Source organism: Lepidochelys kempii, chromosome 7 (genome assembly GCF_965140285.1).
Source record: "Lepidochelys kempii isolate rLepKem1 chromosome 7, rLepKem1.hap1, whole genome shotgun sequence".
Classification (NCBI taxonomy): domain Eukaryota; kingdom Metazoa; phylum Chordata; order Testudines; family Cheloniidae; genus Lepidochelys; species Lepidochelys kempii.
The window spans coordinates 98,518,431-98,662,609 of NC_136386.1; the positions used below are offsets into that span (position 1 = coordinate 98,518,431).

A 144,179-nucleotide genomic window follows, 5' to 3' on the forward strand; every position below is an offset into this window, starting at 1 on the left:
GTGTCCGGATCAGAATACGTCATGTTGGATGTTGTGCTATATAAAATGGTCATTGGTACATTTAGGCTGCTCAAGTAAAGAAAACATAATGTAATGGCATCCAACAGAGAGAGGGATTATTTCTAGAACAGGTTTCAGAGTAGCAGCCGTGTTAGTCTGTATTCGCAAAAAGAAAAGGAGGACTTGTGGCACCTAAGAGACTAACCAATTTATTTGAGCATAAGCTTTCGTGAGCTACAGCTCACTTCATCAGATGCATTCAGTGGAAAATACAGTGGGGAGATTTATATATAGAGAGAACATGAAACAATGGGTGTTACCATACACACTGTAACAAGAGTGATCACTTAAGGTGAGCTATTACCAGCAGGAGAGCGGGGGGGAACCTTTTTTAGTGATAATCAAGGTGGGCCATTTCCAGCAGTTGACAAGAACGTTTGAGGAACAGTGGGGGGTGGGGGGAGGGATAAACATGGGGAAATAGTTTTACTTTGTGTAATGACCCATCCACTCCCAGACTTTATTCAAGCCTAAGTTAATTGTATCCAGTTTGCAAATTAATTTCAATTCAGCAGTCTCTCATTGGAGTCTGTTTTTGAAGCTTTTTGTTGAAGTATTGCCACTTTTAGGTCCGTAATTGAGTGACCAAAGAGATTGAAGTGTTCTCCAACTGGTTTTTGAATGTTATAATTCTTGACGTCTGATTTGTATCCATTTATTCTTTTACGTAGAGACTGTCCAGTTTGACCAATGTACATGGCAGAGGGGCATTGCTGGCACGTTGGCATATATCACATTGGTAGATGTGCAGGTGAACGAGCCTCTGATATTGTGGCTGATGGGCATTACACAAAGTAAAACTATTGCCCCATGTTTATTCCCTCCCCACCCCCCACTGTCAATTCCCCCCCCCACCCCCCACTGTCAGTTCTTGTCAATTCCTGGAAATGGCCCACCTTGATTATCACTACAAAAAGGTTCTCCCCCACCCCCCCTGCTCTCCTGCTGATAATAACTCACCTTACCTGATCACACTGGTTACAGTGTGTATGGTTTCAGAGTAACAGCCGTGTTAGTCTGTATTCGCAAAAAGAAAAGGAGTACTTGTGGCACCTTAGAGACTAACCAATTTATTTGAGCATGAGCTTTCGTGAGCTACAGCTCACTTCATCGGATGCGTATGGTAACACCCATTGTTTCATGTTCTCTATGTATATAAATCTCCCCACTGTATTTTCCACTGAATGCATCCGATGAAGTGAGCTGTAGCTCAAGAAAGCTTATGCTCAAATAAATTGGTTAGTCTCTAAGGTGCCACAAGTACTCCTTTTCTAATTTCTAGAACAGAAAACTGAAGTTCTCATTCCCAGGGTATCACTTCACCTATTTATTGGTAATGGTGAACAATCAGGTGTGAGGAAATGTTCCCTTTATGGAAAATAATTTGAACATCACCACAGTGGAGGGGAACATTCTCGTATGAAGCTGCACTTTAAAGCTCCACCCATTCCAGATATGCTTCCTGGGGAAGTAGGAATCAAAAGCCATTTTGACTGCAACTTTCTATTTTAGATACTTATATATCCCCCATTAGTATAGTACCTGAGTGCCTCCTTGTCTTTAATATAGTTATTCTAACAACACCTCTGAAATAGGGAAGTGCTATTATTCCAGTTTTACAGATGGGAAACTGAGGCCCAGAGAGGCTATATGACTTATCCAAGGTCACCCAGGAAGTCAGTGGTGGAGCAGGGAATAGAACCTCATTCTCGCTCTTAATGGCTAATCCTAACTTTCTCACTCTTTTGACCCTGATGATTGTATTATTAGGGGAAGATGGGTTGTTTATGCCCAGACTATCACCTCTCCAAAAATGCAGCTGTTTGTTTCCTTCATGCTCCCCCATTCCTCCTCCCCTGCCACTCTTCTGTCTTGGGACAGATGCTCCTTCCCTCCTTGCTAAGTATTTTTGGGAGGGGGGGAAGGGTTCATGGCTTCTTTCCTGCTCACCCCCTTTCAACTCAGGATTTTAGTGTTACTTCTAATCCATTCAGCACTCACCAGCTGCAGGGAGTTCTGGGGAAGGAAGCAGCATCAAGACTTCATTTTGGAATACTCTACTGGCTGTTCCACTGGCCTTCACGTTAGTATTCTGTACTTCCCTGAGACACGAGCTAAGATACCATCTTTGGTTTTCCGGTGGGTGGCTCTCACTAGACTTAGAATGCTGTGCGTAGGGCTGGTTTGGAAATTCTCCCTCCTCCCCTCTCCCCCACAAAAAAAATAGAGAACAGAACATTTTTGTTTTTTTCATTGAAAATTTCATATTTGAATCAAATCAAAACCAAAGAAAACCTAAATATTTACCAAGAAAATAAACCTTTTTTGCAAAAAGGTCCATTTTTCTGAAAAGCATTTTTCATTTAAAAAAATCAGTGAAACATTTTTGACCAGCTTTAGCTGTGGGACACAATCTTGTGGGATAGCAGAATTTGCCCTGAGACTCTCCCTTCCTCTGGGACAGACACATTTCATTTTCATACTAAACAGTTTTTGTATTTTAATAGTACAATTTACAAAAGCACATCAGGTTGAAAAAAAAAATAGGCCCGTGACAGATTGACTAAACTGATGCAAAAACTATATTTTGTTTCTCCTCTCCCTTACCTGTGAAGTTTTCATACACTTCCTTCTCCAGTTGGGAACACTGCACTTGTTAGAACAAACAGCATGAAGAATAAACAATGCTTCCAAGAGTATTTGGTTTTTTAATTCACCACAGAATGAGAGTTTCAAAATGATACAATAAATAGATTATTCATTCGTAAAGGAGATACATTTTATATCAAGGTCCTAGTTAACTACAATGAAGAGAATGTCAGGAAGGTGTATGCACATTAAAGCAGCACCTTTCCATAGTACACTGAAGGATTTGTCAGCATGTCCACTATCAATCCCTGGTTTCTAATTTGGGAGGGGTTGGGGAATTGTCAAGTCATATTTGAAATTGATTGCAACTGAACACCCTTGCCCCGCCTCTTCTCTGAAGCCCCACCCCATTCACTCCATCCCCCCTCCCTCCGTTGTTCACTCTCCCCCACCCTCACTCGCTCATTTTCACCAGGCTGGGGAGGATCCCTTTTCAACCAGCTGTTCTGGTTGAAAACCAGACACCTGGCAACCCTATACTAAGGCATGGGATGGGAGGTAGGTAAGCAGGAGCTGCCAACCTGGTCCTTCTCTCCTCGCCCTTCCCCGCACTTGCAGGGAGAGGCTGTGGTAGGGGGGGGGGGCGGGAAAGCGAATAGTCAGTCTTAGTCTCCCTCCCCAGTACATTTTCTAACACAACTAACCAGCATGTGTGGGAAATAGTAATCTGTATGGGCCAGTAGTAGTTTACTACCCTCTGACAGTAAAGGAAGAACAAGGAAAGAGTCATGCCTCTCTAGAATATTTCTGGGGTGCTGTACCTGTGAGCTGCTCCCAACACAGGTTGCTTGTATACGCACTGGTTAGTAGCTAGTTTCCTAAAGTAACTCATCTTTGAGTTCAAAATAATTTAATTTCCCTCTCTGGAAATAGAAAACTCATATTGCCATGAAGCCCTAGGAACTATTCCATTTTTTCCTACTTCACACTGTCCATTTCAAAACCTGTGCCCACTTGCAGAAAGGATTGGCTGGAACAGTCTTCAGAGCCCACTAATGCTGCCCTTCAATGCGTTAATGACACCAGTAGCCACAAACTTGTGTGTTGTAGAAAATGGAACGAGCATTTAAGGGTCTGATAACAGCTCTTGTTTGATATTGATGGTTTGGCTAAGTTTGTCTCATTATTGACAGGTTTCAGAGTAACAGCCGTGTTAGTCTGTATTCGCAAAAAGAAAAGGAGTACTTGTGGCACCTTAGAGACTAACCAATTTATTTGAGCATGAGCTTTTGTGTAGCTCACGAAAGCTCATGCTCAAATAAATTGGTTAGTCTCTAAGGTGCCACAAGTACTCCTTTTGTTTTTGTCTCATTATTGTTTTGTTTAAAGCAATAATTAAAAAAAGATACTTCAAAGAGCAGCAGATACCTAACTCCTTAGAGTTAGTTCTATGACTCATGCAACATGACCAGCATGGGGCATATCACCTATATTGTAAACAACTCAAGGCAAGGAGGGGGACTGTCTTATTTCTTTTCTAAAGAGCCATAGAGCCTACTTTTTGGCACAATATAAATTATAACATCTGAGCAGGGGTAGGCTTTAGTACTGTGTGATCTACAAAGAGGATGAAAGGGAAGTAATGTTTTAGTTGTTAACATGTGGAATACGTTCTTACCCTGGTGAGATGAGCAATAAAACACAGGCTGCTAAAGATGATGGAATTTTTGCTAAATCCATTTGGAGACCATTTCCAATGCACACCTGTCCGTAATATAGCTATAAAGGAATATGTAGTGAGATGTTAAACTGCTTGTGAGAGGCACAGTACTCTTTCCTAAACATTCCTCCATCTTCCTTACCACAAAAAAACAACAAATCAAAATTAACTGTGAAAAAATGATTGTCTTTGGTAGACCTATAGGCCAGACCTTGCGCTGTGAGACAGCTGCTTTATCTTCTGCCACTGATGTTAAGCATCCCTAGAGCTGGCTTAACTGGCTACTGGTGCATGTGAATGTGTGTTGTTGTTTTTTCCTTGCACAGGGAGACCATTGACAGTAAGAGCAAATTATAGCAGCCCCATGGCTGTGCAAGTTTATATTGGGGACCAGATGTCATCACGCTTGGCAGGTTGCATTGTGTATCTTTCCTCAGCTGCAGTTGAGGGTCTCGGCCTTAATGCTATCTATATGTTTGGAGTTGACCGAGAACATGCATCCATATTTTTCATTCCTTCATGCAAACTTGGGTGAACTCTGTAGGAGGCACAATATCCTCTGATACAAATAAAAATTATGTTGTGATGTATCACTTAAAAGAGCTGACGGAACTGGGAAGAATGATACACAGATCCCTGTGATCTCACAAAACTATAAGTGTTTTGCTTGATTCACATTTTGTTAGCTTCCTGGCACATAAAAAGAAACTGTGTCAGTTTATACTCAAGACAGACATATTAACAAATCAGACATGAAAAGCAATTGGTGAAGAGCAACTGAAGGATTTTCCTTTTGGTGGATGTTATGTCATACTAATATTTCCCCGTAATACAGCAGCAGTGATATTTAGTTATAATCTTTTCAAGACAGCTTGTCAGTGGTGTGCATGGAGAGTTAAGCTGAGCATGCCCATTGCATAGTACTGCATCTGCAGCACAATAGACATTTCTCTTCTGTTAGCATGAATAAAATCTACTTGTATTAACAGCCTGTGCAATGGAAGGAGAATTATTCACTCCATTGACTGTACTTACAAGTAAGGAGCTTTTTAGTGTTCTGCCTTTTCTGTCCTCTTCTGCAGCTTCTCCCTGTGAGATTGGAGAAGGAAGGACACTGGCTATGAACAACTATGAACAAAGATTTTATTATCAAACACTTGTCACCCAGGTTATGAGGCCATAGAGTTAAAATACTTCTCATACAATGACTTTGTCAAATTTAACTGAGGGCTAATCCAATTCAAATAGGTAATACTGTATGAATAGTTATGCTAGCAGGCATATTTAAAGGCGTGATCTTGGTCTCAATGAATTCAGTGACTTCAATGGGAGCAGGATGGGTCTCAAAAAGTGTAAGTCCCCATTCATCTCAGTGCATGCCTTCTTAGACCCATGAATGTTAAACTCTTGCCAGCCTTTTAGTGAGGAACAGAAAACAAAACAAAAACCTTAGGATGTAGTTAACAAACTGGCCAGTTTGTGTACAAAATTCAACCTATTGCCCTTTTTGCATTGTACCAGACATTTCCCAGTGCAGCCTGAGGCTTTCCCCTGCAGTATAGATCCCAACCTGCCTGAAGGCAAAAAGAGTGGTGATCCAGGGAGGAGAAGGCCAGTCAACCTGGAGTGATGATGCCACTTCATCCCTCAACAAGCCCAGCAGACAGCTTTGATGTGGGTAGCCCCTAGTAATGCCACCCAGGGCAGTGGCATGAACATGGCCTGGCATTGGGATCTGTATTACCTGCATCCAGCCTTGCCATACACTATGATTGATAACAGTGGGTGAAGTAAGATCTAGATTACTAACAGATGATGATAAGATGATAAGATATCATCCGTAAGATGATAAAAGGTCTGATGAAAGAAAACCTTCACAATGCTGAGAAAAATGTCATTTTCAGGAAATTGAGCATTGTATGTGTGATGCTTTGGGATTCAGCCCAGACCAGTGTCACCCCCTGCCCTCCAACTCTGCATGCCTTAAATGCTATGCTGTTGTGGCTCACAGCTCTCCCGTCAACAGCTAGCATATGAGCATGCAGCTCATACTCTGGCTTCCACCACCCAGTTACTTTTTGCAGGGTGATCCTCACCCCAGTCCTGAATTTCCCCCAAACCATCTGCCCTGTAGTGTCCATTCTTCTCTTGGAACACTTACAGAAATTAAGTTTGCTGCTTCTTTACAGAGACAGTAAACAGCAGCTCATTAATTTAACTGGGGTTTGACAAACACTCTTCTTTCACTCACAGCATTGTGTTGGTTATTATTAACAGTAAAATAAGTTTATTAATAAAAAAGGCATAGATTTAAGTGACACCAAAAGTAAGGAATAAAGATAGAAAGGGTTACAAGCAAACAAAAGTATGCTTCCAAGACTAAAGCTTAATTTAACAAACAAGTAGTATCTCTTGTTCAAAGAAGTGTTTCTGGACAAGTGTCTTTTCCAGCATGGCTGACCAGACTCTCTGAGTAGGACCCTTCACCAAGTTCAAAGTGCTCAGTACTTTTGTCTCTTTGGGTGAAGGATGCCACAATGGCTTTTGTGTCTCCTTATCTTCACAAAGTTCATTGACTGCTTCAAGAGGCAGCAAGTCTTCCAGGTGGGTGCAGTCTCATTCTCTGTTGAGACTAAGTGGTCATCTTTTCCCCACTTGCCCCTTATGTCTTTGTTTACCTTGTGTGTAAATGTGATTTTCTTTCATTGGTCACACCTTGTTTAATTTACATTGGAGACAGGTGGATAGCTGCCTTCCCTCTTGTTTGGCTGCAAACCTGTTTCTCCCTTTGTTTGGTCACAGACACTCTTCACTGATATTAAAACATATCTGTGAGTATTCATCATTCCTCATAGTGTTAATATATACATTTCACAATTATATTAATTACCAGTGTGTCATTAGTTCTCAAATGATATATTACACATCTTTTACATACCCACTAACCCAACATGCTGTTGTCATAATCTGTGTGCCATGCCTGACAAGAGTTGCTGACACAGAGTAGTAAACCATCAATGGACCTCTGTGTCCATTTTCCATGGCATATTTCTGCTGATATTCAGGAAAGGGTGGGAGAGGCGGGATTTAAAACCTGTGACAAAGGATTAGGAGTGGGTAATGAAGTGCATTTTTCCAAACTTGTACTACTAGGTAAGGCTAGCAATACAGCATCCAGCACACATCTGCTGGCTGTGTAATGATGCACTTTTTTTTATTCCTGCACACTAATCTCTACAAGAAGGTGTTCTGGTTGCCAATTGGCTTTCTACTCAACCCCCTGACCTATCCAATGTCCAGTTCCCAAAGGACCAATTCATGTCTAACAGCAGGTCCAAAATTCAGTGGGCAATTGATTTCTCTCAGGTATGTGTGTTAGTTAGCAGAGGATTTGGAGAAATATTTGATAGCAGCCTGGACTAGAAATTCTTAAGCAGCTTCTGAAAGTTTCCAGCTTTTCCTAGTGCAAGGGTTCTCAGATTTCATTGCATTACAGTCCCCTTCTGACAATAAAAATTACTTCACGACCCCAGGATGGGGGGACCAAAGCCTGAGCCCACCCAAGTCCCACTGCCCTGGGGGAGGAGGGGGCAAAGCTCGAGGGCTTCAGCCCCGGGCAGGGTGCCTGCAACCCGAGTCCTGCTGCCCAGGGCTACAGCCCTCAGGCTTTGGCGTCGTCCCTGGGTAGTGTGGCTCAGGCTTCAGCCCCAGGCCCTAGCAAGTCTAAGCCAGCCCTGGTGACCCCATTCAAAGGGGGTCCTGACCCACAGTTTGAGAACCACTGTCCTAGTTTAATGGTTAATAGGCGCTGTAACAGGCGCCCTGCTCTACTCCATCCTCTTCCCTGCAGAAACTGTACAGAGTCCCTCAGGTGTGCTCTTAGTGAAGCTTTATTTCAAGTCCTCTTCATCCATATCATAGAATCTTAGAATATCAGCGTTGGAAGGGACCTCAGGAGGTCATCTAGTCCAACCCCCTGCTCAAAGCAGGACCAATCCCCAATTAAATCATCCCAGCCAGGGCTTTGTCAAGCCTGACCTTAAAAACTTCTAAGGAAGGAGATTCCACCACCTCCCTAGGTAACACATTCCAGTGTTTCACCACCCTCCTAGTGAAAAAGTTTTTCCTAATATCCAACCTAAATCTCCCCCACTGCAACTTGTACTGTCATCCGCTACCACTGAGAATAGTCTAGATCCATCCTCTTTGGAACCACCTTTCAGGTAGTTGAAAGCAGCTATCAAATCCCCCCTCATTCTTCTCTTCTGTAGACTAAACAATCCCAGTTCCCTCAGCCTCTCCTCATAAGTCATGTGTTCCAGTCCCCTAATAATTTTTGTTGCCCTCCGCTGGACTCTCTCCAATTTTTCCACATCCTTCTTGTAGTGTGGGGCCCAAAACTGGACACAGTACTCCAGATGAGGCCTCACTAATGTCGAATAGAGGGGAACGATCACATCCCTCGATCTGCTGGCAATGCCCCTACTTATACATCCCAAAATGCCATTGGCCTTCTTGGCAACAAGGGCACACTGTTGACTCATATCTAGCTTCTCGTCCACTGTAACCCCTAGGTCCTTTTCGGCAGAACTGCTGTCTAGCCATTCGGTCCCTAGTCTGTAGCAGTGCATTGGATTCCTCCGTCCTAAGTGCAGGACACTGCATTTGTCCTTGTTGAACCTCAGATTTCTTTTGGCCCAATCCTCCAATTTGTCTAGGTCCCTCTGTATCCTATCCCTACCCTCCAGCGTATCTACCACTCCTCCCAGTTTAGTGTCATCTGCAAACTTGCTGAGGGTGCAATCCGCACCATCCTCCAGATCATTTATGAAGATATTGAACAAAACCGGCCCCAGGACCGACCCTTGGGGCATTCCACTTGATATCGGCTGCCGACTAGACATGGAGCCATTGATCACTACCCGTTGAGCCTGACAATCTAGTCAACTTTCTTATAGTGGATTCATCCAGCCCATACGTCCTTAACTTCCTGGCAAGAATACTGTGGGAGACAGTGTCAAAAGCTTTGCTAAAGTCAAGGAACAACACGTCCACTGTTTTCCCTTCATCCACAGAACCAGTTATATCATCATAGAAGGCAATTAGATTAGTCAGGCATGACTTGCCCTTGGTGAATCCACGCTGACTGTTCCTGATCACTTTCCTCTCATCTAAGTGCTTCAGAATGGATTCCTTGAGGACCTGCTCCATGATTTTTCCGGGGACTGAGGTGAGGCTGACTGGCCTGTAGTTCCCAGGATCCTCCTTCTTCCCTTTTTTAAAGATGAGCACTACATTAGTCTTTTTCCAGTCGTCTGGGACTTCCCCAGATCGCCATGAGTTTTCAAAGATAATGGCCAATGGCTCCGCAATCACATCTGCAAACTCCTTTAGCACTCTCGGATGCAACGCATCCGGCCCCATGGACTTGTGCACGTCCAGCTTTTCTAAATAGTCCCGAACCACTTCTTTCTCCACAGAGGGCTGGTCACCTCCTCCCCATGCTGTGCTTCCCAGTGCAGTAGTCTGGGAGCTGACCTTGTTCGTGAAGACAGAGGCAAAAAAAGTATTGAGTACATTAGCTTTTTCCACATCCTCTGTCACTAGGTTGCCTCCCTCATTCAGTAAGGGGCCCACACTTTCCTTAACTTTCTTCTTGTTGCCAACATACCTGAAGAAACCCTTCTTGTTACTCTTAACATCTCTTGCTAGCTGCAACTACAGATGTGATTTGGCCTTCCTGATTTCACTCCTGCGTGACCGAGCAATATTTTTATACTCATCTCTGGTCATTTGTCCAGTCTTCTATGTCTTGTAAGCTTCTTTTTTGTGTTTAAGATCAGCAAGGATTTCACTGTTAAGCCAAGCTGGTCGCCTGCCATATTTACTATTCTTTCTACACTCCAGATCATTTATGGGATGGTTTGTCCCTGTAACCTCAATAAGGATTCTTTAAAATAAAGCCAGCTCTCCTGGACTCCTTTCCCCCTCATGTTATTCTCCCAGGGGATCTTGCCCATCAGTTCCCTGAGGGAGTCAAAGTCTGCTTTTCTGAAGTCCAGGGTCCGTATTCTGCTGCTTTCCTTTCCTCCTTGTGTCAGGATCCTGAACTCGACCATCTCATGGTCACTGCCTCCCAGGTTCCCATACACTTTAGCTTCCCCTACTAATTCTTCCTGGTTTGTGAGCAGCAGGTCAAGAAGAGCTCTGCCCCTAGTTGGTTCCTCCAGCACTTGTACCAGGAAATTGTACCCTACATTTTCCAAAAACTTCCTGGATTGTCTGTGCACCGCTGTATTGCTCTCCCAGCAGATATCAGGGTGATTGAAGTCTCCCATGAGAACCAGGGCGTACGATCTAGTAGCTTCTGCGAGTTGCCGGAAGAAAGCCTCGTCCACCTCATCCCCCTGGTCCGGTGGTCTATAGCAGACTCCCACCACGACATCACCCTTGGTGCTCACACTTCTAAACTTAATCCAGCGACTCTCAGGTTTTTCTGCAGTTTCATACCGGAGCTCTGAGCAGTCATACTGCTCTCTTACATACAGTGCAACTCCCCCACCTTTTCTGCCCTGCCTGTCCTTCCTGAACAGCTTATATCCATCCATGACAGTACTCCAGTCATGTGAGTTATCCCACCAAGTCTCTGTTATTCCAGTCACATCATAATTCCTTGACTTTGCCAGGACTTCCAGTTCTCCCTGCTTGTTTCCCAGGCTTTGTGCATTTGTGTATAGGCACTTGAGATAACCTGCTGATCGCCCCTCTTTCTCAGTATGAGGCAGGAGCCCTCCCATTTCACACGCTCCTGCTCGTGCTTCCTCCCGGTATCCCACTTCCCCACTTACCTCAGGGCTTTGGTCTCCTTCCCCCGGTGAACCTAGTTTAAAGCCCTCCTCACTAGGTTAGCCAGCCTGCTCGCGAAGATGCTCTTCCCTCTCTTTGTTAGATGGAGCCCGTCTCTGCCTAGCACTCCTCCTTCTTGGAACACCATCCCATGGTCAAAGAATCCAAAGCCTTCTCTCCGACACCACCTGCTTAGCCATTTGTTGACTTCCACGATTCGACGGTCTCTACCCTGGCATTTTCCTTCCACGGGGAGGATGGACGAGAACACCACTTGCGCCTCAAACTCCTTTATCCTTCTTCCCAGAGCCACGTAGTCTGCAGTGATCCGCTCAAGGTCATTCTTGGCAGTATCATTGGCGCCCAGTTCCCTGTGGTTGCACCTATTTACGGTGTTTGCCAGGATTTAGGTCTGCTCAGCAGGACCTGAAGGGAAGAACAGTCTTCCTACTCTGAGCCCTCTCTGTGACTAGCCCTGTTCCTCCTTCTGTCTCTCCTCTCTCCCCTTGCACTTCCTTGCTGTGCCTCTTTTTATCAGCCCTGGGCTGATGGGGCCAACTGAGTTCTTACCCAACTCAGCCCACCAGACTGATTAGATCATTACCCCCAATCTGTTTCTCTTGGGGTAGTAACTGTCCTCTAATGGATCAGAGTGTAGGCCTAACTACTCACTCCCTGCAGCCACCCCAGCCAGGACCCCTCTTGCTGTCTGGGAGCCTTCTGGCCTTCCTCCCAGAAAGGCAGTGTGACCCACCACCACCACCAGGGCCTCTTCTGGCCAGTTACCAGGTGCTGGGGCTGCCGCTGTCGGAGAAGTTACTGCTACTGCTGTTGCTGGAGGAGGCTGGCAGAGAGGTGCTGTTACTGCTGGGATTGCTGCTGTTACCTGGACTGAGTCTTTGTTTCCATCATTGTCTCTGCTGATAGCAAGGTGGTCGTTGTGGCTGCTGTCAGTGGGGGGCGGGGGGCATGGAGCCCTCCCCCCACTCCATCTGCTCTCCCATGACCACCGTTACCCACTCCGCAACTTCCACAGACCACCTGGGACTGCCTCCACTCGCCAACTCAGCTACTCGCCTCCACCCCGTTTGCCATCTGGGACTCCAACAGCAGCCGGGACTTTGCTCACAAGCGCATGCTGGTGCACGTGTCCTCTCCCTCCCCTTGGACTTGCCCCTCCCCCAGCTGCACTAGGCTGGTGAGCTCTCACACCCTCTGTTTGCCCATCAGCCTCCCTGCAGAAGTTTTCCCCCTTTCCCTTTGCTGTCATGGTTATTAGCTGGAATGATGCTTCATGTGCTCACTTCCCCAAGCCAGGATAGGACCAAATTCTGCTCTCTTACAGCAGGATAAATTATCATCCGTACAGTTACACTGGATTTACATTGCTGTAACCAAGAGCAGAATTTGGCCTTATATTGGCTTGGAGAAGTTAGTACATGAAACATCAAATGCTTGTGGAATAAACACCTCTGGATCAAAGGGACAGTGTTACTATGGCTCTGCTTTAGGCAAATTTTTAGCAGCTTCTTTACAATTAAAAGGTCAAAATACAAGTGTAACCCTTCTGCCCGTCAGAGTTGGCAGCAACAAGGGCCGGGTTCAATATCTAGGGGTTCCATTCCAATAACACAATGCAAACTGGCTCGAGCCCCCACCCAGTGACCTGGGACAAATATATACCACCCCCGCTGGGCGCCTCCAAGAGGCAATACTTCCCCTCTCGCAAGCACATAGTCTGAGTGTAGCAAAAGTCTTTTAATAACAGAGAGAAACAATGTGGCATTATGTTGGGGAAACACCACCAACCGGATTCATAACACAACCCATGAGCAAAAACAACCCACCCCAGGCAAATTGGGGCATGCCCTTTTCCCTTTGGTTCTTGAGTCCAGCAACCCCAAAAGTCCAATGCCCCAAAAGTCTCTGTCCCTGGTCAGGGCAGCCCCAGAGTTCGAAAGTTTATCGGCGGAGCTTTACCTCCCAACCTGGGTGGAAATGGGACGGGGGTAAGAGGCACCTTACGTGATCTGAAGCTGACCGCCCCATAGCTCCATAGCGGCGCTCCGCTCCGCTCCGCCAGCCGCCCCACAAAACTCCTTCGCGCAGCTGCACTCCGCTCCACCAGCCGCCCCACGAACTCCTTCACTCAGCTGCGCTCCGCTCCGCCAGCCGCCCCACGAACTCCTTCGCTCAGCTCCACGGCCCACAAGCAGCTCCTGCCATCCACACACTGCTCCGTGTCGAACTGCTTCGCCAGCCGGCCCGCAAACTGCTCCACAATATATCTTCAGGCTCCCCCACTACTTAACACAACACTCAGTGATTTCAGCGCTTAGGTGAATTCAGCTTATAATAGGGGAGCCCCAGTGCTGGTGCACTGTCAGCCCAAAGTGAGCTCAGCAGCCTGTAACTAGACTTCTAATGAAATCAAAATTAGCTCTGATATTCCACAGTGGAGAGAGGAGGAAGTGCAATTAGCATGTAAGGCCCTCACCAAGGGGCCCATGCCACCAAGTATTAATACTTGTCCCCAGCCTCTCTCCATTCACACAGTTTTGGAACCCATGACCCTTGCCTAGCGAGTGCTACTTAGATGATGGTGAATCCCTCCATCGTAACAAAAGGCCACGTACAGTTCCAAGCACAGTTCCCATAATCAGGGTAATAACAATTTATTCTTCCTGCCCCAATAACAGAGACACTGGGGATCCCACAGCAGCCAAAGTGACCATTTGGGCAGCTATGGTCTCATTCTAGGCGTGGTGGGTGTGCCTATGCAAATGAGATCGGCCCCTGAAATTCTTTTCCACAACTTGCCACACCTCACCACCAGATGTCAGGGTGGAGCTCATCCTGACACTGCTTACATCCTCCCCCCAGCCGAGACTTTGTCGTCCCGACAAATCACACTCCCTTTATACCAACTCATTGGTTTCCTCCAAAGGGCCTCAGGAAGCCCACTTTAGCTTCCACAAGCCTGTGTGCTAAATGTATTGGCTCCTCACTAGTCACCCCAGGTGCATCATAAGTTAACCGTTTCACTGGTCTTATCACCCTGTCTCGTCTATTGAGAATCTCTGTTGCCGAAGTAAGGGGAACATCCTCTTGAGTGACGGATGGAGAGGCTTCCCTGGAGGGTCCCTCGGCTACTGGCGTAGGCCCCTGCACTCCTAGTTCTAACGCTGGAGGGTCCAAGGTGCCCAGGACATCCTCTACCTGTCTGTCCCCATTGTCCAATAAGCTGTGTGTGTCATCACAGGGGGGTCTCATCAGCAGCACCGGGGTATCAGAAAGGGGCCTAAATAGTTCCGCCATTGGGTTTAGGGCGGAAGAGGGAAAACTCTCGTTTGGTTCAGCTGATCGAGACTGAAATCTTGTCTCCATCCCAGGATACACCAGGGTTGTGTCTTCCTCCTCAGACTCACTCTCAGATGTGCAGAATAGGGGTAAGTTAGCTGCAGGGGGCCCACTGTCTGTGTTGGATGGCGGCTTTGGTCTAGCACCTCTGTTCTGCCCGGCGGCCCTGCCGTGGCCCATCTCACAAGGGGTGCTTACCAATTCCCCCACAGGGAGCAAAAGGTTTCTATGCACCGTCTTTATTTGCCCTGGACCGTCTTCAGGTTTGATCTTGTAGACCGGCAGATCTCCCAGCTTTTCCATCACCAGGTAAGGTATTGCCTTCCATCTGTCAGCTATCTTGTGTTTGCCAGCAATACCCAAATTTCGCAGCAGGACTCTGTCCCCCGGCTGGAGCTCCTGCGAACGCACTCTAGCATCATATCGATGTTTGTTGCGGTCTGCGTTCTTCCGAGCCGCAGCGGTAGCTAAGCGATAAGCATCCCGCAGCTTTTCTTTTAGTCGGGATACATATTGCTGATGAGTTTCATAGCTATCTCCATCCTCTGATACACCAAAGCACAAGTCTATGGGTAATCTTGGTTCTCGCCCAAACATCAAGAGATATGGGGTGACTCCCGTAGCATCGTTCTTTGTGGCATTGTAGGCATGCACCAGAAATGCGACATGCTGGCTCCAGGTTGCCTTCTGCTCTGGTCGCAAAGTTCCCAACATATCTAATAGGGTTCGATTGAACCTCTCTGGCTGAGGATCACCTTGGGGGTGATAAGGCGTTGTCCTAGACTTTTTAATTCCTGCTATCTTCAGCACCTCCTTCAGAAGGTGACTCTCAAAATCCCGCCCCTGATCAGAGTGTATCCGAGCCGGGAATCCATAGACTGAGAAATATTTGTCCCACAATACTCGAGCAACGGTGGTGGCCCTCTGATCACGTGTGGGATATGCTTGTGCATACCGTGTAAAATGGTCAGTCACTACTAGAATGTTTCCAACATTCCTCTTGTCTACCTCTACAGACAAGAAATCAATGCATACCAACTCCAAAGGTTTGTTGCTGGTGATGTTCTTGAGATATGCAGCCCTCGTGGGCAGAGTTTTCCTTTGAACACATCGAGCGCAAGTCTCACATTTCCTGCGAACATCTTCAGCCATTCGGGGCCAATAGAACCTACTACGAATAAGTTCCAGGGTCCTCTCCATCCCTAAATGCCCAAAGTCATCATGCAGGGCCCTCATGGCCAGGGCTCTGTACTTTTTTGGCAGTACTAGTTGTGCTCGTTGTTTTTGTAAAGGGTCAGTGGTCATTCGGTGTAGCACTCCCTGAATCAGTTTTAGTTTGGTCCATTCTCTCAATAGTAGTTTACCCTCCGGGTTAGGTGGGACAACCGCAGTTGGGCTTCGCCCCTCCCTTTTGGCAAGTAGTGTATCACGAATGTCAATATCTTGCCGCTGGGCTTCTTGCCAGTCAGCCGCATTGAGCATGGGCAAAGGAGATTGGTCTAATGCAATATAGTTCACCGAAGCAGAAGGCATGCATTCAGGGGGCAGGCCCAAAGCTTCTGCAACACATCCCTGAAAGTCTTCACGGGCCTCTGGCTCTCGGCGACTCACACTGCAAATAGCTCTCACTCCATCTGTGGGTATCACAGCAACTTCTGGAGCCTGCGGACGCCTGGACAATGCATCTGCATCTACATTGCTTCTCCCTGATCGGTACTGAATGCTGAACTCATAGCTAGCCAAGGCGGCCACCCATCTCTGCCCTGTAGCATCCAGCTTAGTACTTGTTAACACATAAGTCAGTGGATTGTTGTCTGTCCACACCTGGAACTGAGCACCATACAAGTAGTCTCGAAATTTCTCAGTGATGGCCCATTTCAAGGCCAAAAACTCCAGCTTGTGGGTGGGATAGCGAGTTTCACTATCAGACAATCCTCGGCTGGCAAAGGCTACAGGTTTACATTTGCCTTCCACTTCCTGGTACAGGACTGCTCCCAGACCCTCCAAACTGGCATCAGTATGCAGGATAAATGGTTTGCTTGGGTCAGCAAAAACTAGGACTGGAGCATGAGTTAGGCAAGTAATGATTTCTTGAAAAGCCCTTTCACATCTCTCATCCCACCGTGGCCCAAATGGTGCAAAGGGGCCATTGTGTCTCTGCACAGGAGGCTTTGGGGACCTCCCCTTATTCTTGGACTTAGATTTGTTCTTGCTGGACTGATGTCCCCTGGTAAGATCATTCAGAGGCTTTACAATCGTAGCATAGTTTTTCACAAATCTGCGGTAGTAGCCACTAAATCCAAGGAAGGTCTTGAGTTCTCTGTAGTTACTTGGACGTGGCCATGTAGTGAGTGCTTCTATTTTATCAGGATCAGTACTCACACCTTCTTGGGACACAATGTGACCCACGTACTTCACTGAGGTTCTGCAGAACTGGCATTTGTCAATTGAAAGCTTCAGACCATAATCCTCCAACCTATCAAGCACTTTAAGAAGTCTTTCTTCATGCTCCTCTAAGGTTCTTCCAAACACAATCAGGTCATCCAAATAAACTAACACTTGCAGTAAATTCATGTCTCCCACAACTTTCTCCATGAGACGTTGAAAGGTGGCAGGTGCTCCAGAAATCCCTTGGGGCATGCGTTCGAACTGATAAAACCCTAATGGGCAGATGAAGGCTGTCTTCTCCTTATCTTCTTCTCCCAGAGGGATCTGGTAGTATCCACTTCGAAGATCCAACACAGAGAACCACTGGCTTCCCAGCAAACAGTCTAAGGCGTCTTGCACTCGAGGCATAGTGTACTGGTCGACCACCGTACGGCTGTTTAGGGTGCGGTAGTCAATACACATCCGGATTTTCCCATTCTTTTTGCGGACTACCACGATGGGTGAGGCGTATGGGCTGCGGGACTCTGTAATGATGCCATTCGCAGCCAGCTCCTGAAGATGATGTCGCACATCTTCCATCTCAGAGAGAGCAATCTTCCTAGATCTCTCCCTGAAAGGTCGAGAGTCATGTAGTCTGATATTGTGCTCTACTCCTTTTGCACATCCCACATCCCACTCATGCAGTGAGAACACCTTGGATCTTTCACAAAGTTTCTTCCTCAGGCGATCTTTCCAGTCCTCGGACACTGGTGAATCTCCAAAGTCAAACTTTGCTGGGTCTATTGCCGGAACTGGAGTTTCATACTGGGGTTTTACAATCGACTCAGGCTCAAAGAGGTCTGCTATCTTTTGTCCTTGCTTCACAAAAATATCACGACTCGTTTCATTAGCAATCAGTATAGTCACCCTTTCCTGGGCTTCAGCAGGTAGGGTTATGACTCCACTGGGGACCAGCACTCCTTCAGGGAGCTCTCCTCCCATCGGCTGCTCTATCATTGCTAACGTCCCTTTACTGCCTTTCAGACAGGTACTCATGACAAGCACTTCTTGCTCCGTCCTTGCAGGCACTACTAAGGGGGTTGTGCCCGCGTACTTCAGTGCCCCAAGCGGTAGCTCAGATGTGTCCCTTTTAGCGCTCTCAATTTTCCTATAGGCTTCAGCACAAAGCGTATGGATCATCAGGGTATTCAGGTACTGGTCCCCAGCCCGCCTTCTGCAGTAATCTGCGAGTACCTTGAAGAGACTGGAGTTGGTCCCTATCAGCACAGACACATCAGAAGTCCCTTTAGGGTCAGGGCATATTAAGGCAGCTGTGTCTACCTCTTCTCTCACCCCAGCAACCTCCTCTGGGAATTCCAGGTGCACTATGACATACCCTTGATAGGGGTATTCATCCATGCTGAGGCCACATAGGCCAAGGCCAGTCAGTGGCTGTATAGGCAGGTGCCTAAGCATCTGTTGGTAGAATGACTGAAATATAATAGTCACTTGAGATCCAGTGTCAAGCACTGCTTTACACTCCACCCCTTCGATCCTCACCATGACCTCTGCTCGAGGCCCTATCAGTCCTGCAGGGATCCCAGCTGGACAGTCTTTTCTGGGGGAATCTTCAAATCCTGCAGACCTGGGGGGTCCCCGTCCCCAGACCCTCTGGCAGCTACCGGATCTCTCCCAACTGATCCTCAGCTTTCCATACACTAAGGAGGGGTTTTCTTCATTACGGCACTTGGCAGCACTGTGTCCATCCTGACCACATCGGTAGCAGAAGAATTGACCTTTCCCCCTTCGCCTGGGGGGGATGGTGGCTCTAAGTGCGGGCTTCTCAATCGCCACAGTTTGAGGCTTCTTATTCCTAGAAGTCTTAACTCGGTCAACGGTACTTTGCAGCTCAGCTATCCATTCCGTCAGGACCTGTATTTGTTGGGCAAGTTCCTCTCTGGTGCTCACCATCAGTACACTGGCCATTTGCAGTGGTGTTGTGCTGGCTGGCTCCGATGTTTGGGCTTCCCAAAACTCACTGGCAGCCTGCCTTTCTTCCTCCTCTCGGACCTCTTTTATCAGCTGGGAGTAACTTGGGGGATGTTCCCGTCGTTCTCTTAGCCGGAGATGAAGTAGAATCGGGTTCTGATACTGAGTTCCTCTTACAATTTGAGCCAGTCTGGTCTGATCCATCTGCTCAGCAGTCACTGCTCCCCTCATGACAGCTCTCTGAAGCAGTCTCTCCAGTCTCTGTATGTAGGCTGAAGCCTTCTCGCCCTTTTGTTGTCGGGAATTAAGGAACTTACAGTAGCTGTCTTCAGGGCCCTCTACGCTCCCAAAGTTGTGTTCAAGGGCCTCTAGGCAGTCCTTCACACTGACCCCAGGGTCAATGAGCTTCAGGGTGCGAATCACATCTAATGCTGGGCCGCCAAGGCTCTCTATAAGGCATCTTCGCTTTTCTGCATCTGGTACGGCCCACTCTTGCAGCATTTCAGTGGTATGCTCTAACCAGGGTTCAAACTCCTCCTCCCCAGCAAATAATCTTAACTTACGACAAGAGTCTGACTCAGCATGGGGCAGCACAACCTTTTCCAATATTTGCCCCAGAGCTTTTGTCCAATCATCAGCCGAGGCTGCAGCCTCCGAGCTAGAAGCTGCTGAGCCAGGGCCCAACAAACCTGACATATTAGCCATTATACAAACAGTAATTTCCTCAAAATATAAGCACAAACAAAAAAAATATATAAATTGTTTCCCAATGTAGTGGATCACTCAACAGGTGCTTGCGAGGGGTACTGACCCAGGCGATCCCGGACGAGCCCCCAAAAATGTAACCCTTCTGCCCGTCAGAGTTGGCAGCAACAAGGGCCGGGTTCAATATCTAGGGGTTCCATTCCAATAACACAATGCAAACTGGCTCGAGCCCCCACCCAGTGACCTGGGACAAATATATACCACCCCCGCTGGGCGCCTCCAAGAGGCAATACTTCCCCTCTCGCAAGCACATAGTCTGAGTGTAGCAAAAGTCTTTTAATAACAGAGAGAAACAATGTGGCATTATGTTGGGGAAACACCACCAACCGGATTCATAACACAACCCATGAGCAAAAACAACCCACCCCAGGCAAATTGGGGCATGCCCTTTTCCCTTTGGTTCTTGAGTCCAGCAACCCCAAAAGTCCAATGCCCCAAAAGTCTCTGTCCCTGGTCAGGGCAGCCCCAGAGTTCGAAAGTTTATCGGCGGAGCTTTACCTCCCAACCTGGGTGGAAATGGGACGGGGGTAAGAGGCACCTTACGTGATCTGAAGCTGACCGCCCCATAGCTCCATAGCGGCGCTCCGCTCCGCTCCACCAGCCGCCCCACAAAACTCCTTCGCGCAGCTGCACTCCGCTCCACCAGCCGCCCCACGAACTCCTTCACTCAGCTGCGCTCCGCTCCGCCAGCCGCCCCACGAACTCCTTCGCTCAGCTCCACGGCCCACAAGCAGTTCCTGCCATCCACACACTGCTCCGTGTCGAACTGCTTCGCCAGCCGGCCCGCAAACTGCTCCACAATATATCTTCAGGCTCCCCCACTACTTAACACAACACTCAGTGATTTCAGCGCTTAGGTGAATTCAGCTTATAATAGGGGAGCCCCAGTGCTGGTGCACTGTCAGCCCAAAGTGAGCTCAGCAGCCTGTAACTAGACTTCTAATGAAATCAAAATTAGCTCTGATATTCCACAGTGGAGAGAGGAGGAAGTGCAATTAGCATGTAAGGCCCTCACCAAGGGGCCCATGCCACCAAGTATTAATACTTGTCCCCAGCCTCTCTCCATTCACACAGTTTTGGAACCCATGACCCTTGCCTAGCGAGTGCTACTTAGATGATGGTGAATCCCTCCATCGTAACAAAAGGCCACGTACAGTTCCAAGCACAGTTCCCATAATCAGGGTAATAACAATTTATTCTTCCTGCCCCAATAACAGAGACACTGGGGATCCCACAGCAGCCAAAGTGACCATTTGGGCAGCTATGGTCTCATTCTAGGCGTGGTGGGTGTGCCTATGCAAATGAGATCGGCCCCTGAAATTCTTTTCCACAACTTGCCACACCTCACCACCAGATGTCAGGGTGGAGCTCATCCTGACACTGCTTACACAAGAATGGGAGAAAAAGAAAACAAACATTTTTGTATTTTTTGCTACTATTTTCCTAAGTACAAAAGTGCATTGTTATGATAATTACTTAGCTAAGATATCTTTATGTATTGACCAACACTGCTGCTAACAAGCTTAACTCTATGAAGCAGTTATTAAAATTAAAAACATTAAATGAGAGACGTTGATTTGCTTTTACTGAAAGGAAGTTCAAATCCCAGCCTAATTATATATAAAAAGTGGAGATCTCAGTAAACTGCTAACTTTTAGTACATTAGTACACAAAGAAGTACTTTGCAAACAAACTTACTAGTGATTTTTTATGAGCATATAATTATTTGATACTAGAGCTGCTTGGGGGGAAAAAAAGTACATACTGTATAGTTTGGCCTGGGGAAACTAAGATCAGATGATAATATATATAGTAAACACGTCTAAAAAATAATTATCCCAAATTGCTTTTGTGAAGTTAAGAAACAAGGGAACTAATCAAAGCCAGGAAAAAACATGATTTAATTAGGAGAAAAAGGGAAGTGCGCTAATGTAAAAGGTCAGCAAAAATATTGTGGGATTGTATGGAAACTTTAATGAATGCTGGTGTTATGATGTAGACCACCTTTTAGCAGCTGCTCAATTAATTATTCCACTAAATAGGCAAAATATTAATGATCAGTCTGCTTCAATACATTCTGAGCCTAATCCTGTTCTGATTGGAGTAATGCCAAAACTCCAACTGGTTTCATTGAGAGCAGTATTGGACCCACAAATGCCACATTTGAAGGATCAAATATCTGCAGTGCTATTGCAAAAAAAAAAAAAAAAAGTTAGAAAGAGTCTTCTTGATGAAGCTACTCTAAGGCCAGATCCAATTCACACTGAAATCAGTGTGAATCTTTTCATTGACATTAATTGGAACTGGATGAGGACTAGAGTAGAGAAATAAAGCATCATATGGCAGTACCAGCATTTGGATATATATAAAATGAAAGAAACAATGCTGAGATGTGTGAATGAATGCACTCCTGTATTAACACCCTGCACACTTTTGTAATAATCTTTGTACAAAATATGCCTTGTGAGGTATCATTTGAAAACCAATAAACTAACTGGTCAATAATGACAACATTATATCTACAAAAAGAAAAGGAGTACTTGTGGCACCTTAGAGACTAACCAATTTATTTGAGCATAAGCTTTCGTGAGCTACAGCTCACTTCATCGGATGCATACCGTGGAAACTGCAGCAGACATTATATATACACACAAAGAATATGAAACAATACCTCCTCCCACCCCACTGTCCTGCTGGTAATAGCTTATCTAAAGTGATCATCAGGTGGGCCAATAAGCTATTACCAGCAGGACAGTGGGGTGGGAGGAGGTATTGTTTCATATTCTCTGTGTGTATATATAAAGTCTGCTGCAGTTTCCACGGTATGCATTCGATGAAGTGAGCTGTAGCTCACGAAAGCTTATGCTCAAATAAATTGGTTAGTCTCTAAGGTGCCACAAGTACTCCTTTTCTTTTTGCGAATACAGACTAACACGGCTGTTACTCTGAAACCTAACATTATATCTAGTTATAAATATAACCTGAGATTATCTGAGATGTGTTTACCAGACAAGTCTGGGTAAATCAGCTTTTCAAACACAAAGGACAAGCTGATGCCTCTAGCCAGGTGTCATCAAAGTTGATGGGCCATCACAGATGAAGTGGCCATTCTTTGGCAAGGCAGGAACAAACAGACCAACATTTTAAGCAAGCAGCATCAAACCTCTTTCACCACTAGACTCCTTGTCCCTGTCTTCAGAGTGAGAATAAACCTTATCTAGAGGTAACCCTCAGGCAAATGCATTTCAAAGAGGGACTGGCCTATAAAAGTGAGGAGCAAAACATGTCAAGGTATCTCTCCCTATCCAGCTCTCTCTCTTTCACCCAAGAAGACAAAAGGAATAGCCTTTGGACTTTGGGAGCAGATCCTGGCCTGAGAATTTGGTCAGCAATGTTACTGGGATCATGTGGTAAGGTATTTCACCTTGAACCACGTCTAGTTTGTTAAGTTTTAGTAGAAGTATTTTATCTTTATTTCCCTTGTAACTATTTCTGACTTTAATGCCTTATACTTGTACTCACTTTGTAGTTAAATAAACTTTGTTTTCTTCTTTAATCAACACTAATCCAGCATTGTGTTTAAACTGAATTGTGTGGGTAACTCCATTTAAGGTAGCAAACTGTTGGATATTGATCCCCGGAGAGGGGTAACCAATCTAAAATATCTGAACTATCCAGCACTCTTTTTGGGGGGAAATTCAGGCCTGGATGAATTTTGTTGGGGTCACCCTGCAAGTGGTAACCAAGGCTGATGGAAGCCCGAGTGTGACTGGAGTGTTGCTGACAGGCTGCAGCTATACACAGACACTCAGGGTGGGACCTGCATGCTGTTTGGCTCTTTGTGAAGGGCCTAGGTTGGGAGATATAGCAGCAAAGCATTGTGAGACACCCCAGTGCAGGTGGTGACACTGGCTGGATTGTACCCTGGAATGTCATGAAATGATACTGACAACAAAGTGATCTAATAATGGCTGAGCATATTTCTCAAGGCTTAGAACTGGAGCTGAGAGGGCTCTAATGGGTAGACCTGGTTGGAAATTTTCTGATGGAATGCATTTCCTCCTCCTCAGCAGCCCCCTGAAGAGCTGCGATAAAGCTCTGGTTTCCAAGCTCCCACGCTCCCCACCTCTTTGGAGTTCAGCTGGTGGGCTGACAAGGGTTGGGGGCCAGGAAGCCCTGGGAGTAGAGCTGAGTAAATAACAGTCTTTTTCTTTTTGTCCATTGAAAACTGGTGTAAAAATATTTTGTTTTGGGGTTTGTTTGATGCAAAATGAAATATATTTCAGTTTTGAGCTTAAACTTAAAAAAAAAAGAAAGAAAGTAAAATTCTAGAACAAAAAGTAATTTTTGAATCCAAAAATCAAAACATTTCATTTTGAAAATGTCAAAATGAAACATTTTGAACTTTTGGATTTTTTCCCCCCAACTGAAACAAGGAAAATTCACAAAATGTTTTGGTTGATCTGAACCTACATTTTTTGATGAAGAAAATTTTTGTCTGAAAAATTTCTCCCATCCCTACCTGAGAGCCCTGGCTTCCACAGTCCAAGGGCTTCCAGGCTCCCTAGCTCTGCAGTGGCTATTGTGGTGGGATGCTGTTGAACCAGGACTTCTAGGCTCCTAAGTGGCTCCAGGGAGCATATTTCACTTTGGAAACATCCAAGTGCTCCTGCTGCTTCTGGACTTTCTAGTTCCATGGAAAAAATCTGAAGCTTTTGGAGGTTTGTTCTTATTTGAGACAAAATATTTTCCAAAAACGTAACTTTTTCCACAGACCATTTCCTGGCCAGCTCTAATAATGGGATGTGGCAGTCCATGAAATCAAGGGGTTGAGCAGTGAAAAATCAGTAGACAATCAAAAAGGATCAGTTTAGTTTTCTTTAAAACAGGTTTTAATTCTGTCCTACCTTGTATTAAGCTGTGACACTCTGGTTACCTTTTCCAGACCTGAAGAAGAGCTCTGTGCAGATCAAAAGCTTGTCTCTTTCACCAATAGAAGTTGGTCCAATAAAAGATAGTGCCTCACCCGCCTCTCAGATCCTGGGACCAACATGGCTACAACAACACTGCACTTTACTAAACACAGCTAAAAGCCAGTGATGTGCTGAATATTGTCTGCACATACTGTCAAGGTTCCTCCCTCACTCTGAACGCTAGGGTACAGATGTGGGGACCTGCATGAAAACCTCCTAAGCTTATCTTTACCAGCTTAGGTCAAAAAGTTCCCCAAGGTACAAAATATTCCACCCTTTGTCCTTGGATTGGCCGCTACCACCACCAAACAAATACTGGTTACTGGGGAAGAGCTGTTTGGAAACGTCTTTCCCCCCAAATACTTCCCAAAACCTTGCACCCCACTTCCTGGGCAAGGTTTGGTAAAAAGCCTCACCAATTTGCCTAGGTGACTACAGACCCAGACCTTTGGATCTTAAGAAAAATGAACAATCCTCCCAACACTTGCACCCCCCACCCCTTTCCTGGGAAATGTTGGATAAAAAGCCTCACCAATTTGCATAGGTGACCACAGACCCAAACCCTTGGATCTGAGAACAATGAAAAAGCATTCAGTTTCCTTACAAGAAGACTTTTAATAGAAATAGGAGTAAATAGAAGTAAAGAAATCCCTTCTGTAAAATCAGGATAGTAGATACCTTACAGGGTAATTAGATTCAAAATAGAGAATCCTTCTAGGCAAAATCTTAAGTTACAAAAAAGATACACAGACAGAAATAGTTATTCTATTCAGCACAATTCTTTTCTCAGCCATTTAAAGAAATCATAATCTAACACGTACCTAGCTAGATTACTTACTAAAAGTTCTAAGACTCCATTCCTGGTCTATCCCCGGCAAAGGCAGTATAAAGACAGACCCACAGACCCTTTGTTTTTCTCCCTCCTCCCAGCTTTTGAAAGTATCTTGTCTCCTCATTGGTCATTTTGGTCAGGTGCCAGCGAGGTTACCTTTAGCTTCTTAACCCTTTACAGGTGAGAGGAGTTTTCCTCTGGCCAGGAGGGATTTTAAAGGGGTTTACCCTTCCCTTTATATTTATGACACATACTGACATAACTGCTTGCAGGTTTGAACTAGAAATAAAGTAGTGGTGTTCTCCCAAGCTATGCCAACACACCAGGCTCCATCCATTTGAGGTGCAGGAATAACATTTGAGACCCTACTCACAGCAGATGGGCAAATGTTCAACATGTGATCATCCATTCTCTGGGTTCCTTCTAGGGTGACCAGATGTCCCAATTTTATAGGGACAGTCCTGATATTTGGGGCTTTTTTGTATATAGGCTCCTATTACCCCCCACCTCATGTCCCGATTTTTCACACTTGCTATCTGTTCACCCTAGTTCCTTCCCATATGGTGGGGTTAATTGCTTCCCATAACTCTTCTAGACTTATTGGGCATGGTTTTTTTTTTTGGTAGAGCTCAGGACACCCTCTTTGCTCTGCTGCTCACAATCAAGCTCCTCTCACTTTGTTCCCACTCAGTGGAGCTCACTTGCCTCTTTGCTTCCAATGCGGCTTGTTGGTTCCAGGGGTCAGACTGTGAAAACAGTTGGTGATATTCTACCAAACTGCTCCAAACCCAAGCTTCAATCACTCATGTCAACATCAAAATAAGATGTTCCTCAAAGTAGATTGTGCAGATCTCCATAATACAGTTATGAGCTCGGTGAAATCTTGTTGTGGGCTGAGTTAAAGCCCCATTGAGATTAGTAGGTCTGAACACACCCCTCAATAGACATAACTGTAAGCATAAACCCCACTTAAAACAAAAGGTGTGTGTGAACCCACTCACAAGCTTTTGGCTGAGTATTGTTTTGGGTATGTGTGAGAAGAGGGATCTCACAGAAACTGAGGTCAGACAGGAAGAGACGGAGTGAGAGAGGCAGCCTGAAGGGACAGCTGAAAGCATGAGTCTGACCCTGGAAGAAACCTGGGAAGAAGTTTTGGGGCAGGGGTGCAGGCTAAAAAGAGTGCTCTTAGTTCTGTGAGCAAAAGAATATTTCCTGTTTTATTTCTTCTGTGTTCAGAGATATGGAACTTTGTACATTCTTTGTAAATAAACAAATTACATCAGAGAAATATCTGATACCATCAATTTCTACTTCCAGCTGGAACACGCACTGGGCCCCAAACTTTGGCTGAGGTCAAAAAGAGGCAATAGTATGATCATCCCTCAACTGTAAATGTTACCAACCCCTGAGATGAAAGAGCCAGGTCAAGCTTTTCAGAGTTATTGTTTTAAGCTGCCTGCAGATACATTGTATTTGGTTTACACATGGTTCACATTTTCAAGGTTGTCTTCATTGCCATAAATGCTAGTGACATTTTATGAATGAAAGCTTAGATTCTGGAGTACAAGATGGCAAGTGCTGCTTCTCCCCAAAAACAAAACAAAACAACCCAACAGCCCACCACTTACAAGCCACCACAAGATGGCACAATTTAAGCACTAAATGCCAACTGCAAGACAATTATTATTAAAAAATATTAAAAATTATGCCATTGAAGGTTCATTAAGACAGATGGAAATAGACAAAACCAGCTGTGTCCTGCTTTCCTCTTCCTTCCTTTAGAGTCAGACTTTTAGAATCTTGCTGATTAAGGTCCTGAGATAGACACTTCTTTTCCGGACATGCATCCAATGTAAATAGGCAGTGAAGTGGGCAGAAGGTAAAGTGGAACTCATATTAGCTTCAGAGGGAACTAGAGCAAGCCAACTATATTTATTACGTACAATGACAAATTTCAGCATGGAAGGTGATGAATGCAAAATTCTGAATGAAGTGACACACTGAGTGGGGAAGAATAACAAGGCTTGACCTGTTGTGATAATTCAAGCTGAAATTTGTGATAATTTTGATAATTCAAGCAAACAATTGTTACAGCAAGAAATTTAGTTATTTATTATTCATTATTCTTGAAGCATACATCAGATATCAGCAAGAGCAGATGTCAAGTTCAGTGGAGTCTGGTTTGCTGTTCAATACTTGCAGTGATCATTTGGTGGTATATGGATCACATCTTACTTGTTAAAAGCTATTTCCCATTATGCTAATTTATTTTCTGCATACTTTACAGATAATTGGGTTTTTGGTTATAAGGATCAGACTGTAAGCGATTTATTTTGATTTCTATGTCCTTTTCATAGGAAAAAATTCTGCATGTTTGAGTATACCGGGGTGGGGGTGCAGATAAAGAATTGAACAGCTTGTGGAAACTGTTCAATTCTAGTTAGAGCCATTTTAAAAGACATTGACCTTTCATGAGAAAGCAATATCTGTCATAACTTGCTGTGTCTTCACTAAGGACACACACACACTTGTGCTATTTAGACATTAGGGGTGTCTCAGAGCCACACCACCCCTGAGGAAAGTCAAAAAAGAATTTTGCCTCAGGGTGGCAGAATTCTTCCTACTGGCATCTATGGGAGCAGAGCCCGATGCTATATTTCTTTAAAAGTGGACCTTACTTCCCCCACAGTTTTGGTCCTACTCTATGAACCAGTGCAGACGGCAATGGGTCAGGGCTGCACTTCTTCCCCACCTTTCCCCAACCCCTTTGAAGCACAGGGACTGCTATTTATACAGCTCATTCATTCATCATCTGCTTGGAGTAGGTTCACCAAGGGATGATCCTTCTTCTGTCCCCTCCACCATCTCCACTGTGCAACACTTAAGTGCCAGCCACAATCTGGCCCTAGATGAAGGTTTTGACTCTATGCACATATCTAATTTGGAAAATTTACTGTTTTTATTAATCGATACAAGCAGGCTCATGTGAGTTGATCAGCTTGAAGCATCCTCCCTCTCCCAGATTGATCCTTGAAACAGAATCCCACAGTAGTTTGGTTTGTAGGGCTTTTCTATCTATTGTAGTTAATGCAATGTAAGAATACAACAGGTTGAGTATTGCCAGCAGTGTTTGTTCCCAATTTGAAGTGAGACAATTTGGACACACATAATAGCTTCAATCAATGCGTTGAGGGAGCAACATGAAAGAAAAGAGTTGCTGTGCAGGCTAATATAAAAGGCTTAGATTACAGATCATGTTCTGTGCTGTGTGACTTTAACAACCTAGATCTGGTTGTCTGTGATGGAATAAATTCCTCCCTATTGGTATCACTTTCTGACTATTTGTGGAAGATACGAGTTGTACTCTGTTATAATTGACTCTAGCATTAAGAATGAGTAATGAATCCCAGTCTACACCCAAACGAGCAAAAATCCACCGGACGTTCTGTTTAAAAACTCATAGTGCAGTATGTCCCCACTTTTGTTTACTGTCCTTTTTGGTATTTACCTCTCCCATTGCCGCTCCCATAGCAAGCACTCTCCACCAGCGCTCAAAAAAACAAAGTTGCTTATTTCCCTCTCCCAGAGATAATAGGCTAAATTCTGCCTAGACCAATGTCACTTACGCCAATATAACTCCAGTAGACTCAATGCAGTTGTACATATTGAGGGGACAAGAGAGTATGTTCCAATGTGTTGGTGTAAGGATACCATAAATTGGTCGAACTTGATCTTCAGAAAAACTAGTAATGGACTGTGATGAATGAATATGCTGCTGAATGCTTATAATGTTTGTGATGTTGCACCCCGTAATGCTTTATGGGAATATGCTTATGAATATATATATGACATAACTGGAATATGTTTTATGCTACATATGCCATGTAACATATCTCTGCAAAGGTTATGATCTACTGAATATATTTATCTTATTTGAATGTGTCATTTTTGTACTCGAAGTAATGAATATTGGCTGTATACTTGTTTAATTTTAAATAGCTTCAGTGAAGCACTTGGTCAGCTTCCTGAGAAAAGACTATTCTCAGTAAGTGCCCAATCAAGAAGCCCTTAAGCCAACAATTAACTTGGAGATGCCAATCCACATCTGAGCTTTCCCAGGAATGTGGCTTGGCTGGTAAGGAACTCAGTCATGCATGGATATGTGACTTGCCCATGTTACTCCAAAACTATTTTGTAGCTGGATTCTACACAGGGGGAGGGAAGGGTGTCCACCCACAAAAGAAAGTCTATTTAAACCCCTGGGAGACCCCTCCATTTTGTCTTCAGCTGGCTCAAGCGATAGCCTCTCCACCCCAAAGGATATCTGAAAGAAACTGGGACAAAGGACAGTTACTACAGGGGGTGTGAGTGATTGCTGGATCCAGACTAGAAGAAGACTAGTCTGTAAAAGGAAGCTTAGTGAAACACCTCTGAGGGTGAGGTTTTATCTGTATTCAGTTTTCTTACTGTATTAGGCATAGACTTGCATGTTCTATTTTATTTTGCTTGGTAATTTACTTTGTTCTGTCTGTTACTACTTGGAACCACTTAAATCCTACTTTCTGTATTTAATAAAATCACCTTTTACTTATTATTTAACCCAGAGTATGTATTAATACCTGGGGCGGGGGTGGGAGTTGAAACAGCTGTCCATATTTCTCTATCAGTGTTATAGAGGATGAACAATTTATGAGTTTACCCTGTATAAGCTTTATACAGGATAAAACAGATTTATTTGGAGATTGGACCCCACTGGGAGTTGGGCATCTGAGTGTCAGAGGCAGGAACGCTTCCTAAATTGCTTTCAGTTAACCCTGCAATTTGTGGGATGTGGTTCGGACCTGGGTCTGTGTTTGTAGCCAGCAATCGTGGCTGGCACAGCCAGTCAGGGTTCTGGAGTCCCAAGCTGGCAGGGAAAACAGGGGCATAAGTAGTCTTGGTACATCAGTTGGCAGCCCCAAGGGGGTTTCTGTGATCCAACCCATCACAGCGTTTAGCCTGTGGTGCGTGGGAAGGATTTACCTCAGCCTAGATGGTGACTGATCAGCATCATATAGAGCTGGGCATAGTCCCTTGGTGCAAGTGGCTGCCTTGAATGGTCCAATTTCTTCAGCCATGGGAGTTATGATCTTCCAAATACGCTGCAGGTTAAAGCACATTGGTTGAGAGATTGTTCAGTCTGTTTCCTATTGTACAGTAAATTCTATATTTTACAAACCTGTGTTTTGTCCTTGCAGTTTACAATTGAATTTTACAACCAATGTGTCTTGTGGCAATATGTATGTATGTATGCCTGACAATATAAGTTGTTCATTCTCCCTGGGCTACTTCTATCAGTAAGGAATCAGATATCTTTGCCTGGGTGTGATCAAGACCCAGAGATATTTATTTTTACTGCTTCTAGCAAACTGGGTCTTTATGGCTGTGCAGATATTGTTCTTTCAACAATTAGCTACTAAAGCATTGTTAGATAGATCTTGCATTGCGTAGCAATTGCTGGAACTTGCAGCTGGCTGTGCTGCAAGTGGACAAATCCATAAACCCTAACTCTGATGATCATTACCCTTCACCATAGGTTTGTCTGTGTCAGGACATGGGAAGCAGCTACATTAATTTAAATATAAAGAAAAGCAACATGAAACAGCAATACTTAGCACTTGTATCTTCAAAGTACTTTACAAGCATTAACTAATGCCTTTGTGAGCTAGGTGAGTATTACTGCCCCCAGTTAACATTTGAGGGAATAGAGGCACAAAGAGGTTAAATGAAGTGCCTAAGGACAAACAGTAAGTTGGTGGCAGAGCAGGGATTAGTTACTGATTCCCTTTCTTTGGGCTCCTTACTAATGAGTGTTCGATCTCTCTACTACTCTCTAGTTCACATTTTTAGTTAATTAAATAGACAGGCAATCACATTCTACTTTTATTTACACTAGCGTTAATCCAGCATAATTCCCCCAAACTGAGTGTACTGAATCAGACACCTATGCCTAAATATTAGCTATTAGAAGAAAAGGGCCTGATTTTCAGATCACCTACAGCTCCCACTGAAGTCAAAGCCATGGATTTAGGTGTCTGATTTTGTACTTATTTTCTTAAAAGAAAATGTTCACCATGTGCACTGATGATTGACTGTACAAAACCAATCTAGTTCTGAACATCTCACTCAGATTATTTGTCTACTAAGGATTTGTTTCTTGTATTTGGCTTACTTGTACTATATACACATTACTACACATAAAAGACTATGTTAAAAGAACATTATGCTTGCAATCTCAAGCGTTCATGCTACCAGCTCTGCCTATACTTATCTAGTGCACTATATGTCAGTCTTCCAAAGAGAACTGACCCTGGAGAAAACTGATAAACTTAGATCTAATCTTTTTACTAATCACAAAAACTGGTTAGCTGTTGTTCTCCAGTATTCTGTCTTTTTCTCCCAGTTTGCCAAACTCCCTGTTAAAATGATTTACTCAATTCTATATTCATCTTCCTGTCACTTTCCACCGTCCCCTGCCCCCGTAAAGAAATTCTAATAAATAACATACACAACATCCCACCCCCATTTCCTTTCCAGCCCTGGCCTCTTGTTTTCACACAGTAACCATCTGGAAGAGCTTATTTTCATTAATCTATTTTACTTGTTATTCACCTTCCTATTTTTTTTCCTAGTTACATTGATGTTTGCTTAAAAGTATGGCACATGCCCACCACCTGCATCCAATATATTTTGCTCCACAGGAGCCAATGCAGAACTCATTAAAATACAGAAGGTACTTGTTGAGTTCAGTGAACACTCACTGAATATTAATGAACATCTGGGTTCTCGCTATGGATGGGAAAACTTGTTTGCCTGAATTTGAACCCACTCTAGCATTGTGGATTTGAAAGTTGTGCAGGTTCTGAACTTCCGATCCATCTCAAATGTGAACATTTGTTAAGCCTCACTAACTTCAGTTTTATAACAGTTTTATGGGTGAATTCAGTGCTTGTGACAGTCCTAGAGCCTTAAATTCCTGTTTTATCTAAGGAATGGGTACAGATCTCCTTGCCCCAGGGAGGGTTTCTCCATGAATGGGTTGAGGCTCACTGGTGGGGCAGCCTGGCAAAACTTGCACTGCTGCCTGCCTGTGCTATGTTTCTGCTCTGTGCATGCATAAGTTAATGAGTTTTATGTCCAAGGCTGGCACTTTGCTAAATTTCACGAGCATTAAATTCATTCTAGGTGAAATTTGCCCTTCCTGAGTAAAGCAATGGCAGTCAGATTGTCTATGGAACTAAACATCAGTGTTCTAATTTATGTCACCCTCAACTCATAGGCAACATGACAGGGTTGCAGTTTGGCCCTGTCATGGAGCCTATGGTTGAGAATAGCAGTTGTTCTTCCTCTGTCTGCTATGTGGGAGTTTTAGACCACTGAATCTATATTTCCATTGCCCTCTTATAACCCCAGTCCACACCCTGAGCCCACATACTTCGAGCTAGCATGAAACCCCCTCTGGACCATGTAGTGATTCACAGCCACTCCCCGTGAAACTTTCTTGCATAGTATTGCAACAGGATTTAAGTGGCATATCGTGGACCTGTCTGAATTCTAAGATGCTGGGCAAATCATGGATTTTTCAGTTTGTTGGCAATTTTAGAAAGTTGAAGAAAAATAATTTTCAATGAGATAAAAAGCAAATTTTGAATTTTTTTTTCAAATTGAACCTCCCTCGCCCCCCTCAAATTCGCAAAACAAAATCTCAAACTCTTTGTGTTTAACAAAATGTTATGGTTCAATGACAAGGTTTTTTTTTAGATTGTATTTTCAAATGTAAAATTAAAGGAAATTTGTAAGCAAAAAAAAAATCTTTTTGACCAGAAAAATTAAAATATTGTTTTGAAAGTGTCAAAAGGAAACTGTTGATTTTTCTTTCAGAATACTTTTTGCTTTTCAAGTTTAACAATTCGGGAAAACTGACACAAATTTGCAAAATGCTTTGGTGTCACCAAATCTGTATCTTTCACTGAAAAATGTTTGGATTGAAAAATTTTGCCCAGCTTTGTGGAAGACCTGTGTAGGTTCAAACACCATTATTCTGGACAAGACTATTCTTCGTGCATCTCTGAAATATAACAGAGTTAATAGTAGGATCTCAGAGCTCTTACAGTACAACATGTTGATGACTTTGAAATCCATGTGTTGTACATAGTAATGTATTATATTGACATGTAGTTTGGGAATAACATGCTCCAAAGAAATGGAATATAGTTATTTATATAATTAACAATTACATATGTTTCAAAGCTTTCACTTTTCCCGAAGTGAGAACTTCTGGCCTGTAGCTTTTTCCAATTTCAGTACTATGTCCTGAATCATTTAGTGCAAAGGTAGTCCATGGATGTCGCTGGTGTTCAACACATTTGTATTTCAGATGGCAGTATTCAGACATGGATAGAAATTAGTATTTAACTTTTCCTTCTCTTTAAACTGATTATCAAAGAATGCATTTGTCTGATTTTTAATAAAAGAATAAGCAGTGTTTTCAATTTGTTAAATATTCAATGATCAAGGCTAGATTTCTATTTAAAAAGCCCTACTCCAGTTATAGTAACTGCCTGCCAGGAAGCATGTTTTAATATTTGTTCATCACACTGTAAAAGGCAATCAGAAGAACAAGCCAATCGAGAAAAATGTGTTTCCCTAAATTATTCTTCTAATTACTAATTTACAAAGATTTTGCTTATTAAAGAATGAAATTTAAAAAAAAATGTTTTCAGCTATTTAGAACAAAACAAACAAGGAATGTATCTCCATGTATTGGGGATGAACTGTTAATTTGATAAAAGCTCTAATGGAGATATTTTCAAAACAGCCCACCCTCCACTCCAATTTACCATGCAAGTGCTTGATCCTTTTACTTTTGGATCCAATGAGATCAGCTTAGGCCCTTACTGTCTTCTATTGTGCCTGTTTTCCATAAGGACCTATGTTTTTATTGACAGAAGGAATTAAGAGCTAATTAGAGATGACATCAAGAGAGTGTAGAGGGGTTGGGCAAACCAAAAGAGCAAGATGGAGGAAAAGATATTAAATAAAGTAGTGGAGAAAGTAAAACAAACATGGGCAGACTATGTGAAGCTGGGAAAGCAATACTCTTAGTTATGCTCCATAGAAGGCACTTCAGGCTTTTTTTTACTTATTTATGTTTTTGGTAACGCCTGAGGGGCAGCCAAGAGTGAGGCCATTATGCTAGCATGGTACAAACACAGAGTAGTTGTCATAAATATAAAGGGAAGGGTAAACCCCTTTAAAATCCCTCCTGGCCAGAGGAAAAATCCTCTCACCTGTAAAGGGTTAAGAAGCTAAAGGTAACCTCGCTGGCACCTGACCAAAATGACCAATGAGGAGACAAGATACTTTCAAAAGCTGGGAGGAGGGAGAAAAACAAAGGGTCTGTGTCTGTCTGTATGCTTTTTTTTTTTTTGCTGGGGACAGAACAGGAACGGAGTCTTAGAACTTTTAGTAAGTAATCTAGCTAGGTATGTGTTAGATTATGATTTCTTTAAATGGCTGAGAAAAGAGCTGTGCTGAATAGAATGACTATTCCTATTCCTGTGTGTTTTTTTTGTAATTTAAGGTTTTGCCTAGAGGGATTCTCTATGTTTTGAATCTAATTACCCTGTAAGGTATCTACCATCCTGATTTTACAGGGGTGATTCCTTTACTTCTATTAAAAGTCTTCTTGTAGAAAACTGAATGCTTTTTCATTGTTCTAAGATCCAAGGGTTTGGGTCTGTGGTCACCTATGCAAATTGGTGAGGATTTTTACTAAACCTTCCCCAGGAAGTGGGGTGCAAGGGTTGGGAGGATTTTGGGGGGGGAAGACGTGTCCAAACTACATTTCCCAGTAAACCCAGATAAAGTTTGGTGGTGGCAATGGAAATCCAAGGGCAAAGGGTAAAATTAATTTGTACCTTGGGGAAGTTTTAACATAAGCTGGTAAAAGTAAGCCTAGGAGGTTTTCATGCAGGTCCCCACATCTGTACCCTAGAATTCAGAGTGGGGAAGGAACCTTGACAGTAGTAGATTGTCCCTGCCCTGAAGAGCTTACAATCGAAATAGGCAAAACATAAACAGTAAGTAATGGTGTAGAACACTCAGGCAGAGTGAACAATGATGGCGGTGAAAAGCATGTTCGTTCCACGATTATTTTTGGGGGCAGTAGGGGTGAGTATAGTTAGGAGGGAATAAGCTAAATGGGGGAAAAAAAGGAAGAAAACATGAGGCGATCAATACCTCCTGATATTTGAAAGTAAGGATAAATTGGTGTCCATGGATTTAAGTAGTCCTCATATTCATCTTGGGTTAAACATAAAAATATTTCTTTGATTCCTTGACCTTTACATTCCAGATGTTAAGCCATTTGTACTAGGAGAGGGAACTGAGTTCTTAGTTACCATAATTAAATAGCTGGTGCATAGTCTATAATAAACTAATCTATAAATAATAGCAAATCAATAGCATCTTTGGCCACCTTCCCATTAGATATATCTCTGGTGAAAGGGATGGCAATAAGCTCATTATTTTTGTGATTGTGGGCACAGTCCTGTAAAATATTGATGCCTTCAGCTCTGATTCATCCAAACTCTCAAGTCCTTTCTCCTGGCAGGACTCCCATTGCCTGCAATGGGAAATGAGGGCACTCTGTACCTTGCAGGACTGGAACAATAATTTCCAGCCTTATTCCCAAAACTCTTACTGAAAAGATTCCCCACCCCCCAACGTGAAAGGGGCTATGTTTCCATCATATGGTGTATTACTAGGGTCACTTTCATAAGGGCTATCATTTTGCATTTCTTTCATATTCTGAAAGCTGTTAATTTATTTTTAATTAGATGTGTTTCCATAAAAATCTTTTCTATGTAAATATGGTTGTAGCACACACTGTGCCCTATGAGTCTAACAGGAATAAATATTGTACTGGGAGAACATTCTGCATACTTTTAGTATCTGAACACATAAAACATCAATCTCCTCCCATTTATGTAAATGTACAGTTTTTACATTGGCTTTATCACTTATGGTTCTCATGAAGCATTATCAACAATCTGGCAAATCCTTTGGTGGCACTTTCATTAGAAATGGAAGGAATATGTTTGAGTAGGTTTTTCAGACATGCAACACAGTAAGTTCTTATGCCCAATATATGTCATACATGGGTTGCCACTTCAGGGGAAATCATTTCAGAACTGGTGTCTGTTTTTGCCATCACTGAGACATGAGAGGAAAAAGTGATCTCATGGTTAAGGTCCTTGATTGGTTCTCAGGAAAGTTGGGTTAAGTCTCTAGCTCTGCCACAGACTTTCTGTGTAAACTTAGGCCTAGTTACTTAATATCTCTGAGCCTCAGTTCTCCATCTGTAAAACTGAGCTGATATAATTAGACAAGACAAATAAAGAGAGGGAAAAAGGAAGTAAGACATTCAGGGTAGGGACTGTCTTTTGCCAAGGGCTTGTCTACATGAGGAAATTTACCAACATAACTATACTGGTATAATTCTACTGCTACAGCAACATAGGCTAAACTGGAAAAAGGCTCTCGTATTCTGGAATAAGTACGTCCATGTGGGACGTTATATCAGTATAACTGTAATGGTAGAATTATACTGGTAATTTCCCCCATGTAGACAAGAGGTTTGTACAGTGCCCAGCACAATGGGGCTTTGATATCAGTTGGAGCCTTTAAGTGCTACTTGTAACAATAATAGCTTACATTTTTAGCGCACTTCAGAGATTAAAATGAAGATATCAGCCGTTACAGAATATTCCCAGGAGTGGAGAAGTACGACATATGTTTGTTTAAAAAGTGGGAAGCTCCAACTCTGAGTGTTTTTACCTATGATTGGTTTTTCCCCAGCAGTCCTGTGACCTTACCCCCCCCTCCTGCCCACTTCCTTATGCTATGAACTTTTGGTTCCATGTAAATATGTAGTTTCTTTTCTATAGATTTTTGGTTTTGCTTAATTGTCTTTAAAACACAGAACAAAATACACAAGTGCAGATAGAACTGGATAGACAACTATCATTCAGCTAATCAGAATTTCACCTGCTCACGTGGCGTACAACTTAGACTTGTCATCAAAGCATTTGGTTGAGGAGTGCATATTATAATGCTGGCTGTGACAAGAAGAGTTTCCTGCATAGCAACCAAAAGCATTGCCAACGAGCCACGGGTGTCCAGCACCTGAGGAAGAGACAATGTGATAATTGTAGACACCACTCTCAGATTCCACTCTTTTGAAGTTCTACTTTTGCATCTATTATTCTATCTGTAACCCCCTTTGGAGTTTGTCAGCTCCTGAAACACTGGACTGAGTCTTGACAGGACCTTGCCTATGGAGTGCAATAGTGGCTCCATAGTTTTGTAGACCATTTACCAGCCTGCTTAGAGTCTGTAGCAGGAACAGAATAGATGGTAAACCCCTGTAAAAGCCAGTAGTGGGGGTGGGAGGAGGTATTGTTTCATATTCTCTGTGTATATATAAAGCCTGCTGCAGTTTCCACGATATGCATCTGAGGAAGTGAGCTGTAGCTCACGAAAGCTCATGCTCAAATAAATTGGTTAGTCTCTAAGGTGCCACGAGTCCTCCTTTTCTTTTTGCGAATACAGACTAACACGGCTGTTACTCTGAAAGTAGTGGGGCTTGTGATGGGGTGATTTGTACAGACAGTTTGCTGGGCCAATGAGGAGCCAGGACTGCTCAATCCTTTGGTGTGAGGGGATAGCCTGACTCACAGACAAAGGGACTCAGTTTAGTTTAAGTTTTTGGAACTTTTATTTTGAAGTCAGGAGTTGTGAGAAATGCCGTCAGGGATCAACCCCCTGTTGGCTATAGACCCAGCTGAGACCTCCCCAGAACTCTGGACCAGGGAGCCAGGCAACCTGCCCCACTCAGGTGAAAATACTGTGAGAGGGCCTCTTTTGTTGTCTTCAAGCTGGCTAATGTTTGCAGTGCTCTACACTCCTCTTCAGACTCATTCTACACATTTCCTCTGCTTGGGAAGGTGCCAGGGAGAGAGCTGGCATTTATGATACAGTTGTGAATGGTGGAAAGTGGGGAATTTATTGTATTATGAATATATTAGTTGACCATAACCCTTTACTTACCTGGATCCACTGTTCCCTGCCTCCCATAAAGTCCCCATTTGTTATACTGTTGTTTTGAGGTGTGGCACATTATTTGTTGGGCTTTGTATTATTGTATTTTTTGTGTACAGGGTCCTATTCCTTGTTAAGGGTAGCATTATTAGCCATTTCTCAAGTGACAGAAACCTTTGTGTCCCAGGCACAGAGAGGAATCCCCTTGAGTGGAGGCACAAGGCATCTCAATAAAGAACCCAGGACCCAGCTCATGGAAGGAAAGGGGAGAAGCCACTCTGATTAGCAAGCACCAGAGAGGGACAACATAACTATCTACTATAGTAAGTATATTGCTTAGATACTTATTACAGTGGCAGATATTGATAAATATATTAATCTATTCTCTATAGCTATATATTCTTTATTTTACATAGCATCTTTCATCCAAGCTTCTCAAGGTGTGTCAAGGTTCCTTCCCCACTCTGAACTCTAGGGTACAGATGTGGGGACCTGCATGAAAGACCCCTAAGCTTATTCTTACCAGCTTAGGTTAAAAGCTGCCACCACCAAAGTGTTACACAAAGAACAGGGAAAATGCCCACTTGGAAACGTCTGCCCCCCTCCCCCCAAATATCCCCCCAAGCACTACTCCCCCTTTCCTGGGGAAGGCTTGATAAAACTCCTCACCAGTTTGCATCGGTGAACACAGACCCAAACCCTTGGATCTTAAGAACAATGAAAAAGCAATCAGGTTCTTAAAAGAAGAATTTTAATTAAAGAAAAAGTAAAAGAATCACCTCTGTAAAATCAGGATGGAAAATACCTTACAGGGTAATCAGATTTAAAACCTAAAGAATCCCTCTAGGCTAAACCTTAAGTTACAAAAAGATACAAAAACAGGAATACACATTCCATTCAGCACAACTTATTTTATCAGCCATTTAAACAAAACAGAATCTAACGCATATCTAACTAGATTGCTTACTAACTCTTTACAGGAGTTCTGACCTGCATTCCTGCTCTGGTCCTGGCAAAAGCATCATACACACAGACAGAACCCTTTGTTTCCCACCCCTCTTCCAGCTTTGAAAGTATCTTGTCTCCTCATTGGTCATTTTGGTCAGGTGTCAGCAAGTTTATTTTAGCTTCTTAATCCTTTACAGGTGAAAGGGTTTTTCCTCTGGCCAGGAGGGATTTAAAGGTGGTGAGCCTTCTCTTTATATTTATGACAAGGTGTCTTAAGCCTGAGACTACTTCTTATTTAGGTATTAATATACCTATTTAGCAAATTGGTAAATGGAGGCAGAGAGATGCTAAAGGACCAGCTATCAGACAGCATTCCTTCTCTTAATGGGCAACTACAATATATCAATAGGAGTTAGGCACGTAACCTGCTTAGGTGCTTTGAATATCTTGTGAGGCCCTATCTGCATCTTAGGCACCTACATACCTAAATCTGTTAGTCTTTAAGGTGCCTCCGTACTCCTCGTTGTTTTTATGAGATCTCTGGAGTTCACAAAATTCCTCGTATTGGGAAACTAAAAAATAGTAAGGCATTCACAGAAATAAAGCAAGATCTGAGCTCTCTTTTGGCCTAAGGAGCTCAAGACAGATATGGAAGACGACTCCCTTTATGGAGAAGATAGCAAAGACATGTCCTTTAAATGAGATATATGGGTGTTGTGAGTCAGTAGCCACTAAATGAGAAAACAATCAATTATTCTATCCTTTGTAAGAAAGTTTTAAATAGTTGACTAAGGTTGGTCTAGTTTGGGGTGAAATCCTGGGCTTATTGAAGTCATGGGTAAAATTCCCTTTGACTTCAATGAGGCCAGAATTTTACCTCATGTCTAATATATGCCAATGATGCTTGAAAGCAGTAAGCAATTTCAGTACTACCCTGAAGGAGACTGTTTTGAATGAGATCTAGTGCAAAAAGATGAAGTGTGACTGGTAGATATAGAATGATTTGAAGCTATGTGGATGGCATGTGAAGCTAAAGAGATGGAGGGTAATGAGATGAAGGTGAAGTTTTCTTTATAAGTTCTGACTGATTTCTCTGACCCCTCAGTTAAGGTGGCCATTTAAAGTGTCAGGTTTATATTCCTAGAATATAAAATGTCACTATATCATTACTCATTTGAGCAACAGACTGGCAATCTGTGCAACTTGACAGCATGTACATTTGCCTGGAGCAGCCTTAACTTAGGCAAAGCCATTTTTGTCCATTTTCCTACATTTGTTACTAAATATAGGTTCCCACATCTAGTGCACTGAAGCAGTCACATCCCTTTTTCTGCTGATGCTGCTTTTTTTCACAGCACATATCCCTTGGGTACCTAATGGAGAAGTACCTACTTCTGTGTAGGGGGATGAAAAGTTTTAATGAATTTCAATGGCATATGTTTTATTTGTAAAAGTGCCTTGCACAGTTTCCTGATTACTGTACCCATACATCATATGCAAATAATATATTCAGTTCTAATGAATTTGACACTTAATTTCTAATGTCATTCTGGAAAGCTAAATGAAGCTCTCATCTGGTTTATTATCTTTTACTTTTACATCAGTGCAGATCTAGCCTGGAATAGAATCGGTTTTGTTTTTCTTTTATTCTTTATTCTTACAGCAATGTTTTCATCAGATGCCAAGTAATCAAATATAGACAATTCCATTACCAGAGTTTATCACCACAACTTTTAATTCAAGGTCAAAAAGCATCATGGAATCTTTGCTAAGGCTTTCTATTGATTTTCAGGAATGTTAATTTTGAGAAGAAATGGTTCATATCCTTTGTATGTTCATATTGCATACTTTGGATTTTAAAACAATGATTTCAGGGAGCTTTATCTCAAAGTATTTTATAAAGCAATGTTTAGTATTCATGTTGGAAGGACTGGATACAGGCAAACACTTATGCTCAGTATGCACTAAGCAGAATCCACTTCACACATTTCAGTGTGAAATGTAGCATCAGCAGGCCATGCTACTTTAGGTGTATTGTAAAGAACACAAAGGGGAGTATTAACCAGATTTCTGGGCTCCCTGCAGCTCCAGTTTAGGAAAGCAGTTAAGTCTGTGCTTAAGAGTGCTAAATTTGACAGTCTCAGGGCAGCTCTACACTACAGCCTAAATCAATATAACTTACATCGCTCAGAGCAATGCAAGTTTTGTGCTGTCCACACTGGCATTATATTGGCAGGAGAGTGCTCTCATGTTGGCACAGAGTGTCTTCACCATTATTTCTGACTGTGATTACAAAACGTTGGTTCTGTTCCCTTACTGGATGAGTGTAACTGACATAATGAGGTGAAGGATGCGGTAGAAGTAGAGAATTATATCCTGCTATGGAATGGTTCAGATAATCAGTACCAAAGTCAATTGTGTGGCTGTTTAGAAAGACTCCTATAGAATCCTCTTGAATGAATTCCGGTTAAATAATACTTTTCCAAAAGCAGTCTAGTAGTGGTGTGTCAGGCAAATTCTGATTCAAGTGGCCTAGAAAGGAAAAGGTTTAAAGTATCCTAAATATTTACTAATTCTGCCATCCTAACTTGTCCTAACTCTGCATCATGCTCCTGCTGTGTTACTGAAACTCAAAAGCCCTAATTTTTGTAAACCCATTTTAAAAACTATTTGAGAAGTTCTGATGATTACCGTCCTCAAAGAATACTACTTACCGCAAATGTAGCAGTCTCTATAGATGTCAGTTTTGGCCTCAACACTTGGTGGAAGGTCAAATCTCATCACAGGATGATAAGCTTCTGATCTAAAGAGTGAATGCACCAGCTACTGAGCTGGCAATGGGTTATTTTTATCATCCAGTACCTAAATCTATATTTACTTTCAACACTGAGCTGTGTGTCCTGATGCCTGCATTTGCATGCTATAACATTCCTGTTCACTTCTGAGAGTTGTTCTGCTTCATTTTAGAAGAATTTCTCAATAGATCAGGGCAATTATTTTTATAGAATATTTTACTGTGTACATAACCCACAACATGGGCTAAAGATTATTGCACACAGTAGCACTGGAACATTTTTCTTAATGAATGAAACATTTAGCTGGGCTTCCTTTACCCAACAAACTGCTATGCATACAACAATTAGTTTATGCAAATTAATAGAATGTAAAATTAACCTAGGTAAAATATGGGAATTAAACAGTAATTATACTTCTCGTTTCTAGTCAAATAATAGAGCAAAGTCTTTTTTTAATCCAAAATATAGAAATATTTCTTTTGTTTTCTTATCATATATAATCGTTAAAACCACTGGCCTTCAGGAATGTCCAGCTTTCCTGGTAATCAATTACCTGGATCAAATATCTAAAATATTTGGAGTACTTTTCCTTAAAGTTAGACTCAGCTTCAGTGTGTTTCTTCCGACATTGTAGCTAAAGATTGAGCTCAATGGAAGAGGCTGTAGCTAATACTCTTTTTCTGATGGCTAAGCACACATCTTGCTTTAGCTCATGTATAATTAACCATAAGGTTTTGAGAAAATAGCCTGTATGATGCAATACATTTTGGACTGATAAAGGGCAGGGTCCACCCCTGTGATACATGGTCAAGGAAAGCTTTGTGTATCTTGTAAAATACCAACTCCTATTTTGTTCTGAGCACGCATTGGTCAGAGGGCAGGGAGAAAAATTCCTCAACCTCCAAACCCTAGAATTTTGAATGACAGATGCTGGTGCTTCCCCAGTCAATTCTTTCCTTGGAAAGGTATTATCAAGGGTGAATAATAGAGGAATTTGCACATATCTCGAAAGAGGTCAGATACTATCTTCATATAAAATATAAATGAATCTTTAATGTACTTGATGCAGACATGGGCTTAGACTAGTTATGAAATGTGCTGTCAGTTATATCTCCTGATATTACTCATCTACTAAATACCACTGGAAAGAAAAGTAAATGAGTAAATTTCAGGGAAAAAAACAATGTACGAAAAGTGAATCAGTGATGCAGTAATGAGGCCCATGGGTTTTAGGCTAAAAATTAATGAGGGAAGTACATCAAATTCCAAAGATAAATGTAATGTCAAAGCATATTTTCTTTTGCACATTGTTTAATGCAGAAACTTAATTAGATGCGTGAGCTGTCTTGTTAAAAACAACTCAAATAACTAAATAAAAGGTTTAGATTAACTCGGTTTTCAGAAGAAGTAATGTTTCACCAGTGGGTTGGTTTATCTGTTCCTCTTACTTAAGCTGAAATTTCATATGGTTCAGAATCACAATATTCACTACCACCAAGGAATCCACTCCCACCCCCACCTACCAGTACACAGTATTTGTGGATATAGAGAGCTTTAGTTGAAACTCTCGCAAAGTAAAACAGTGAGTACAAAGCCATAAAAGGGATTAAAGGCAGAGCTGGGCATAAGATAAGACACTTACTCCACAGTCCACCAGCTTTTTTGCTCTTAGATGAGTGACCTCGCATTTGGCTGTGTAAAGTGCATGCTGTTCAAATGAGTCCAGCTTAAGAAGCAATCCGGATCGCTTTGTATAACTGTCTTGCCATCTTTATTGACAAGATTGTAAGCTCACTGGAGCAATAGGGATATGTTTTCCCCAAGCACTGTGTACACATGATCCAAAGATGGTCACTGGTCTAAAATTTGCCATATAAAGTTTGCGTTCAAAAAATTAGTCAGTGCTAAGTATTCTGTGCTGATCTCCTCTTCTGGATAAAACCAATCAACTTCACTTAGCTTTATTAACATATGTGGAACTTAGGGCTTGTCTTCACGTAGAGCACTACAGGGGTGCAGCTGCGCTGGTGTAGCACTTTAGTGAAGACGCCCCAACGCTGATGGCAGAGCTTTTCCCATCGGCGTAGTTAATCCACCTCCCCAAAAGGCGATAGCTGTGTTGATGGGAGAAGCTCTCCTGTCGACATAGCACTGTCTACACATGGGGTTAGGTTGGTATAACTACGTTGCTCAGGTGTGTGGACTTTTCACAGCCCATACTTATGCTGATATAGTACAGACCTGACCTCAGACAAATGCCAGTATGAGCATGGACACTCCAAAGAACATGCCTACAATACCTCTTTAATGTCCTAGTACAAGGGTGTTCTTTTAACAGGTGAGTGATTTGCTTGTTCTTGATGCCAGTCACTGGGAGCCATTCACACTAAATATATTATCTCTACTTCTATCTAGGTCATATTTAAAATAATGGTCCAGTTTCATACCAAAGTGAATTTAACCTAATGTTTATATTCAATGTATTTTTTTTGTAAACTATTTTATCTTTAAGAATCGTGTATGGATTTCATTTTCATTAAATATGTTGCTAATATAATCAATACATGGAAAAGGAGAACTTTTTTTTTTATATGTAGATATTGTCTGAAGCTACTGATATGTTAATACACAGTCTCCTTACGTTCAAAATTAGGTACTTAGGAACTAAGAATCAGATATGATGTAACAACATTTTGAAAAAAATCAAAGAAAGCTTCCGGTATATTATAAGTAGAGCCCTGCAAATCCGCAGATATTCACTTTATATCCGCGGATCACTTTTACGGATTGCAGATCAGATGCAGATACAATCCGTCCAGGGGTCTAATTATAAGAAGAGAGTGGCTGTCATAAATATAAAGGGAAGGGTAAACCCCTTTGAAATCCCTCCTGGCCAGGGGAAAGCTCCTCTCACCTGTAAAGGGTTAAGAAGCTAAAGGTAACCTCGCTGGCACCTGACCAAAATGACCAATGAGGAGACGAGATACTTTCAAAAGCTGGGAGGAGGGGGAGAAACAAAGGGTCTGTGTCTGTCTGTAGTCGTCTTGGCTGGGGACAGAACAGGAATGGAGTCTTAGAACTTTTAGTAAGTAATCTAGCTAGGTATGTGTTAGATTATGATTTCTTTAAATGGCTGAGAAAAGAATTGTGCTGAATAGAATAACTATTTCTGTCTGTGTATCTTTTTTGTAACTTAAGGTTTTGCCTAGAGGGGTTCTCTATGTTTTTGAATCTAATTACCCTGTAAGATATCTACCATCCTGATTTTACAGGGGGGATTTCTTTATTTCTATTTACTTCTGTTTTTTTATTAAAAGTCTCTTGTAAAACACTGAATGCTTTTTCATTGTTCTCAGATCCAAGGGTTTGGGTCTGTGGTCACCTATGCAAATTGGTGAGGCTTTTTATCCAACATTTCCCAGGAAAGGGGGGGTGCAAGTGTTGGGAGGATTGTTCATTGTTCTTAAGATCCAAGGGTCTGGGTCTGTAGTCACCTAGGCAAATTGGTGAGGCTTTTTACCAAACCTTGTCCAGGAAGTGGGGTGCAAGGTTTTGGGAAGTATTTTGGGGGGAAGGACGCGTCCAAACAGCTCTTCCCCAGTAACCAGTATTAGTTTGGTGGTGGTAGCGGACAGTCCAAGGATAACGGGGGTAATATTTTGTACCTTGGGGAAGTTTTGACCTAAGCTGGTAAAGATAAGCTTAGGAGGTTTTTCATGCAGGTCCCCACATCTGTACCCTAGAGTTCAGAGTGGGGGAGGAACCGTGACATGGTGGCACAGTGGTGGGATTAACCTGAAATCATTTTGAGATCCAGTTGAGATTTTTTGAACTAGAAATACAGATTTTAAAAAGGAATTTTTAGGAAGTCCAGAAAGCAGCTTTGAAACTGAAAGCAGCTTGGTTTCTCTCTGCTTTGTGGCCAAGCAGAGACAAAAGGGGATTATCTTGTGAATTGCAGGTTTTCTTTGCCTGGAGGCAGGGTACTTAACTCCTGCAGGGAAATTCACAGTCTTCCAACCCAGAGGTTTTTTTTTTTTTCTTTTCTTCCTAAAAGTAAATAGGGGGTGTGTGCTCTACCCATTTGCCTGGAGACAAAAGTGGCAGGTTTTTTTTTAGGATTTTGATTTTTTTTTGTTTTACAAGGAGCACAGGTTTGAAAAGAAATTTTTTTTTTCTTTGGGCTGGGTAAGCAGGTTTCCAAGTAGTTGGAGGTTTTTTGCTTTAATTTGGGCCCAGAGCAGAGACAAGGGAATTGTCTTTTTCTGTAGGCTGACAATCACTATCAGAGAATAGGTATTCTATTCCAGCACAGCAAAATTTTACAGCCAAGTTTTGTTTGTTTATTTCTAAACCTCGGGTGTAAAGTTAGTTAAAAACAGAGAGGTTAGAATGGCCAAATCCTCGGCTCGACTACAGCTGGAATTAGCCAAATTTCAGGCTGAGGAAAAACAAAGGGAACATGAAAGACAGATAGAACTCATGCGGCTGGAGAAGGAGGTACAGGAGGCTGCCCACAAGAGGGAAATGGAGGCAAGGAAGCATGTGGAGAGGATAAAGGCCCAGCAGAATATACCAACAAACCCTAGCAATCCTTCTCCAGGTACCACTTCCCATCCCAGAAAGTTCCCCACCTACAAGGCAGGTGATGATACTGAGGCCTTCTTAGAAAACTTCGAAAGGGCCTGCCTTGGGTACAACATCTCTACTGACCAATACATGGTAGAGCTGAGGCCGCAGCTCAGTGGACCCTTAGCTGAGGTGGCAGCTGAAATGCCTAAAGAACATATGAACAAGTATGAACTGTTCAAATCCAAGGCGAGAGTCAGAATGGGGATAACACCCGAGCAGTCTCGTCGGAGGTTCCGAGCCCTAAGGTGGAAACCAGACATGTCATTTACCCGACATGCCTACCACACTGTGAAACATTGGGATGCCTGGATATCAGGAGCAAGTGTTGAATCTCCAGTAAATTTGCCCTTCCTAATGCAAATGGAACAATTCTTAGAGGGTGTTCCTGAGGAAATAGAAAGATACATCCTAGATGGGAAACCCAAAACTGTAATCGAGGCAGGAGAGATTGGAGCCAGATGGGTGGAGGTGGCAGAGAAGAAGAAAACTGGTCGCAGTTGGAGCGGAGACCAGAAGGGACCACCCCAGACCACACCCTATTACCGGGGGCCGCCCAAAGCCCCACCTACCTCCCAAAGAACCCTCCAGACCCCTTATCGTCCCACCACCCCGTTCTCCAGCAACCCACCTCGCCCCGGTGACCCGTCAGCTGGACGATGTTTTAAATGTAACAAGCTGGGGCATGTAAAGGCCAACTGCCCCAAGAACCCCAACAGATTACAGTTCATTGCACCGGAATCACACCAGAGGTCCACAGGCCCAGATACCTCCCAGATACCCTTGGAGCGGAGGGAAACTGTGAGTGTGGGCGGGAAGAAGGTCACCGCGTGGAGGGACACCGGAGCACAAGTGTCAGCTATCCATGCTTCCTTAGTGGACCCCAATTTAATCAACCCAGAGATCCAAGTGACGATTCAACCCTTCAAGTCCAACTCTTTCAATTTGCCTACAGCCAAGTTGCCTGTCCAGTACAAGGGCTGGTCAGGAATGTGGACTTTTGCAGTCTATGATGATTATCCCATCCCCATGCTGTTGGGGGAAGACTTGGCCAATCACGTGAAGCAGGCCAAGAGGGTGGGAACGGTCACCCGCAGCCAGGCTAAACAAGCCGTGAGGCCTAGCTCTGTTCCGGAAACTTCTATCAGGGCCCGGTCAGAGGTGATGGACCCGGACCCCAGGCCAATGTCTGCAACAGCAGTAGTGGATCCAGTCCCAGAGACCCAGACGGAACCAGTCCCAGAACCGGAACCAGCCAAACAACCAACACCAGACCCCGTGCCAGCACTGAATCCAGTACTTGCAACCTCAACGCCAGAGGGCCCCACCGAACCTGAACTGGCAGCAGCCGATAACCCTACACAAGAGGCTCAGCCGGAGCCTGAATCCCAACATAGTGCACCAGCGGAGAGCGGTTCACAGTCAACAGAAACAGCTCCATCCCCTATATCGCTTCCAGAGGGACCAAGCCTATGTCCCCAATCCAATGAGGAACTGATGTCTCCAGCATCAAGGGAACAGTTCCAGACCGAACAGGAAGCAGATGAAAGCCTCCAGAGAGCGTGGACGGCGGCACGGAGCAACCCACCGCCTCTCAGCTCTTCTAATCGATCCAGGTTTGTTGTAGAAAGAGGACTTTTATACAAGGAAACTCTTTCTGGGGGACACCAGGAAGACTGGCATCCTCAGAGACAGTTGGTAGTTCCAACTAAATACCGGGCCAAGCTCTTGAGCTTAGCCCATGATCACCCTAGTGGCCATGCTGGGGTGAACAGGACCAAAGACCGTTTGGGGGGGTCATTCCACTGGGAGGGAATGGGCAAGGATGTTTCTACCTATGTCCAGTCTTGTGAGGTGTGCCAAAGAGTGGGAAAACCCCAAGACCAGGTCAAAGCTCCTCTCCAGCCACTCCCCATCATTGAAGTTCCATTTCAGCGAGTAGCTGTGGATATTCTGGGTCCTTTTCCGAAAAAGACACCCAGAGGAAAGCAGTACATACTGACTTTCATGGATTTTGCCACCCGATGGCCGGAAGCAGTAGCTCTAAGCAACACCAGGGCTAAAAGTGTGTGCCAGGCACTAGCAGACATTTTTGCCAGGGTAGGTTGGCCCTCCGACATCCTCACAGATGCAGGGACTAATTTCCTGGCAGGAACTATGAAAAACCTTTGGGAAGCTCATGGGGTAAATCACTTGGTTGCCACTCCTTACCATCATCAAACAAATGGCATGGTGGAGAAGTTTAATGGAACTTTGGGGGCCATGATACGTAAATTCGTAAATGAGCACTCCAATGATTGGGACCTAGTATTGCAGCAGTTGCTCTTTGCCTACAGAGCTGTACCACATCCCAGTTTAGGGTTTTCCCCATTTGAACTTGTATATGGCCGTGAGGTTAAGGGGCCATTGCAGTTGGTGAAGCAGCAATGGGAGGGATTTACACCTTCTCCAGGAACTAACATTCTGGACTTTGTAACCAACCTACAAAACACCCTCCGAACCTCTTTAGCCCTTGCTAGAGAAAACTTACAGGATGCTCAAAAAGAGCAAAAAGCCTGGTATGATAAACATGCCAGAGAGTGTTCCTTCAAAGTAGGAGACCAGGTCATGGTCTTAAAGGCGCTCCAGGCCCATAAAATGGAAGCATCGTGGGAAGGGCCATTCGTGGTCCAGGAGCGCCTGGGAGCTGTTAATTATCTCATAGCATTCCCCACCTCCAACCGAAAGCCTAAGGTGTATCATATTAATTCTCTAAAGCCCTTTTATTCCAGAGAATTAAAGGTTTGTCAGTTTACAGCCCAGGGAGGAGACGACGCTGAGTGGCCTGAAGGTGTCTATTACGAAGGGAAATGTGCTGGTGGTGTGGAAGAGGTGAACCTCTCCATGACCCTTGGGCGTATGCAGCGACAGCAGATCCAGGAGCTGTGCACTAGCTACGCGCCAACGTTCTCAGCCACCCCAGGACTGACTGAATGGGCATACCACTCCATTGACACAGGTAATGCTCACCCAATTAGGGTTCAACCTTACCAGGTGTCTCCTCAAGCTAAAACTGCTATTGAACGGGAGATCCAGGATATGTTACAGATGGGTGTAATCCGCCCCTCTGAAAGTGCATGGGCATCTCCAGTGGTTCTAGTTCCCAAACCAGATGGGGAAATACGTTTTTGCGTGGACTACCGTAAGCTAAATGCTGTAACTCGCCCAGACAACTATCCAATGCCACGCACTGATGAACTATTAGAGAAACTGGGACGGGCCCAGTTCATCTCTACCTTGGACTTAACCAAGGGGTACTGGCAGGTACCGCTAGATGAATCTGCCAAGGAAAGGTCAGCCTTCATCACACATCTCGGGCTGTATGAATTTAATGTACTCCCTTTCGGGCTGCGAAATGCACCCGCCACTTTCCAAAGACTTGTAGATGGTCTCCTAGCGGGATTAGGAGAATATGCAGTCGCCTACCTTGACGATGTGGCCATATTTTCGGATTCCTGGGCAGACCACCTGGAACATCTACAAAAAGTCCTTGAGCGCATAAGGGAGGCAGGACTAACTGTTAAGGCTAAGAAGTGTCAAATAGGCCTAAACAGAGTGACTTACGTTGGACACCAGGTGGGTCAAGGAACTATCAGCCCCCTACAGGCCAAAGTGGATGCTATCCAAAAGTGGCCTGTCCCAAAGTCAAAGAAACAGGTTCAATCCTTCTCAGGCTTGGCCGGTTATTACAGACGATTTGTACCGCACTACAGCCAAATCGCTGCCCCACTGACAGACCTAACCAAAAAGAAACAGCCAAATGCTGTTCAGTGGACCGGAAAGTGTCAGAAGGCCTTTAACAAGCTTAAAGCGACACTCATGTCTGACCCTGTACTAAGGGCCCCAGACTTTGACAAACCGTTCCTAGTAACCACAGATGCATCCGAGCGTGGTGTGGGAGCAGTTTTAATGCAGAAAGGACCTGATCAAGAATTCCACCCTGTAGTGTTTCTCAGCAAAAAACTGTCTGAGAGGGAAAGCAACTGGTCAGTCACTGAAAAAGAATGTTATGCCATTGTCTACGCTCTGGAAAAGCTACGCCCATATGTTTGGGGACGACGTTTCCACCTGCAAACCGACCATGCTGCACTAAAGTGGCTTCACACCATCAAAGAAACTAACAAAAAACTTCTTCGGTGGAGTTTAGCTCTCCAAGATTTTGATTTCGACATCCAACACGTCTCAGGAGCTTCTAACAAAGTGGCTGATGCACTCTCCCGTGAAAGTTTCCCAGAATCAACTGGTTAAAATCGTCCTTGAGATGTGGAAAATATTGTTAGTCTTTATGTACTTGGTAGAATATTTAGAGATGCATGTGTCGTATTAACTCTGTTTTCCTAGAGCTCCAGGAAGAAATCCCAGCCAGTGTTTCACCCTAGCTGAGATTTGGGGGGCGTGTCATAAATATAAAGGGAAGGGTAAACCCCTTTGAAATCCCTCCTGGCCAGGGGAAAGCTCCTCTCACCTGTAAAGGGTTAAGAAGCTAAAGGTAACCTCGCTGGCACCTGACCAAAATGACCAATGAGGAGACAAGATACTTTCAAAAGCTGGGAGGAGGGAGAGAAACAAAGGGTCTGTGTCTGTCTGTAGTCGTCTTGGCCAGGGACAGAACAGGAATGGAGTCTTAGAACTTTTAGTAAGTAATCTAGCTAGGTATGTGTTAGATTATGATTTCTTTAAATGGCTGAGAAAAGAATTGTGCTGAATAGAATAACTATTTCTGTCTGTGTATCTTTTTTGTAACTTAAGGTTTTGCCTAGAGGGGTTCTCTATGTTTTTGAATCTAATTACCCTGTAAGATATCTACCATCCTGATTTTACAGGGGGGATTTCTTTATTTCTATTTACTTCTATTTTTTATTAAAAGTCTTCTTGTAAAACACTGAATGCTTTTTCATTGTTCTCAGATCCAAGGGTTTGGGTCTGTGGTCACCTATGCAAATTGGTGAGGCTTTTTATCCAACATTTCCCAGGAAAGGGGGGGTGCAAGTGTTGGGAGGATTGTTCATTGTTCTTAAGATCCAAGGGTCTGGGTCTGTAGTCACCTAGGCAAATTGGTGAGGCTTTTTACCAAACCTTGTCCAGGAAGTGGGGTGCAAGGTTTTGGGAAGTATTTTGGGGGGAAGGACGCGTCCAAACAGCTCTTCTCCAGTAACCAGTATTAGTTTGGTGGTGGTAGCGGCCAGTCCAAGGATAACGGGTGTAATATTTTGTACCTTGGGGAAGTTTTGACCTAAGCTGGTAAAGATAAGCTTAGGAGGTTTTTCATGCAGGTCCCCACATCTGTACCCTAGAGTTCAGAGTCGGGGAGGAACCTTGACATGTGGAGAACCACTATCCATTCTTTTACAAGTGTTCCCCTACTGACTAGTAATGCTTCCACTTTGTATGGCTTGAGTTTGAGTCCATTTACTTTTATCCAGTTCCCAGTCTCAGCAAGATATTCTGAAGGCATAGGAAACATAGAATCTACATTTGACAAACTGGAGACACAGATGAGTATCAGTGGTATATTGGTGAGGTGGTATCACCACACAACATCTTTCACATCCTCCAAATTGCTTTATTTGCACAGTAAGCAGGAAAGAACAGCTGACGTATCCCCATGCTGCCCCACGTAGTACAGGCCTCAGGGAGGAGTTTTCCATCACTAACGTCACTTAAAGACTTGCCAAATAACTGTGACCATACAGTTTTCTATTTGTTACCCATCATTATGCAGGCAATGTGTTCTATCTTTGGCTTAAGAGCCATTGTTTCAAATAGCTGAACAATAAGGTTGGCTAAGATCACCTGCTTTAGGTCACTTTACACCTAAATCCTTTGGTGAGCCACCACAAGAAGGATGGATTTTTAATGGGAGAGGAAAATTTGGGTAGATATGCAGTTCACTACAGAACCTGATGGCAGCCTGTCTAACACTAATATTATTCCAAAATTTGGAGACCTATGGGGCTGGGCTCAGTTGCAGAATCAAACTTTAATAGTTTTGTATTCTGATTCTTTGATACCTTACTATCAGCAGTAAACCATAACAAAATAATATAACAGAAAGCTAAATAGAGGCAAACACTTAGGTCCCGATCCTTGCGTCGTGCACAGTAGCTTGCACAGACATATTATACTCCAAGGCAAGTGCAAGGGCTATGCCAGGCTGCAAGTAACTTCAAGCACTAGGGCTCAGTCCTGCAAGGTGCTGAGACCTCAGTCTAAGAAGGCACTTAAGCACATGCTTAGCTTTGTGTGCGTAAGTTTTCCCGTTGCAACCACATGCTTGCAGTTAGTTATATACTTACATGTTTTGTTGTCTCAGGACTGGAGTGCTCACCAGAAAGTCCTAGGTTTAGCTCTTCCCCACTGAGAGATTCTGTAGTAATCCTCAAGCCCCCTAAGCACCCACTCCCCTACTTGCAGGACTCCATTTCCCTTTCCCTAGGTCTCGCTCATCACTTTTTACCTGTTCTAATATATGCAACACTCACCTGCTCCACGCAGGACTGAGCCCTGTAATTCATTTTTTGTGTTTAAAATTTAATCTTAAAGTAGCAGAACATCAAACAAGGCTTCACCCCTTTTAGAGTGATTAAGTGTTTAAACACTTACATTATGCATATATTTTGTTTATAAAATTGCATGCAACTCTAATGCTGTGAAAATCAGCCCATCTATATGTTATGGCAAATCTCAAGTTGACAATGAAACCTCTTTCAAAGGGATAATGAAGGGGGAAAAAAACAAAACAAATTTAACTCCAGGAAGAAAAATAATATGGAATAAGACATTTCTCAGGACTTATTAAAAAAGTAAATAGTACATATTCTTCTAGGATAAATACATAAAATCCTCTGACATAAAAATCGTTTAGCAAGATTGCCTCCAGAGATTTTCTGTTAAATAACCTTGAGAAAACATATGTGTATTTATTGCTACTAAAATTTCCGAAACCGAGTAACAGCTAGTAGTCTACATTAAATGATGCTTGGGTTCTCTTCCCTTCATATGAATTAAGGTGTAATTATTAGCAACAGGTTGGTCGTGTCAAAATGGAACAGCCCCGGGCAGCTACAATAGTAAGAGAAAAAAGAGCCTCCCTCAAATAAAGCCTACAGGAAAGTCTTTGTCATCACAAAAATTAGCTTTTACATTATAAGAATTCATAATAATCCATAAAAAGGCATTGTAAACCAGACCCATCCAGCTGTCAATTAGTGGGAGTGAGGGAAAGCAGAGAGTAAAATAGTTGCACTTAGTGAATATTATTAACTTAACTCATCAGGAGTAGGACAAAGCAAACTACAACAAATTTCTAATTTCTGAAAGCATATTAATATTTGAAAAAGCAATGTAATTTTCAGTACCTGTGTAGAGATTTTTTTCACCAAATAGGTGATTCTCCATGAAATATAATCACTTTCCCTTTTTTGCATTTATATTTACACATTTAAAAGAGATGTTATACAACAGCACTGCATATGTAAGTGAAATACTTAAACTGGAAGACACCGCAGACATCAGAAAGATGGGGGGAGGGCAAATCAATGAAACTAACATGTATGATCAAATATATAAGACTATTTTTCTGCCTCTCTCTCTCTGGCACAAAACACCCAAGTGCATGACCAGAAGGCTAGTGGTGAATACTACATGAGAAATGAAGCTGTGAATCTGATGGTTATAAACCCTGCAGGGCCAGAACACACTCACTCTTATTTTTATCAAGTTTATTATTTCTTTATTTTTATCAAGTTGGTTTTGGTATTTTTACTAGTGTCTTTGTAGTTTATAGCAGGCATGTGATGCAGCATCTGCCCCACACTGGCCCATAAGGGTAACATAGCCCTGGGGAGGCTTCTCAGGAGGCAGCCAATTAGAGAGAACCCTAGGGAGGCTGGGCAGGAGGCAGCCAATTAGAGAGGGGCTGTGAGGAGCAGCCAATCAGGGCCGGACTGGCCCATATAAGGAGGGCTGCAGGGCAGAGCAGCTTCAGTTGCTCCCTGGAGCTCAAGGAGGGAAAACTGGCTGCCTTACAGGTGGAAGAAAGCAAGCACCCTGGACACAGCAGTGCTGCTAGCGGGGAGCTGGGGAAGAGCTGGTGGCTTGGAGTTGTGGGGTAAGGCCCTAAGGCAAGGGCAAAGAAGGTACTGGGGCTACAGGGAAGTGGCCTAGACAAATGGACTGAGAGGTTAGAGGGGATACAGCACATGGCTGCCATCTACAGAGGGGCTGGTCTGGGACCTGGAGTAATGGGTGGGCCCAGGTGCCCCCCCTCTTGCCACTGAGGAAGTGGCCAGACAATTGGCTGCAGTTGCCACTGAGGGAAGTCCCCCTGGAATGGGGGAGAACAGAGTGTGACACAGCTGGAGGAATGTGTCATGAAGAGGACACCATGGTCCTGGGAGTGATGTGGGTCCTGGAGCAGAAGTGACAGTGGTGAGACACAACCAGAAGAGGGTGCACTGGCTAGCAAAGGTAATTCCCGGGACAGCCAGCAGAAGGCACTGTGATGGTGAGTGAATCCCATCACAAGGCATTATACTGCACCCATCACTGGTAGACTGGTTTCACAATAAAATAATGATGTGCCAGAGCAGGAACTAAAAGGCATCACTGAAATCCTTTCATATCTGGCAAACACTCACCTTGTTAATAAAATAAACCTAACTTTTATATATCATTTTTCATCCATAGGTCCCGAAGAAATTTACAAAGGAGGTCAGTATTATTATCCCCATTTTACAGGTGCAGAAGCTGAGGGACAGGCAAGGAAGTCACTTGCTCATGCTCACCCATGAAAGCAATGACAGAGCCAGAAATTGAACCCAGGTGTGAGCTGGTGCACTAATTTCGCAGACCAAAAACAAAACAAACAGCTGTCAGTCAGTGAGGGTCCCTTTTCTTCAGGTACCCCTTTATGGGAACATTTATAAAGAGCCCAGACAGAACAAAAACAGCAAAAGCAAACAAAAGCAGCAACTATAATCTGCAGCCCCTATTAACTATTATTAGGGCCCTACCAAATTCATGGCCCATTTTGGTAAATTTCACAGTCATAGCATTTTTAAAAATCTTGAATGTCATAGTTTCAGATATTTAAATCTTAAATTTCACGGTGTTGTAATTGTGGGGGTCCTGACACCAAACAGTGTCATAGGGGGCCGGGGGGGAGGCTATTGTAGGAAGGTCAAGGTATTGCCACCCTGACTTCAGCACAGCCTTCAGAGATGAGTGGCCTGAGAGTGATGGCTGCTGGCCAAGAGCCCAGCTCTGAAGGCAGTGTTAATGCCAGCAGCAGTGGAGAAGTAAGGCTGGCAATATCATACCCTGCCACCCTTACTTTGGCACTGCTGGTGGCGGCGCTGCCTTCTGGGCTAGGTGCCTGACCAGCAGCCACCACGCTCTGGCCGCTCAGCTCTACAGGCAGCCTAGAAGTAAGGATGGCAACACTGTGACCCTCCTACAGTAGCCGGATTTCATGGGGGAGACCAGATTTCACGGTCCATGATGCGTTTTTCTGTGAATTTGATAGGGCCCTAACTATTATTATTTTTTGCCTCAATGCCTCAAACAAGGTTAGGGCCTGTTGTGTTTGGTGCTGTAAATAGAGATAGTGAAAGCAGTCCCTGCCCTGAAGCATTTATAGTCTAAACTGATGAGGGAGCCAAAGGGTGGGGGGAAACATAGGCACAGAGAGGTAAAGTGACTCAACCAAGGTCATACAGGCAGTCAGTAGCAGAGCCCCAAATTGAATACAGTCAAGAGACTCCCAGTCAAGTGCCCCCTCCTCTAGACCATAGTGCCTTAGGATATTACAGGAACAAAGCCAATTTTAGAAGAACATGTCAATGTGCTGGTCACAGCTCACTGATTCTCGGTCACTGGCCAGAAGAGACACTTAAATTGGCAATGCCAGGTGTCTCTGGATCCTTACATTAGTAGACGACTGGGTGTGGAGGAGCTTCCTGTCCGTCCCCTGTCTTGTCACATCCCCTTTGCCTCTTCTTTTCATCCCCAGTATTCTATCCCTCACCGCTGGCATATGAGGTGTCAGAGATGCCTCTGCAAGCTTTATACCATTAGAGATTCCCGCATAAACAGGGGGAGTTTGCTAGTACAAATCTCTGGCTGCTTTAAGTTCATTTTACATTGTCTAAAGTGGCACAAAGGAAACTTGGAGGATTGAGGAATCTGGTCCCTAAAAATTTAAAAATTAAAATATTTAACTTAATTTGAGGGTTTTATTGGAGTTTTGCAAAAAGACAACTCATTTAAAGAAAGAAAATGTAGCAAACAATTTCTTATTGATATAAACTGAAAATCAGCAGAGAAACGCATGTCCTCTGTCTTAGATGCAGACTACTGCTGAGATCAGTTAGTCTCCCTTTCATGCAGGAGGAGATGGATGTCTTCAAGCAAAGCCAGCTTTTAGGGTGGTAAGGAGAAAGCTCTGAGAGAAGACCTTTTCAATATTGCAGCTTGAATTTGGGGGAAATAAAATGTGAGTGCAGGGTGCTCCTGGGCTGTTGCTTTGTAACAAGATGGCAAATTCAGTTTGCTTTCTACAGAAAGTTCTGTCACTGAATCATTAAATTGTGAATACCTTTCATTTGGGCCAGGGTGCATGAGTTCTAAGTTACTACTATGGAGTGTTCTTCCCCTGCTAGCATATTTCTAGTTGTGTGCATTATTTCCTGTGTGTTAGTGCTGTTTGTGTAACCATCTCTCCCAACATGCCAAGGCCAAAACATGGAATGCAATATGTGCCAACATCCCAGAATGAGGGACACACAATATTATTCACACAGGGAAACTTAAATGACTTTGGGATTCACCCCTGAAATAACTTTCTATAGTCTCAATTGCATGTGGTATGTTTTTTTATTCCAATTAAAGTAATTGTCAACAATAAAAGTGAGGGAACATCAAATTTATGTGGAATGCAGATAGCTTTGGGAATAAAATAAATGATGGTCCTTGAAATGAGACCATTGTATCATAAGAGACCATCCCAATCTTTTCATCTTTATATTTAATCATTCTCCTTCTCTGGCTTTGTCTCCTTTTGTACCACTATTGCATCATATTAATAGTGCTGAACTGTATCTCAAACCCTCTCTTTTTTTAAACTTGTGACTGATTCTCTCCTCAGGGGCAATGGTGTAACCAGTTTACTGTTATAGAGGAAGGTAATCTTTTTCCATTGCTTAGCACTCTCTCTCTAGTCCCACTGGCAAATTGTCACTTTGTTCAGGGATTCTGGAGGAAAATATTTCAGTGTACTAAGACATTTTAAAAATTAAATTAGTGTTGGCTATGTCTCCAGCTTTTTAAATGGAAAATATTTAACATGCATATTTAACATTTTTCTCATTACTTATCTTTCCAGTAAGACAGCTGCAGCAAAATACCCGTTTGTAGAGACTGGTAATGTTCCTCCCCGATGTGTTCTTCAACCTCTGAACTAGCTCAAGTTCTTTCTGGGAAAGGGTGCATATAAAAACCTGATAGCCCTGTATCTTTTTCTCTTTGTTCCTTCCAATGACCTGCTCCAACACAGCTTTGCAACATCAGAATGTGATGATTTTTTGAAGGCACTGTATAGTAGGAAGAAATCCTTTGTCTCTAGAAACATTACATCTGTTGGATTGCTTCTGAATTTTCTAATACTGATGATTTTCCATCAAAGTTTTTATTCAATAATTTGAATGCTGGCTTGTCAAGGTTCCTCCCCCACTCTGAACTCTAGGGTACAGATTTGGGGACCTGCATGAAAAACCTCCTAAGCTTATCTTTATCAGCTTAGATCAAAACTTCCCCAAGGTACAAAATATTCCACCCGTCGTCCTTGGATTGGCCGCTACCACCACCAAACTAATACTGGTTACTGGGGAAGAGCTGTTTGGACGCGTCTTTCCCCCCAAAATACTTCCCAAAACCTTGCACCCCACTTCCTGGACAAGGTTTGGTAAAAAGCCTCACCAATTTGCCTAGGTGACTACAGACCCAGACCCTTGGATCTTAAGAACAATGAACAATCCTCCCAACACTTGCACCCCCCCCTTTCCTGGGAAATGTTGGATAAAAAGCCTCACCAATTTGTATAGGTGACCACAGACCCAAACCCTTGGATCTGAGAACAATGAAAAAGCATTCCGTTTTCTTACAAGAAGACTTTTAATAAAAATAGAAGTAAATAGAAATAAAGAAATCCCCCCTGTAAAATCAGGATGGTAGGTATCTTACAGGGTAATTAGATTCAAAAACATAGAGAACCCCTCTAGGCAAAACCTTAAGTTACAAAAAAAGATACACAGACAGAAATAGTTATTCTATTCAGCACAGTTCTTTTCTCAGCCATTTAAAGAAATCAAATCTAACACATACCTAGCTAGATTACTTACTAAAGTTCTAAGACTCCATTCCTGGTCTATCCCCTGCAGAAACCAGCATACAGACAGACCCACAGACCCTTTGTTTCTCTCCCTCCTCCCAGCTTTTGAAAGTATCTTGTCTCCTCATTGGTCATTTTGGTCAGGTGCCAGCGAGGTTACCTTTAGCTTCTTAACCCTTTACAGGTGAGAGGAGCTTTCCCCTGGCCAGGAGGGATTTCAAAGGGGTTTACCCTTCAAAGTTTTTATTCAATAATTTGAACGCTGGCTATTGTTGCTTTTTTTTGTATTGTAGAAAGGAGTTACTGATATTTTTATTCACTACTTTAATCTTAAATTAGTGATGTTGATGTTCTTCTGTTGTGCCATTTCAATGAATGCTGATTACTGTTTGTATAAAGTAGTGCCTAAAACCTGACAAGGTACATCTTCCATGCTGTACATTGCCATTTATCATTGTACTTTATTTTGTATTTTTTTCCAGTTTTCAGTGTACATGACAGTGTTCCTATCCAAGCCAATTTGAATGGTTTTCAATCAAGGTTTAGCGAGACACAGTATAAATAACTTATTTTGATTTTACTAAAGTATTTCTTCATCTTCTTGTGCTCATTCTGTAATGCTATCATGTTTGTCTGAAAAGATTTAGTCTTTAAAACCTATCAGTAGACTCAATGAGCAGCATATCTTTAAATGTTTATGAATTTGTTCCTCCTAATAACCTTTCCATTAGGGGCATTTCTTGTTCAAATAAACATTTCCATGTGTTGCCCAAAAGGTTATTTTAACATCAGTGGGTCTTTATTTATTATTTAAAACACTGACCTCTTTTAAATGACAATTGCAAAAGAAAGTTAGAGAGAGAAAATGCAGGCTCATTAGAGGAAATTTTGGGTTCCATTACAAACTCAGCCTGTTTGGAGATGTGGAGAGAGGTTTGTATGTTAGCGCCTTCCCCACACAGCTACCAGATTAGTAGTGGAAGTCAATAAGTAAGCTCTGATACTTTTGATTTAGAAGGTAAGGGATCCTCATGGAGTGCTGATCAACAAACAACTACTCCTTTAGATACAAATCTTGATACAAGAAATGTTGTTGCACCTTTTCCTTGTCCTTTATGATGTATCAAGATGGCCTCAACATTTGCTGGAGATATATTTTTTAAATTTGGGGTTACTTTAGCAATATCAGGAATATCTGTTCTTGCCTTTCCTGAATTTTAATGGAGCCTTAATGGAGAACTGGATTAGATACTCTGAGTGCACATTCCCCACTGAAGTCAATGGAATTTTTGTCATAGAATTTGATCCTACGCCTATTGAATTCAAAGTGCTTTGTTAACTCAGGGCCAGTGTATGCATCACCTTCATGAATCAGGACCAAAGAAAACCCTTCTCCGAGGTAGGCGTTTGAGTTGAACAGGTATTAACAAACAAGTACAATGTAGTTTAAAGAGTTGGATTAAACATCTTCTTCCTCCTTAATTATTCAGGGTTCAGTCTCCAGTGATGTCACAATCCTCATTAGTTTTCTGGTTCTCTAGACTAGAGGATCTCTAGGGATTGATAAATCTAATATATTTTCTGCTGTACTGACAAGAGATCAGACTAGTTTGAGCTGGAAAACAAAGATTTTCAAACATGCTGTTAAATTTATTACTTTGAGAACTATGGGGTTAATAGAAAGCTGAAAGGAAGGCCCCACTGGAGAAATGAATTGACAGCTGTGAGAATGTCATGGGAACTAAAGTTATTTGGTAACTCATTGTATATCCTTCCTATGGATGCTATAAATTGAAAGGCTCTGACTTCAGTGGATATGACAGTTTTATCAATGGACCTTAGTTGTGTCCTTTTCCTTTGGGAATAAGGTTAACTAGGTTTATGGCAGTGGCTTGAGAGAAAAAAGGCCTATCGTATGTCAATCATTTGCTGATTTAATTAGAGTTACACAGGCTTGAATACTGATTTCATTGACAAATGGGTATAAGGATTAGGGATATTGCATCCTCATTCCCTGTCACTATTTTTTTTTTTTATTGCAGTTGTTTTGTGTTGTCAGGGCACTGGGAGCCAGGTTGTCTTTTAGTGCTTGTTAAAGCATAAGAATTCAAGAACATAAAAATGACCATACTGGGTCAGACCAAAGGTCCATCTAGCCCAGTGTCCTGTCTTCCATCAATGGCCAGTGTCAGATGATTTTAGAAGGAGTGAAGAGAACAAGGTGATTTCATCAAATGATCCCTGTCATCCAGTCCCAGCTTCAAGCATTCAGAGGTTTAGGGATACCCAGAGCATGGGGTTGCCTCTCTGACTATCTTGGCTAATAACTACTGATGGAGCTATCCTCCATGAACTTATCTAATTCTTTTTTGAACCCAGTTATACTTTTGGCTTTCACAATGTCCCATGGCAACAAGACTATGCATTCTGTGAAGAAGTACTTCCTTGTGTTAGTTTTAAACCTGCCATCTATTAATTTTATTACATAAGAACGACCATACTGGGTCAGACCAAAGGTCCATCTCGCTCAGTATTCTGTCTTCCAACAGTGACCAATGAGGGAATGAACAGAACAGGTAATCATCAAGTGATCCATCCCATCACCCATTCCCAGCTTCTGGCAGAGGGTAGGGACACCATCCCTGCCCATCCTGGCTAATAGCCATTGATGAACCTATCCTTCATGAATTTATCTAGTTCTTCTTTGAATCCTGTTAGTCTTGCCCTTCACAACATCCTCTGCCAAAGAGTTCCACAGGTTGACTGTGTGCGTGAAGAAATACATCCTTTTGTTTGTTTTAAGCCTGCTGTCTATTAATTTCATTTGGTGACTCCTAGTTCTTGTGTTATGAGAAGGAGTAAATAACCCTTCCTTATTTACTTTCTCCACACCATTCATGATTTTATAGACCTCTAGTATGGCCTTCCTTCCTTGTGTCTTTTCCAAGCTGAACAGTCCCAGTCTTTTAAATCTCTCCTCATATGGAAGCTGTTTCATACCCATAATCATCTTTGTTGCCCTTCTCTGTAGCTTTTTCCAATTTTAATATCTTTTTTTGAGATGGGTTGACCAGAACTGCATGAAGTATTTAAGGTGTGGGAATACCATGAATTGACATACTGCCATTATGATATCTTCTCTTATTATCTATCCCTTTTCTAATGGTTCCCAACATTCTGTTAGCTTTTTTGATTGCCACTATATATTGAGCAGATGTTTTCAGAGAACTATCCATGATGACTCCAAGATCTTTCTTGAGTAGTAACAGCTAATTTAGACCCCATCATTTTGTATGTATAGTTGAGATAATGTTTTCCAAGGGGCATTACTTTGCTTTGAACGACAAAGAATTTTATCTGCTTTTTTGTTGCACAGTCACCCTTTATAATTCTTTGCAGTCTGCTTTGGACTTAACTATTTTGGGTAATTTTGTATCCTCTGCAAACTTTGCCACCTCACTGTTTACCCCTTTTTCCAGATCATTTATGAAGATGTTGAACAGCCCTAGTCCCAGTATAGATCCTTGGGTGATGCTACTGTTTACCACTCTCCACTGTGAATAAATCCAAATAAATACATCATCAAACAGAACTTCTGTTGAAAAAGTAACTGCTCTTATTTAGAGACACCGGAACCATTTAAAGTCATATTAAAGGGAAGAAAAGAATTTCTAAACTCTTTCAAATCTCTTTATTTATAATGTTCTTACTAAGTAAATATTTATTTGCATATCAAAGTATCACTAATTTCAGCAACTTTCCTTTCAGATCCTGCCTTCAAACAAAGACCCACAGGCTTCTGAGTGGAATTTTCTAGCACCCATGTTCACACAAGCCCTCAGCTCTGACACTTTTACAGAGCAATCTTTACCTCACTAAATGCGGCATTTACTACACATCTTAAAAAGGCTGATATGCTTGTTGTGGCAATACTTCCCAAAGAGGCTATCACTTGGAATGTAAACATCCTGCTTAATTTCCAATGCACATGAAACTCTCACTCATTCAAGAGCTAAAGTGGCTTTACTTTTAGCACTAACTCTTTCATCCAGATGTTCAGATTCTCATATATGCACTTTGGCTGATTTGTACCTCCCAAAGGCTTTCATAGGGAAAGATAAAAAACTAAAAACCAGTTGAGCTAAACATCTTATTTGACAAGGATGACCTAGATTTATGTCTTGCTTTATAGTTAGACTTGGATCTGGGTAAGATAGCTCCCTGAAATTGAATGTTACATGCTGGTTTATCATCATCACTCTTTCCTACTCACCCACCCACACGCTCTTATTGGTCAGGTCATAGCATTGTGGTGGCAGGCATGTCTAAATATCTGTGTGTTTAAAACTTTATTGGTAAGTGTAGATGTCAACAGCTAATGAATGAGATGCCCAGGAGCATTTTAATTTTTTTTCCCCCAGTACAGCCATCACTTCAGCCCAAAGGCACAGATAGAGTAGTTCTTTTTGAGTCCCACATTTCACTTATGAACAGAAATTTTCTTTGGAGCTGCATACTCAGGTCTCAGTAAACACTGTACTTATTTTCAGCCACTGGAAGAATGAAAAATGAAACTATTTTTGTGAGAAAATTTGAAGTTGTGTTTGAAATTTTTCAATCCCTCCATTGCTCTGAAATAAAAAAATCAAAAACGTTATCAGAAATGTTACTTAAATCGTTAATAAAATTTTTGATTTAGCAAATTAAAAATTTCTGTAGCCATTTCTATGTAATTGATAATTTTTAAAAAAACAAACCATTTTTGTGGAAAATAATAATAAAAAATTAATAGTCAACAACTTGTCCTGAATTTTTTTAAAGACCATTGTTTTGGACCCACTTTTTGTTCAAAATATGTCAACCCTGTTGTAAATAAAACTTCTCTTAACTAGTTATGGAGCATCTGAACAATTGCTCCACTCCCCCAAATACAGCCCACACAAGCTGTAACAGAAGCTAGAGCCTCTCTGTGTAGCTATACTTGTGGACTGACATAATGGTGGAACCACTGGTCACTTCTCTGCCCCAACATAAACCACTCACTCCTCCAAACCCACTTTCTGTTTTAACATCTAGACAGGCGTGTTGTTGCACAGCTTCTCCATGGCCTGTCTTACTGTACAATAGAACCATTAAGCATCTTCTGCTCCTCAGGTTTTCCATGTCCTGTGGAGTGGCTGCAACACTGTGATCCTGTTTGTGTGGTGAACATTGGCTATAATTACTACTGCAGACGTGCATATGCTATAAGATAAGCAGATGCCTTCATAATATGAACATAACTTTTCTGTCTCATTCTCTTCCATTCGAAAAGACAAAAAGAATATCAATGGTTCCTCTTGGGCACAAAGGAGCTGACACAATGGAGGATTGTGTTTAGTTTGTAGAATGTCCTTTTTTGACTTTTGTCTTTCATTTACATTGCCTTCTGGGGTCAATATATTCTTTCTGTGAGGCTGTTTATACGGATGCCAATCAGCTGCAACAATCTGGTCATTGAACCTTGTAGCTGAAACGGCAGAGTTTCTCTGCTGCTGAGGCAAAATTACCAATAAAATCTTGCAAAAGGGCTATTCCAGTTTCCTGAATGTTGGTGGCAAATGTAAAATTTGTGTCTGGAAAGTTTGAGCACTGTCCAAAATAGCTGAAGTTGTCCTCCTTGTAAAGCAGTTGAAAATCCTCAACATTGATATCTGTACTTTTATCTGAGGTGTGTTGGCCAGGAAGTAGTGAAAAGGAAGTTGGCAATAAGGCAGCTTGAGAAGGATTGCTCTGGCTGGGTTGGCCATTTTACTTTTACGCTGTGCCCGACAGGTATTGCAGGGTTGGCAGGTGATTAATGAGTGACTATCAGAATCTGATTCCTTACTGGGTTTAGGCATATTCCCATCATTACAATGTATGGTTTCACCAACCCCAAGGCCAACAATGCAGCTGCATATAATTTTTACCAGCAACTGCAACCAATCCTTAATGAAACTCTGAGAAGAGATGTTATCATAATCCTGGGTAAGTTTAGTACACAGGTAGGAAAGGATAATGCAACCTGGGCAAGTACTCTTGGGAAGTTTGGTATTGGGCAGAAGAACAGGAATGGGCAGGACCTTGAGAAATTTGCTGCTGCCAATGAATGGTGATCTGTGATTTGCTCTTCCATCACCCAAAGATACACAAGCAGACCTGTACAGCTCAGATGGTTTCACTAGGACTGTAATTGGTCATGCCCTTGTTAATGATAATTGGTGGTTAACAGTCACTGAAGTATGAGTTCACAGAGATGCCGAACTTGACACAGACCATTGGCTTCTGCTGACATAAGTGTGCCTCTGACTTCAAAGACAGTTGATGGTACAAAATTAGTCAGATTCAACCACAAGCTCTTACTACAGTCAAGTTATCAGATAACTTTCTGTTCTGACTGCCATCAAAGCCTTAGAGACAGAAGTCTTACTTCCTTTGTCATCTGATGAGAAATGACATTTTCAAGTAATCAGTGATTGCTGCAATCTCAGTTGTGGGGTTATCAGCCCTTCAGATGTCAGCCCTGAATCAGTGAAGACACTTACAACAGGTGGAGCTAAGAAAAAAATGAAGCTAAAATTGGAGTTTTGAATGACATGTTTGTTATTGGCTCAGTGGGTTTGACTTTGGAACGTCATTGTGTCAGAAAGATAAGGAATCCTGGTGGTTAACTGAAGCAGCCAGTTTAGAAAAGGCAGCCACCAGACATAATTTTGGACCCTTTATTCATCTTTGCAGTGTCAGTTGGAGAATGTGGCACCAGCTTGTCCAGTAAAGAATCAGGATGGCAGCATCAGGAAGACTCTGCAGGATCAGTTGCATCAATGGGAAGATCATATTAAGACATTTTTCAATTGTCTATCACCCAGCAATCCCTCTTCCATTTGAAAAGGGGCAGGAAATTCTGATAGAGCCCTCTTTCCTCAACCAAGAAGAGATCCAGATTGCAGTCCATAAGTGAACCAGAGGCTTGTAACATTATCCCTAAAATGTGAAGATTGTGAGAGTATTATTGTACCATCGCTGCATAGGCTCTTCCAGACCATCTGGCATACTTATATCATCCCCGAAGCCTGGAAAATGGGGGTTATTTTGGCTCTATTCAAAAAGAGCAATAAGGCTGAATTTAGCTACTGTAGAGGAATTACTCTGTTGTTGGACTGAGGGAAAATCTTTGCTTTTGTGTTAATATCTTGAATCAATGATGCCCTTGTGGCAAAGATTAGGATACTCAGCATGACTTTAGACCTCGACATTCTGCTGTTGACCAGATCTTTACCTTGAGACAGCTTTTTGAGACGATGGCTGAATTTAATTAGCCATGTGCTTTTTATAGACTTCTATCAGGTCTTTGATTCATTGCATTGAGGAAATTTGTGGGATCTGATGTGGCAATTCAGCATCCTGGAAAGATAGTGTCATTAACAGAAGAGCTTTGTAACAAAATGGAAAGCTACATTTGAGTCAATGGCAGATACATGGTGTGGATTACTATCTCAATGGGAGTTCGGCAAGGCTGTGCTGTCACCATCATTATTCAATATCCACACTGACTAGTTGATGGATAAGCTTGAGGAGACAGCTGTCGGTGGCATGAGTGCTACTATATGCATATATTTTGCTAGGCCCTGAACCTAAAACTGATCTCTTACCCGATTGGTTTCAACACACCTCCACATAGAAGTAAGAGTCTGTGCTTGTGAACCACCTGGCAGCCCTGTTTTAATTAGTCTGATTGCTAATAGGGTTGAAACCTGTCATTATTATTACACTCCCCATCCTGCACCTCAGCTGAAGTTGTTGCTGAATCATCAGCCAGAATTCTGTCTCTTCAGCACTTTTTGGAAAGCTTTACAGAGTCAACCCCCATGGCTATTGTATTCAAAACCTTAATGTAGATGTGAATAAAATGTGAATAAAAACTTCCAGTCAGCTTCCAAGAGAAATAATACCCCCCTAACAAACATTTACTTTAGTAAACACAGAAATGGTAAACTGTATTTAGTAAATCTACCAGTGTTTTGTCCTGTACAGACTTGCATAACTCTACTGCAATTACTATACACATTCCTAGAATGAAAAATGAAAATGAGGTTTGTAACATCTGCTTTACAATAGAAAGCTTCAGCATGGCACTTACACTTCTATACTTTAGCAGACACATATTAACACATTCTTGCCCCTCTGATCTTCCTTCAGGATGATTTCTCAGTCTATAATTTGCCTAAGTTAAAGCATGTCACCTGGATTTCTTCAGAGGTTCATAGGTGATTTGCTTTCCTCAGCTTGTGATTAGGTAGGCCTGGTATATAGGAGGACAGACTAGATGATCTACTGGGTCCTTCTGGCTTTAAACTTCATGAATCTATTAAATCTGTAGCCTGTATCCAAAAATTAAAATTTGAGACCTAGCTTGACAGCAAATAACTCTCCCCGTCTTGCATCTTATTCTTCTGTCAAGTCCATTTGAGTATTTGCTTCTGTGTATATGACCTCTCCTTCCCCTCCAGCCCTTGAGCTGTTATTGACTAATCTCTCAGGCTGTGAATATGACACACACAAAACTGCCCACCCATAATAGTGGTTTTCTCCAAAGGTTTTTTTAAAAGCTATCAGTCATGCCTAGTAACTACAACCAAATCCCCTTCTTGGGGATGTTTGTGGGCACTTCTAGCTAAGCTCCTATTTGTTTTTGTTTCCTGAATCTGTCCAGAAGCACAGATAATTCAAACAAATTTATTCCTCCTCCCTATTGTTTCTCTTCCTTTTTTTGGAAAAAATAAAATGCTGCAATATTAACCATGTAAGTTACCTATCTGTAGTGCCTCAAGAAGTCTGTGGGTATCTTTAGGCATGATTGACCATTGTCCTGCACTGAGTGTAGCAAGTTACATCAGTGCAAAATGGGCATAAACCACAGCCACTCTCATCTGGCAGTGTTTTTACATTCACTTTGCAATGATATAAATTACTACCCAAGACACAGAGCAACAGTGAGTCTAGGTCCTATGTTTAAGGCCTTTTTTGTAGGGACGGTTGAAAAATTTCAAAATGTTTTCACATTGGAAAATGGGGTTTCACTGAAATTCCTATAGGTAAAGATCAGTTTCTGTAGAATATTGCATTGGTAAAATCATATTGAACATTTTGTTTGGGGTTGAAATTAATTTCTGCATCTGAGTGAACTGCTATGATGCCTCATGGGAATTGTAGTTCCAGGTCAGTCAAGCCTCATTCTTCCTCTGGGCCCAGCTTTCCAGCTGGACTACGCCTCCTGTGATGCAATATACATCATCACCATTGCTAAACTGCTGTGGTGCATCATGGGACAGGGGAGAGCCCACCATGAATCATGTGAGATGTGGTTTGGCAGAGGAGATGGGCCCATAGTGGAGACTGAGAGATCTGGAACTACAACTCCCATGAGGCACTGACTGCTGAGCCAGACATAAAAATTAATGTTGACTTATAAAAAAAATATATCGAAACAAACTGTTGCAGTATTTCCAGTTTGAGTTTTTTTAAAACTTTTTGTTCTGCAAAGAGCTTAGATATCTGTCCCAGTTGTGGGACAAAATATTGGCATTTCCAATATTTTCTTTTTTCCTTCTTTCTGGACCAACTCTAGTTGTCTCTATTCAAAATTTCAGTCGTTTAACTAAAGGTGTGATTTTAAAACAGTACAAAACTTTGATTTCACACTCTTAAGTTGATATAGCCCAGGTCTAAAATTGATTTACAATAAATCAATATAAGCAGAATTCTAAGGTTCAGATGGGATTTGTGACAGATATAGCAATTTCCTGCAGTATCCTTGAAAAACCTTATTGAATATAAGAATGGCCATATTTGGTCAGATCAAGAGTCCTGTTTTCCAACAGTGGCCAGTGCCAGGTGCTTCAATGGGAATGAACAGATCATGCAATCATCAACTGATCCTACCCCTGTTGTCCCTACCAGCTGCTGGCAAACAGAGGCTACGGAAACTCAGAGCATGGTGTTGCATCCTTGACCATCCTGGCTAATAGCTATTGATGGACCTCCTCCATGAATTGATCTAGTTCTTTTTTGAACCTTGTTATAGTTTTGACCTTCACAACATCCCCAGGCAAAGAGTTCCACAGGTTGACTGTGCATTGTGTGAAGAAGTACTTCCTGTAGCTCACGAAAGCTTATGCTCAAATAAATTGGTTAGTCTCTAAGGTGCCACAAGTACTCCTTTTCTTATTGCGAATACAGACTAACACGGCTGTTACTCTGAAACCAATCTTGTGTTATGTGACAGAGTAAATAACATTTCCTTATTCTTTTTCTCCACACCAGTCAAGATTTTACAGACCTCAAATATAACTCATCCTTCCTTGTCTCTTTTCCAAGCTGACCAGTTTGAGACTTTTAAATCTCTCCTCATATGGAAGCTGTTCCATACCCCAATCAATTTTGTTGTCCTTCTCTCCTTTTTTCCAATTATAATATATCTTTTTTGAGATGACCAGATCTGTATGCAGTTTTCAAGATGTGGGCATGCCATGGGTTTATATAGAGGCATTATGATATTTTCTGCCTTATCTATCCCTTTTCTAATGGTTCCTAACATTGTTAGCCTTTTTGACTGTTGCTGCATATTGAGCAGATGTTTTCAGAGAACTATCCACAATGACTCCAAGATCTCTTTCTTGAACGGTAACAGCTAATTTTAGACCTCATCATTTTGTGTGTATATATACTTGGGACTATGTTTTCCTATGTGCATTTATCAACTCTGAATTTCATCTGCCATTTTGTTGCCCAATTACCCACTTTAGTGAGATCCCTTTGTAACTGTTCACAGTCTGATTTGGACTTAACTATCTTAATTTTGTATTGTCTGCAAATTTTGCCACCTCACTGTTTATTCCTTTTTTGAGATCATTCATGAATATGTTGAACAGCACGTTTCCCAATACAGGAATACCACTATTTACCTCTCTTCATTTGGAAAACTGACCATTTATTCCTACCCTTTGTTTCCTATCTTTTAACCAGTTACTGATCCAAGAGGACCTTCCCTCTTATCCCATGACTGCTTACTTTGCTTAAGAGCCTTTGGTGATGGACTTTCTGAAATCTAAGTACACTATATGCACTGGATCATCCCTGTCTGCATGTTTGTTGACCCCCTCAAAGAATTCTAATAGATTGAGGCATGATTTCCCTTTATAAAAGCCATTTTGACTCTTCCCCCCCCCCAAATTATTTTCATTATGTGTCTGAGAGTTCTGTTCTTATGGTTTATACCAAATTGAGTGGTACTGAAATTGGCTTACCGGCTTGTACTTGCCTGGATCACCTCTGGAGCCTTTTTAAAAAATTGGTGTCACATTAGCTGTACTCCAGTCATCTGATAAAGAAGCTGATTTAAATGACAGGTTATGTACCACAGTTAGTAGTTCTTCAATTTCATATCTGAGTTCCTTCAGAACTCTTGGGTTAATACCATCTAGTCCTGGTGACTTATTACTAGTTAATTTATCAATTTGTTCCAAAACCTCCGACTGACACCTCAAATTGCAACAGAAAGAAAGCTGAGATGTATGGAATCTCCCTCACATCCTCTGCAGTGAAGACTGTTCCAAAGAATTAATTTAATTTCTCTGCAATGGCCTTATCTTCCTTGAGTGATCCTTTAGCACCTTGATTGTCCAGTGTCCCCACTGATTGTTTAGCAGGCTTTCTGCTTCTGATGTACTTAAAAAAAAATTGTGGTTAGTTTTTGAGTCTTTGGCTAGTTGCTCTACAAATTCTTTTTTGGCCTGCATAATTATACTTTGACACTTGACTTGCCAGAGTTTATGTTCCTTTCTATTTTCCTCAGTAGGATTCAACTTCCAATTTTTAAAGAATGACTTTTTGCCTCCAACTGCCTTTTTTTACTTTGGTTTTTAGCTATGGTGGCTCTTTTTTTGTCTTCTTACTATGTTTTTTAATTTGGGGAATGCAGTTAATTTGAGCCTCTATTATGATGTTTTTAAATTTTCCATGCAGCTTGCAGGCATTTCACTTTTGAGACTTTACCTTTTAATTTCTGTTTAACTAGCTTAAATATTAAGCTTTTATATTTAGTAAAATATAAAATATATTTATATATATATATAAAATATATATAAAATATTTTTATATTTAGTATATTTATATTTAGTATGCTTTGTATTAAGCATATGTATTATTGTGGGCTGGGATTGTATGTTATTTCTCATGAGGGAAGAGGGGGGTGAGGCCTTGATGTTCAAAGAGCTATATTGAAAATATGCCAGACAAGAATGGACTGTGGGGACAATAAGTGTGAGGTGGATTTCCCAAGGAATACCTACGGAGAGGTTAATGCAAATTCCCCCATCTCCAGTTATGAAAAACTCCAGTCTTTTGTAGCTATGCCCTGAGGAGAGGGTTATTGTCTGCTGATTACCTGTTCCTGGTGATTGGAGCTCAAAGGCCTGAGCTATATAAGGAAACAGCTGAACTACCCAGCATGGGTTCTGGTTCTGAATCTGAGATAGTTATGAACTTGTAACCACCAGGGAAACTGGGTTGTGGGTGTTGAAGGGCTGATACCTACCAGAGTCCAAGGCTGGGACCTGTGAGGGAGAATACAGATACAGTTACCCTGAAATTGTGACAGGATTTGCACCAATTTTATTCAGTTGTTTTAAAGATGATTTAAAGTTAAACCAGTACAGCTTTGAATAGAGTCAAGGCCTAAGATACCCAAACCTCCGATATTCTATAGCACACCCTATATTGGAAGATGGGAAGTTTTGTTTAAAAGGCACTTTTATAAAGTGAACCCAGTCCCAACCTTTTGTATTTGCATTTTCTATAGGCCCTTTACTCTTCTGGTTACACATTTTTGGTTCTTTTGCAGTCTATTTTGCTGGTATTTCACCGTTGGGTGACATGTTTGGAAACAAGGCTTTAGTTAAAAAATTTAAATAATTCCTCATATTACCCTTGTGAAACACGATGTATTACCCTGTGCTATAGTCTGATCTGTTACATCTCAGAGAACAGTATGTAGCTGTTACCAAATACTGGCATTAAGGCCTTTGTTTCAGTAATTTGTTTTTTTCCCACCATTTGCGAGAAAGAGAATGATACCCACTCAGATATCTGCTATTATTTTTTAGACATTAAAAGCTTGTTTGAGTTCCATCTCTTACACCCACATTGAGACACTGAGTGTTTGTAGCATTTGAGGTGATTTTCATACCAGATTTAATGAACTGTGCATGCTATGGACTGTAGTTTCCTGCATCGAAATATTATTGAATCTAAAAGAGTTTTTAATAGCTCACAAAGGGGATATTGCATATGCTCTACAGAAAGAATGAATGCTGAGAGCTGCATCTTCCTTCACACTAGGTATTATTCAACCAGTAAATTGGAATTTACTTAATCCTAAACCTTTCTGAAAATAAAAAAAATGGTTCCTTTTTTTTAAATGACTGGTACTTGCTAAACATTAATTTTATTATTACTATAATATACATCCATCCATTGAGAGGCAGTAGGATAAGTTCAGTCTCCTAGTTGGTTTTCCAGAGGAAGGCATCAAAAGTGGAGGAACTGATATTTTGTTTCAGACTTTACTGATGAATACTTGCAAAAACAGAAATCCTTTGAGGCTCCTACAAACAACCTAGCCAGATGGGACCAGCTATCTCAATTAACTGAAATGATAGTTTGTGGCAAATCTGATTTCAGCAACTCTCCTATCCCCTGAATTCTAAAGCCCCAGTACTGAATTCTAAAGCCCCAATTGTAAGCTCTTTGGGGCAGGGGCTGTCTTTTTGTTCTGTGTTTGTACAGCACTTAAGATAAATGGATCCTGGTCCATGATTGGAGCTCCTAAGTGCTACAATAGAAATAAATAATAATATTTTTTCTGCTATGTGAGAGACCAAGTAATGAAGAGCTTTCACTTGAGGGCTTTGTATTCCAGTACATGAAAGGTCAGATAAAATAATTATACCCTTAGTCTGGGCCAGTTATGCATAGTGAGATATAGAAACAAATATGGAGCCTGTGTTACCTGCTCAATTTAGGGCACTCCACCTATACTCTACCGAGGGCTCAAGGTGTGACCTGGCAATTTAGGGGATCCTGGGCTATTTACTACCAAGGGCTCAAAGTGTGACCCAATCAATTTAGGTAATTGCACCCTTTCCCTTCCGAGGGTTCAGGGTGTAAGGTACTTATCCTTACCATGGGGTTCAGGAAGAAACCTGGTCAATTTAAGTACCCGCCCTTTCCCTTGGTGATCAGGGCTCTACGGGTCCGCGGAATCTTTTCTCAATAAAAGAGCCTTACACAGTTGTGCTCTAAACATCTATTTACTAGCAACACACACAGAATACGTATATCAAGCAAATCTCTCATGCTCACCACTCCCAATATACAGACAAATTTCACCCAATGGCCAGTTAGGATTCATTCATCTGGGGGTTCCCAGCAATGCCTCTGCATGTCACAGTCGTGCAGAGAGGTCAGAGTTCCAGCAGCTTGAACTGCAGTCCAGAAATGGTTCCCAAAGAGCATTGTTTTTCATTTACATTATATAGATAAAACTAGTTCCCACCTTCAAATTTACGAAACCTGTCACATTATCCCTCTTCTAAATAACAAAAATTTAATCAATTACTCACTGGCATCTATGTGTCCTCCTTCCTGCCCAAGTTTTTTACATTTTATCTTTAATGCCCAAATTTTAACTTAGTTGTGACCTTCTCTGCTTATGCAGATGGTCAGCATTAAAACGCTGGTCAGAGCTTATTTTAGCATTTATTGAGTATCTTTCTGTATCCTCCCTAATTTCCCAGGGCCTGGGTATCTCTCTCATTAGGTGGGGGTGCTTTATCAGCAGCAGAACATTCTTTTTTCAATTTTAGTGGTGAACCCCCTGAGTTTCACCCAAGGCTGGTTTAATATGGGAGCATAGGGGCGAAGGGGGGTGGGGGGAGGGGTTTGATCAGGTCTCAGGCCTACACCTGTAATTCCCAGATAATTTTAAAATGTATGAGAGCTGTGAAAGCTACTAGGCAAAATTCAGCTAGATTTTTTCAGTCAGAGACCACTGTAGAGGTTAGAAGCTTTATGTCAATATCGCTCCCTCCCATTCTGATCCTATTGACCCTCCTTTTTCATGCCTTTGAAGAAGGTTAGTGGAGCACAAGAAGGTTAAAGTCTTTTTAAATGAATGTATATACCTGGGATTAGATGGGCTAATGGTGGAGGAGAGATCAAGGCAAGGAACCATTTTTGCTATGGTCATAAGGTACTGTGGAGTTCTGAAGGCAGCAGCCAATCAGAGTAGAGATATCTGAACAGTTTTTGAGGACATTAATGTTACTATTATATACATACATCATCAACAGAGACTGTGGGACAAAGTTCAATCTCCCAGTTTGTTCTCCAAAGAATTGCTGAAACATGAGCTTGCAATGGATCTGTTAAAGTACTGCATATCTGCAATCTGAAGCAATTCCATTTCAGTATTATTCCATATAACAAGATTTTATGAGACAATTGTGGCACTGTTGCAAGATTCTGGATATATTTAAAAAATAAGATACAAAGTTAGAGATGTAAATTAATGAGAGAAACCGAGGTGTGTAAAGAAGACACGAGAGAGGAGTTGGACAGAAGAAATGGTGTGGGGGGGGGCATCTTAAAAATAAGAGTAGTTAACAATGATTAAAAAAGAAAGAGAAATATGATATTAAAATACTGTGGTGGGCATCAAGCCGAAAGTTAGATGTGGAAATAACTACTAAGAGCTGTGCCTGGAATTCTCTTGCAGTTACAGTTTGTGCCTGCCAAAAGGGAAGCTAGGTATCCGCCCCTGTGAAAGTGCACCTGCTAATGCCCATCGAAAAAAGCAATTTTATATGTTCCCCTAAGGGCCTTATCCAATGTCCATCGAAGTCAATGGAAAGACTTCTGTTGACTTCAGTGGTCTTAACTGTGCAAATTGTGTTAGCACAGATACAGTATAATTGTTTCTTGAGGCTGTTTTCATTGCTGTCATTCAGAAATAACTCAGTTCTTCACAATATCAGCATCTATGATTAACTGAAATACAGCTTCTCTTCTTTCTTTGTTAAATATTAGATTTACCTCAGCAAATCCATCCAGAGGTATGAACTGAGAGCAATGACCCTGATCTTTTTTATTTTTAGTTTATATTATTGAACATGGCTAATTAAAGATAAACACATCAGTTAATCTGAACAATCTGCATATTTCTTGCTTTTACTGATGTAGGTGGAAAAATCCTAAAGGAATTGTAAAAGATTATAAAGCAATGAAGAGGATTTGTATGCTAGCATCTAAGTCCTTCTTCGAACATTCATCCAGACTGACTCAGATGAAATTCTCATTTGAATATTGGAAATGCATCAACAATATTAACCCATTTAAAGAAGCTTGTGGGCATCAAAATGAATTTCAGGTGAAACACAAAACTATGGTTTTGTGTGTCCTTAAAATCAATTAGCAACAAGTATACAGCACAAATTCTAAGTGCTTCCTCCTTTACCTGCCCCTCCCAAGTTACCAGTAAAACATACTCCTGAAACAGTATTGCACCTCACAGGACTTTTTACTTTGTGCCCAGGTAAAGATAACTGGGACACTGGTTTAGCAGATTGCAAGCTATGCTATGTAATGTATTTGAATTGCCACTTGAATTTCCACCCATATTGTCACAGAATAGAGTTGTACTTTGAGGTAGATATTTTTTTAATTATGAAATGCTGAGTTTATGCCAACCCTGCATTCTGATGAAGGGGTGAATTTTTATTATGCAGCATGGTTAATTAGATTAGATACAGTTCCTTAAAATGGCTTCCCACTGTACCACTAAGGTTAATTAAATTACATTATTGTTCTACAATGACTGTGACATGGACAGTACATTGTAGTGGAGATTTCATCCTTTGGTGTTGCATCAAATGCAGAACAGCAACACATTTGAACAGCTTTCAAGGTAGTCCTAGAATAAAATTAACTTTCCTCCTCTTCTCCACAGAGTGCAGTGGGAAACAGTTGGGAGGCATTCACAGTTAAAACCAAATGGATTAAAAGTACCATTTTTATTGACAATATTTTCCTGGCCCTTAGCTCAGTAGCATGATTTCGTGTAATGCCACATCCTCAGCTAGTGTAAGTCAATGTTGCTCTATTGACATTGAGGGCACTGAATTCTGTCACATGATAGAACATAGACTTCAGCTGAACTGTGCTGATTTACAGCAGTTGAGGAGCTGGCCCATATTATTTAGATTGTTCCCTAGGCATACTTTCCCACCACCTTTCTCATCTTCTGCAAAAGCACGGTAGTAGTTTTATATACAATCAGAGTGCTCTCACCGCTGGGGCACCTCCTTGTGGACACATCTGCAGATTAGCTCCACTCCAGGCTCCCCCTTTCTGCTAATCACTGCATGTCCTGCCACCACTCTCTCTCTCTCTCTCTCTCTCTCTCTCTCTGCAACTCTGGGTGCTGTGTCTTGGCCCTTCAGCCACATCACTGTGTGTTTTTCCCCTTCCAGGGTGTCAAAGAACCACTGAATCAGTAGCCTGCTTGTGGTCCCAATCAGCCTTCCAGTCCAAGGCCAGGTCTAGTGCCATTTTCCCAGCAGCTGGTAGGGGACATCAGGCCTGCCCTCTATCCCAGGTTCCAGTCCAGGGACCCTATATTTGGCAAGTGTGATCTGCTTTCCCTCAGATTCCGTTGCTCTTTCCCTAGACTCCTTTCTACAGCTTCCAGCTTCCCCCCTCCCCACACGTACCAGCTAAAACTCCATTCTCTTAGGGACTAATCACAGACTACTGAGCTCCATAACCTCAAACACACCTCCCTACTCCCAGGGAGTGACTGCAGCCTACTTCTCCTATAGCACCTTTCTATTGCCAACTTCCTTACTTTCAGTCCTGCCTTTTCCTTCCCAGCTGGGCTCCATCTTTAATCAATCCTGCACACCCTGCTGTTCCCCAAGTGCATCCCATCAGGTTAATTATCCTAATTTAACCTGCTCTTCCTTGTGTGGGGTGGGAATCACATACACATACACCTTTTTTGGAGATGAAATGGACATTTATTAGGTTCAATAATGAAAGCTGGTGGGAATGTGAAGAGGGGTTGCAAGTGCTTTGGAGGATTAAAATTCAAAATGATCTGGACAAACTGGAGAAATGGTCTGGAATAAACAGAATGAAATTCAATAAGGACAAATGCAAAGCATTCCACTTAGGAAGGAACAATCAGTTGCACACGTACTAAATGGGAAATGACTCTAGGAAGGATCCCTTTCTGCAGTACTCATAATTTGGAACCTAATGACACCCTTTGGATGTTTGTTGGAACTCTCCTGCAATTTAGCAAGGCTACTCCTTTTATACTCCATTATAATACCAATTAACATTAAACTGCTATTTACCATATTTCTGCCACCTTCTTATTGGATCTTTACATTACAAGTTCTTTAAATTAACATCTGCACTAATGTCCTTCCTTTACTATCAATACAGCTAGCATTTTAATAGAACATTCACAGTTTTCAAAAACAGATACTGAAAACCTTGCTCAAACCAATTATAACCAAAACAGAATGTTAATATGACCCTGCTTCATATCCTTGCTAACTTTCACTTTCCCATAACACTTCATCTCCAACTTACCTTTGACTTTTCTTACACTAGCAACTTCAATTTCCCATACTCCTCTAGACCTAAGTTTTGGGCTTAAGTTGCCTAAATTTTACTTATTTCTTAACCCAAACCATTCTATGGGCTATAACCTCCATGGCAGCTAATAATTTTTTGAGGGTCAAAGTGGTTGCTTGCACTGATAAGTGCTCCTTCTTGACACAGCCAGTCCTTGGGTCTTTAAAGGCTAGATCATCAGGCTCAACAGGTAGTGATCAATGGCTCCATGTCTAGCTGGCAGCCGGTATCAAGCGGAGTGTCCCAAGGGTCGGCCCTGGGGCCGGTTTTGTTCAATATCTTCATTAATGATCTGGAGGATGGCGTGGAATGCACTCTCAGTAAGTTTGCAGATGACACTAAACTGGGAGGAGTGGTAGATACACTGGAGGGTAGTGATAGGTTCAGAGGGACCTAGACAAATTAGAGAATTGGGCCAAAAGAAATCTGATGAGGTTCAACAAGGACAAGTGCAGAGTCCTGCACTTAGGACGGAAGAATCCCATACACTGCTACAGACTAGGGACCGAGTGGCTAGGCAGCAGTTCTGCAGAAAAGGACCTAGGGGTTACAGTGGATGAGAAGCTGGATATGAGTCAATAGTGTGCCCTTATTGCATTTTGGGCTGTATAAGTAGGAGCATTGCCAGCAGATCAAGGGACATGATCATTCCCCTCTATTCGACATTGGTGAGGCCTCATCTGGAGTACTGTGTCCAGTTTTGGGCCCCACACTACAAGAAGGATGTGGAAAAATTGGAAAGAGTCCAGTGGAGATGATTAGAGGACTGGAACACATGATTTATGAGGAAAGGCTGAGGGAACTGGGCTTATTTAGTCTGCAGAAGAGAAGAATGAGGTGGGATTTGATAGCTGCTTCCAACTACCTGAAAGGGAGTTCCAAAGAGGATGAATCTAGATGGTTCTCAGTGGTAGCAGATGACAGAACAAGGAGTAATGGTCTTAAGTTGCAGTGGGGGAGGTTTAGGTTGGATATTAGGAAAAACTTTTTCACTAGGAGGGTGGTGAAGCACTGGAATGGGTTACCTAGGGAGGTGGTGGAATCTCCTTCCTTAGAGGTTTTTAAGGTCAGGCTTGACAGTGCCCTGGCTGGGATGATTTAGTTGGAGATTGGTCCTGCTTTGAGCAGGGGGTTGGACTAGATGACTTCCTGAGGTCCCTTCCAACCCTGATATTCTATGATCTCTGCTTTCATTAAAGAAAAATGTCACCCTTTCTTTCTAAGATAGTCTTAAAACATAAGCCATTGCTAAGAGTGATAGAAATGTGCAGCTGCATTCCACTTCCCCAGCAGGAGGAGATCCCTAAAGATCCCCCCACTCTCATACTTATATAAAATGAGTCAGTTCAGTTTGGGGTGTAACCCAAAGAATCAACTCACTAATCTGCCCCCTCCCAAATTCTTAGTCTGGCCCTGGGCATAGGGGAGATCACGGTGGATAGAAGGAGGAGGAGGGAGGTTACTCCAATAAAATTTTTTTCACAATGCACCCCAAAGTGTTGTCTCCAGCTCTTCCTATTACAGTTTTCAGTTCCCTTTGAATATATCCCCTATTGCTATACATGTGGTATCTACTGCAAGGGGAACCCCATCCCCACGAGTGCCTACAGGAGCTGATGGTGGCCTGATCCAAAGCCCACTGAAGTCAATGGAGAGACTTCCACCGATTTCAATGGGCTTTAGATCTGATCCTGCTATTGCAGTAATTTGATTTATTCAGGCTCTTCATTGCAAGAGCCAATCTTAATTAACTGTATTATGTTAAACATTAGACATGGAAAATCTTTTACTGTCTTGCAAATTGTAAGTGATATTTGAAAACGACTTCTGTAATGTGACAGAGCATTAAAAATATGGATGATAATATATAAAAACTGGGCTGATTAAAATTAAAGCAGTGACTTTTTTTCAACCATTGTGTTTAATACTAAAATTAATAATTAAACATCATGTGCCTAGGCCCAAGTACCCTGCTCAAGTGGTGTGAGCAGCTTGCTTCTACCAGTATGTGACACTGATGATAGTTTCGCTTGTTAAAGTAAAATAATATCTGTCTCAGATGAGACAAAAGAAAATTATGAGAGAAGCAAAACTTTTAGGGGCTATTTGCAAGATAGCCATGTAACTCCTGTTGACAGTAATGGCTGCTGTTAGATTTATCGATCTCTTGGTTTCTAATGAACAAAAGAGGAAAGAATCTTTTCTATGATCCTGTCAAAGCATGATAAGAAATCCTGCTTTCATGAAGGAGTTTACTATGACAGAGGAAGGAGGCATTGCAAGATCAGAGCAACAGTATACACTTCCCATATGTAAAGGACTTATACAGATTTCTGGCTGGCTATGATGAGCTATGGAATAAGACTAAAAGGGAGCCTAGAGATGGCTGTCTTTATTAATATGGCAATATATTAGGTGCATATGAGGAGAGGTCAAAAAGCAAGGCGAATTCACCGTGTAAGTGTTGATTAGGCCAAGTTCTGCTATCAGTCCATATGTCAAAGCCTATGGGAGTTTTATGCAAAAATCAATGACTTAAATATTACAAATTAAGCTCTGATGAGGGGCAGGAAAAGAATAATGTCTGATGGAGAACACGTCTGAAAGGGGAGGGAACAACTCCTAACCACTCTGGAACCCTGAAATATGTACTTGTGAGCAGAGCTGGCTGGGAATTTGCCAACAAAACATGTTTTCATTGGCGAAAGCCAGCTTGTCAAAAACCAAATCTGATCTCCAGAAAGTGTTGGTTTAAATGAATCTCCTATTTAAAAAATTTTGGAAAAAAGTTTCAAAATTGTCAAAACACCCCGTTTTGACATTTTCAAAATGAAAAGTTTCATGTTCCAGTTCAAAATGGCTTTTTGTTTTGCGATTTTAGTTAATTGATACTAAAAAAAAAAAAAAAGATTTGGAAAAGGTTGAAGTAAAAATGAATGTTTTAAAGTTATTGAAATGAAATGTTTTGACTGGATTTTTCCCCACATTAGCAATTCATGAACATTTTTGAGATTTGAGATTTTGACTTTTCATTCCAGTTTTGATGGAAAATTGTTTGAGATCCTCCAAACTCCTGTGGGATGGGAAAACGCTTCCTGCCTAGTTCTACTATTAACTTTTAGCATAATTGCACAGTTAGCTAAAGGTAAATCTCTCTGTATTTCCTCACAACTGTTAACTGAACATGAATCACAATATTCCAATATGCAATAATTTGTAATAGTGGACAAAGAATAGTCCTCAGTAGAAGAAAAAATACCTTGAATACCGGCTTCTCTACCCTTCTTAGATCCTCTGCAGAGTAATCAGTGAAAGTAAGAAGCATGCTTTAGAACTTGGACATGATCAGAAGATACGTGGGCAGAGTTGCTGGATAATTATTTAGTTCCTCACACAAACATATTTTGTCTACTAGAACACCTCAATGGCACCTCTCAGGTCCTCAGACTTCAGCATGTGCCAACCAAGGGAGGCTCAAATATGTTGTCCATATTCTAACATGCTGCACTAGCTCCCTATTCATTTCAGACTCCATTTCAAAACTGCCTCCTTGTTTTTAAAAATCCTCAGTGGAATTTCTCACAGCCTTTTTATATGTTCCCTTTTCTGCTCTACCAGTCTATATCTCTTAGTCCTATCACTGCAGATGCAAGAGCCGTCTCTTTTGCAGCTCAGGTCCTCTGGCACAAGCTTCCCAGAACTCTCCAGCTCATCAACTCTCCATATATTTGCAAACTTCATCAAAAGGTTTCTCTCTCTCTTCTCACCTTGTCTTTCTTAATTTTTCCTGTTATTCTTTATTTTAAATTAACTATTTGAGCCAGTCCAAAAGTGGAAAAATGCCTCCCAATTTTTTGAATCCCCCCACTTTTCCTCCCAAAATTGTGTCAAAATTTGAAAATTCCCCCCCCCCCCCTTGCTTGACTATTTTAATTTGCAAAGATTTTGGGATACGTTTTGTGTGAAAGTGGCTTTAACAAAATGTAGTTGCATTGTATACAAAAACTACTGATAGCTGCAAAAATATCAGGTGTCTCTTTTTGGGGGGGAGAAAGGAAATAATTATTCACCTTGTATCCCAATATATAGCACACACAGCCACAACTGAAATTAACGGCAGTTACACTTCTACATCACAAGGCAGAGTAAATCATCAATTTTTTTTTAATGGACGTGTTAAAGCAGTGGTTCTTAACCTTTACTGCAGCCTGCACCCCTTTGGTTCTAAAAATATGTTCTCGCACCCCTTATTAAAAATCAAAATATGTTCTGGCACCCCTTATCAAAAATCGTTGGAGTAGGTCAGTTCTTTAAACCTAGCTATATTTTTTGTTTGTATATTACAGTAATCATTAAAAATATATATAATGTTCATAAATACATAGGTTTGACAAAACAAAGTAGTTGTACTTAAGTGCCTGTGCTTAATTTGTGTTTTCAATTTACCTTCTAAAAAAATCTGGCATGTCTCGCACCCCCAGAAAGGGCATCTCACACTCCCAGGGGGTACGTGCACCCCAGGTTAAGAACCACTGTGTTAAAGGGTCATAACACTGCAATTGTTGGCCTGGCCCTTTGACCTTTGGCTTGATGATACTGGATGGATCATGTGATTTGCAATGGGGTAAAGAACCTCTTACTATTTGCTCATTGCTTCAAAGCCTGTCAGAAAGCTACTTTCCTCTGATGGCTGTGGAATGAGTCAGCGGTTGCAGTCCAGTTTGTAGTAGACAAATATCCACATCTCAGAACCCACAGCCATAGTCAGTACTAGCCAGCACTGTTATGGACAGTGAGACTAGGGAGGCCTAAGATGACATTGAGTGAATTGCCCGTTGATCCTTTTAGTATTCAGGGATTAAATCTTTTCCAGGGTGCATAGCGCCACCTTATTGCTGTGCCCAAATGAAGATTCCATTGTGTTCAAGGCTACATTAATCTCTGCCCAACAGTAGTTGGTAAAAAGACAAAGGACACTGATCAGATGAGCTTCTGTATCATCAGAATGCATTAATCTTTTTGCTAAATGGAAAAAATTCTCAGTGAAAACTATCAAAGAAACTAGTAATCAGAATCCATGATTGTTCTACTTTTTAAGAGGATAAATTATCATACTTATCCTGTAAGGTAGAAAGAGCTCCCTGACTGACCTGATTCTATCACAGTCTGAGTCTACTTATGCTATAAGAAAAGGAGTACTTGTGGCACCTTAGAGACTAACATCGGAATGCATCCGATGAAGTGAGCTGTAACTCACGGAAGCTTATGCTCAAATAAATGTGTTAGTCTCTAAGGTGCCACAAGTCCTCCTTTTCTTTTTGAGGATACAGACTAACACGGCTGCTACTCTGAAACCTACCTATGCTATAATTCCTCATATATACAATGAATATACCCACTGAAATTAATTTCACTAGTTGAAACAATGTTTCATAGCCTCTCTTCTCTATACCTTACAGTAGCTAAGGAGATTGTCCTTATCTTGTGGTAGCTAGGGTGATATACTCAATGTAGTCTAAAAATTCTGAATATTTGGCAAAGCCTTTGTGGTCCAGTGGTGAGAACAGGCAGGACTGAGTTCTACTTTCTAGTTGCCACTAGCTTACTGTGTGGCCTTTGTCAAATTGTTTAGCCACTCTGTCTTCCTTTTCATAGTTACTGAAGTCTATGTATGTCTCTCCCAGAGAATCTCCAAAATTTTCATACTCCAAGAGTATAAAAATTCTGCTGATGCAGGAAGTAATGACATAATTATATAATCCCCCCCCCCAAAAAAAACAAAAAACAGAAAACCCTTAAGTTAACTTAGTTACAGAATGGCCTTTAATTCTAAGTTATTGCCTATCAACACAAACACTAAAAATCCCAGAAACCACCATTTAAACTGACATTCACATTCTCACCAGCCACTGCTCATTCCTAATTCTTAAGTATTACAATATTCAAACACACTCAGCTTCCTCACCTCTGCAACAAACTCACTTTCAATTCATGTATGTAACCAACCACCTTGCACACATACTTGCAAACCTCCTTTTTGGTCCTAAATGCACGGTAACGACATAACATTTTTCATGTACAAATAGCACCTTATGTGTATATAGGGAGCATTTCTTAATCTACTGTAACATATTGCTTATCTTTATGTGTACCCATGCCCCCTCCTGGATAAAATGTCAGTCCTACTACAAAGCTAAAGGATATATCAATATGTCAGATGGAAAATGATTTTCCAGTAATTTCTCCCTGCATATTTCCTCTTGCATGGAGTCTTTTTGTTCTTCTATTAAGAACCAAGCATATTGCATATCTGTACTGATAGCTGTAAATCTTATCTGGAAACAGTTTCTTTTTGCAAACTGGAAGTTACAGTTGTTGTCCATACACATTTTCCCCTCCTGTACCACTAACAACGTTTAACTCTGTTTTATGTGCTAGTCAGATAGGACCTTCCACTGGGATCCAGGGAGGCTTTTACTTTGGTAATCTGACCATGTGAGAGCTCTCACAATACTATTGTGGGCCATGGCCAGGGACAAGATACAAAGCTTACTGATGTCAGTGGAAGTCTTTTCAGGGGCTTTTTGAGTGGACTTTGCACCAGGCCTCCTCTAAGTAGCTCGAGATAAGTCTGACAGACGTATTCTGACCCTATCTTGTGTATAGTTATTGGGTGACTGTTTTACAAGTGTTCTTCACTACTCTCTGTTGCTGAAATCATAACTGAATTTTTAGTATATATATTGTGTACATGTAAAAGAAAAAGCAAAGAAGCCTAATTTAAGGATTCAGAGTAGCAGCCGTGTTAGTCTGTATTCACAAAAAAAAAAAAAAGGAGTACTTGTGGCACCTTAGAGACTAACAAATTTATTTGAGCATAAGCTTTCGTGAGTTACAGCTCACTTCATTGGATGCATTCAGTGGAAAATACAGTGAGGAGATTTATATACACACAGAACATGAAAAAATGGGTGTTATCATACACACTATAAGGAGAGTGATCACTTAAGATGAGCTATTACCAGCAGGAGAGCGGGGGGGGGGGGGTGAAGAAAACCTTTTGTAGTGATAATCAAGGTGGGCCATTTCCAGCAGTTAGCAGGAACGTCTGAGGAGCGGTGGGGGGTGGGGGGAAATAAGTATGGGGAAATAGTTTTACTTTGTGTAATGACACATCCACTCCCAGTCTCTATTCAAGCCTAAGTTAATTGTATCCAGTTTGTAAATTAATTCCAATTCAGCAGTCTCTCGTTGGAGTCTGTTTTTGAAGTCTTTTTGTTGTAATATTGCGACTTTTAGGTCTGTAATCGAGAGACCAGAGAGATTGAAGTGTTCTCTGACTGGTTTTTGAATGTTATAATTCTTGACGTCTGATTTATGTCCATTTATTCTTTTACGTAGAGACTGTCCAGTTTGATCAATGTACATGGCAGAGGGGCATTGCTGGCACATGATGGCATATATCACATTGGTGGATGTGCAGGTGAACGAGCCTCTGATAGTGTGGCTGATGTGATTAGGCCCTATGATGGTGTCCCCTGAATAGATATGTGGACACAGTTGGCAACGGTCTTTGTTGCAAGGATAGGTTCCTGGGTTAGTGGTTCTGTTGTGTGGTGTGTGGTTGCTGGTGAGTATTTGCTTCAGGTTGGGGGGCTGTCTGTAAGCAAGGACTGGCCTGTCTCCCAAGATTTGTGAGAGTGATGGGTCGTCCTTCAGGATAGGTTGTAGATCCTCGATGATATGAGGGAGAGGTTTTAGCTGGGGGCTGAAGGTGATGGCTAGTGGCGTTCTGTTATTTTCTTTGTTGGGCCTGTCCTGTAGTAGGTAACTTCTGGGTACTCCTCTGGCTCTGTCAATCTGTTTCTTCACTTCAGCAGGTGGGTACTGTAGTTGTAAGAATGCTTGATAGAGATCTTGTAGGTGTTTGTCTCTGTCTGAGGGGTTGGAGCAAATGCAGTTGTATCGTAGAGCAAAACTTGACAAGCTGGCTTCTTGGTCAAGCAGAGGGAATTTCCTCTGAGAAGGTTTCCAATGTACAGCATGAGGATGCTCTGTCCTCTGGTGATTAGAGTCTCAACAGATACCCCACCATAGAAGTGGTCCACCATAGGGGACCCTTATTCACAGGATGCTTGTGTCCAGCAACCCAACCCAGCCAAGGGAAGCAGCCCATGACCAAGAGAGAATGCTCTAAAGAAAGTGAGGCATTCCAGTGGGGCATATGGACTCTGTCTCTCTCAAGGGCTCTATACAAGTACAACAAATGTGGGGGATAGCACAAAACTTTCACTGGACAGTTCTTAAAAAGAACTGGGGGAGCCTCAGGAAAGTAATCCAAAGTCTCTCAGAATCCCTTGGTTAGACAATCTGCTATATGTTTATCCCAAGTATATGTAACACACTCACTAAAGTAAGTTTTAAGGTAGGATATTGTGTACCATGCAAAGGCTCCAAGTTAACGTTTTGTGTCATACAGCTAGCTGTGTTGTCCTGGTTAGAAATATTCTTCTGTCGTGTTTATGGCTGGGTGCATATGTGATACTGGCACGCCAGATGCCGGCTCTGCAGGCATTAGCTAAGAAATGACAAACTTATAGCAAGAGATCAGGCCAATTCACCTGTATGTTAGTTTTGCTCAAAATAGGTATTAATATTATAAGATTGTATTTAGTGTTTAGACTCTATAAAATGCTTGTAAATTAATCTCACTTGCAATGTCTGTATGCCATGCTATAAGAAAATATGTGAGTTTTGCCTTATAACTTTGAAAATGTTTGCTCTGAACTTGTGAACCCAGGCACGGGCATTGTTTCCCCCACCCATCCAGAAGGACTATCAAAATCAGATGGGCCATCAATGAACATAACCGTACAAAGGATTAGTTAATGGCCCTATCACACCTTGGAAAAGTGGCACGCTCAGTGGCCAGGGTGGGGATTTGAGAAAGGGGTTGGAATGGGGGTGGGAGGGGACTCTGGAGGCCTTTGTGTGTGTGTGGAGGAGCTGGCTGCCCCATGGGGAGGGGGGGACTCTGGGCTCTGGCAGGAGAGGTGAGGTCTTGGGCAGAACGGGTGGTCTGGGCTGGGGACTAGCTTCCCTGAGCCCGGTGTACACCTGCCACCCATGGGCCTGGGTAGCGGTCTCACACTCGGAATCTCCTTGCTGGTGGCTCATCTCTCCTCAGCAGTAACTTCCCTCTGCTGAAGGGACCTGAGGTCCGGCTCTGTAGCTGAATGTAGGAAATAAAACAAAGTCACAGGAAAATTTTCCATCTTTCTGGCTGTTTGAACTCTTACAGGGCCAGAGACTCTAAACTGAAACCAGAGATCCGCAGGGGCTGCCCCCTGTTTCCGTTCTGAAAGACACTTTGAATTGATAGATCACTACAACTCTGTCACTCTTAGGATTTAGATGGTAACTCATTTGTGTGTATATGTTTGCTTGCTTTAATCTGTAGATAACTGTTAGTTCTTCCTAGTTAATAAACCTTTAGATAGTTTATATGGGATTGGCTACCGGCATTGTCTTTGGTGTAAGATCTAGGATACCAGTTGATCTGGGGTAAATGACTGGTCTCTTGGGACTGGAAGCAACTTGATCATTGTGTGATTTTTGGTATAAGTGGCCATGTATCATGTAGTCCATTTTTTCTGGGTTGCAAGATGGACTGGAGAGTCTAAGGCTGTGGTGGGCAACCTGCAGACAACAGACTGCTCACAGCCCATCAGGGTAATCCACTGGTGGGCTGCGAGACAGTTTGTTTACATTGACTGTCCACAGCCATGGCCGCCCACAGCTCTCAGTGGCCGCAGTTCGCTGTTCCTGGCCAATGGGAGCTGCGGGAAGCAGCGTGGGCCACAGGGATGTGCTTGCCACTGCTTCCCACAGCTCCCATTGGCTGGGAACGGCGAACCATGGCCACTAAGAACTGTGGGTGGCTGTGCCTGCAGACGGTCAATGTAAACAAACTGTCTTGCGGCCCAACAGTGGATTACCCTGATGGGCTGCGTGGGGCACGCGGGCCGCAGGTTGCCCATCACAGGTCTAAGGGGACTATTATGGGGAGGAGAGGGGGGACTGTGACTCCATAATAAGATTCTTATTGTGATCTAGGAGGAATAAGGAATAAGTTAGGAAATGAGCCCTAAATAGAGATGCCATAGCAAAGTGAATACTAATGTACACTATTTACTTTAAAAAAAATCAGAGGTTATAAAACACACAGGGATACAAGCTCTTACAAATTATGTGTTTAAACTGTTTATGGTTTGATGCCAAACTACTTTAGATCCATAGAACAATGAATCATACAAACTTGAATCAAAACTTGGTTAGTTTGTGCCTGCTTCCTTTGTAACTTCTAGATATGTGAAATGTTTTAGTATGTGAGCAATTGTGTAGCATGCATGCATCTGAAAATGTTTCATTCCAAATCCCAAACCATCCAGCCATGTCTCTTCTGTATCACCCTATTATCTAGTGAATTGGTAATTCAAAAGCTTGTGATCTTCAATGAAGGGTAATACATCTGTATGCATTACAGGGCTTTCTGAGTGCCTTAGCAATACAGAAACGTTAAGAATAAACAGCAGCCATGTTTCATTGAAACTGCTGTGCAACAATAGTTTTGTATAATATGAATATTTTTACATAAAAAAACAAGGTAGCCTTTTATTAATATGGTAGTCTAATCATAACGTAAAGAGGCTAGATCTTCTGCATCTCCATCATGGAGTAGGTGTCAACAAATTTATTTCTCAAATTTGTATATTAATCTCATAAATATGAATTTCTCAGACATATTTGCATTGACTATGTCAAAAACATAGTAACATTTTTGAATGATTATCTATTCCCCTAGATATCCAGATTGACAATATTTTCTTAACTAATAAATAATCATAATGGTGGGGTAATAATATACTATGTTATGATGATATAGCACTTGTTACACTATAAATTTTCAAAGCACCGTATAGACCACATTCTGCACTGATTAACAGCCTGGGGAACTCCAGGAACAGTGGAGAATTACATGTTTACACACATGTGCTTGTGGGATGTGTGTGTGTATATATTTATATATATATATAAAGAAGACATGAACACATTCGTCTCCAATGTTCATAACTATAAAATATACACAAACATAACTTAGTACATCCCAGGAACAGAGCCATCTCTGGAGTGGAACATGCTCAAAGTCGTATTGCACAACAGTGTCGGAAAGGAATTTAGGAAGAATACTATATCCCGTTGAACTACAGAGAACACTAAGAAAATTATCTAAATTACACTTTGACCAAGATAGTTGAGCAAACACCATTCCATCTGCAAAATGTGCCAGGGAATCTTTAATAACCCCATGTTTTCAGGATCCCCGTTTTACATTTAACCTGTAAGACTCCTGTGGAAAGCTCAGTGCCCCATAACGACACTATTTTTAAGGTTTTGATTCAGTAGTGACAGGTCTACTTACTAAATTGCTGCCACCTACTAAATTACTTACACCACTCCCCTCAGTTCCCTGAGTTTCCCTAATTCAGGAAGGCACTTAAGCACACGTATGGGATTTTAGTGGGTGTGGGAGTTTAGTGGCAGTTTGGTGGTGTGCAAGGAATGCAAGATCATGGCCAATGCAGGTAGTGTGTATATTTATATACTTTTCAAATTCTAGGTCTGATTGAACTCGTGCATTAGCAGTATATGCTATTATCCCTAATTTATTTGTATGTAAAGCATGTCTGCAGCTTCTATATCAGCAAACTTTGCAATTTCCTACTTAATTGTGTACATGTTTAGTAAGCCAAAAAATCTATGCACATTTATATTTTTGTTCAGCTTCAGAGCCTCAGCATATGTAGGGTTTGTGGAACGCTATTTGAAAAGTTACGCAAAATAAAAATGTTTTTTTCCTTGAGAATAACTTTTGTTAACAAGAGAGGAATGTAAATGCTTTTTAGTAACTGTTGGTGTCTTTAAACCTAATTTCAATATGAAATTCTAAATAGTCTTCAGGTGCCAAAGCATTTGTATCAAGGTATAAAGATGTGTCTCAGATGAAGTATCTTTGTCCAGCCGAGGGGGGAATGGAAAGTCTTGCCATTCACTGAGCTGCGTTCTTTGTCACGGGCATACATATCTTAGTATCCTCTTAGAGTCTGCCAGGTGCTATTACCGTGCTTTGTCTTCATTCCTTAATGGATCTTGTGGTCATTGGGTGGTTTGCTCAAGGTCTGCTGTCTGCGCAGAGCTGGGGCAGCATACAGGGAAAACATGCACACGCAGCCAAACATCTAACCACACAGCCCAGACTTCAGTAAGAGATCTAAATCCAATATTTTATGGAAACTGTAATCCATCCATATTCCCCAGAACATAATCTGTAGCTGCTTCTCTCTAGCTCCAATGCAAACAGAAAACATGTCTGTATTTATTGGGTCAAACATCTGTGATCCTGTAATGGTTTGCTTAAATAAATAGTGTAGAATTTTGGCCTTTTGTTATAAAACTTATCCTCACCTGAAGATGATAACGATGTTTTGGCCTGTCTTACTTTAGATAATATTTTCTGGCAAGTTATAAAGCTGTCAAGCGCAAACTTTCATTGAAATTTTAAGTGATGTCAGACTGTTTTTCCCACCATGCAATTTAGTTGTGCATGAGTTTCTGGTGCTCTGCATTTTATAAATCAATGGTATCTCTTTACTTGAAAGAGAACATCTACAATATATATCCACAACAATTCTATACTTAGAGAAAAGCAAAAATGCAACAACACTAACTATATTTTTGCCAAAGATTACTTACTTACAGAGTCCAGGTAATTTAGCTTACAATTTATAGTTTATAACTCAAAATGCTGAGCTAGAGAGAGAAGGAAATGTCACCTATAAAAATATGAAATATGGTCTATTAGTGTATTTAACAGGGTAATTTTTTTATTTTGTTTTTAAGGGTTGTTTTATTTATTTAACCTAATTTAAAATAAAAGGTAGAACTGGGACCAAACAACAACATTCAGATCCTGATTAATGTCTAGTTTTCAATGACATTTTGTATAAAATATTTTTCATTATTTAGATGATTCCAAACTCCTGAAAACCCTTTACTTTCAAACATTCATCTTCGGGAGATTGAGGAAGGAGTTCCCATACAAAAGTCACATGGGCTAGTGGGTGAAGTAAAGGACTGTACCTGTGGACATCCTGAGTTCTCTTGCACTAACTGCTAGTTAATAGGGCTGATAATATTTTACAGTTACCATATGTGGCACTTTAAAATATTATTCAAATATGAAATAGGCAAATATTTTTTTCCACAGTCCACAGATGGTCAAACCGAAGGATAGAGTGGCTGAATGAATTTCCCATTTCACACAGCTAGACAGTCAGAAGCAGGTTATTTAGAACCCATGTCTAAGACATATTCTTATATTTGTAAGATCACTTATTAAGGCCAGTCATTGGCAGAAGTAGAAACAGAATACAGGAACTTCTTAAGGCTAACCCATTAGGCCATGTGGCTTTTGCAGACTGCTTCCTCCTGCCACTAGTACTCCTAGGCCAAAGGTACTTTTTGAGTTTTCACAGAAAAAAAAATCACTTTCCCAAATTCATTTTAAAAAAATCAAAATATCAGCGATGTGAAATTGCACATTTTCCTACTAATCTCACCCAACCCTAATATTGCATTATTTACAAAAGCTGTTTGATTTTCATGATGCTCTGGTTACTTTTGGCTGATCCACACCTTTGTAATGACTGCAAAAACCTTACGAAGAATGGCATTGATTAGTCCCAGAATATATGCATACTTTGTGCTGGTGAATTTAGTTAAATGTATCTCTGTATATGAAAAAGTATGTATATAATCAGAGGATATTTGTACATAAAAACATCTTTGTTTTGTTATGGGCCATGTTTTGGTTCAAAGTGTATTTCAAGACTGCCTAAATTATTTCCATTTGAAATGCAAGCATTTCCGTCTGTGTAAATTGCAATAGCTCTATTGAAGCAAGAAGGAGCACAGAAAATTATTTTACGACATGGCATTCCTTTTTGGAAGATAGGTCCAGAACAAGACTTCTGGATAGGGGTGAAAATATCCTTGCGGAGTCATCACATCCTTGAAAAATATTTTTCCAGATTTTGTAGTACTGTAGTTATTGTGTAATTTATGGTGCATTGAGGTTTTTATGCTTAACTGACATTTACATCAAAACAGTGCATTTTACATATTAGCTCTGTATTCTGTTCCCTACAGACTGACAATATGATGAACTTGCATTTCATAGTTTCACTTTTTCAATACGAGTACACCAGAAAACTTTTGCTTCTACTTACAGTGCAAAATATTAAGGCTTTTCAATTTAAAATACCACTGGAGGTTCGTTGTATAGCCTTAATTCTTGCAATTTTATGTGAAAAAATATAAATATGTTAAAGTGGTTGAAATGTATATTAGTTCAAAAATGCATATGGGTATGTCATAAATATAAAGGGAAGGGTAACCATCTTTCTGTATATGGAACTATAAAATCCCTCCTGGCCAGAGGAAAAACCCTTTCACCAGTAAAGGGTTAAGAAGCTAGGATAACCTATCTGGCACCTGACCAAAATGACCAATGAGGAGAAAAGATACTTTCAAAGCTGGAGTGGGGGGAACAAAGGGTCTGTCTGTCTGTGTGATGCTTTGGCCAGGAACAGATCAGGAATGCTCTTCAGAACTTCTGTTAAGTTAGTAAGTAATCTAGCTAGAAATGCGTTAGATTTCCTTTTGTTAAATGGCTGGTAAAATAGGTTGTGCTGAATGGAATGTATATTCCTGGTTTTGTGTCTTTTTTGTAATTTAAGTTTTTGCCTAGAGGGATTCTCTATGTTTTGAATCTGATTACCCTGTAAGGTATTTACCATCCTGATTTTACAGAGGTGATTCTTTTACTTTTTCTTTAATTAAAATTCTTCTTTTAAGAACCTGATTGCTTTTTCCTTGTTTCTTAAGATCCAAGGGTTTGGGTCTGTGTTCACCTATGCAAATTGGTAAGGATTTTTACCAAGCCTTCCCCAGGAAAGGGGATGTAGGGTTTGGGGGATATTTTGGGGAAAGACATCTCCAAGTGGGCTCTTTTCCTGTTCTTTGTTTAACACGCTTGGTGGTGGCAGCATAGGGTTCAAGGGCAAGGCAACGTTTGTACCTTGAGGAAGTTTTTAACCTAAGCTGGTAAGAATAAGGTAGGGGGTCTTTCATGCGGGTCCCCACATCTGTATCCTAGAGTTCAGAATGGGGAAGGAACCTTGACAGGGTAAGTTTGCTCCTTTCTAACAGACTGTGTTCACTTTTTGAGGCAAAAGCTGTAATTACTGATCAGATTAGGCATGCGATATCTCAAGCACATCACCAGAGAATCAGTCAACCGTGTTAACATGGTAATAATGATGCTGTGTTCAACAATCAGGGCTCCAGCTCACCCACTGCTAGCGAAGATGAGAAGGCTAGGTCTCCTCTGCCAGCTTTGCTAATGTACAGTCACCCGACAGCTTGCTATTTTGGCAGACTTACTCGTCTCTTGTATTTCTCTCAATCATCACTGAGCTTATTTGGGAAAACAAATGGCCATTAATAAGACCTGACATTCACTCTGTTGAACAAAGTCTTCCTTGTAACCTACTTTGAAATATTTCTAGTAAAGACTCACTTTACAGGACACAAATAACTATGAAATAACTTTGTAACTCTGGGCTATCACCTCTGTGCCTCAGTTTCCTCATCTGTAGAATGGGGCCAAGGATACTGACCTCCTTTCTAAAGCACTTTGAGATCTACTGATGAAAAGTGCTTTTAAGAGCTAGGTATTATTATCTAGAAAATGTAGACATAGGTCTGTGTGTGCGTATATACACATGTCTTGTACAGTGTTACTGAAATTTGTCTTATATATATGGGACTATTCCAGGGATAAGTTGTATACATAATATATAGTCATTAACATTGTATATATTATTACGTACATTACTGTAACAAGGAGGAATTTTATCAGGTTTGGTCACTTCCTCCACCCAGTGTGTCCATTTCAACACATGCTCAATTCTAATGTCTAGACACATTGAAGGTGACCATAAAACTTTTGTCAGTTATTTCATGTATTTATTTTTTCCCAAACTAGTACAGAGGGACTATACCATAATTTAAAGGGAGATACACTGTGATATCTTAGCTATATTACATTCCATGGCTGACACATTTCGTTTTGTCTGAGCATTAGCGAGAGCAGCTGTGGCTATTGTGTGGTAAGGTTTCCTTTATAATTAAAAAAAAAAAACTAAATGGAGACTGTGCCATAAGAACTGAGGCATGTGTGGGATTGATAAGTGGTCCATCATGAAATATTATATTTTGCAAACTGGTGCAGTTGAGTGCAGACGACAGTGGAGAGAAACAAACTGAATAATCAAAACAGAGATAGCATTTCCCCTCAGAGGCTGGAAAACAGATGGAGTTTGCATGTTCCCTTCAAACAGAAATATGCACATTTTGAGCCTGATCCAGCTCCATTTATGTCAACGAGAGTTTTTTTCTTTTAATTTCCAAGAGGGCAGGATCAGGCCTTTCAAAGGATATTCTATTTTAGTTTAAAAGAAAACATCTCTCTCTGGCAAATACTAGCTACATCTCTCTCAAGTTCTGAGCACCCCCAACGCCCATTTTCAGCACCTCTGCAAATCACAAAACTCCACAAAAGTCCACAAAACTCTATCAATAACATGTTCAAATAGATTTTTGCCCCCTTTCATGACATACATTCTGGTAATACAGTACAGTGACACTTCTATAGTGCCATTTATCTTAGCATCTCAGAATGCTTTACAAACATATCTTTTGACTCGAGACAACCTTCATTTTAGAGATGGGTAAAGTCAGGCACAGAAAGGTTAAGCAATTTACCAAGGCCACAGAGTGCATCAGTGGCAGAGCTGTGAATAGAACCCCAAAATTCTGGGGCCTACTTCTTGCTCCAAGCACTGGGCTACATTACCTCCCATATGATGCAACAGGTGCACTAGACATTTCATTACAAAATACAAGTACCTTCTTGTTCTCAGTTACTCTGAATTTGTCTCTTCCCAAGTTTACCTATCAACCTCAGAATGAATTATTCTTCATAGGTTATAGTATTTGTCAGTTTGTCATTAAATCACCTAGTTTTAAGACATTCGATTCCTGTTGGTGTCTCAGTAAGTATCTTTCAGGATAGTTATGTTTAGCCTTTGTTAGTTTCTATTAAATATTTATGAATTATAGCTTAACTAGATTGAAAAGTTCTAGCTGTTATCCCAAGGTGTTAGAAGATAATTAGTCAGAAATAACCAATATCCTTAATAACCTCCATGAAAAGAAATTCCCTGGAGTTTCCCCAAATCACAAATAACTCACCAGACTTCATGTTGACTGTTCTGAGTACCTGAAATAATTTACCCAGATATTACTTTTTGCAATAGACATAATTATAACTTTACGTGTTCAGAATCCATGGCATATGAAGGAGGAAAAAGAAAATCAGAAACTTAAGAGCAGCTTCAGATAAAGTGAACAGGAAGAAGGTAAATAAAAAGCTAATTCCTTTTGCTGAGGTCAGACTCTCAAATGGATTCTCCTCTTTTCAACAAACCATTAGTAAACTAAGGAGTATTTGGAAGATGGTTCAGAAATGACAGCAACCATACTGTCATTCTGCCCAAAATAAAAATACTAAACATGCTAATTCAGATAAATACTAGAACCAGTCAAAATTTTTGTTGGAATGCTTTTCCAATGGAAAATGTCCTTTTTGCTAAACTGAAATGTTTCATGGGAATAATTCAATTTTGCTAAAAATTTACTTTTCCCTTGGGAAAATCCAAATGCTATTCCCCTCCTCCCCCGCTTCTGGAAGGCTCTTCTCAATTTCACTTTTGGCCAGCTTTCCCAGAGAGCTGATAAGGCTTAGACTATGTCTACACTGTGCACCTTACAGCTCTCCTGCCGACAAAAAGCCCACCCCCAGTGAGGGGTGGTAGCTCTCTCGGTGGGAGAGTGTCTCCTGCCAACAAAGCGCTGTCCACACCAGTGCTTTTTGGCAGTAAAACTTTTGTCGGTCAGGGCTGTGAGGTTTTTTACACCCCTGACCAACAAAAAATTTTACAGATGGAAGTGCAGTGTAGACGTAGCCTAAGTTCCCTGACTTTGCTTCTTGGGGGCCAGAGAGGTTGAGCTATTGTCTAAAACTAAAACTATTGTCCTTTTGGCATTTTGTTCCAATGTGAGACAAAATATTTTTCAAAAATGGGTAATTTTTTGCTGGAAGGGTTTTCAGTTTCCAGCCAGCTCTTATAAATACATCTTAGCTGATGCCCTGAAGCAAACTGGTTTTGGAGGCCTGTAAAAACTAAAAGGGATGTTATTCCAAAGGTATTAGGTTGTATTAATAAAGGGAAGAATACAAAACAAAGGGGTGCAATTGTCGTTGTGTAAGGCTCTGTGTTGTATTTACCTTAAAAATACAGTAACACATCTTTAAATATTATGTCATGACTTCTACATGGCTTAAAGCGGACACGTCTCAGAAACCTATCTGCTAGAAATTAGATCCAAGAGGTCCATATTATGTGCTGATTCACACCCATTACCATCCTATATATGTCAATGACATAGAATCATAGAATATCAGGGTTGGAAGGGACCTCAGGAGGTCATCTAGTCCAACCCCCTGCTCAAAGCAGGACCAATCCCCAATTAAATCATCCCAGCCAGGGCTTTGTCAAGCCTGACCTTAAAAACTTCTAAGGAAGGAGATTCTACCACCTCCCTAGGTAACGCATTCCAGTGTTTCACCACCCTCCTAGTGAAAAAGTTTTTCCTAATATCCAACCTAAACCTCCCCACTTCAACTTGAGACCATTACTCCTTGTCCTGTCCTCTTCTACCACTGAGAATAGTCTAGAACCATCCTCTCTGGAACCACCTCTCAGGTAGTTGAAAGCAGCTATCAAATCCCCCCTCATTCTTCTCTTCTGCAGACTAAACAATCCCAGTTCCCTCAGCCTCTCCTCATTAGTCATGTGTTCCAGACCCCTAATCATTTTTGTTGCCCTTCGCTGGACTCTCTCCAATTTATCCACATCCTTCTTGTAATGTGGGGCCCAAAACTGGACACAGTACTCCAGATGAGGCCTCACCAATGTCAAATAGAGGGGGATGATCACGTCCCTCGATCTGCTCGCTATGCCCCTACTTATACATCCCAAAATGCCATTGGCCTTCTTGGCAACAAGGGCACACTGCTGACTCATATCCAGCTTCTCGTCCACTGTCACCCCTAGGTCCTTTTCTGCAGGACTGCTGCCTAGCCATTTGGTCCCTAGTCTGTAGGGGTTCTTCCGTCCTAAGTGCAGGACCCTGCACTTATCCTTATTGAACCTCATCAGATTTCTTTTGGCCCAATCCTCCAATTTGTCTAGGTCCCTCTGTATCCTATCCCTGCCCTCCAGCATATCTACCACTCCTCCCAGTTTAGTATCATCCGCAAATTTGCTGAGAGTGCAATCCACACCATCCTCCAGATCATTTATGAAGATATTGAACAAAACCGGCCCCAGGACCGACCCCTGGGGCACTCCACTTGACACTGGCTGCCAACTAGACATGGAGCCATTGATCACTACCCGTTGAGCCCGACAATCTAGCCAACTTTCTACCCACCTTACAGTGCATTCATCCAGCCCATACTTCTTTAACTTGCTGACAAGAATACTGTGGGAGACCGTGTCAAAAGCTTTGCTAAAGTCAAGAAACAATACATCCACTGCTTTTCCTTCATCCACAGAACCAGTAATCTCATCATAGAAGGCGATTAGATTAGTCAGGCATGAACTTTCCTTGGTGAATCCATGCTGACTGTTCCTGATCACTTTCCTCTCATGCAAGTGCTTCAGGATTGATTCTTTGAGGACCTGCTCCATGTTTTTTCTGGGGACTGAGGTGAGGCTGACTGGCCTGTAGTTCCCAGGATCCTCCTTCTTCCCTTTTTTAAAGATTGGCACTACATTAGCCTTTTTCCAGTCATCCGGGACTTCCCCCGTTCGCCATGAGTTTTCAAAGATAATGGCCAATGGCTCTGCAGTCACAGCCGCCAATTCCTTTAGCACTCTCGGATGCAACTTGTCCGGCCCCATGGACTTGTGCACGTCCAGCTTTTCTAAATAGTCCCTAACCACCTCTATCTCCACAGAGGGCTGGCCATCTCTTCCCCATTTTGTGATGCCCAGCGCAGCAGTCTGGGAGCTGACCTTGTTAGTGAAGACAGAGGCAAAAAAAGCATTGAGTACATTAGCTTTTTCCACATCCTCTGTCACTAGGTTGCCTCCCTCATTCATTAAGGGGCCCACATTTTCCTTGGCTTTCTTCTTTTTGCCAACATACCTGAAGAAACCCTTCTTGTTACTCTTGACATCTCTCGCTAGCTGCAGCTCCAGGTGCGATTTGGCCCTCCTGATTTCATTCCTACATGCCCGAGCAATATTTTTATACTCTTCCCTGGTCATACGTCCAACCTTCCACTTCTTGTAAGCTTCTTTTTTATGTTTAAGATCCGCTAGGATTTCACCGTTAAGACAAGCTGGTCGCCTGCCATATTTACTATTCTTTCGACACATCGGGATGGTTTGTGCCTGTGTCAAGGTTCCTCCACCACTCTGAACTCTAGGGTACAGATGTGGGGACCTGCATGAAAAACCTCCTAAGCTTATCTTTACCAGCTTAGGTCAAAACTTCCCCAAGGTACAAAATATTCCACCCGTTGTCCTTGGATTGGCCGCTACCACCACCAAACTAATACTGGTTATTGGGGAAGAGCTGTTTGGACGCGTCTTTCCCCCCAAAATACTTCCCAAAACCTTGCACCCCACTTCCTGGGCAAGGTTTGGTAAAAAGCCTCACCAATTTGCCTAGGTGACTACAGACCCAGACCCTTGGATCTTAAGAACAATGAACAATCCTCCCAACACTTGCACCCCCCCCTTTCCTGGGAAATGTTGGATAAAAAGCCTCACCAATTTGCATAGGTGACCACAGACCCAAACCCTTGGATCTGAGAACAATGAAAAAGCATTCAGTTTTCTTACAAGAAGACTTTTAATAAAAATAGAAGTAAATAGAAATAAAGAAATCCTCCCTGTAAAATCAGGATGGTAGATATCTTACAAGGTAATTAGATTCAAAAACATAGAGAACCCCTCTAGGCAAAACCTTAAGTTACAAAAAAGATACACAGACAGAAATAGTTATTCTATTCAGCACAATTCTTTTCTCAGCCATTTAAAGAAATCATAATCTAACACATACCTAGCTAGATTACTTACTAAAAGTTCTAAGACTCCATTCCTGGTCTATCCCCGGCAGAAACCAGCATATAGACAGACCCACAGACCCTTTGTTTCTCTCCCTCCTCCCAGCTTTTGAAAGTATCTTGTCTCCTCATTGGTCATTTTGGTCAGGTGCCAGCGAGGTTACCTTTAGCTTCTTAACCCTTTACAGGTGAGAGGAGCTTTCCCCTGTCCAGGAGGGATTTCAAAGGGGTTTACCCTTCCCTTTATATTTATGACACCCTGTAACCTCAACAGGGATTCCTTGAAATACAGCCAGCTCTTCTGGACTCCTTTCCCCTTCATGTTAGTCTCCCAGGGGATCCTACCCATCCGTTCCCTGAGGGAGTCAAAGTCTGCTTTCCTGAAGTCCAGGGTCTGTATCCTGCTGCTTACCTTTCTTCCCTGTGTCAGGATCCTGAACTCAACGAACTCATGGTCACTGGCTCCCAGATTCCCATCCACTTTTGCTTCCCCTACTAATTCTTTCCGGTTTGTGAGCAGCAGGTCAAGAAAAGCGCCCCCACTAGTTGGCTCCTCTAGCACTTGCACCAGGAAATTGTCCCCTACGCTTTCCAAAAACTTCCTGGATTGTCTATGCACCGCTGTATTGCTCTCCCAGCAGATATCAGGAAAATTAAAGTCACCCATGAGAACCAGGGCGTGCGATCTAGATCTTCTGCGAGCTGCCGGAAGAAAGCCTCATCCACCTCATCCCTCTGGTCCGGTGGTCTATAGCAGACTCTCACCACTACATCACTCTTGTTGCTCACACTTCTAAACTTAATCCAGAGACACTCAGGTTTTTCTGCACGTTCTCCACATTGTGTGTGGTGTAAGTCAGTAGAGAATTTAGCCAAGAGAATGAAGTTATGAGAGAGGAAAGAGATGCTTCATCAAGGCACATAGTCTGTCTCTATAGCAAACGCACTGTTGAAAACCCATCTGACATGCTGTGTAGTACTGGTAATACACAACAGGGTGCAGCATAATGCAACAGAAATAATACCAGGTCTGAAAACAAGTATTTGGGAGTAGCTCTACTAAAGTCCACGGAATTACACTGGTGTAAAAATGGTGAAAGGGAGATCAGAATCAAGTCCACTATCTCTAATATTATTCAAGGATATTTTTCTGTCAAAAGGTATCGGTGGTTTGTGTTGTGTATTGAAGAATTACTGAGTACCTATCAAGATATCATTAATGAAATGCTTAAAAGAAAAGGTTTCTAAAGAGTGAAAGATCAAAACAGCAGTGGACCTAGCTTGGAGGAAGCTCCCTATCTCTCTGCTCTGTCATTAGACTAATACATCACAGGTGCATGTTAGCATATTAGTTGCAATTTACAACTATTTATCATACCCTGTCCATTATCAGACACTTCTGAAGAATAGGAAAGCAGTAGCTCATATGGACTCCATTTTAGTTCAGATGCGTACTGAAATAATCAAGCCTTTACTGTGCAGAACTGAAATATAATATTATTGGAAGAACACATTGAAATGTTTGAACTTAAATTTTAAATATTCAAATCTGGGGTTACATTTTCATGCAAGACTCTTGCTGTATGATCTTCACTCCTGTTTAGACTTTCCTATCTATCTGCCTATGTATTTATGTAGCCCCAGTGGCACAGGAAGTGATTGGTGGTTGCCTTTTTGCACTTGCTGAGCCAGCGTAAACTAGTCAGATCTGGCCCCTGAGGATTTCCCCCATCTTCCCCTAATGGGATGATGCTGGCAGATCCAAACAAAGATTCCCTTCCCCAGAGTTCCTTCGTGAATAGTTTATCTTGGGATGTGAAATATAATTAATTACAATTGGCACCCTAAGAACACATTTATAGATAGACTCACTGTAGTGCTGAATTTCAATGATTCCTGCTGTATGTAAGTTTTAACATTAGTTTAAAATCCGTATCTTCAAAGCTTAATGCTCCCTTGCTTTACCCCAGTTTGATACATTTGTTCAGTTGTATTTCAGGATACTAGGTCAATTTCAAAATGCCTTTAAAACATTCTAGATTAAGAGGTACAATTAATAACTGAAGTGTATTATATTGTTTATTTTTAAAAATAGATTTTTTTTTCTGAATTGGGGTTGACCTCTTTAATTCTGCACTTGAAGAAACCAAATTACAAACTCTGTTATTATACTAGATGGAGCCTTTTAGTATCCTTGGCAAGAGAAAAGCTTTGTTATGCATATGCAGTCACATTCCACAGAAAAAAAATTAACATGAACATCCAGGTGATTTCATGAATATTCATTTGTACAAATTAATCAGCTTCTGTTCATTAGCAGCATTTATATTTGAAACAGGTATGCAGAATGTAAATAAAGGTTTCAGAGAGCTCATATTGCCATTCCTTAAAGTCTGGGGTATTGTCTCTATCACTCACCTTCAATATTTTGCCTTCATGGATGTGTGGATTACAGTTACTTGTTTAGTTAAAAACTTGCAGCTCCAATATCGATGTGATGATGAATTCTTGGAGTATTTACTGTAGCTCACAGGGGCACGATGTCCTCTCTGCTTTTTAATTATTGCTGCTTCTTGCAGTGCTCAGTATGACAACTTTGTGCAATGTGTTTTCAAGTTGATTGCTATTTGGGAAGTACACTTTTTGCTATTAATTCCTTTACACAACTTAAAACTTTGAATTTCATTAAAGACTGAAAACATATTTAATTGCAGACCCCAAAATGTATCATCTGCCAGTTGAATCAAACTCTGCCTTATGCAAGCAACAAAACACAATGAAATCATACAGTGGAGTGTCTCCCATATGGGCTCTATTGTGCATCTTGTCAATATATGACTGGGGAAGCTTTACATGGTTATGGCAAATGCACCTATAGTGATGCTAAATGAAAAAGGGGAAAAAGGGTAATTGTGAAAGGAACTTTAACCATCAATTATTTTCTCCTAAAGTCAAGCACTGCCTCATGTACTTCTTTTTCAGTACATGGTTATTATACGTATTCTCCTATACATTCTGTACATAGTGTTGATTATACGTTCTGATGATATAAATATGAAAATCTTAAGAAAAGAACTGAGATGAAATGTCAGTGGGAGCGTGGCTGTCCTATTTCTTGATTAATTAAAACACAAATATTTTATTTTTAAAAATATGTTTGTGGCTTTGTTTCTCTTTGTAGAATGCTAACTTTCCTGTATTACATTTGAAATGGGGATCTCTGTCCACTCAGGGCCTAATTCTTCTGTCTTTAGTCATTCTGTAGCTTAATCCATGAATAATCCTGATGATTTCACTGGGATTATACAGGGAGTAAGGTACTATTATGTGTGAGTACAACTGGCAGATTCTGTCCCTTAGTTACTCTCTGTGATAATAGATATATTTAAAGGGTAGGGCCCATTGAAATCAATGATCAGTTGAAGTCAGTGATCTGAAAAGTAACTAGGGAACTCAGAGAGATGGATCTCAGTTAAGTGATCATTTAGGTACCTCAGTAGGTGTTGGCCTATAACAGAGAGAACACAGTATTTGCCATCTGTGTCCATCCTTTCATCTACCCCGGGTTTTCATTTCCAACATCCTACTAATGCAGGGGTCTTTTCACTATAGCTGAGCCAACTGTTTTTGAACCTAACATGAAACCAGTTATCTGATAATTTCCCAGGTTCACAGAAAGTTTGTGAATGTTTCAATATGCCTGGTTGATTTTTCAAGTGAATTAGGGCAAGTTTTGTGTGAACCCAGGCCAGTTACAGTTTATGGATTTGGCTTAGGTAGAAACCAGTTAAAATGTTGGGTGATTTATAGGTTTGACTTTAAAGTGAGATAAACGTTGCCAGTTTTCGCAAAAAGAAAAGGAGGACTTGTGGCACCTTAGAGACTAACAAATTTATTTGAGCATAAGCTTTCATGAGCTACAGCTCACTTCATTGGATGCATTCAGTGGAAAATACAGTGGAGAGATTTATATACATAGAGAACATGGAACAATGGGTGTTACCATACACACTGTAACCAGAGTGATCAGGTAAAGTGAGCTATTACCAGCAGGAGAGCGGGGGCGGGGGGGAGGGGGGAAGGACCTTTTGTAGTGATAATCAAGGTGGGCCATTTCCAGCAGTTGACAAGAACGTCTGAGGAACAGCAAGGGGGGGGGGGAGGGATAAACATGGGGAAATAGTTTTACTTTGTCTAATGACCCATCCACTCCCAGTCTTTATTCAAGCCTAAGTTAATTGTATCCAGTTTGCAAATTAATTCCAATTCAGCAGTCTCTCCTTGGAGTCTGTTTCTGAAGATTTTTTTGTTGAAGAATTGCCACTTTTAGGTCTTAAGTCCTCATTCCTTACAGCAAACAAAGAGAAGGTAAAGTTTCTTGGGTAATAATACTGACTGTAAAATTATAAATGAATAATAAAATTAATATGGTACATCCTGTAAAATTACTCATGTGAAATTGGATATACTTTTTAGCAAAATACACACTTAACCTGAGGAACACTTGCTACAGCATATCACTGCAACCAAGACGTCAGCAAGATTCAGTGGAAATTTACATGAATATCAAGAATGTTCATAATCACAATAGCAAGGTTTAAAACTAAAAATACCACTGTCCCGCCTCACCCCCCCGCCCAAGAATATAAAACCTTGTTCTTCAGGGCATAAACCAATCTCTAGCTAATTCGGGTTATGAAGACACCTTCCCTGGGGTTAGGTTGTTTTCCTTACGGTAGGGTTTCTTACACCTTTCTGGAACATAAGAACATAAAAATGGCCATACTGGGTCAGACCAAAGGTCCATCCAGCCCAGTATCCTGTCTACCAACAGTGGCCAATTTCAGGTGCCCCAGAGGGAGTGAACCTAACAGGTGATGATCAAGTGATCTCTCTCCTGCCATCCATCTCCATCCTCTGATAAACAGAGGCTAGGGACACCATTCGTTACCCATCCTGGCTAATAGCCATTAATGGACTTAAAACTCCAGGAATGTATCCAGTTCTCTTTTAATCCCTGTTATAGTCCTAGCTTTCACAACCTCCTTAGGCAAGGAGTTCCATGGGTTAACTGTGCACTGTGTGAAGAAGAACTTTCTTTTATTTGTTTTAAACCTGCTGCCCATTCATTTCATTTCATGGCTCCTAATTCTTATATTATGGGAACAAGTAAGTACCTTTTCCTTATTCACTTTCTCCATACCACTCATGATTTTATATACCTCTATCATATCCTCCCTTAGTCTCCTCTTTTCCAAGCTGAAAAGTCCTAGTCTCTTTAATCTCTCCTCATATGGGACCCGTTCCAACCCCATAATGATTTTAGTTGCCCTTTTCTGTACCTTTTCTAATGCCAGTATATCTTTTTTGAGATGAGGGGACCACATCTGTACGCAGTATTCAAGTTGTGGGCATACCAGGGATTTATATAAGGGCAGTAAGATATTCTCAGTCTTATTCTCTATCCCTTTTTAAATGATTCCTAACATCCTGTTTGCTTTTTTTGACTGCCGCTGCACACTGTGTGGACGTCTTCAGAGAACTATCCATGATGACTCCAACATCTTTCTCCTGATTAGTTGTAGCTAAATTAGCCCCCATCATATTGTCTGTATAGTTGGGGTTATTTTTTCCAATGTGCATTACTTTACATTTATCCAGATTAAATTTCATTTGCCATTTTGTTGCCCCATCACTTAGGTTTGTGAGATCTTTTTGAAGTTCTTCACAGTCTGTTTTGGTCTTCCTGTAAAACATCTGGTATTAGTCACTGTTGGAGACAGGATAAAGGACTAGCTGAACCATGGGTCTGATCAAAGATGCCAATTCCTAGGTTTCTATAGTTTTATAGACTGCTGCTATGATCATCTGGGCATATCTCACCTAATTGATTCTCTGCCATCACAGGGGCCTTGGGCATTGCTGGTACATCGATCTCTCCTGTTCTCTCATGATAGTGGCACATGATAGTCTCCTGAAGCCTAGAATTTTTGGTTGAACTCAAGTCATTTGGCTCAGGATAAGGGTACTTGGGTGGAATTTGATGGCCTGTGATATGCAGGTCCAACTAGATGATCTGATGGTCCTGTCGGGAGCCAGGGTGGCTTCCCTCCGAACCAGAGGGTAAAGAGCCACTCTCTCAGCCTGAGTGGGTGGGGCCAGACCAAGCTTACTCCAACCGCAGAAGGGGCGGGGTGGAACAGGAAGTACAAAGGGCGGGGCCCTTAGCCCAGTCAGGGCAGCACCAGGGAGGGAGACAGACACAGGCTGCTCCCTTCAGACCCTGCTGCCGAGCCAGGGGAGGCCCTGGACCAGGAGAAACCTGACCTGGAGGAAGGACTGGGGCTACCAGGGCTGCCAGCCCCTGAGTACCCGGAGGAACTGGAGGAGCCAGGCAGTGACCCAGGCTAGCGTGGGCCTGACGCGGACGGGGAGCTGGAGCTGCCAGCAGCTGAATACCCTGACGAGCTGGAGGGACCAGAGGGACCCGCTTGAAAGACCGGGTAGTAAGTAGCCCAGGGGCAGAGCTGCACGGTGCGGTGGGTCTATTTGCTCAGCATGTTACAGATGGCTCCCTCCTGACCCAGTGGCGGGACCCTCTCCTCCCACCACTGTCAGGGCTCTGGGCTGGAACGCAGTGGAGTTGGGTGGGCCTGTGTTCCCCTACCCTGGCCCACCCGCCTAGGGTAGCAGAATCCCGACAACGCCACTGACTCTGGCCGGCGCTCCCCGCCCGGCCGGAGGGGCGCGCTTCAGACTCTGGCCGGCGCTCCCCGGCCGGAGGGGTGCGCTTCAGACTCTGGCCGGCGCTCCCCGGCCGGAGGGGCGCACTTCAGACTCTGGCCGGCGCTCCCCGGCCGGAGGGGCGCACTTCAGACTCTGGCCGGCGCTCCCCGGCCTGTTCCACCTGCCTCCCCTGGCCAATGCACCTCCCTCTAGCTAATTCCCTGGTGACAGAAAGGTGTGACCCAGGCCTGCCAGCGAGGCAGTAGCTCCCCACCACCCTCCAGCGGCTCGGTGGACCAACTGAAACCTGTCACAGTCCCTTAAGGCCTTAAACTCCATGAAACTATGGAAGAAATGCGGTAGCACAGGAATTTTTGGAGCCATACAGGTCAAGGGTTCGTAAGTTTATGAGGCTTCTATCTTACACATATTTCAGCAGACAGCTTCTCTTTAGTCATTTCCTTATGTTGCTATGGTATTAACAACATGGTAACATGCTATAAAGTATACAGTATTAGAAATAATTGATCTTTACCGTTTCAGAGGACAAGGAAAATAAATGTTATTTGCACTTATGGGACAATACCATGAAGCATCTTATGAAATCAACTACAATGACAGTGAATGGAACTGATGTTACAGAAATATTACAGTGCTGACTTGGGAACATGGAAACTTTACACTCTGTCTTAATGACAACTTTAGATCAAGAATCATGCTGAATGATATAATTGGATCTCTTATCCAAATCATTTTGAGGAAAATTGCAATCTTCAACCTAGGGACTAGCAAAAATAATTAAATGGCCAAACTAAAACCATGAAAGATTTACATTATGATTGGATTTGAAAAAGTGTTATCAACTTTTGTAAAATGTATGGTTTTATCAAAATTGAAAAAATTAATCTATCATTTATATCTCAGGTCATAAATCTAACACTTAATCGCAGGGATTCTTGTTAACCTACCCAGGCTTGAACTGACAAATTGGATGTCTGAAAGAAAATTCCCTAGGACATACTAGCATAGATTTTCTGTTTTTGTGTGTGTTTGTTTTGGCATTTAAAACTGAATATAATGCTTCCAGAAGCTGCCAGATTCACAAGCCTAGTGCCTGAAGACCTATATTCATTGAAGAGGAAAGATATACTCACAACATGATTTATATAACCTTCCAGAACTGGACCATAAAAAGAAATCCCAACTAGCAACACCGACACTGGCTATGACAGAAGTCCTGTGGTCTTTCAGTGATGTATATTTCCTGGCAAGGGAAAACTGATGACTTCATTCTACCTCTAGGATAGAAGTTGGATACATCCAGCATGAAGATGTGGTCTAACTGAACTCCTGTAAGGAACAACAATGGATATGCAAATCAAAAGTGAATCACCTTACTGAGTGGAAACAAAGAGGAGTACTTGTGGCACCTTAGAGACTAACAAATTTATTTGGGCATAAGCTTTTGTGGGCTAAAACCCGCTTCATCAGATGCATGGAGTGGAAAATACAGTAGGCAGGTATATATACACAGTACATAAAAAGATGGGAGTTGCCATACCAAGTGAGGGGTCAGTGCTAACGAGACAATTCAATTAAAGTGGAAGTGGGCTATTGGGAATTTCTAGGGAGTGGAGATCAAAATGACCTGTTAAATGCTGGCCTCAGATACACGAAGGTGGGGCCATATCTCAGGAGTAATGTGAGAACAATAATTCTTGAATGAGGGATAAAGACTGGTATTTGCACCAGACTGTAGTCCTGATGAAACACTAAAATGTTGATCTCACAGTGAGATGATAATGAACTCTAAGACCTAGGACTTGATAAGCGGATTGAATGAGACATAAGGGAATTTTTCTCCAGACAGCAAGAAAACATTGTCAGGCTAACCTAAGGATGGTCAGAAAAGAACTCTGGACCTGGGGATGGGAAAACCTAGGGACAGTAAAAACTATTTCAGTGTTCCCTTGCAGCAGAGCCTAAAAATTAACTGCTTCTCTGTATCTTTTCTTATTTTGTTTTTCATTGTCATTCACTTCCCGTGAGTACTCAGTCTCCCTGACAGTACAACTCACGTTAAACATCCAAAAATAAATGAACACTTTTGAAAATCCGGGATTTAATGTCTCTGCACTTTACTTACTGCATTTAGAAAATGGGGCTAATGATATTTACCAATTTGGTAGGAGTGAGGTGCAGTCTAGGCCATGCTCACAAAATGCCAGGTAAATGTAAAATACTATTTAAAATGGCAACAAAGGTTGGAATAGGATTCAGGAATTCTGAACTCTGAACCTTTGTGCCTAATTATCTGAGTATTTGGGCCTATGTAAAAGTTCTCCTGCGCTTAAAGCAGTTCAGCTGATTAGGCATTTTAGTACACAACTGTGCAGGGCATTCTTGTTTAAACTGATTCTGTTTTCTATTGCACATACACTATGGCACAGGCTCAAATGTTCATACCTTTCATATTCATAGCTAACGGGACAAAGAGTATGAGGTTATATCTTTTATTGGGCCAACTTTTGATTGAGAGGGAGATAAGCTTCCAAGTTAGACAGCTCTCTTCTTTAGGTTTTTAGCTAAACATTTTGAGAGAAAATTAAGACTCTACCTATGAGGAGGGAAGATAACTCCAAGTTATTTCTGACCTAGCTGTATCAAATTGGAACAAAGATCTTAATCTTTATTCTCTAATTTATTATATGGGTAGATTTTCTTTTTGTAGTTGTCTCATGGGAACAAATACATCACAAAAGAAAATTATTTTCCCCTTCACTCCAAGATCAACAGATAGCAAGAATTAGCATAATGAGGAAAGACCCTTAGATCTTCTGAGAAATAAATGTAACAGGAAGGCACACACACACACACACACACACACACACACACACACACACACACACACACACACACACACACACACAGAAACTTTGCCAGAAGAGGAAATTTAAAACTGTTCAGGCTCTAGCTAAGAGGAGCAATTTGGCTATAATCTCTGATGTTAAAGGAAAGTGTAACTACTGCTTCTTTTTCGTTGTAGGGTATTAGATGATTTGCCCTCATTTTCCTATTGTTTAAATTAGCAGAGCATCAAAGAAGAGGTTGATTAATAATCTAAGGTCCTAATTAGATTGTAAGAGCTTTGGGGCAGGGACTGTCTTTTTGTTCCCTGTTAGTACAGTGCCTAGCACAATGGCGTCGCTGTCCATGACTGGGGCTCCTAGGTGTGGTGGAAATACAAATAATAAATACTAATAAGCATATCATCTCCCCTTCCTGCACAAAAATGAAAGTGGCACTCTGGATTGTACTTCTGCCACCTAGTGCTTCTGTCTGTAGGGGTTTATCATGGGGTATATGTACCCCACGCTAACCCAGCAACCAAAGGGTTAATACAGGCATAGTCAGCTACTGCTGTTTGGCAGTATCACAGCAGCTGGGAGGTTAAAAGGACTGGGAAACTGAAGGGTGGGGGGTGGCTACAGAGCAGTGAACAGGGTGGAGAAAGATGCTCCTGTCAGCAAACTGCTAAAGAGCCGCCCAGAGACAACAGTTCAGAAGGGTATGAACTGACCGACATACTGGAGAGCCTGCAAAGACCCAGGGGCAGGTAGGAAGGCGCTCAGGGCACTGTCAGAATCAATGAACCCTGATCCAGATTATCTAGCTCAAGGGCCCTAAGCTGGAACCCAGTAGAGTGGGAGGGCCTGGGTTTCCCTGCTAACCCCTGGTGGATTTGGGAGTGAAGAAAGGTTTTCAGACTTCTGGGTATCAGGAATAGGCTGACTGATACAAAGTGCAAGCTGGTCTCCATATTGGAAGAGAAGATTGAAGGTCTGGAGCAACAGATAACGACCCTGCGTTGCATACGAGAAACTGAGGATTTTCTGGACAAAACTCAGGATAGGCTTCTAGGGGCACAAAGCTCTACAGATATAGAGCAGGTTGCACAGAGGAGCCAAGAGGCCAGTGAAGAAGCTTGGCAACATGTGACCTCCAGAAGAGGTAAGCGGAATGTCCGGGTTCCAGTAACGCAGACACAGGTAACTAACCGCTTTCATGTTCTCTCCGCAGGTACCATTGCGGAGAGTGGACCAGATGATATGTCTGGGGCGAGAAAGCAGAAGGAGACTCCGCTGGTTGGAAGGCATGAGATGCAATGTCCTGAGGTTGGGGGTTCCACGACCACCACTCCCAAGAGGAGAAGGCGGGTGGTGGTGGTCGGGGACTCTCTCCTCCGGGGGACTGAGTCATCTATCTGCCGCCCTGACCGGGAAAACCGAGAAGTCTGCTGCTTGCCGGGGGCTAAGATTCGCGATGTGACGGAGAGACTGCCGAGACTCATCAAGCACTCGGATCGCTACCCCTTCCTGCTTCTCCACGTGGGCACCAATGATACTGCCAAGAATGACCTTGAGCGGATCACTGCGGACTACGTGGCTCTGGGAAGAAGGATAAAGGAGTTGGAGGCGCAAGTGGTGTTCTCGTCCATCCTCCCCGTGGAAGGAAAAGGCCTGGGTAGGGACCGTCGAATCGTGGAAGTCAACAAATGGCTACGCAGGTGGTGTCGGAGAGAAGGCTTTGGATTCTTTGACCATGGGATGGTGTTCCATGAAGGAGGAGTGCTGGGCAGAGACGGGCTCCATCTTACGAAGAGAGGGAAGAGCATCCTTGCCAGCAGGCTGGCTAACCTAGTGAGGAGGGCTTTAAACTAGGTTCACCGGGGGAAGGAGACCAAAGCCCTGAGGTAAGTGGGAAAGCGGGATACCGGGAGGAAGCACAGGCAGGAATGTCTGTGAGGGGAGGGCTCCTGCCTCATACTGGGAATGAGGGGCGATCAACAGGTTATCTCAAGTGCTTATATACAAATGCACAAAGCCTTGGAAACAAGCAGGGAGAACTGGAGGTCCTGGTGATGTCAAGGAACTATGACGTGATCGGAATAACAGAGACTTGGTGGGATAACTCACATGACTGGAGTACTGTCATGGATGGTTATAAACTGTTCAGGAAGGACAGGCAGGGCAGAAAAGGTGGGGGAGTAGCACTGTATGTAAGGGAGCAGTATGACTGCTCAGAGCTCCGGTACGAAACTGTAGAAAAACCTGAGTGTCTCTGGATTAAGTTTAGAAGTGTGTGCAACAAGAGTGATGTAGTGGTGGGAGTCTGCTATAGACCACCGGACCAGGGGGATGAGGTAGATGAGGCTTTCTTCCGGCAGCTCACGGAAGCTACTAGATCGCATGCCCTGATTCTCATGGGTGACTTTAATTTTCCTGATATCTGCTGGGAGAGCAATACAGCGGTGCATAGACAATCCAGGAAGTTTTTGGAAAGCGTAGGGGACAATTTCCTGGCGCAAGTGCTAGAGGAGCCAACTAGGGGGGGCGCTTTTCTTGACCTGCTGCTCACAAACCAGGTAGAATTAGTGGGGGAAGCAAAAGTGGATGGGAATCTGGGAGGCAGTGACTATGAGTTGGTTGAGTTCAGGATCCTGACACAGGGGAGAAAGGTAAGCAGCAGGATACGGACCCTGGACTTCAGGAAAGCAGACTTCGACTCCCTCAGGGAACGGATGGCCAGGATCCCCTGGGGGACTAACTTGAAGGGGAAAGGAGTCCAGGAGAGCTGGCTGTATTTCAAGGAATCCCTGTTGAGGTTACAGGGACAAACCATCCCAATGAGTCGAAAGAATAGTAAATATGGCAGGTGACCAGCTTGGCTTAATGGTGAAATCCTAGCGGATCTTAAACATAAAAAAGAAGCTTACAAGAAGTGGAAGGTTGGACATATGACCAGGGAAGAGTATAAAAATATTGCTCGGGCATGTAAGAATGAAATCAGGAGGGCCAAATCGCACCTGGAGCTGCAGCTAGCGAGAGATGTCAAGAGTAACAAGAAGGGTTTCTTCAGGTATGTTGGCAACAAGAAGAAAGCCAAGGAAAGTGTGGGCCCCTTACTGAATGAAGGAGGCAACCTAGTGACAGAGGATGTGGAAAAAGCTAATGTACTCAATGCTTTTTTTGCCTCTGTTTTCACTAACAAGGTCAGCTCCCAGACTGCTGCGCTGGGCATCACAAAATGGGGAAGAGATGGCCAGCCCTCTGTGGAGATAGAGGTGGTTAGGGACTATTTAGAAAAGCTGGACGTGCACAAGTCCATGGGGCCGGACGAGTTGCATCCGAGAGTGCTGAAGGAATTGGCGGCTGTGATTGCAGAGCCATTGGCCATTATCTTTGAAAACTCGTGGCGAACCGGGGAAGTCCCGGATGACAGGAAAAAGGCTAATGTAGTGCCAATCTTTAAAAAAGGGAAGAAGGAGCATCCTGGGAACTACAGGCCAGTCAGCCTCACCTCAGTCCCTGGAAAAATCATGGAGCAGGTCCTCAAAGAATCAATCCTGAAGCACTTGCATGAGAGGAAAGTGATCAGGAACAGCCAGCATGGATTCACCAAGGGAAGGTCATGCCTGACTAATCTAATCGCCTTCTATGATGAGATTACTGGTTCTGTGGATGAAGGAAAAGCAGTGGATGTATTGTTTCTTGACTTTAGCAAAGCTTTTGACACGGTCTCCCACAGTATTCTTGTCAGCAAGTTAAGGAAGTATGGGCTGGATGAATGCACTATAAGGTGGGTAGAAAGCTGGCTAGATTGTCGGGCTCAACGGGTAGTGATCAATGGCTCCATGTCTAGTTGGCAGCCAGTATCAAGTGGAGTGCCCCAGGGGTCGGTCCTGGGGCCGGTTTTGTTCAATATCTTCATAAATGATCTGGAGGATGGTGTGGATTGCACTCTCAGCAAATTTGCGGATGATACTAAACTGGGAGGAGTGGTAGATACGCTGGACGGGAGGGATAGGATACAGAAGGACCTAGACAAATTGGAGGATAGGGCCAAAAGAAATCTGATGAGGTTCAATAAGGATAAGTGCAGGGTCCTGCACTTAGGATGGAAGAATCCAATGCACCGCTACAGACTAGGGACCGAATGGCTAGGCAGCAGTTCTGTGGAAAAGGACCTAGGGGTGACAGTGGACGAGAAGCTGGATATGAGTCAGCAGTGTGCCCTTGTTGCCAAGAAGGCCAATGGCATTTTGGAATGTATACGTAGGGGCATTGCCAGCAGATTGAGGGACGTGATCGTTCCCCTCTATTCGACATTGGTGAGGCCTCATCTGGAGTACTGTGTCCAGTTTTGGGCCCCACATTACAAGAAGGATGTGGATAAATTGGAGAGAGTCCAGCGAAGGGCAACAAAAATGATTAGGGGTCTGGAACACATGACTTATGAGGAGAGGCTGAGGGAGCTGGGATTGTTTAGCCTGCAGAAGAGAAGAATGAGGGGGGATTTGATAGCTGCTTTCAACTACCTGAAAGGGGGTTCTAAAGAGGATGGCTCTAGACTGTTCTCAATGGTAGCAGATGACAGAACGAGTAGTAATGGTCTCAAGTTGCAGTGGGGGAGGTTTAGATTGGATATTAGGAAAAACTTTTTCATTAAGAGGGTGGTGAAACACTGGAATGCGTTACCTAGGGAGGTGGTAGAATCTCCTTCCTTAGAAGTTTTTAAGGTCAGGCTTGACAAAGCCCTGGCTGGGATTTAACTGGGAATTGGTCCTGCTTCGAGCAGGGGGTTGGACTAGATGACCTTCAGGGGTCCCTTCCAACCCTGATATTCTATGATTCTATGACTGCGCAGCTAGGCCATGTGAACCTTGAGGCTGTGCCATGCTTGGCCACGGAGGGCATTGTTAATCTGATGCACCACCCCACTCAGTGGGGTCAGGCAAGGAGTACATAACTGCTCTGACTAGATCCCAAATGTTTCCTAACTTGCTGTTCTCAATCAATAATAAGCTTCAAAGCAATAATTAATAACACCAAACCAATTAGGAAAGGCTCAAAAATAATTTTTGCACAAATACTTACTTTGTTGCATTATTGCCAATTTAGTTGCTTATTACTAAGTATTTGTGTTTGTACACTATCTATTTAATAGATTTGCTGCTGCTTTTCATGTTCTCCTGTAGGCTAAGTGTAGCCAGGCTCTTGATTACAAATACTTTTCATCAGGGCTGGACGTAGTCTCTCTCTTTTACCCTAATATCCTGTGTACACTATACTACTATAGTGTATGCCTTATTTTAAGCCACTCTGTGGGACTTCATTTTTTTGTATGATGTACTAATTGAGGTTCCCTTCATTTCATTGGCAGTATTCACTACTACTAATGAAGACTTTGCATGGTCTGATTCAGTTTAATCTCATCTTCCATTCTCTGTATCTGCTGAATTCACAGATCTCTTTTCTGTAGTTTCGCATCAAACCCTCTGACTGGAAATAATAGCTTTGTGCTTTACTCCTCTCTGGTCCTAACTTCACTAGTCAAATGTGTTCCTGGTGATGGGGGGGAAACAGCTGAGTGCTAAGAGTGGATTGAATTTCTTTCTTTCTGTTCCAATAAAGTTCACTTTGGAAGCACTCTGGAGAAGAGTCTGAAAAAGCTAAAAAGAAACTGGGTTGATGTATTACACACCACTTAACATCAGCATCCTGAAGGTCATGAAATAATAGTAGATTAATCAGTGTAGCTTCTTAGTATACTGCTGCTTGGGAACAGACCTGGACTTCCAGAACAGGGAGAAACACTGGACTTCAAGAGAAACCTACCAATTTTCAATAGACAACTCAAGACAGACTCCTTCCCAAAAATCTCTCTGTAAGCACAGGCTGTTGGAATGGTCTACATCTGGCTACACTCATCCCAAGTCATCTGTGTACATAAGGCTATTATTATTATTTGTATTGTGGTAGTACCTAGGAGGCGGAACCCTAGGCATGGACCAATACCCCATTGTGCTAGATGCTGAACAAAAACAGAAAAAGAAACTTTCACAGTCTCTTTCCCAAAGCACTAAAATCTAAGTTGATACCTTCTTTGGAGGACTTATGGATTCTGTACATCTTCAAACACAGAGATACCTTTACATGAAGAAATCTCACTGACTAATACATTATACATGGTATTCAGTGAGGATAAAACGTTCTCTCCTTTATCTTAGCCCATAAGTCAGATGTCCATATGTGACCTTCCCAAGAAGCTCAGTTTCTCAGAAACATGAGCATGGACTTGTTTATACCCAAGAAGGACAGAGAGAGTCTGTTTTGTTCAGACTTTAGACCCACTGGTCTACTAAATAATGGAGAAGTGGACAAAAAAACTCTTAACCCTCCAAATCTTTGCTTAGAAGATATTTGGTTTGAAACTGAGGCACAACCATGCCCAGCAGCTGATGTGGATTTATTTTAGTTTTCTAATGTGAGAAACACCATGGGAATAATTCTCATGATATTTCCACTCCATCTCTTCAGATTCTCACTTGGAAAAAATTGAACTCTTGAAATATCATGACACAGGCTCCTTGTCATATTTCTTTGATGTCATGGCAGTGATGACAAAATGAGGAGAGTAGGTGTAACGGGGTGGCGTGGTGTAAAGGGATGGCAGGGGAAGACCATTGGAGCAAGTAGACTCCAGCAGGGAACCCTGAGAATTCAGGGAAAAGGTTTCAGGCAGGGAAGGTTTGAAAGGCCCCCCGTGGGAAAGACTGGAAGCATGTGCTTGATGGGTACTTTGGCTTTGTTTTGGGAATGAGTTTATTTTAATAAATCCAGCCCCAAGGATGGGTATTGCTGAACCAAAGAAAAGTTGCTTTGATTGTTTGATTTAAGGGACCCTGAGCTAAAGAAGCAGGGAAACTGGGGCATGGTGCCTGCAGAGCAACTTCAGGTCATTAATGGGGACTCGGGAGGCAGCTGATCAATTCCCAGTGGTGTGATTTTTAGGCCTTTCCTTAATGTGCTCTTGTAGAAGTTGGTGGTGTACTTGATGCATTTGTATTTTATTTTGCTGTATTTGTAGTGTGTTGCATGTGGTGTTCTAGTGTATTATTTGTATATTTTGCAAGAATAGTGGTTTGTTTTTAATGGTATCTTGTGTTTGGTCCAACCTCTGCTCAAGTCCACAAACACTTCTAAGACCTCTTATACTGGTAAAACACTTAATGTAGTTTATTTATAGTATTAGTGGCCACCATCCTTACACACTATGTAACCGCCCCGACCCAAGGTGGAGGGGGATAGGAGAAGAATTCACATGCTCTTTGCTTCCCCCTTTTCCCACTTCCTTCCTGTGCCTTTTGTATTCTCTGGCTAATGGCTTAATTAGCCTCTTAGGTGTCTTCAGCCTGCCAATTTGGCACAGCTCTCCTTAATGAGGTTTGCTGTAGACAGAATAATTAGAGTTCCAGTGATCAGAGTGCTAGCACAACAGCTGTTGCCCAGGGTGTAACAGCCCCACTAGCTAGAACCCCTCTTGCTGTTTCCCTGGTTGCTGTGGCCTGGGAGCCCTGCTGCTGACCTTAAGGAGGAGGAGATGCTTCTACTGCAGAGCACAGTGGAGAGGGTGCTTTGGTTAGTCTCTAAGGTGCCACAAGTACTCCTTTTCTTTTTGCAAACACAGACTAACATGGCTGTTACTCTGAAACCTGTTGGACTGAGTAACTTTATTGTCATCTTTGCTATCTCCTGGGCCTGTGGTGGTTGCTGCTGTTGTTGCAAGGGGAGTGATGAGTGGCCACTCATCTGGGAGTACCTCCACTCCCTGGCCTGGCTGCTTGCCTTGATCCTGCTTCTACCTGGGACTCAATCAGCAGGGGTGGTAGTGACTTCTCTTTGCAAACGCATGTACCCTCCCACCTCCCCCTGGGATTTCCCTTCCCCTAGCAGTGCTAGGCTGGTGACCCCCCCCCCCCCCCGCCCACTTTGTTTGCCCATCCACCCCTCTGCCCCTGTTTGTCACCTTTTTCTTTTTGGTACCCCACTGTCCCATAAGACTGTGAGGAGGGCAGCCCCAGCCGAGCCTTTCACTGTGCCTCCTGGCACGTTCCAACGTGTGGAGTTAGCTGAGGAGATCATAGCAGCAGAAGGGGGTGGTGTTGCTCCTCTGTGCCCCCCCCAACACTTGGAGACCCTTCCTGAGGAGGCAACCCTCACCTCTTTGTTATCTGTGCCTCTGTCGATGCAGAGGTAGATATAGTCTTGGTCGCTGACTGGGAGAACTCCCTTGTGGTGGGCAGGGACCTGTACTCCATCTTTGAGGAGATCAAGGCCCTGTGTCTGACCCCAGTTATCCATGGGGAGGACAGCCCCTTGCCAGCAGGCCTTGGTCTGGACAATGACTTTGTCAGAGCACCCTCTCCTTTCTCCCCCTTTCCTGGGGTGCAATTCCTGCTCCTGCTTTCAGGGTGTCCCTAGGCTCATCCACCTGCCCAACCGTGTAAGCACCCTGCTTGAGGTCGCTGTGCCCATTCTGGCATTGACTGATGCTGAGTGGCTGGGCTTGGAGCTGTTGGGCATGCTCTGTGCCTCCTACACAACCCCCAATTCAGTGTGCAGGTGGTGGAGTCCCCCTTGGTGCACCGGAGACTGGTCCTGGCTTTGGACCAGGATTGGAGATCTCCTGGGCTATGACTGGGGGGACTGGATGGATCCCCGGTACTCAGCAGGTACATGCGGCTCTTCACTCCTTGTGTCCCCCAGCGCATACTCCAGGAGGCGAGGGCAGTCTTACTTCCCTCCTCATGGGTCTTGATTGAGCGGGTCCTGTGGGAGAGAGCTTCCTGTCCACCCCTTACCTGTGCCTTCCAGACATCATCATTGGGTGTGAGCCCCCCGGCCATCCTCTCTGCACCACCCAAACCAGCTGCATGACCTTCAGCTGGCTTGTTTCTGAGCTGCACTCAGGAAACAGGAGTATGCGCTTGTGCTCCATACCCATCATTTCCTCACTGTAGTGTGTCCAACACCAAGTGGCAGGACCTTCTACCACCTGTGGTATAGGTATAGTTTGACTTCTGTATTTGTAGGGGCAAGAGGTGGGGCGGGGTTTAGACTTGGTAGGGGATCCAGGTGTGTGGCAATGGGGGCGGGGGCATTGGATACTGGGGGAGTCTGTTTGGTGGGGATTCAAGTGTGGGAGGGTTGGGTGGGGGATGGTTCTGGGGGTGGGGAATCCAGCTGCATGGGGGTTGGGTAGCTGGGGGGGGGGGTGGGCAGCTCCCCATACAGTGACTCCTACCTCCAGCAGCTAAGGAGTGATGGAGTGGGGGGTGCAGAGCTACCTGGAGACTGGGGAGTTTCCTGTGGAGGGGTTTGAGCTCTCCCCTGTGGATCCCTGCAGGGGAAGTCCTGTCTGCCTCTTCTCTCTCCTTCCCCTGCCCCCGCACTGCCCCCCCCCCAAAAAAAAAACCCTAAAGAAAACATCTGGGACTTGCAGCTGAGAACTCACCTGAGTTGGGAAGCAGCTCAGCCTCCTGACTTTTGTCGAAAACGGCCACCAGCTAGATCTCTGCTGGAGGGTTGCTGCACTCCTGGCCTCCCCTCACACAGCTCACGTGGAGAAACTGACTGGCAGCCCCTCCCCCACATCATTCCTCTGTGCTCCCGGGAGGGGTGGTGAGCAGCAATGCCAGGCTCTGTGCATCAGGAGCTGCTTTGCTGTCCTCCCCTTACACAGACCATGTGGGGGAAACTGCCCAGCAGGCACAGAGCTCCTGGTGTCACCCCTCGCCTCCCATCCCCAACGTTCCTCTGCAGGGAGAAATCTGCCCCCATACTGATATGACACGTGGGGGATGGATCCAATGTTCTCCCCTGCCCTCCCAATCTTGGCTCATGGTGGGCAGCCCCGGTAGACCAGTCTGTATTCCACCCTGGCCGACAGAGGATATGAATTGGTGGCTCCTTCATGGAGTCGTGAGCATGGTCATGTACCTGAGTTGTTTCACCCCATTCCTGACCTCTTGCTGCATGAGGGAGACCCTGGTGCACATTTGCATCGAGCCCCTCTTCCGGCTCCTCCAGAACTTTCTCTTTCGGTTCCAGCTGCACTTTTCCTTGCACCTCCTGATGTACACTCACCCCATCCATGGCCCCATGAAGTCAGAAGACTTTCATCAACCTCCCTGTGGTGTTGGCCAAGGCAGCCATCCATCATACCAGGAAGAAGATGCTGGATGGGGAGGCGCTCTGCGGCTGTGGGGCCTATTTCTGCTCCTCCCTCAGGTCATGTATCCAGGCAGAGTTCCTCTGAGCTGCGTCCACTGGCTCCCTGGATGCCTTTGGAGGAGTACTGTCCAGGGTTCTCTGCTTGGTGTCCCACTCTGGACCCCTTGACTTTGACCCTATGACCTCACTCCTGTCCCTGTTTTTCAGTAGTCGTCCCCTGATCTCATCAGAGCCCTGAGCTCAGTGGCTTCTCAGCTTATGCTGGGAGAGGAGCTGTTAGTTCCCCCCAGGAACTCAATAGTGCTTTTGCCAGCATTCTCACACACCTTCATAGATTTCAAGCCCCGAAGGGACCATTGTAATCATCTACTCTGACCTCCTATATAGAACAGGCCATAGAACTTCCCATAAATAATTCCTAGTGCTGAGCTTCTAGACCATTCAATCTTGATTTAAAAATGGTCAGTGATGGAGAATCCACCATGACCCTTGATAAATTGTTCCAGTGGTTACTTACTGTTACTGTTCTTGTTTTTGTTTTTAAATTATGGTGGTTTCCAGTCTGATTTTGTTTAGCTTCAACTTCCAGCCATTGGATTGTGTTGTACCTTTCTGTGCTAGGTTGAGGAGCCCATTGCTAAATATTTGTTCTCCATGTAGATATTTATAGACTGTAATCAAGTCACCACTTAACCTTCTCTTTGTTAATCTACATAGAGTGAGCTCTTTGAGTCTATCCCTGTAAAACATGTTTTCTAATGCTTTATTCATTTGTGGGTCTTTTCTCTGAATCCTCTCCAATTTATCAACATCCCTCTTGAATTGTGGACATCTGACCTGGACACAGTATTCCAGTAGTGGTTGTACCAGTGTCAAATATGGAGGTAAAATAACTCAGACTTGAGATTCCCCTGTTTACGTGGCATCTCCAAGGATCTCTGAGCATATACAAACATTAATAGAGATTGCAGCACACCTGTGAGGCCGGGAAGAGTAGAAGATTCCCATTTTATAGATGGGGGGGGGGGGAACTAAATAGCAGTGATTATATGAGTTGCTTAGTATCACAGTATATTGTAGTAGTATTGAATGCAAGTTGGTCCCAGGATATTAGAGAGACAAAGTGGGTGAAGTAATATCTTTTATTGGACGATCTTCTTTTGGTGAAAGGCAAGCTTGCCAGTTATGGCATAAATAGAACCCAGGAGTCCTGACTCTTAAGTTTTCCCTGTTCTTGTCTCCAGACACACTACTTTTGCTGTTACTACTAAAATAGTTTCTAACCCTTAACTTGCTTTTCTCTTCTTTACAGTAAAGGCAGACTCAGCTCAAGTGTGGGTAGAGAGATCTGATAAGTGAACCTGATGAACCGAATGAAGATGAGTGTATGGGAAAGTAATAAGTAATTTCTGGCTAATACTCCAGCAAGAGGAAAGAGATACAGGAAAAGACCAGAAAAGATTCAGTATCCCTCTTATTACTAGTGTGTCCTTTTTTTTAGAGGCCATTGGTAGTTTTATACCTTGGTGAAATCATATATAATGTGTTTTACAGACATGATAACCTAGAGCCTGTCAGCAACCTGCAATAAGAGATTAACTTCCTCATACATTATCAGAGTCTGGATTTAACCCTCACTCTTTATTCTATGTATAGCATCCTTTATTTAAAGTCATCTGATGATGAAATTCTGTATCTCTACATTTTCCCTGCAGAATGAACAGCAGCCACAGAGGTCAAATAGTCTCTTTCTTGAAGATGAACAGACTGCACATGAAACAGAGGATCTGAAAATGGAAGACAAGTAGGTCTCATTGTAGTGTGACACTGTCTGTAAAATTAGGTGTTTCAAACATATGAAAATTTAATTTTTATTGCTAAATAGACTTATTTCTATCTACTGCTGTTCTGGTTTTATCAACTCCTGCACAATATATGGTTTATACTTAGAACATGAACACAGAAATATGAACTTTCTTGTATTAAACATTTCATATTAAGTCCCAAACGCTGCAGGGGTTTTCCCACCTCGTCTTGTCCATTACACACTTGTTTAAAGAAAAGGAGGACTTGTGGCACCTTAGAGACTAACAAATTTATTTGAGCATAAGCTTTCGTGAGCTACAGCTCACTTCATTGGATGCATTCAGTGGAAAATCCGAAGAAGTGAGCTGTAGCTCACGAAAGCTTATGCTCAAATAAATTTGTTAGTCTCTAAGGTGCCACAAGTACTCCTTTTCTTTTTGTGGATACAGATTAATGCAGCTGCTACTCTGAAACAATTGTTTCAATCTCTCAGTAAGGTACCTGCGTATGTTTTGGTTTGTAGGAGAGATAAGCCAGAACCAAGTCCCCGTTTGAATGCTTCCAACACTTGGGAGAGGAAGATAGTATTGTAGTCATAATAATAATACAATATTAGCAATTGTACAGTGGTTTTTCTGTCCATAGTCCTCAAATCTCTTTACAAAGTGGTAAAACATGATTTTCTGGATCCTAACCCAGACCTTAATTTTGTGACTCCCCTACATCTAGGGATTTGGCTTTTATGCAAACTAGCATCAGTTCTGCAGGAATTAGAAAATCCATAGATCCATATCTAATCTACTGTATTTTAGGTGTTTTGAGGGCACCTATCATCTACATATAGCTAAGAGTTCAATACAGTTAGACAATGTTATCACAAGAACTGTTACTTCTATGTTCATTCAAGTATAATTTAAAATGGCTGTCTCTTAACAGTGTACGCTTCCTGGTAAATAAAGGAAGTGGCCATCTTTGTTGTGATGGCACAGGACACTACCTTTGACAACTTTTCCAAAGAGCATTTAACACAGTTTCAATTCTGTCCTATCTACTTTCTCTTGTCTACTCCCAACGTACGTTGGTTCTACCTCCGTTCCGCTACAAAAGTGTGAGGGAGGGCAGATTTTCAGCTCAAACCTCTCATCTGTTGGAGAGCCTTTAAAGCTACAGAGATGTTTTTTCATTGAGCCACAAAACCTTCCAAGCCTTGCAGGTCGATTGCAGCCACTCTGTCACATTAGCTCCTTAAATATAAAGGGAAGGGTAAACCCCTTTAAAATCCCTCCTGGCCAGAGGAAAAATCCTCTCACCTGTAAAGGGTTAAGAAGCTAAAGGTAACCTCGCTGGCACCTGACCAAAATGACCAATGAGGAGACAAGGTACTTTCAAAAGCTGGGAGGAGGGAGAGAAACAAAGGGTCTGTGTGTCTGTTGGTATGCTGCTTTGCCGGGGATAGACCAGGAATGGAGTCTTAGAACTTTTAGTAAGTAATCTAGCTAGGTATGCGTTAGATTATGATTTCTTTAAATGGCTGAGAAAAGAATTGTGCTGAATAGAATGACTATTTCTGTCTGTGTGTCTTTTTTGTAACTTAAGGTTTTGCCTAGAGGGATTCTCTATGTTTTGAATCTAATTACCCTGTAAGGTATCTACCATCCTGATTTTAGAGGGGTGATTCCTTTACTTCTATTTCTATTAAAAGTCGTCTTGTAAGAAAGCTGAATGCTTTTTCATTGTCCTCAGATCCAAGGGTTTGGGTCTGTGGTCACCTATGCAAATTGGTGAGGATTTTTACCAAACCTTTCCCAGGAAGTAGGGTGCAAGGGTTGGGAGGATTTTGGGGGGGAAAGACGTGTCCAAGCTATGTTTCCCAGTAAACCCAGTTAGAGTTTGGTGGTGGCAGTGGATATTCCAAGGACAAAGGATAAAATTAATTTGTACCTTGGCAAAGTTTTAACCTAAGCTGGTAAAAGTAAGCTTAGGAGGTTTTCATGCAGGTCCCCACATCTGTACCCTAGAGTTCAGAGTGGGGGAGGAACCTTGACAGCCCCAGTGACACAGCCTGCAGGTCCTGCTTCAGCTGCCACCACAAGCAAGCAACATTCCAAGGCTGTCTCACAAGATTTGTGAGATGTGCACCCTTTTTATACCCCTCAAGCACAGCTTTGAGATCCCACAACAGGATTAATGGCCTGGCTGCTGGTTTCTTATTGATACTGCTTCCATTTCCCCTCCCCCCGCCCTCCTTTCCTTTCTGAAGCATTTTACAAATAGCAGCTGGATAATGAAATCTCTCAGCACTCCTGTGAGTAAGTATTCTCATTCTGCAGATGGGGTACCTGCAGCACTGAGGCTAAATGACATTAATTCTGTTTCCTTAGGAAAGTCATGTCAGAGCCAGGGCTAGAGCTCATGTTTCTTGATATCTGCTTGCATAGAAATTTAAGTTGTCAACTCCAAAACATTTAAAAATCATGAATCGGGTCCAATGAAACACTATTTAAAATTACAGTACCTTGTCTCCACTGAGATTTTATAGAGGAAGAGCTGATAAGCACTAGCTATCCGATGGTAATGCAGCTTTTTGTAGCAGTGAAGAGAAAATCTCTGATTAATGGCAAGGCTTTGAGAGGGGCAAGGATGAAGTGAAAGAATTATGGTTATCTTGAGTTTGTTCTGTGAAATGCAAATAAAGACTGTTCTTAAACTTACCACTCCATTGAATTTCTTCATAGATCTCTTCTGAAGTCATTAACACTGGGAAAGGATTTTAACTGTAATTAGCTTTAAATTTTATCTCTGTGTTAACACAGGTGATATTCAAACAAATTTAGTTTCTTACAAGCATATATGGAGCTCAGATATGCATGTTCTACCTTAATTTCACTCAGTGGGAGGTCCAGGAACTCATCCCTTCACAGGATCTGGCCCGTGTAATAACACTGAGGGTGTCAGTATTATTAACATTAAGTTGATCATGTTAGAGAATTGGCACATCCATATAGTGGAGAGGAATGATGGCAGTGGGATAATGGTTGGAGACTGGCAATGTCAGGATTTCCTTGCTGGTGTTGAGAGAACATACTTGAGCCACCTTCATTGTCTTTAACAAGTGTGTGTGTGAGAGAGAGAATGATACTGATCTATATAGCTGTATGCCTTTTTAAACCACTCTTAATATTTAAAAAAATCCCTTCTCCCCTCATTCCTTCAGCTTAACTATTAAAGGTATTTAACATCAGTAAGGCCAATAAAATATGTTATGAGTTGGTAGATTGCGTCCTTTTGGAGGTACAATGAACAAAAAGAAATCTGAAATGTTAGGAAAATATACCAAAATACCAGGCAGGAATATTTTCTAAACACTGACTTTGAAACAATTTTTTTTTTTAAACAAAACTAAAATAAACAAACAAAACCCCTCTCAGGAAGACTCCAGCCTCAGCTGAAATGCAGCATGTGAAATTTCCAAAAGATGGGTTTGTATGTGCAGAAGTTGCAGGGGAAGAGTTTAAAAACAGGATTTATAAAGGGAAGCCAGCTTCAACCTTAACGCTGGAGTTGTTACAGCCATGCCATAATGCAGCCTATTGTTTTTGGAACTTGCCTAAGAACTTGAATGTGTAGAACAGGTGTTTTGTTACTGCTTGGCTTATTGGATGACTATCTCTGTGGATTTAGCAAGAGAGATTGCTTAATTAGGGACTGTCGGAAGTCTGGACACTCTTGTCAGGGAATTTATTTTAGTAATTTACCTCACAGATGGCATGGATATCAGTCACACATTAGCTGCAATTTAGGTTTGCAATACTTTTGGAGAATCACTTTTGGGGGGAGACAAAGCCGAAAAATGGATGCTGTGGTAGCACAAATGGTAGGATGATGGATTATCATAGGGAGATACTGGTCTTTTTAAGAGAGAAGAGGCCAGTGAATCCATGAGTGGTCAGTTGACCCAAATTAGGCCTCAGAGAGCACTGTGAGGAAAAGGGAGCAGGTGAGCACTACCTGAAAGACTCAGGAAGGAGGCAAGTGACAGCTGCTTGAGAACAGAGGAGTGGTAGAAGAAGCAGAGAGTTGCTTGAGAGGAGGAGCTGCAGGAGAGCAGTAACTGAGCTGCTGGTAATGAGTTCTGTGGAAAACAGTTGGGAGCATGGGCTTGGGCTAGAGCTAGGGCACCCTGCCACGTTGTAGGAAGGCTTATGCATGGCCCCTAGGAATGAAGGGAAGAACCAATGTGGGCACTGTAAGCCATACCCAGAAGCAAGGGGTTGACTCTGGAGGGAGGTCCTGAGGAACAGGGGTCAGACTCGCAGACAAGGAGGCCTGGCGAGTATAAAGCTACAGGGAGCCCTCCTAGATTTATAGATTCCAAGGTCAGAAGGGACCACTGCGATCATCTAGTTTGTATAAAAAAGGCCACAGAATGTCCCCAAAATAATACTCCTGGGGGAGTGAAACACTGTAGGGAGCCCTCTCCTGGAAGTCCTGACTGGGGTTAGCAAAACAGGTTGTAGAACTCTCAGGGAGCAGGACCTGGGAATGGAGGCTAATGGAACTGCTACAGTGGTTACTGGAGCTGGAGTGGGTGATCTGGGAATGGTGACCTCTGAATGACATGGAAGAGCTGCTTATTGTAACCTTGTTTTACTTAACGGTTTTAAGAGGACCCATCTTTGCTACAAGCAATTTGCAGACCACGGCACTTTATATAAAGGGTTTGAAGTTGCTGCTGCAAGAGACTAATGTTCCTTTGTATGGCCCTTATAAAGGGGAAACTGAGGCAATTGTGCATGGTGTGCCATGGTTTGCCACAGGAGGGCACCTTAGACATGGATGTTTAGGACTGCACTATACAAAATCAGATCTGTGCACCAGATTTTGACACACCAGGTTACAATCCAGACCAATGAGTAGCTGTGTGACTCCTGTGCTGTAACCTAGGATGCCCTTGCTGCTGTAGCCTCCAACCTGGACTACTCACAAACAACCTCCAGCATTTAAGTCCCTTCCAACTACATCTGTGTGTGCTGCAGCCAGCCACATCTTGGCTTCTACCAGCCTTAAAGATTTCTACAGGGTGACCCCAGCACATTCCCAGTCTCAGATTTTCCCCCCAGAAATGTATGTCCGATACTGCCCAGCCCTCTGCTGTACAGTACAAATTGAGTCCCTTTATTCCTTAAGGAAATAATATGCGCACAACTTGTTACCCAGACACTTCACCTTAAACACACTTGAGTAGATAAAACAGTAAAACAAGTTTATTAACTACAAAGAGATTTTAGATGAATAAAAGTAATGAGGCATAGGAACCAGAGATGGTTACAAATGAAAGATACAAAAATGAAGATAAAACACTCACTGGTGCCTAATTTATCAAACTGTATTAGGTTCAAAGCAAAGTTTTCTCACCACAAGCTTCAGCAGATTACTGACCAAACTCTCAGGTCAGGACCCCTCCCAGAGAGTCTAATGACTGCTTCCTTTGTCTCTTCAGGTGCAGTGAATGAAAGGGAGCGGGTGCGCTTTTTTTTTTTTTTTAAATAGTCCTGTCCCCCCTTTGAGAAACATTTCCAGCTGGGAGCAAGGCAGTGTGTGTGGAAGGAAACTACATGCTGTTTCTTTGCTAAGATGTAAATTATTATTATTTTTTCCCTGCCCATTTTCTGCAAAAGAATGGACACTTAACAGATTAAATGGTCTATCAGATTTGTTTGCATGTGCCTGAGGCATCAGTTTATCCTTGGTCTCTGAGGAGCTGGTTTGGCCATTCCCCAGACTTATCTGGAAAACTTACTTTTGGTCATGATTTCAGCTTATGTTTATAACATAATATATAACATTGCTATGTGCATTTTGCCATTATATTACTGATTATCAAATTACAGTATAAGTTTTTAAATGATACCTTACAAGACATACTTTATACAAAGATTATGACAACAACATATAGGGTGGGAACACGGCTATATTCTGTTACACAGATATGTAAAACTTTCAATCCAGCTTCACTCTGTACTGCATGCTCTAACTGGATGCAAGTGGTGCATATAATGCAGGTGCATGTACCCTACTTCCCTCTAAGGGGGAGAATGGGGCTTCCAAGCTTCCTTGTAGGGGAGGGAAAATACCTGTTGCACCCAGAATTGAGTGTCAAGTTCTCAGTCCTGGAGGAATGGGCTGCCAGCTGATTCTCATTAAGCATGTAGGCCATTAAAGAAATTGTTTGGGCTATGAGACAGACCCTTAGCTGCAGGGTTGCCCATACTGGTCCTGGCTCTGGGTCAAGAAGACCTCTGCCTAGAATTGAAAGGCACAAACAGACCATGCTGATGCTGCTTGCGAGTCCTGGGAGCTTATTACAGAATTCTACTCAGTACATATGACTAGGCCATGCCTCATTCTGTGAACCCCAAAGTCAGCTGGATGCTGTCTCCCCCACTGAGTTTAGCTGAAGCTGCATTGAAAAGATTAAAATCCACAACAGAGAAGAATTGTATTTTCTTCTTCCTTCCTTCACATGCTTGGCTTTTTCACTGACAATGCCTCTAGTGCTGTAAACTGATTCAACTTCAGTCAAACATTTTCAGGAAACTAATTCACTTATAGGAGACATGAGCAGTAATAGTGCAAATGTCCTCACTATGTTCTCTGTCTCTCCCCTGAAAACTGAAAATTTGGCTCAGTAGTAACAATAAAACTATATTAAAAAGATATAAAAGAACGTTAAGGTTGAAAAAGTCAAGCACTCAAAAGTCAGTTATGGTTGTCCATGCAACCTTAATTTTGTTCCATATTTATTATGAAACTGTCTCTCTAATTACATGATCAGGTGCTATTTTTCCACAGGGTTGTTTTTTGTTTAACTCTGAACTGCTGTTTATAACCAGAGGGGAAAGCTGTAGGGGGTGATTCTTGGCTAGTACATGCAGGGGTAAAAATAAGCCGAGTGACTGACTGGGGCGGGGCCTAGGGTGGAAGGGGTGGGGCTCCCTTGCTTCTACTGCCCCAGTCCCTTAATTAGCCGCTGGAGCCCTAGAGTAGCGGCGGCAGGGCTCCGGCGGCTATTTAAAGGGCCGGGACAGTAGAAGCAGAGGAGGCCTGGGCCCTTTAGATAGCCCCCGCTACCCCAGGGCTCTGGGGGCTATTTAAAGGGCCTGCGGCTCCCCTTCTTCTACCGCCCCGGGGTCCTTTAAATAGCCGCTGGAGCCCCACAGCCGCTACCCCAGGGCTCCAGCAGCGGGGCTCTGGAGGCAATTTAAAGGTCTTGGGGCTCCAGCCACTGCTGGGAGCCCCAGGCCCTTTAAATTGTCCCTTGGGGAAGCCGGGCTGCACCAGTACGGTGCATCGGCTCTTGCCGGTACGCCGTACCGGCTTACTTTCACTTCTGAGTACCTGTGACCATGGAATCTTCCCTTAGCTTTAGACAAATTGATTAGCCTCTTTGAAGCTGCTGTCCCTGGACTAGGGGTCCTTATTGTCTCCTGTTTTCCTTTACTATTGTAGCTAGATTTTCTGAAAATCTTCTAGGTGCCCTAAGCACAAGGAAATTGCTGAGTTAGTGTTTCAAATTTTTGTTCCCACTTCATTTGTCAATGACTGCATTTTTTAAACAGGTGCAATTCCTAACCTTCGAACATTATTGAAGCTAATGCTTTTATTTACTTGATGGACACGTAAGGCATCTACAGATTGTTTGAACACATGACTGTGGCCTCTGCATTTTCAAGAACCTAGTCTGTAATGTCTAAACATAATAAAAACAACAATTTAAGAATGGGATAAGTCTCTCTGAACTCTCCTGCCATGTACAACAGTAATAAGGCACATTCCGCTACACATGAATCAAAGAAATAGTTTGATATATAAGATATGTCTGTGCTACCTGCCAGATCGTCAGGTAGCGATTGATCTGGGGAGGGGGGGACTAGACTAGATGCGATAAATTGACCCCCGAGCGCTCTCCCCTCGACTCCTGTACTCCACTGCCACGAGAGATGCAGGCAGAGTTGATGGGGGAGCAGCAGCAGTCGACTCGCTGCAGTGAAGACACCGCGGTGAGTAGGTCTAAGTACGTTGACTTCAGCTATGTTATTCACATAGCCGAAGTTGCGTAACTTAGATCTATTCTCCCCACCCTACTCTAGACCAGGCCATAGTTCACTAACAATTCTGCAAACTAATTTTAAAAAAAAAATTGGAGCATCAGAACAGAAAATAGATAATACCAAAGGTCTAGTGGTTGAGATGGAATTGAATGGTAATGACTGTACAGGTTCCTAGAAATGACTTTGCTTGGAGGACACCGTGAAAGTCCATTTGTTTCATGATTCTAATATCACCAAGCCTCAGCTGGGTGGGAGAGTATATGAAACATATTCTAGTGGAGACATTACTTTATGCTACTTTCCATGCATCTGCTATGATCACAGTGTCTGTGGGAGAAGCTGATGCTAGGAAGTTTTTCCTGACCATTGTGTGCTTGAATTCTCAGGCTCTCTAGCTAAGTCCCCAGCCTAGTAACATAGGAACAATTACAGTAGAATTCACTGCATAGTGCTCTCTACTAAGGGTTTGTTTTGGAAGTACAAAGAAGCAGATGTCTCTTAATATAGTCAGGGAGCTGCACAGCCGTAAGAAAATTAAACCCAGCACATTCTGAATAGCTACATTGCAGATTTAGCCCTAAATTTAGTCCCAATTTTTATAAAATCTTTTAGAAAGAAGAAACAGAATAAATGAGCTGAAAATCCACACTGATATGTATGGCAGGATAAAGTACAGAATCCGAGTCAATGAACAGAGACGTATCCATTGCCTCTTCGCTAGAAAATCTACTGTGGAGGGACTTGAATAGTTTATAATTAATAAGCATATTAAACAGAAAATGCATTTTAAAATATTCATACCGGCTTAAGGTTGCTGTATTGGCTATGCAGTACCTGTACTATATTAATCAGATATATAGATTGTGCTATTGCCATGAAACAGGATTCCTTACAGAGATAAAACATTGGGTCAGATCCTGGCTCTGGCTGTATCCATTTTGCCATAAAACAATGAAAAACAACAACAAAACCAGTTTAACTGGCTACCTAATGATGCACACACGCTGGGAAGGGATCCTCAGGAGGTATAAAGCTGGCATAGCAGTTCCTGCACCACCCTATCTTGACTGCTCCCATCATAGCAGGTTCCTGGCAATGCCCTGCTATTTCTGTCTGGCAAAAGAGTTCTGTAGCATTTATTACAAGCCAGGGAGTGCTGAGTGTGCTTTAATTTGTGCTTTGGTCTGGCCTGGCATCCCCAGATCAGGAAGGTGTAGAAGTGTCTTAATGTCCCTTTCATGACTTTGGAAGTCACTTTGGAAGCATTATGTATATAAAGCATTATGTATATAAATATATATATTATGGTCTGGTCTACGTTGGCGGGAGGGGGTGGAAATCTATCTAAGTTACACAACTTCAGCTGTGTGAATAACGTAGCTGAAGTCAACGTACTTAGATCTACTCACTGCAGTGTCTTCACTGCAGCGAGTCGACTGCTGCTGCTCCCCCATTGACTTTGCCTGCACCTCTCGTGGCGGTGGAGTACAGGAGTCGACGGGTGAGCTCTCGGGTCGATTTATCGCATCTAGACTAGATGCAATAAATCAACCCCCGATAGTCTGTGTATCATCTTGATTTTGGAAGTAAATGGGAAAGTGTGATTCCTGAGTATTTTGTTCTTGTTTTACTTATTGACAGCAAATGAATTCTTTCTTTTTATTTACCAGAACACCTTTTGACTATTTCCTTGTGTGTATAAATGAATTATTTTATGTGGTTGCTAAACTCTGCGTCAGATCCAAGAAAGGCCCATTTGAACAGACTACTTATGCATTTTTAATGCATTCAAATAAGGCATTCTTAAGACTCAATATACAACAGCTCAGGTCTTGGTTTTTATATATTTGGTTGGACACGTCAAGAGGAGATTTAGGATTTAGTCCTTAGGCTATTGGAGAAATCTATAGAATAATCACAATCAGCTGACTGCTTCCGGAGACAAGAGAATCTTAGTATCTGTACACCCAATAGGACAGATTATTTTTATATCACAAGCATTATGACCTATTAGAAATTTATGAACTATTACCCAGAATGGTTTGCCCCCAGATACCTTTAATCTAACATCAAGACGACAGGAACACTGATAGTATATGTTGGTAATTAATTTTGCAGTTACCTTGGGACCCCTGTTCCCCACCCATCACAGTTTATTAAACAATGGATCAAAAGGTTTTCAGTCAAAATGCAGACACAGCTGCTTTTTTTACTAGTGGTTTGGGATGCCTGCAAGGTGGTCTTCTAATAGAGAAGCGATTATATATTCAACTAATGTCACAGTGGGATTAAAAAGGAACTGTTAAATAGGTAAGGAAATATCAGCATATCCTAACGGATACAGTTACAGGACCCCAAATCCTCATTCTCTCTGAGCTGTCTCAAAAGAGACATTAACAGATGCTAAGTGCCACATCAGATGAAAGGGCCATATTACACTCTTAGCCAATTATTATGAATGAGAAAATAAAACTAGGAAATTGTTAACTTGCCAGATAAAGAGAGTGAGAGACAGTCTGGTAAATAATGAGATTGTTTTGTCCTTTCAGGTAATTACTTCAGAGTCCTGTGAAATAAATAGTGTAGTAAAGAATTTCCCCACTCCTTCTGCAGCAGGGATTGGAGCTGAAGTTCTGGGCTTTCCTCCAGAGGCAGTACTTGATAGCCAACACTGATACAGACTTGAGGGAAATGTCTTTTAGGAAGAAATACGAGAGATAATACAGGAGTTACAAGGATAAACACCAAGTCCTGCAGAATAAGCTCCCTGTAAAACAATACAAAGTTTTCTAAGATATATTGGCCCCATGCTGAAAGTTGCACTGTACTGAATTACATGATACAAAAGAAAAAAAAAAAAACCAACAACCCAACCCAGGGTAGAAAATGTTTATGTCTAAATCAGCCCAGTATTACATTAACAGTGGAAAAAAAAGGTAAAGATGATTCAGAAGCTGAGCAGTCAGAACCTTAGATGGTTTGATAAATGCTATTTATAATCTTCTCTCTACATGCCAAAGCTTTTGATTAAGTATGTGGGCATCTTTAGCCTATTCACACCTCAGTTTAATTTATGAATATGTAAAGTGGTATTCTTTCCATTCTATCTTGCACAGGTGTTGTGAGCTTAGTGTGCAAGGAGATATGATGTTATTGAACAAAAGGAACGGTATAAATACAAAGTGTTAATTGTTTAATTGTTAATATGTTTAATGAAAAACATATGCTTGATAGTTTAATTTATATTCTTTGGAATTATCCACCTGATTCTGTTACTGTTAGAGGCATGTCCTAAGTTTTCCCCCTTTCGTGGAAAAGGGGCAGAGTTGCTCCCTTTCACATGTATCTGGACTCATTATGTAATACAACAGCTGGCCAAGACAGACCAAGGGCGGGGGGGAAGGGGGTATGTATTGGGGTAAAAAGAAAGGACAACTGGAATACTATGTCAGATTTTCTAAAGGCCCTATTTCCTTCCCTGTATTAGTAGAAGATTGACATCTCATTTCTGAGTTAAAGATTAATCAACCAAAAAGGGAAGTGATACACATGCTTGCATATATGAATATTAAACTCTGACAATGGTATCTTTGAAAGGAGACAAGAACACTAAGCTCCAGTTATTAGGGAGTGAATAAGAGTGCAAATTACAATGATCTGAATTTGAACTATGCCACATTCTTCTCTAAAGGTCTTTGAAATTAAACTGATCTTTCCTTGCACTGTAGAAACAGATAGATGGTTAAAATATTCATTTTAATTATAGTACTAAGTGTTTCTTTCTGCCAGCTGCCTTGCTGATGCAGCCCCTCTCCTGATGACATCAGGTGTCCGTTTGAGGGCTTCACACACCGCCTGTCCTTGGTTGTCTTTTGTTCCCGCTAATGTCATCTGTGTTTAATTTTGTATTAGGTGACATCAAACTGTGTTTCAATTAGAAATCTGGTCTGGCAGCTGTCAGTGGTCCTGCATGCCTGAGACTGTTCCTGCCCCACCATTTTGAGCCTGAACTCAGAGGAGGAAAGGACAGCAGTTGAAAACTGGTCTTCCTTGCAGCTGTCATTCCAGCTGGCCAACTATAATCAGGTCCCTGTGATGGGGTTTACAAAGCCACACCAAGCAGGAAGGGGTTAAGGAGTTAGTATTGGCTCAAGTGATGCTGCCCTGGAGCACCTGCAAATTATGTTGGGAGTGGAGGAAGAGTTCAAAAGGTGAGAAACTCAGTTCAGTACCAGGAAGCTCTGGGAGGAGTGCTAATCTCCCCAGCTCCCGGGGAGAGGCCTGATAGAAGGCAGAGCCTGCCTATAAATGGTCCTATGGATGATTTTTCTTCGCACTGTATAAATGGATAGTACTATAATTAAAATAAATATTTAACCATGTGTTTCTTGCCTATGGATGGTTCAAGCTTCCTGAAGTGAAGATAGGATCGACTATTGTTTCTGGTGGCTAACCAGCGGGTACTGAGCTGGACTGTGGCTTGACCAAGGCCTTCAACCCCACACACACCCTGAACAAAAAGGGGTTAGTGGCTTGTCTGGGACTGGATGTTTATTGTGCGTGAGGGTTCCCTCTTTCTTCATTTCTTTTTCCTGGAAAGGGTAAACTCCTGAGGAACTCATCTGAAGGGCAGATCCTAGGCCCTATTCTACTACCCGCCCAAGTCTAGATGACTGGAATGGGAATGAGTATATAACCCTGTCACACCCTAAGGGGGGGCCTGTTGGGTGACTAGCTTTTTTTAGGCTCATGTTTCATTTATCCCAGGACTTTGAACCAATGGATAGGGGGCTTTCCTACATTGGTTTGCCTATCTGCTGTTGGACTTCAGGGGCAAATCTATATTTTCAGTTCTGATCTTACTATATTTTTATTTAATATATTTTTTTCATTCTTTTTTTCTAATTCCTTAGGTCTATGTTAGGCACTGTCCAACCAAGGATAGATGCCCAGGGCACACACAGCTATATTTCATGAACTCCAAGAAATAAATAATGATTTTGAAATATTACTGGCTTTTTTTTGTTTTCCTAGACATTTTTAATATATCTTTTTGGGATGTAATGTGCAATTAAAGTGGCCTCTTTCCCTTTGTCCATTCCTCTAATTATTGTAGTCTTTAAAAGGAATGAGGAAAGAGGGGAGATGCAATGGACAAATTTATATCTATATCTAAAGAACCTTCAGCCATGATGAATTCAATGGCTGAATTGACACAACATAGTCTTTATTTCATTCCCTTTACAAGTACAAATCCCAATAGAAGAAACAAGCATAATACAAATAATGCATATTCTTAATAATCCAGCTAAAAATAGCCCAAGGATTTGATAATGCTACAGAAAAATCTTACAATGGAAGAGAAAATAAAGATATAGGATGTTAAGATTTGGTCCTTTCTAAGATTTTACTCAAACTCTCCTTGACTCCAATCTAAATACAGATCTCAGAATTTCTCCCATGTTTTACTAAATAACATTTCAGTATCTGTGAGATCTGGTTACAATGTGGCATATGGAAGGAGAGCAGCAGTGTGTGAGGCCTCACTTTAGGCAACCTTACATTTCTGTACCTGGGTAAGGAATTTGGAATTCAATATCCCCCTCCCCTACTCCTCTAACTTGCTGATCAGCCAAATAATATGAATCAGTCCATTCACCTTACACATTCTAAATGGCAAAATGTAGCAGTGATACAGATCGAGGTCATATCTTTTCATGACAGCTCACAGTCTCCCACATGCTCAGTGCCACGATCCATATCACAGGAATTAGTTTACTTATTAAAATAAATGACAATGATATAATTTTACTTCCCATTGTCAGAGGGATTGGGGCATAAATGGGTGAGGGGTTGCATTGGAGTGCTTGGTTTCTAATTTGACATTTTTTGGTTGTACATGCCACCAGTGATTTTTGCTGTGGTGGATACTTTAGGAATAAAACAAAGTGATACCTACTCAACCCCCCATTATACCCATGCAGTTTTTCTTTCAAAGTTGCAAGTTAACTGTTGCACGAGTGGCAAAACCAAGTGCTCTGCAAGCTTCCCCATGCAGCTCTGCCAGTGCACCTGCAACACCCATTAGTTTTTTGGATTAGACACAACACAGTGTAAGAGTCAATGAAAGGACTCCCATTGGGCATTGGATTGGGCCTTTCATGAGCAGAAATTGCTAAGACTATGAAACTGTGTGGCACATTTATGACATGGGCAAATGGGACAAGTATGACATCACCAACCACATTTTCATTTGTGACCCAAGGTAGGATCTGAAGACTGGTTTACAGACATGGAAGATTACCCCTCTGTTTCTGCACCACATAATGTCCTACCAAAAAAGTACTTTTTTTTGCATGAGAAATCCCATACATAATCGCATGAACCCTTTCAACCGGATGGCTAAGTCATTACTTTGTATTTTAAATACAGATGTTTTGCAATTCCTGCCTGATCATGTGAACCATGATCATTGTTTTAGCAGGCACACAAAATGTTGTGAACAAAGCAGTACAGTTTTCAAATGCAAAATGAACCCAGATCCAGCTGTGCCATACACTTCAGGATTCTCACAGTGTGTCTGCAAGAGGTTGCTTTTCTGCTCCAGATCTGCCTATTAACTTTTTAGATGATCTCTTGGCAATCTGTGAAACTGAGAACAAAAAGAAAACCAAGCAGCAAGCCATTGTAATCCAGAGTTAAATGAATAATCTTTCTCTTAAACTAGGATTAGAGTTAGAGCTTTGAATTCATATTACATAATGCTTGTGACATGGACATAAGTGGAGAACAAACTTCTGGTATGGTCATACAATCTGACATCTACCTTAAAAGAAGCATCTACAGATGTATATTAAAATCAGTTCAGGGGTACAAGAAAGGGTTATGTTCAGGCTGGGATAGTTTTTTGTCTTGTTTTTATCCTATATATAAGATTGTATCAAGTTCATGCAACCAAGTAAGGGTTCCAATTAGAGCCATTTTATAAGATCCTTTCAGGGAGCAAACTGTTCTTGGGACTCTGCTGGGGTTAGCGTTGAGACCAACTTGTTTGCCTAAAATAGTTAATTGTATAGTAGTTCATGGATGTGGGATAGGATTATGCTGAGCCTCAGTTCATGAGACAGGACTAGGTTTATGTTAAATTTATGAGCCAATTTAGGATTAGGATTGAGGCCGGTTCATAGGTTTAGTCTACCTTTAAAGTGTGCAACATTTTACATGTCCAATCAAGGGTCAATTTTGGGGTTTGTTCTTGGAATAGCTGAGGGCTTGAGATAGGTCAAAGGTGTATTCTGAGACTACGTTTAGCACCAGATTGTAAAACCAATTTGAAGATGAGGGCTAGGATTAGCCTTGGAGCCAGACCACATGCCTGGGATAGGGTGGTGGCTAGTTTCTGGACTTTGTAGGGTTAGAAGTGAAGTGAGATTAAATTTGATTCCCATACTAAGAGTACAGAAGGTCAAGTTTGCTGGTCTGATGTAAGGAGAGGGTTGGGGCCAGTTAGCTTCTAGCCTATTGTAGTACTAGTTCATAAGCATAGGCTAGATGGCAAGTTCATGGGCCCAGACTAGATTTAGGGGGTGTGCCAGATAGTGTACTTTGGGTAGGAATAGAATTGGAGCCAGTAAACAGGCCCAACTAGGATTAGGGCCATCCAATTACAGTCTCTGACGTGTGACATTTATGACCCTATGCAACTACTCTGTAAAATTTACTTCAGAATGAAATGCTAGGACCAGTAGAAATAGTAATCTGTGTATTTTGATGTGTAAAAATTCAAATGGCTTTAAAGAAAATCTTGAACAATTAAGAGAATTAAATAAAGTCGCATATTCCTGATTAGCACAGATTTGATGTTTACAGTAAATTATGAAGGAAACTTCATTTAGTAATTATGTTATTTAAATCACCAAGAAACATAAAACACTACTATACTTTTAGTAATGAATTGGGGCTGTCTGTGCCATTTATGAATTCTGATTGATATTACAGCAATTTTTTTTAACTGAAAAACTTTGCATCATGAATACCTCTATGTATGTGGATCATTGCTGACAGATCATGTAGCAGGGACATACCAGCTAGATACAAAGGGAAATACTTAAGGTTAATGATGTTACTTAAACCTTACAAAGACTATGCTAAAAAGCCGCTCAAGTCTTGGAAATCCAGTTTAGTTGGATTAGGCAGGAAGGTAGGACCAGTGGAAATTAGGCTCAGTGACCAGGAGGGATTTAACTGCACACAGGAATAGTGGGATGCACAGGAAGAGGAAATGTGGGGCAGGACAGCATAATGTCACAAACTGGGTAGGGGGCTTCCTGAGGGGCAGAGACCAGGCAGCATGTAACAATTTACATGAGGAGGGGATGCTCTGCTAGCTTGTCTTTTTGGATCCCGATGGTTCGCCAAGGACTCACGGGGGAAGGTTGAGATAGAAGTGAGGGACACTGGGGTTTGAGATGCTTATTGTTCTGTATGATCAGTACTTCCTTGTGCTTTACATGACTAAATGTGAAAGAGCATAAAGGTGTTGGACACTGACTTTAACTGCTCACTACTGCTGTATGCCCCTTGAGAGAGTTAAACTGTAAGCTAGAAGCTTCACATGTTTTGCGTGGAGTTCTGGGGGAGAAGTGTTTAAGTAACTGGCGTGTATCAGGGATCAGTGCTGGTCCTGGGGCTTAGAATAGGTGGGCTGAGGAGCCCCATTTCAGAGAAGGGATAGCATACTGAGAGTCAGTGCCCAGGAAATGTGCCAGAAAGGCCAAGGAAGGAACTAGTCTGCATCCTGCTGAGGCCCTACAGCTCAACACATCACAGGGGAGCCAGAACAGAGATGTTTGTATTCCTCTCATGGGTGACGTAGTGGTTGGCTGGAAGGGGGAACTTGCTAGGATCTGTGGCACTGAGACACCTTGATTTCTCAGAGGTCAACAAACAGAGCTAAACTCTGTTTCTGTTACACTTGTGCAATCCTGCCCACTTCAGTGGAGTTGTACGAGTATAATTGAAGGTAGGCTGTGTTGCACAGGATGACAGTAAGGGGAAGAAAGTCAGGACTGGTAGGATTATAAACTACTGGGGTCAGATCTTCAAGATCAGCTGAACTGTCTCTAGTGCAGGACTCGAGGTGGGAGGACAGAGATTCTTCAGAAGGGAGGCTACTTTGGTCTGAAGTGCAGGTGAGGCTGCTATAAATTACCCGTTTATGATTGCCAGAATGCAAGTACTCTGAACACCCCTGATGCTGACGAGGAAGGAGACAGGATCAGCTAGCTTACAGTCTGTTCGCCATCCATGTATTCCGTTATGCAAGGAGAAGGTAGGGCCTCTAAACTTCCAGGAAGCTTCCTCTCTTTCATTGTAGATAACAGGATCCTTCTTTGTGCAGTTATATTTTGTAAATTCCAGTACTCACCCTGAAAATAAGAACTAAACAGCTAGCCGGAGAGGACAGTGAAATGTGCAAACCAAAGCCAAGTTGGTAGATCTAATTTGAGGTGTGAGCCTTGACAAAATCCCTTTAATGCAAGCATGTCCTTATTATTGTAGGTTTTTGTCTCAAATATAAAGTTTTATTTAAAGACAAAGTCACCTGGAATGAAATCCAAATGATTTTTGCCTTTTACAGCTGCAAATTGCTAAACAAGATTTGAACTACTAGTCTTAGTCGAACTTGGGATGACTCCTTACATGTTGTTTTAATGTGATTTGAAATGTGGATACACTGAGCCATCCATAGTGAGCTCCACTTTAAGTAGAGCAGTGTTACTCGTCTTTATATACTTGCTTTGTTAGTGTTTTTTCACTCTGCATACATTACATCAAAGAATTTTCAAGCAATTTAGAACTTAATATAAAATTAATCCATTTCCGGCATACCTTCTTAGCAAGTGTGCTACAGAAATGGCACGCCTTGTTCCCTTTACAAGGTTACCAGCTGTCATAAAATATAATGCACCAGTCTGCTGAATATCACAGAAGAAATGGATAGAGAGGAAGGGAAACAAAGAGCAAAGTACTGTGAATCAAGAGAAGAAAGATAAACAGGAACATCTATGAAAAAAAGCAATTTGTATTAATATTGTTACTCCTTTTTGATCCGAGCAGTTATCCAAAGTTCAGGGCCCTGCAGTTGGTTTCTGCTAGGAAGAGAAATTGATGATAGTCTGTTTTGTATGTGTGTGTGATCTCTTTTTTTTGATGCAATTTTTTACAAAGAATAAAGTTCTGGTTCTCTGCACACAGCAGGAATCAAATAGGAGACCATTTATTTGTTCAAAGTTCTAAACCTCTTTTCAGCCAATACTTAATCCAAAAGCACTCTCTCAGCTTTTTCCTAGGGCCACTATACTGGTGCTCCTGTGTCTGTCTGGAGCTTCTCTGGTCTTTGCTTCTCTCTGAGATGCAGATGTACGCCGCTCCACCACTCTCTGCCTTAGACTCTGTGTTTGCTATCTCAGTCCCCACGGAACTCTCTTGGGCCACACAATTCAGTTTCTACTTTAGACTTGCTATGTCCCTGTGTTTTGAGTAGTGCTCCTATTATTTCTGCTGCCTGGTTACATAAAAGACCTGAATGGCTTCTTTACATTTATCATGAAAGAAAGGCAGTGATTACGCCCACTGACTTCCACAGGGTTTAAACATTTAAAAATATTTATGCTTCAAAGATCAAAGGCAAAACTTAATATGGTTGAACCAAACCTCTCATACATAAGTGTAAGCTACAATGGCTTGAATCTTTACAGCTGGGTTTTATTTATGGGAGTTATGAAATGTCTCTGCTCCTTTGGGATGGCTTGTGGGAGCAGCTTTTACTCTCAGGGAAGCACAAGGAATCGTGGCTCGCATTAGAGATTAGGTTTTGTGTAATTTCAGTTGGATTCTTATAGGACATCAGGAAACAAAAACAAACTAAAAGAACCTGAAACAAACACCAGGCAATGACATCTCACACAGAAGATCTGACTTGCTAGTGTGCTCCTACAGTATACTATTTAAATGAAAATAAACGAGTGTGGTGAAAAGTCTAATTCAGCTTGTGGAAAATAGATGGATAAAAGAGTAATGTTGAATTGATCATGATTCTTAATGTAAAATAATTCTGCAGCCAGGTATTTAGGATTTTATTTTACTCTCAAACTGAGGTTTGGTGAGAATCTTGGCTTCTGAAGAGAGAGAAGGTTGTGCTTTATGTGACTATTATTATGAGCTGGGTGAAACCTTGCTATGGGTTGAGCTAAAACCTCACAGAGATCAGCTTCTCTGTGATACACCCTACAATTAACATATGTGTAAGGATGAGCTAATCAGAAGAACCCCCAGGACAAAAAGGGGTTGTGAACTCACACAGAGTTTTAAACTGAATGGGCAAAGGGCTTTTTGTGGGAAGGGAGGAGGAGACTAAGGGAAAGCTATAGATACAGGAACTGAGAACAGAGAGAGTTAGAGGCAAAAGCATGAAAGCAATAGTTGGTGAGCACAGTGTGACCCTGGAAAAAGCTTAAGGGAGAGCTTTTGAGTGAGTTGGCTATAGTGGTTTGGGATTATAAGCTAAGACCTTACTAGAGTGGCATAGCAGTGGCACCATAGCTGTGCCACCATACTTCCATAGTGTAGATGCAGACTACAGTGATAGGGGTTCTTCCATTGATGTAGGAACTCCACCTCTCCGAGTGATGGTAGCTAGGCTTCTGGAAGCATTCTTCTGTTGACTTAGCTGTGCCTGGTTGGGTCAACATCGTCATGGTGCTCAGGAGTGTGGATTTTTCACATTTCACGAGAAGACAGAGGCAAAAAAAGCATTGAGTACATTAGCTTTTTCCACATCCTCTGTCACTAGGTTGCCTCCCTCATTCAGTAAGGGGCCCACACTTTCCTTGGCTTTCTTCTTGTTGCCAACATACCTGAAGAAACCCTTCTTGTTACTCTTAACATCTCTGGCTAGCTGCAGCTCCAGGTGCGATTTGGCCCTCCTGATTTCATTCCTACATGCCCGAGCAACATTTTTATACTCTTCCCTGGTCATTTGTCCAATCTTCCACTTCTTTCTTTTTTATGTTTAAGATCCGCAAGGATTTCACTGTTAAGCCAAGCTGGTCGCCTGCCATATTTACTATTCTTTCGACACATCGGGATGGTTTGTCCCTGTAACCTCAATAGGGATTCTTTGAAATACAGCCAGCTCTCCTGGACTCCTTTCCCCCTCATGTTATTCCCCCAGGGGATCCTACCCAAAGGTTTCCTGTGACTATACATTGTCTGTGGATGGAATACAAATGCAGATACTGGGACAGAATCTGGTCTCAGTTGCACCAGTTCTACCCTAACGTATCTCCACTGACTTCATTAAAATCATTCTGTGTTCACACTGGTGTTAACTGGAACAGAATTCAGCCCTTCACCTATTTTCTAAGGCTTAGCTGTCCCTGCTAATTGTTTTTCAATTAAGTTTGTGTTGCTATATGTTATCTTACTACATTGGATTACAGATGTTTACATCATGTTGGCTGTCAAACTAGGTTATGACAGTTCACAGCTGCTAATAAAATAAAGGACTTTGGCCAATGTCAGCATTGCCTGGTACAATATACAGTAGAGTAACTGAGTAGCACAATGTGCAAGAGACCTGAAAAATCAAGTCTACTACACATGCAGAAATTTCTGTTTGCTGTAATTGACTTACCTAGGAAGAGTCATAATCTGTGCCTTTTTACTATTTTCCAAATGAGTTAACTGAGGTCAGTGGAGGCCAAGTTATTTGCCCAAAGCTATTGAGTGAACTAGTTGCTCAGTTGGGATAGGAACAACCTGGATCATGTAGGGAGGGCATATTAAAGTAGTTCAACAAGCACATTTTATTTTAAGTGCTTAGAAGAGATTTTAACTATGTTTCTCCCAACCCCCGGTTTCCTTCTTCTTTAAAGCTGGTTCTGAATGGTTGAGAGAGATGGTTCTAGTATGTAACCCTTCTGCCCGTCAGAGTTGGCAGCAACAAGGGCCGGGTTCAGTATCTAGGGGTTCCATTCCAATAACACAATGCAAACCGGCTCGAGCCCCACCCAGTGACCTGGGACAAATCTATACCACCCCCGCTGGGCGCCTCCAAGAGGCAATCCTTCCCCTCTCGCAAGCACAGAGCCTGAGTGTAGCAAAAGCCTTTTAATAACAGAGAGAAACAATGTGGCATTATGTTGGGGAAACACCACCAACCGGATTCATAACACAACCCATGAGCAAAAACAACCCCACCCCAGGCAAATTGGGGCATGCCCTTTTCCCTTTGGTTCTTGAGTCCAGCAACCCCAAAAGTCCAATGCCCCAAAAGTCTCTGTCCCTGGTCAGGGCAGCCCCAGAGTTCGAAAGTTTATCGGCGGAGCTTTACCTCCCAACCTGGGTGGAAATGGGACGGGGGTAAGAGGCACCTTACGTGATCTGAAGCTGACCGCCCCATAGCTCCATAGCGGCGCTCCGCTCCGCCAGCCGCCCCACAAACTCCTTCGCTCAGCTGCGCTCCGCTCCGCCAGCCGCCCCACGAACTCCTTCGCTCAGCTGCGCTCCGCTCCGCCAGCCACCCCACGAACTCCTTCGCTCAGCTGCGCTCCGCTCCGCCAGCCGCCCCACGAACTCCTTCGCTCAGCTCCACGGCCCACAAGCAGCTCCTGCCATCCACACACTGCTCCGTGTCGAACTGCTTCACCAGCCCTCCCGCAAACTGCTCCACAATATATCTTCAGGCTCCCCCACTACTTAACACAACACTCAGTGATTTCAGCTCTTAGGTGAATTCAGCTTATAGTAGGGGAGCCCCAGTGCTGGGGCACTGTCAGCCCAAAGTGAGCTCAGCAGCCTATAACTAGACTTCTAATGAAATCAAAATTAGCTCTGATATTCCACAGTGGAGAGAGGAGGAAGTGCAATCAGCATGTAAGGCCCTCACCAAGGGGCCCATGCCACCAAGTATTAATACTTGTCCCCAGCCTCTCTCCATTCACACAGTTTTGGAACCCATGACCCTTGCCTAGCGAGTGCTACTTAGATGATGGTGAATCCCTCCATCGTAACAAAAGGCCACGTACAGTTCCAAGCACAGTTCCCATAATCAGGGTAATAACAATTTATTCTTCCTGCCCCAATAACAGAGACACTGGGGATCCCACAGCAGCCAAAGTGACCATTTGGGCAGCTATGGTCTCATTCTAGGCGTGGTGGGTGTGCCTATGCAAATGAGATCTGCCCCTGAAGTTCTTTTCCACAACTTGCCACACCTCACCACCAGATGTCAGGGTGGAGCTCATCCTGACACTGCTTACATCCTCCCCCCAGCCGAGACTTTGTCGTCCCGACAAATCACACTCCCTTTATACCAACTCATTGGTTTCCTCCAAAGGGCCTCAGGAAGCCCACTTTAGCTTCCACAAGCCTGTGTGCTAAATGTATTGGCTCCTCACTAGTCACCCCAGGTGCATCATAAGTTAACCGTTTCACTGGTCTTATCACCCTGTCTCGTCTATTGAGAATCTCTGTTGCCGAAGTAAGGGGAACATCCTCTTGAGTGACGGATGGAGAGGCTTCCCTGGAGGGTCCCTCGGCTACTGGCGTAGGCCCCTGCACTCCTAGTTCTAACGCTGGAGGGTCCAAGGTGCCCAGGACATCCTCTACCTGTCTGTCCCCATTGTCCAATAACCTGTGTGTGTCATCACAGGGGGGTCTCATCAGCAGCACCGGGGTATCAGAAAGGGGCCTAAATAGTTCCGCCATTGGGTTTAGGGCGGAAGAGGGAAAACTCTCGTTTGGTTCAGCTGATCGAGACTGAAATCTTGTCTCCATCCCAGGAT

General features: G+C 42.4%; 1 long non-coding RNA gene across 1 annotated transcript; it reads left to right on the plus strand.

The window, feature by feature from the left end:
• The first annotated feature begins 29,623 nt into the window (after positions 1–29,623).
• LOC140914935 (uncharacterized) lies at positions 29,624–121,309 on the plus strand. Its single transcript, XR_012160038.2, has 3 exons — positions 29,624–29,937; positions 38,832–38,967; positions 121,129–121,309. It is a non-coding gene; the product is annotated as an uncharacterized LOC140914935 (long non-coding RNA).
• The last annotated feature ends 22,870 nt before the right edge of the window (positions 121,310–144,179 follow it).